The sequence below is a fragment of the Strongylocentrotus purpuratus genome, unplaced genomic scaffold (genome assembly GCF_000002235.5).
Source record: "Strongylocentrotus purpuratus isolate Spur 01 unplaced genomic scaffold, Spur_5.0 spur5_scaffold_11, whole genome shotgun sequence".
Lineage (NCBI taxonomy): Eukaryota > Metazoa > Echinodermata > Echinoidea > Camarodonta > Strongylocentrotidae > Strongylocentrotus > Strongylocentrotus purpuratus.
In genome coordinates this window covers 22,944,924-23,049,111 of record NW_022145596.1, presented here as the reverse complement: position 1 = coordinate 23,049,111, position 104,188 = coordinate 22,944,924, and the positions used below count along the sequence as shown (strand labels likewise).

At 38.4% G+C, this 104,188-nt stretch overlaps 3 protein-coding genes across 3 annotated transcripts; 1 reads left to right on the top strand and 2 right to left on the bottom strand.

Moving 5' to 3' along the window:
* Positions 1-18,474: 18,474 nt before the first annotated feature.
* LOC594083 (putative uncharacterized protein DDB_G0271606) lies at positions 18,475-54,487 on the bottom strand. The gene is made up of 2 exons (XM_003729355.3): positions 53,861-54,487; positions 18,475-21,803 (listed from the first exon to the last, which is right to left on the bottom strand). The coding sequence occupies exons 1-2, from the start codon at positions 54,155-54,157 to the stop codon at positions 19,326-19,328; spliced, it is 2,775 nt and encodes a 924-aa protein (XP_003729403.1). The 5' UTR covers positions 54,158-54,487; the 3' UTR covers positions 18,475-19,325.
* Positions 54,488-61,645: 7,158 nt separating this feature from the next.
* On the bottom strand, positions 61,646-63,568 carry LOC100889826. Its single transcript, XM_030980196.1, has 3 exons — positions 63,523-63,568; positions 63,219-63,312; positions 61,646-62,602 (listed from the first exon to the last, which is right to left on the bottom strand). Exons 1-3 carry the CDS (start codon positions 63,566-63,568, stop codon positions 61,942-61,944), a joined length of 801 nt encoding a protein of 266 aa, XP_030836056.1. The 3' UTR covers positions 61,646-61,941.
* Positions 63,569-64,478: 910 nt separating this feature from the next.
* Positions 64,479-81,169, top strand: LOC115922293 (beta-alanine-activating enzyme-like). Its single transcript, XM_030980919.1, has 14 exons — positions 64,479-64,761; positions 66,066-66,186; positions 66,698-66,951; positions 67,746-67,935; positions 68,340-68,587; positions 69,307-69,401; positions 69,809-69,996; positions 70,480-71,400; positions 73,436-74,337; positions 75,074-75,222; positions 76,000-76,163; positions 76,942-77,073; positions 78,026-78,157; positions 79,284-81,169. Exons 1-14 carry the CDS (start codon positions 64,532-64,534, stop codon positions 79,707-79,709), a joined length of 4,152 nt encoding a protein of 1,383 aa, XP_030836779.1. The 5' UTR covers positions 64,479-64,531; the 3' UTR covers positions 79,710-81,169.
* Positions 81,170-104,188: the final 23,019 nt, after the last annotated feature.

Genomic DNA, 104,188 nt, shown 5'->3' with positions numbered 1-104,188 from the left:
ATAGCCCCCTCTAGTGGCGATGTATGTTGCATCAGAAAAGTCACAAGATATATTGTCAGGATGTGTTTTAGTTACCAGGGAGGCTTAGAATATCAGTTTATGATTGAAGATAAACAACCAAAGGACCTATGGCTTTCAGTGCTATATTCAAGGAACATGACGATAAATTATTAATGCATTGCATAAGAGCTAAAGACTCGAGACGAGTACTGTGACTTTGTATTTCCTGCACATTTTGTCTTTACATAAACAGATGTGAGCATTACCTATGCAAATGGTAATATACTCCCAAGAAGTTTACCTTGTAGCATATCTTATATGATATATAAGAAATATTTTGAGTTTGCTATATTTGAAGCCTTGAAGAGAAGGTTGAGTTCTGGGGAGAGGTAAAACATAATTTGTGAGTGTTTTTCATTGTTATTATGCAAGTGTGGAAGAACATCGGGGAAAAAACGTTCCGTGGAAAGCATGGCTCTTCAAATGCCTTCATATTTTAAATATGACATGAACAGCTTAAAAATGTGGACCAAATGTTTTGTAGTCCCATATACATTCTTCTTTGTACAGTGCTTGTTACTTTTATCAAGACTGGGTCACATTTCTTATCATTTTAATGATTCCAGAACCTTGCAGTGCACACCAATACTTATTAGCTAGATGATCAACCTTTTCTGATCGATTCCACACCGTTTTTTTCACAATACAGTTGCATGACCAGAACTTGACTTTATCTTTAACAAACACATTAAAACTGAACATTTAAGACTCTACACAGCCTTGAATGAATTTTGCCTTGGCAGTTGGGGAAAAACCAAAACATGTTTTGTTTGGAACCGACCAGTTTTATACTTATAGAAACTAAACCAAGTTAGGCAATTAAAAAGAGCATATAATGTCATCGTTGCATTACTTGGTAAAATATTTATTGGTTATTGCTTTTGACTACTTATTCAATCATGAGAAAATAATTGGATTTTCTTTCTGCTATGGAACGTTATAACTGCTTGAAAATTATAAATTAAATACGTGTTGTTCATCTCATTTTTCAATTCAAGATATAGTTTGAGTTTGTATCTTTTATACTGTCTTTGTTTTTTTCTTCTTCATTTTGTTCATTTATTTATTTATGCATTTGTTATAAGTTTTCTTGTCCTTACTTGAAATATTGTACAGACAATATGGAAACAGATATGATGCAAAATACAGACAGTTGAATTAATATAGATTTTAGAGGTATTGTAATGAGAAGAGAAGAGAGGGTAAGGAGACTTATTGCACCGAAACAACGGAAGATGAAGAGGAGTAATTAAAGGTAAAGACCAGTATTGGTAACGCCCCAATTTCAAAAAATGAAATGGAAGCTCTCATTACCAATCATGTGAAAGAATATGTTTTGACTAATACATGATGATAAAAAATTTGCCGGGAAACCGCCTACTAATTCATATATTTGGTAAATTTGTTTCTCTCATGGTCTGTGAGAGATATAGGGTAGTCCCATATACATCTTTCTGTGTATAGTGTTCGTAACTTTACGAAGAATGGGCCAAATTTCTTATCATTTTGATGATTCCAGAACCTTGCAGATGCTAGATGCTAGATGATCAACCTTTTCTGATCGATTCCACAACGTTTCTTTCACAATGCAATCGCATGACCAGAACTGGTCTTTACCTTTAAGTTCATGATTTGCCTACGTGGGAGAATAGGCTGAATTAGGGAATACAAGTATGTCTATGGTAGTGGATCTGGGCCCTGTTTCACAAAACTTGTTATCAATAACAAACGCTACATTTCTACAACTAATTTGCTCTTGACCAATCAAACATCAGGATTTCATCGGCTTATAACAATTATTGCAACTTGTTATTGATAACACGTTTATGAAACAGGACTCCGGTTACTTGAAAGAGGGGATGATAATATGATCAGAGCAGGAATATTGGATGTAAGTCCATGTTTAGCAAACATTGTAAATGGATGAATAAAACTAGACACAGAAAGAAGAGAACATTGAAAGAGGGGTGTGTGGTGAGAGAAGAAGAAGAAGAGGACAAATAAAATAGAGAGAGTTTTCACAGTGTCCACAATTTTGCATGTTGAATCAGGACAGAAGAGTAGGGAGATGCAGACCAGAGAGAAATATTTCAACAAGAAGAACAACAATAGTAAACAAAAAAGAAAGAGAGAAAAATGGTAAAGAGGGAGGGGGAGTATTCAATAATAGAAGAGGGAAAATTGGTAAAGAATTTTATAGGGAGAGACGGAGAAAGAGAGAGATGATAAACATAATGCTTAGAGAAGACAAAACTGTTATTTTCTGAGAGGGGTTGGAAGAAAGTTTGTTACATGAATAATAGGAATAAAGAGTTCATGCCTAGTTAAAAGTGCAGAAAACTACAGGAACAAAGTGAGACAAGGAGACGAAAAGGATGGATGGGGACCTAATTGATAGATCAATAGAAAGTGCATTCATATGTTGTTATTCATTTTATGTGTTGAATATAAAAGATTAGAGAGAGGGAAGGAAAGGAAGGAGAACACCTTGGTCATTGGTTTGAATGGAAATTAAGGATTTGGATGAAAGAGAAAAAATAAGAAAATAAAGAAAAGTATAAATCGAATGACAGAGATAGGAAATCATGACAATGCAGGCTTCCAGCGCCGACCAAATAAATGATGCGTTAATAAAGAGTGTAAACATGAAAGGGAACTAGCTGGATGTACAAGGAAATGTTGTGAATATGGTCATCATTATGTCTCTTTCCCCCGTCATTTTTCTTCTTCTTCTTCTTCTTCTTCTTCTTCTTCTTCTTCTTCTTCTTCTTCTTCTTCTTCTTCTTCTTCTTCTTCTTCTTCTTCTTCTTCTTCTTCTTCTTCTTCTTCTTCTTCTTCTTCTTCTTCTTCTTCTTCTTCTTCTTCTTCTTCTTCTTCTTCTTCTTCTTCTTCTTCTTCTTCTTCTTCTTCTTCTTCTTCTTCTTCTTCTTCTTCTTCTTCTTCTTCTCCTGACACTCATATTTCTTTTTGTAGCTAGGCCCCACTGCAAAAGAAAAAGTTTGACGTATTTTTATGTGATGGATGTTGACAACAACTTATCAAACAGTGAGAGGGCGAGTTCAGAAACTGGGCATGGGTGTCTCTCCTTTCTTGAGTATACAATTTTTTTTTATGTAATTATCAAAATTGCTTTCAATCCAGCTCTTCTTTTATTTAGTATTGGTGCTTCGTATGCAGACAGTGAGCAGTATGTTACATATTTCCCTTCGAAATACTTCAATGAGTATTCTAAATCTTTCCTTTTAATTTCATATTGGATTTGATTAGCTGCTGAATAATAAAATAAGAAAAAAATTGTTTTCTCCTGCTCGAATAGCCAATTTCTAGTTTCTAAATTTGCGAGCGAGTAAAGGTTTTACAATTTTTTTTGGTGACATAAAATTATGTTACTATACCTTTTTTTCCCCCAACATTTATACCACAACCCCACCCCTTTCTCTCTGTCTCTTCGGTAATTTAACATTTCTCGCAAATGATAAAGGCCTAAGTTGAACAAGAAAAGTTTTAAAGCTTTTTCAAGAAATATTTTTCCTGTAATATTAATTGTTACAAAAAACACATAACTCACAAGCATTTAAATATAACGACACGCTTATTGTCATATCAAGTTTTATTTCTTTAGCGCATGAATTAGTAGGCCTATTTATGGGTAATTTTGTTGTTTTATTAATGTAGGCCTATATTTTTTCTGAAGATGAAATGCGCTATAGAAGCCTAGGTTATTATTATTATTATTATTAAAGGGAACAACCATGGAATATTATGTTGCAAGAGCAAGAAAAGAGCGCCCCAGATTCTTATAGAACGGGCATCTTTCCATTAAAAAAGACAGACACCTATCAGGGGGGGGGGCGGTGTGAATTTGAAAGGTGTTTTTCCTACTTGTCCCCATTTTTTAATAATTCCTTTTTTTTTTTTTAACAACCTCATTATTGAACGCTAATTAATTTCCTTCTAGACAATAATACAGTATTATCCCCTGTCCCGAATGTTAGATTTAGCTAGTTGTCTTCTTGCTTCTAACAACCCCATTACTTCATGGGAAACACTTCAATAGTATTAGATTTTGTTTTGATACTGTCATATTTTTCTTTTTTGATGATAGTTTTAATTAGTAAACGACCACCATTTTAATGTTATACTTTGAATCCTCTTCTTTTTTCTTTTTTTTTTTACTGTTGTTGTTCGCGCATTTCAGATGCATACAAATTATGTCAAGATTTGCACGAAACATCATCGAGGGCATCGAGTATGAAATAATATCACATAATCTCTCCCTCTTTCTCTCTCTCTCTCTCTCTCTCTCTCTCTCTCCCCTCTCTCTCTCTCTCGTTTATTCTCCTCATTTTCTTGTTGACTCGATCCCTACACAAAAAAAGAAAGGTTAACTAATATTCTTAAGGTACAGTTGTGAAAAGTTAATAATATGAAATAAGGTGATATATATTTTACATATAAATGACCATACCAATACACAGCAGACACTAAGCCCATTCGCGTTATCACATGCTGATCAACATACATATTACCATGGAGTTACTCGTCTGATGAACTATACGATCACATACGGTATGTACGAGTCGGTGTATGACTGCAAGGGGAAGTGCAGTTGTTGTAGTCTGCTACGGAATATGTCTTGTACGAGTGTCCCCTTAGTCTTTATTTACAGACACAAAAGACCAGTTTTTATGAATAAGTTGATAATTTTATCATTATTACTTTTATTATTATTATTATCATTATTGTTATTATCGTTATTATTGTTATTATTATAATCCTTATTATTGTTATCATTATAGGTATTTAATATCTGCTATCAATTCTCTGATGTCAATGCAGTATATGACACTACAAAAATAAACAATACTTTTGCAAACAACAACAGATTGACCAAAGGAATACAGTGGCAATCTTCTTCCCTTTCAAGTTTCAACCATTGTAGCGACATAATTTGCATGCCAGTTCCACTTACAGAGTGTTTCATACCCGAAACTATAGCATCGAGATTATTTCCCTTATAGTTGTCTGAATCTATCAGACTAGCAAAAGAGTGGGCGGTAACCATCCCGCGAGCATAACAGGTCCGATGTGTACAATCACTGGCTGTTTATGTGTACACGATCTATATACCCAACGCTACTCGGGTTGTACACGTAACTGCAAATGATTTCCATGTCAAAATGAATTTCCTGACCCGATTTAGCTCTATACGTAGTTATAAGCGTTACATTTGTCAAATTCTGAACATGATTATAATGAAATGAAGATGTGGCACCTCTCCTGTATAACGTTTGTTCATTAACATTACTTTTACCTCGTATGTAATTATGTCATGACTGTATTAAATGGTTATACTGTGTGTGTTAGGCTAATGCAATCTTACAAAATCAAATGATCATTTGCTATGATATGCCCGAATTCGAAACCTTGCTTCATACTAGCTTTGATGACATAACAGTTATGAAGAACATTATCTATCATTCCCTTTTTATTTTGTTTGATTGTATGCTTTAGAAATATTAAAAAAAACTAGGCCTATATAAAAACAAGATTGTGAATTAATGGTGAGTGTATTACAAGCTAGGTACGGGGGGGGGGGGGGGGCTGACCAGTGGCTACAAAATATACTCTTAATTTTTTTCCGACCAATGATGATCGTGTGCCGGTACCAATATTTTTTTTCTTCTTCAAAATGTAGACCTATTCGCCTATTGACGCCCCATCCACCCACTGGCGACCCCTATTTACACTACGGTGACCCGCGTACTATAACGGGAGTCAAAAGCTGTTCAGTTCCAGGCCAGGAATCTATTATAAGCCTATAGTTGATATAAGATATTATAAATGATGAATACAAACTTGCCGACATCTAAATTTAAATTAAAAAACTGAATAATCATTGACGCCTTCAAATACAAATGCATATCCAAATGACAGCTCTTGACAGCGGGAGGGCGGCGGGGGGGGGGGGGGGGGGGGGGGGGGGGGGGGGGGGGGGGGGGGGGGGGGGGGGGGGGGGGGAGGGGGGGGGGTAAAAATTAGCTGATTTACACAATGATCTCTAGGCAACTTTAAAAGAAAAAGAGAAATATATAACACAAAGGAGTAGGGTCTATCATAAAAAGACAAAAATTAATAAAGATAAAAATCCTATCGAGACACCATTGTTCCGTATACATTACAAGTAGCCTACGTGTGCATGAATTGGGTAATATCATACATAGCAACTGCAACAAAAACATAACAAGATATTAATGAATGTGATGCAAACTCTTTTCTATTCTGTTTGGAACCAAAACTTACTATTAGTGGTAACTTTACCATCAATGGTAATTACCATGGAAACGTTGATTTTGATTGGCTGTTGAGCCCTGTTACCATGGTAGTTGCCATTGATGGTAACGTTACCATCAATGGTAAGTTTTATACAACAGGGCCCAGAAGTGCGTTTGCTCATATAGCCAGGGGCGTCGACAAAGGGGGGGGGGGGGTGCGACACCCCCCCCCCCCCACCTGTCAGGATATTGTCGGTAAAATTGCGCTGCCGTCGGGAAAAAAGAGAAAAGGGGGAGGGAAAAAAAGAGAGGGAAAGGAAAGAAAAAAGAAAAGGAAAAAAAAAAAAAAAAAAGAAAAGAAAGGAAAGAAAGAAAAAGAAAGGAAAGAAAACAGAAGAAAGAAAGAGAAAAAAAGAAAAAGAGGGAGGAGAGGAAAGAAAGGAAAAGAAAGAAAAGAAAGAAAAGGAAAAAAAAGAAGAATAAAGAGAAAAGGGAAACAAAAGAAACGGGGGTGAAAAAGGGAGAAAGGGGGAGGTAAGAACCTGAGAAAGGAGGAGTGGGAGTAAAAGAAAAGAGGGACTAAATTCATAAGGATTAACTTTGAGTCAACAACGGTACGACGAATCGTCTTCCTTTCTCTATATTTTGATGAAACGCCAAAATTTCCGCGCTTTGCGCGGGAGGGGAAAACCTCCCTTAGACTAGTCGAGAACAGTACAACGAATCGTCTTCTTTCTCTAATAATTTGAAGAAACGTCTAAGCTTCCGAGATTCACGCGGAGGGGGTAAAAACTGAATTCAGATAAGGATTAAGAGTCGAGAACAGTACAACGAATTGTCTTCCTTTCTCTATATTTTAATGGTAGGCAAAAATTTCCGCGCTTCGCGCGGGATGGGAAAACTTCATTTAGATGAGACAACAACGGTACGACGAATCGTCTTCCTTTCTCTATATTTTGATGAAACGCCAAAATTTTCGCGTTTCGCGCGGGATGGGAAAACTTCATTTAGACGAGTCGAGAACGGTACAACGAATCGACTTCTTTCTTTCATAATTTAAGGAAACGTCAAAGCTTCCGCGCTTCGCGCGGGAGGGGGGGGGGGGGACTTCATTCAGACAAGGATTAACAGTCAAGATCGGTACAATAAATCGTCTTCTTTTTCTAATAATTCAAGGAAACGTCTAAGCTTCCGCGCGGGAGGCCTTACATCAACACCGACATCCCCCTAATGAGCGCGCTTCGCTCTTTAAGTGATTCGCTTGCTCACTACCGCCCCTCCCTAAAATAAGATTCTAGCTCCGCGCCTGCATTAAAATATATAGCTATGATGTTGACTAAGTTGACAAAATAATTCGTATATTTATGTCGACGAGGAAAATGATCATTTGTGCATACGCAAGTACTATAGATAGTACATAGGAAAAACAATTTAGCCTTCGGCCCCGGGTTTATAGGGTTACATTAAATATTGGGACATGTAATTTTGTCGGGAATTGGTGACTAGTTTTGTCGGTAATCGTTGGCCTCTACATCCCCCCTCCCCCCCCCCCCCCCCACTGAAAAAGGTCTAACGACGCCCCTGCATATAGTTTTAACCCAGACTCCATGACCTTCTGAACAGACGATTTGTATGTATGCCTAAGGTATTAAATGAATTGTCATTTCTTTAGTAGTCCTTAAAATTAGACATGGGAGATTGGGAGAGAGATGATCATGGCGCGTGGGAGGAGGGGGTGGGAGGGGTTGGAGGACGTCGGATCAATAATTTGCTCCTATCATTCCTGGTACATGTAGGCTACCAACGTTTCTCTTCTATGTAGTGGAGGAATGTTTTTTTTATTTTATATATATACGCAATGATCGAGTTGGTGTTAGATTAGATCTACATCTAATAATGTTGTATGGTATATTCCTTGTATGGGCCGGCCTAGCTGTTCAGTGCGTCTTCGATCATCATTATTTGTATAATTGATTATATCTCTTGATCTCTCTTTTCTTTTTCTCATCTTTTCTCCACCAACGCAATGATGCATGTCGATATACATGTATTTATCTCAAGAATATTATTTTTGACGTAGTCGTAGGTGAGAGAGAGAGAGAGAGAGGGTGAGAGAGAGAGGAAGGTGGGGCAAATAAGCATAGGCGCCGGAAGTGGGGGGGCAGGGGGGGCAGTTGCCCCCCAATCAAAAAAGTGGGGGGCAAAACGCATTTTTGCCCCCCAAAAACGCCCCCCCCCCTCAAAAAAAAAAAAAAAAGCAGTAAAAGAGTAAACATGGTTTGTATTTTTAACCCAAAAGAACATAACAATAAGATAAACCTGAATTAAATCACATATACAATTCCATTCAAAGAAAAGGAAAGTTCACAGGAATTGCGCATGCCACCTATACGGTATTTATTAATGGAGGTCTTTATAATAGCGATGCGCGCATGTCGTGGACAATTATTGTGCGAGAATGGGAAAGCGTGTCTGTTTTTTTGTTATAGGGGTGAGAAGACATGAGCCCCTGAACGCTGGCGTACTGATGGGGGGGGGGGGTGTATTTCTTATTCGATACCAGTGATTTACAAATGTTGCTGTTATGACATGATTTTCCGGTATTTTTTCTCCATTTGTTTGTAAGTCATACCTTCTTATGCCTTTGTTGGAAAATAAGAAATTCCCAAATTACAGTCGGGCGAAAAATACGTTTATTTAGAAGCCTTTATGTCATGGTCTGCAAAGTGGCTGGGTTCGAGACCCCCCCCCCCCCTCACTTTTTGAAAAAGTATGTTAAAGAGAAAGAGAAAGAAAGACAGAGATAGAACTAAGTGACCTGCCAATGTTACAAATAAGGTATAAAAAATGCTCATCTGACCGTAATTAAATAACAAAAACCCCTGAGCTTCCGGGGCTCTGCCCCCTGGACCCCACCAAGGGCCCTATGGCGGGCCCCTGGATGCTCATCTGGCCGTAATTAAATACCCAAAACCCCTGAGCTTCCGGGGCTCTGCCCCCTGGACCCCACCAAGGGCCTAAGGCGGGCCCCTGGATGCTCGTCTGACCGTAATTAAATACCAAAAACCCCTGAGCTTCCGGGGGCTCTGCCCCCTGGACCCCACCAAGGGCCCTATGGCGGGCCCCTTGATGCTCATCTGACCGTAATTAAATACCCAAAACCCCTGAGCTTCCGGGTGCTCTGCCCCCTGGACCCCACCAAGGGCTCTAAGGCGGGCCCCTGGATGCTCATCTGACCGTAGTTAGATATTAAAACCTCTAAGCTTCTGGGGGCTCTCCCTCCCCCTAGAACACTGGTGGTGATGCAGATTTTTCGTCTGCCCCCCCCCCCCCCCTCCGAACGTTTTTTCTCATTACGTCACTGCCCCTGGAAGGTGAGCCCCCTGGAATGTTTGCCACCCCAATCCCAAACTGCTTAGTGAAGTAAGCAAAGGATAGTTAAACACGGGAACGGCCAGATGGTAGATAGATCTGGAGAAGATCTAGAATACATGTAGAGATATAATTTACAAGAGTTATACGAAGAAGAGATTAATATATATTCAGAGGAGGATCTAAAAATTACAGACTTTCCAATCAAAAGCTACAAAAATCTGCTGAGATTGAGCCAGAAGGGTGTTAACTTCCATTCCCATAACCCATGGTTAGCGCCCTTCTGGCCCTGGCCCTGAACAGGCAAATTCATATCTCGGTATTGTGTGATGTTTTTTTGCCATCCCCAATTTTGTAAGCTTAAAAAAGTGCGATAGCATGTATGATCATAGCTATTGTGAACGAATGTTACACTTGGGTTGCAGAGAATACGATACTCTTCGCCGTGCATGGAGTTCAAAGGTCATGTTAGATATAGCTTGCAGATAACCGATACCATGTTCAATGTCAGAAAAATGCAATGGAGAAGTGTGGCTATTACGGCTATTCAACAGGTGCGCGCGAGACAGCTAACGCTCATCTAAAGTGGTCGTTTTGTAGGGATAGGATGGGTGCATGCCGGGGTGCATGCAATGGGCGATGGTGGTGGGATTGCAGGTAAAACAAAACAAGACAATCTAAAAAGAGCCCCCCCCCCCCCGCCCGACTCATTTCCTTCTCTTTTTTCAAAGTGTGAATATTTTTCGGAACCCTTGTTAGTTAGTTTGAAAATATGAAAAGTGGGGACCTTCATGGACTGCTCATGGTGCTGGAAGTTGTAGTAACATTGTAGTACTAGCAGCATCAGTATCAATATAAATATTTGTATGCGGTAGGCCTACTGGTAGGACTTTTTGCACTTTTCTCACACTCACATAATCTTCACTCCTGAATTCTGCCGCAAGAAACACACGTGAAACAAAAAATGAGCACACGAGATGCAATGAGTTCAGTTTCCTTTCTATAAGCTATGTGTAAAATTAGTTTATTTCTAAACATGATCTTCTAGAGTTAGAAAACACAGGCAAAAAAAAAAATTAAATAAAATTTAAAAAAAGGAAAAGGAAAAAGAGATAGATCCTCACAAAAAACAGTTGTGGGGAATGGAAACACAAAACATGACATATATACATGGTCAGATGTAGATAAATATGAGCATAACATCTTGGTTGTAAAATTGCAGCAAGATTCACATATCTCCTTACATTTTCTTACAAAAAATAGGAAGAAAGAATTTGTTATATAAATGGAAAAAGGTGTGATGATTGTGTCTTCCAAGAAGTAGTTCCCATTTCACATTACGATGATTTATTTTTGTATTTTCAAAAGTATGGCAAATTTACAGATACCAATTCTATTTATAAATATAAGACAACCTTTCTTCAATATACAAAGTAAGTTATAAATTTTCAATTGTTCTCTAACATTTGCATCAACATATTAATTAACTTGCAATATTATAAACAAAAAAAACATGAAAATGGACATTTCAGAATTGTCTTTGAATAAAATACCACTATTTACAAATACAGTTAGCATATAGCAGACATTACTCGATTCATTCTTTGAAAATAAATTACACAAGAAAAGAAATGAACACAGAGATTCATTTCTTTTCTCTTCTTATATATAGAAAATGAGGAAATTCTGAATTAATCACATCGTCACATTCACAAATGGGCGCATACTCTGAACTGGAACAAGACTTTTTTGTCTATAAAAGAACTGCTCAGTGTTTTTGTCTCAAAATGGTAGACAAAATTATGGGAAACATTGCTCCAGCTCAAAGTCTGCTCCACAGGTGAATGGGACAATAATTTACGTAAATATAAGTAGAAAAGAAAATTATACAAAATATGCACAGCTCTCAAACCGAGTTACATATATCGTCATATAACTACAACAGCTATTTGCTACAGGTTGAATATGAAATGATAATGATGGAGAAACAAATGTAAAAAAAAAATTGTCATGGCATCAAAAATAGCACTAGAAAATGTTTACTTAAATACACAAATAGAGGAGACGAGATGGGAGTTTGCATCGATTATTATACAACGAAATAGACTGCAAGTAAATGCTTCACTTAATTTTAAGGAGTGTGGCCATATCAACTCAATTAAAAACATGATCAATGCTGTAAATGGCCTGACAAAATCTCGTACAAAAACCACTTGTAAAATTTGGATTTTTAAAAAAATCACATTATCATCATGCCGATCACGTTGAATTAAAAGAAAAACCTCTCATGATTATCGCATTGCCTGAAGAAATTATGAACTAATGACTTCACTTTACTTGGTACATCTGAAGTACATCTCCTTTGGCAGACACTAGCAATGTCCACACAGTTGAACAGCGCAATTCATTTTTCCACTGTCCCTTACACTAGTGATTATGGGGAAAATGATTGTCCCTGTGTTCACACTTTCCAACAAGCATATCTTCCCAAAACCACACCGTATTCCACAAACCACAGTGTTAACACACTACCCATCCAGTTACATCATGGTATATGCATCACAAGCAGTTAGTACCCACGTCTGCAGCAAAAAGAGCGAGATTATTCTAGGAATGTTCAATTTGCATAACGGTATGCCCAAGTTGACAAACAGTCTTGCTCCAAATCTTTGCTCATATACTAGACAAGACTCTATGTGATAAGTGGACTAGTACCTATGTATTAATAGGCATGCTATGGAAATAGGCAGAACTTTAATTGAGTCTTTAAAACCAGAATCTTTCACAATTTGTCAACGAATGATGTTGTTGCATAAAACTTCTGCAGAATGCAAGAATGTAATTCTGCGTTTCGATTACTTCAAGGAAAGCAGTTTTAGCAAATCTTAACTAAGTGAAAAATTCACAAAACCAGAGGATTTTTGCAAGTGAAAGTATCTGGTTTTACTGTACTCAAACTTTCCATCCATTACTAGTACCGAGCAAGTTCTTATTTTAGCCCTTAGACTCAATCAGGTACACACCTAGTTAGGGGCGAGAGACTTGGGCAGTCCCCTACTACATTATCGATCCCACTCCTGCCACCAAATTTGTCAAGGATACCAACCAAGGTGATCCAAAGCCAGAGCATCTATACTTGGCAGCTTGATGACTCTGTGCCAGGGATCTCTTAAACCCCACATCCCATTGGTCTTGCATTGCATTGGCTCCTTGTCCAGTTAACCAACCACCTACTGGAACTCGATGAATCAAGCAAGTATCGAGACTTGGGGATTAGGGATTGAGGAGATCAGGGGGTGTGTCACAAAGATTCAAAGCCAAACTTTACTCTAAGTTGGACTTAAATATTATAGAGAGCCATTTGTAGTCTTATTTTGAAATATAATCAAAAGCAAAAATTCAAGTATTTTAGACTTTTAATAAATTCCACATCAAGAACATGAAATCTCCCATGATAATAGAAAATATGAATGATTTGAATCAACATTTTATACCTTTTAAAATAATTTTTACAAAATATTTTCAAGGATGCTAATGGCTTCCCATGATTGTTAAGTCCAACTTAGAGATAAGTTTAACTCTGGATCTTTGTGAAACACCCCCCAGGAGTCCAAGTATTAAGGTTTCATTGGATCCTTTTGATGCAGATGGCCAAACTGATGTTGGGTTGCTGGGCCTCCACTTAGGACCCATGAAAGATTATCATAAGTCAAAAGATTGTTTATCGCCCAATGCCTACCTTCAAGCAACATGAGATGTGATGCAAAGATCATTCAGTTACTAGTAACCCCTTCTGATATGGTCTCCAACATCTTCATAAAGATAGGTGGCAAGACAACAGCTATGGGTGTTTAGTGTAGCCCCATACCTGATAGTGAATAACGGTAATAAAATTCCCATGCTCTGGACTCATAGCTTCATAAGCATATAGAATTTTCACTAATACATGTTTGAGATGATTTTCTTTTTACTTTCAAGTATCATTTCCCCAGTTTTACTGTTTCCAAAACTAATTTAACAATGTCCAGATCACAACTTGTAGAGGTGTTGTGGTCGAGTGGATACATCGCCGGACTGTCGATCACAAGGTCCGCGGTTCGAGTCCCGCCGCTGCACTAATGTCCTTTGGCAAGACATTGATCTACATTTGCCACACTCCACCCAGGTGAAGTAAATGGGTACCTGGTAGGAATTTATTCCTTGAAACGCAGCGCGCGTAACAGCTGCACTGCTAAAGCCAGGGTAATTATGCTGCATTATTGTAGAGCGCTTAGAGACTTCTGACAAAGTAAGTGTTAGGCGCTATATAAGCACTGTAATTATTTAACGTGCTCAAGGAGATTTAAAAGCCAAGCAATTTAAAGGAAGGAATCAATGATAAAATGAAAGTATACAAGTATTTAAAAAGTATTGCTTCGAATATTTAATACTGTATTATTACTAATATACTGATGCCATAATATCATTAATGGTCGTCTTTTGTCATTTTGGCTATGCTACTGTTTTGATTGCAGTCAGGTCCATTGCAAAGGTGGTGTCCCATCTAAGCCTTTTTACGTCGTGCTGGTAATTATCAACATCAAGAAAGGTGAGAATTGTCATATCATGGAACCTTTGATACTACTAAAAACATTCGCTTATAAGTATTACAAGCAAATGTACATAGGATAAACAAGTTTTCCACATTTTACATTTTTAATCTACATTTTCAAATTGACTGAATTGAACACATTAAGACAATGGACTGAATGCAAAATTACTGTACACAATGCATATCCAAGAACAGAACTGATAGCATTTTGGGCCATAAGTTTACAGAACTCATAGATTTTTTTACTTCTCCAAAATGCCTTGCAGAAAAAATACTTTGTGGAATTTTCAATTGAGATCCTCCCCACTGTAAACAATTTACAATGAAACCTATTTAGTGACCACCTATATATATAAAGACCACATGTTGTGTTTCTCTTGACAACTGTTTCTCCTAGAAACCTGTACATTGTGACCACCTGCCTATAGAGATCACTTCTCTTGTCACCTTGGAGTGGTCTTTATAGACAGGTTTCACTGTATATTTAGTTTCATAGGGGGAACTACTGGTCCTGATCAAATCTTTTGATAGTCTCAGTCCCTTTTGCTGATGCATGTCAAGCAAAGAGACTGAATCCCAAAACTAAGCCTTGGACATTTTTTTCATGATGCCAATTCTAAATATGACAAGAGGAAAAATGAGTTAGAAGAGAGAGAGAGAGAGAGAGAGAGAGAGAGAGAGAAAGAGGGGGGGGGGGGGGAGTGGGGATGGCACACATGAAATTGTGCATTAGAAAAAAGCAAAGGCATTTAGAGAAAAAAAAAGAGAAGAATTAACAGCATGAAGAACCCTGGCAGAAATCCTGGCAAATTGCCAAGCAAGTAGAGATCTTGGCAGACTACAGTATGCTGTTTGGTGGATCTGCATAATCTTCTATTTTTTTCGTTTTAGAACAGTGCACACAAAATGTAGCCCTTTGTCTGTCTCCAAGTGCATCAGGCAATGTATTGGCAAAGGCATGTAGGAACAACAGTTATAACTTGACTTTTGTAACAACAGGCCAATACTGGACAGCAGTGATTCCCGACTGCAAATAATGTGCAATTAATGCAATGATGACATGAAATATGACCTAGCACGTTGTACCATCTTGAAACATCATAGGATAAAGCACACTGTAATCCTACAATACAAAACTAAGTGACCGGAAGTGGTACTGTCATTTAATTGTCAAACCACTGTCTCCTTCTACCATACAGAAAATGCACTTGCAAATCATATTTCAAAACACCGTTATGAAGCAACGTAAAGGGACGCAATGAAAGGCCACACTGCACAGTGGAATCGTTTACTCGAGACCAATCTACTCCATATAATGACCAACATTAAGTTTCGATTCAACTATACAACTATATGTAGAATGGCAAAATCTGTAGATGTAGATGAAGATCTCATTTCAGTGTCTCTTGTTCCCTGTACGGTCTCCTGTTGGTTCTACACTCTTCAGGATTTATTCCAACAAAGAAGGAAGCAAGTTAGCAAAAATGTAGGCCTGCTGACCGTGTAGTGTGGCCTCTCATTGTGTCCCGTTAGGTTGCTTCATAACGATGTTTTGAAATATGATTTTTCCAAAAGGACAAGAGTATCCAAAATTTATCGTATGAAAATTTCTCTTAAGGTTTAAAACCTACTACCTGCTAGTTTCAAGACCATTGCTCTTTTCACCGAGCCATCCCTCATCAGCCCTCAACAACTGTTCTACTGGACACCTTTTTTTATACGAAAGGTTAATTCCATTGTTAAAATGAGCGTTGATGGTTTTAAGAAGAGTAAAAATTTCATTATCAGGTTTAAAATGTTGTATTTGATAATATCATGATTGCAAAGATCATTGAAACATCATTGTCAATAAAACTGGCAAGGTCAAATATGTTAGTTCCAAAATAAAGCAGTGATGAAACAGAAAAGGTGAGATTTTTTTAAATCTGTTGAGTTGTTACAGAAGATAACATCCACTGACACCATCCTTCATTAGCGTACAATGTAGTTCTTTGATAAAACATGCACAGGCCCAATGAACAGTAAATCTCTACTATTTCCTTCAAAATCTGGATTCTGACAAATAGGGTTCTTGCTGGTACATGACATACTTGTAGACCATGCATCAACATGCAAGTATGCTGTTGCCCGCTTGAATGCCTACATGCAAGTAACTCAATTTTTCTTGAAATTTCGAAAGGCTCTACTTCTCCTTACAGCCGACACATGACTTCCCCATGGATTGTATACAAAAAAAAGCTTTACACATATCAAAATAAAAAAGAAGAAATACCAACCAAATCACAACTCATTACTAGGGCAATGAGCTCAAATAAACGGCTCATAGAAAGATGTCATATGCTTGGCAACACCAGGAAAAACACTACTGACGTAAACGTAGACTCTCACAAAACCATATGGACCCTTGTTGGCTACCTGCTATCTTGTGTTTTAAAGGGAAGGTTCACCTCACAACGCTGATTACATATGAATATCATTACTCCATACTTATGCAGACAAAGGTTTAACCTTAGATTTAGTCAATTGACATACAGAGTGTAGTTGCCTCTTGCATTTCATACAGATTACTACACATATGTAACAAAATGAATAGCAAAATGTATCATTCATTTAATGTATTCGAGTTACTGATATCATAATGAGATGAACATGCTTTTTGTTTGCCTTACTCACTTATTAGCATAGTTACAGTATTTCTTAAGGAATGAAGAGGCTGTCAGTAGTCTTTTCATAATTCAGTCAACTAACTCTTCCAAATTAGCCAGAGTGTAAGCTGAGCTGAGTTCTTCAAAATATTTAAAATTTAAAAAACCTTTGAAATTGAGAATGATTTTGTTTAATAAGATGAAGAAGGTAATCTTCATGGGCTCAGTAAACCTCTGGTACATTGGCATCCATAAATTTTCAGAAATGAGGCAAAAACCAGGTATTCAGATCGCCAATTTAACACCAAATTTGCAAATTTCATAGTTTTTAGTTTAGATTTGTCCCAGATGACTTCATTACACAGTGATACCATAGACCATGCCTGCCTCTCATGAATGAACATTCCCTTTAAAAATACGCAAGACCAGATCAACATGTACATTTATTCATTAAACAGTATTCTTTTATCTAACTGCAATCCTATCATTGGCATTCAATCATTTTGGTCCACCATTCTGATGTCAATATCAAATTATTTTTCATTACAAAATAGATAATTTACTATCTCTCCTCTTCCAAAAATAAATCATTAAAGGCTCATTCACATCTGATGTGGAGAACTGCTGCAAATAAGCCGCACACATTTGTTTACACGTTTAAATGAATGGCAAATGTGCGCAATTAAGGTCCTGCGCGCCTTCACCGAGGTCTGTGTTATAAGAAACAGCAATGTGAAGTGTATTACACTTAATGCCATCATTATACCAAAAAAATGCTGCAGTTTGACAGCACCATATCTGAACGAGCTGATACAAAAGAACAAACAATACAAGCAAAGAGCAAACTATCATTCTTTTAGGAAAATGTAAAATACGACCCTCACACAGAGTACGACCAAACTTATCCATTTCAATCCAGCACTTTCAGTCAGCAACCTCTTCACGTTGCATCTTCAATTGAACCCCTTATGATGGTCTGATATTTTTTACTTTTATTATTTTTTTAGTTGAGATTCAGCAATCAGAAAATATAAGATGAAAATTTCAACCGTGTCTAGGGTTAATTCATACTAAAATAGCTCTCCTCATAATACTATTTCATTTGAATGGTTTGGTTTATACATAATCACATTTTCAATTCTGTTAACCTTCGTAATTCTCAAATTCACCTTAAACTTCAGTACCATGAATAAAATACTGGAGTATCCATTATTTTTTCAGAAATATATATGCATTTCTCATTACATTTGTATTTTCATATATTCAACTTAGGAGATAAAATGCAGCTTTGGTGACATACGACAATCTAAGAGAGAAAATAACGTGGTTTATTTTGTAAGATTTTGATAAATTTGAATCTTAATCGGGAGCGCCAGGAGTGTCAAGTCTGACAGACATGAGCGCTATACAAGAACCCACTATTGTTATTATTATTATTAAAAAAATGAACAATACAAAGCCTTCACTATATGAAATTTCACTGACTTTTGATCTATAAATGGCATTTGCTTCAATCACTGTATTTGTCAAATTTTCTTTCTCGTTGATTCTTTATTCTTTACATTAAGGCAATGGTTGTGATCTCTTTAGGGTACAAAGATCTGGAAAAAAGGGAAGAAGAAAAAAAAAAAGTAACAAAATAATAAATATTTGTGACCACTATCCTATTTTCAGTATATACATCTGCATATCTCATTACATACAAAATATTTGCTTCCAGGATTAAAAATATTGATTGCTTTCGACTTTCGAGATAGAAAAATGATATCTAATCTTAGGAAAGAGATATACAATGCACCATGCTTTCTTTAATGTGTTAAGGTCAGTCAGTGCTTATAGTATAGTCCGATACCAGAAAAAAGAATTTCACAGTCACTTCAAAAGAGAAGTTCAAACTCAAGTTAAAGGCAACTGTTTTCTAGCAAAAAGAGTGTGCACTTATTACGAAAGGAAACCCTACGTCCCTTTCTATAGAAGAATCACTGAGAAGTTAAAAATCAGTGATACAACAATTCACTGAAGTTTCAAAACCTGAGATTTCATGATAGTCTTATTTAACAAACCCTTTACACAAATACACCTATCTAGAGATAATGACCGTTCAACCACCACTTGTTCTAGACAACAATATCAAAGAAAAGATAAGACAATACTGACAAAAAAATTCTCTCCTATCCATACAGTCTCAGAGACAGAGACCCATATATTAATTTAAAAACTTCCACTTAAATAGTGGTATCTACAGCTCTAAATCGTTAACATGCATATTTTCATATAAATACAAATCTCTTTTTTCTTTCTTACAATATCATTTAAAAGCCATATATCTATCATCATAATTCAGATCATTCTTTGTATCACACTGGACTCTCTCGCTATATCCTACACGTGACTATTTGTTCTCGAAGGCCCGTCATTTTTAATGATGTTGTCAAGCAAATCTAACATGTCGGTGCTGCCTGATTGTTGTTGTTGTTGTTGTTGTTGTTGCTGCTGCTGTTGCTGCTGTTGCTGTTGGTTGTTGCTTTCTGGCATCATGGCCATTTGCATTTGCTGTGCATTGTTGCCGAATGTCTGGTTTGTTGCGCTCACAGCAGAACCGTTCTGCATGGCTGCTGCAATGGAGTTACCTTGAACAGGCTGTTGCATAGTGCCCTGCTGTTGTTGCTGTTGTTGATGTTGTTGATGCTGCTGTTGCTGCTGTTGTGTCGGTTGCTGAGCTTGCTGTTGCTGGGACTGTGTTGGCTGACCTACAAATTGCTGCTGCGTCATAATGGAAGGGTTTGTATTCGTAGCATTGCTCATACCACCTTGAGAGGTGATATTCTGGAAAGTTCTCATGTTGGAGCCAGAGTCCATGACGTTTCTTTGAGGGAAGCGCGATTGCGTCGGGTACGACTGCTGCATCATGTTGTTACCTTGGAAGTTGTTTGTCTGCTGTTGCATCCGATGCTGCAAGAGCTGGTTTGTCGTCCACTGGCCAGGCAGGTGCCTTTGCTGCTGGTACTGAGCCACCCCTGCCTGACCCATGTTGACGGCACCAGGAGGAACAGATCCCATGTTCATCTGGTTACCCATGGCTGCAGTTTGCTGCATGCTACGCATATTCTGCTGCTGCATGATCTGACGTCGGATCTGTGGGGTTAGACGATGCATCATCCCCTGTTGCTGCGGTTGCTGCTGGGTCATCCCCTGCATCATACCGGAATGGGTAGCGAGGTTACCTCCGCTTGCAGCCATGCCGTTGTTCGGGTGGGCTTGCACACTCTGGCCAGGCGCGATTGAGCGAATGTTTGGTTGTCCTGCCATGTGTGTCATCATAGCTCCTTGCTGACCAAGCTGTTGTGGCATTCCTTGGTTGACAGGACCTTGGAATGCCATGGAGTTGCGGTGCGGTGTCTCGTCATAACGAGGCGGAGGACGTCTAGGAATAAGCATCTGATTGTTGCCCTGCTGCTGCATGCTATGACTCTGCTGCGATGGCTGGACATACGAGTTGGCCACAAACTTTCTTTGCTCTGCATTGGCATTATAATGGGGTGGATTCTGCAACCTCTGGAGAATTTCAGGGCTAGCCATACGCTGTTGCTGCTGAGGACGCTGTACAAACTGGGAGGCCTGCCCGGGCATCATGGTCCCTGCTTGGCCACTGGACAGGGCCATGGTTGGACTACGGTCCTGGATAAAGGATTGTAACATACTTGGGAGTCTCCCGGTAGACTGACCTTGACCTCGCATAGAGTTATTTGCAAATTGCGTAAGTTGGTCTGCACTTGACATGGAAGCGTTCATATTAGTAGTGAGCCTTGGATTGGGCATCCTTGAATGTTGGCTCTGTTGGTTGTTGGCCATGCGGGGATTCTGCATAAACTGCCTGCTACTCAATTGCTGCTGCTGCTGCTGAGCAGTCAAGAAACTTCCCTGCTGCCCCGATACACCACTTTGTTGGCCCACAAATGACCCTCTCATTGAAGGATTCATTGCTGATGCTGCTGATGTAGCAGTGGCCTGCATTGAAGTTAGCTGGTTTACCTTGGGTACAATGTTCTGGGCACCAGTACTTACAGCTGTCTGCTGCACATTGAGTCTGTGAGCCTGTGAGGCGTGGATTTGCTGGGGTTCTTGTTTGATCAATACATTCTTTCCTGTAGATGGTTTAAATTCATGTATACTAGGCAAAGGCCCACCTTTTGGCAAAGCTTCAGTAGCTACAGTATTTGGAGGCCCCTCCATCATGGGGTCATATGAGTCTGAATTCTCACTTTTGGGGACCACTCCAGATTCTGCATTTTTGGAAGCCGCGTCAGGTTTCATATCACCTTGTTTATTTGGGTCCTGACTCCTAGGTGAATTAGTGGCTACGTCGGGCATTTCTCCAAGTTGCATACTCAAATTATTTTCCAGCCTGGCCAGCTCAGTCAAAAGATTTTCAGGGTTAAACTGACCGGATTTCATCATCTCTTCCAACTGTGTTCCATTGGGATCATCCAATAAACGCATGAAATCATCCTCGTTGCCGATATCGTTGAGCAAGTCAAGCCCCTCGACGCCATCTGCCACAGACGCGCCCTCGGGCATCTGGTTGTTGACGCCATTGTCAGTAGGCTGTGCCTGGTGGTTGGCCCCCATCCTGTTGAGATCTTGTTGCTGGACGTACTGGTTCGGTGTGGGCACCTGTCCTGGTAGCTGCTGCTGCTTGCTGTCCATACATGGCTTCTTAGCTGGTGATGCATCTCCTCTAACGCCGCTGCTTGAACTGCTTGCCTCTAGACTCAGGGCACTGGTTCGGTTGATCGCCTCCGTCGTCCCCGTCCGATTGGGAGAATCGGGATTGGGTCGTTTCCGATCCACCGCCTTTTTCTGAAATAGATTGAAAATATGAGAACAGTATTAAGTGTAATGCCTCAAAATTGTAGCTAGATTGAGAAATAGTGAATGCTTTAAGGGACCTAATGTAAATAGTCTTCAATGTATCACATGAACACCGGGAATAGTATGCTTACAACAATAATTTCGCATCTATGCCACTAAGTTTATCAACAGTATTCATTATTTTGTTCATTAGAGCATTTTGGTTTTATCATCATAAAAGTGAGATTTTTATCAAAGTAATTTCCATATACGTTCTTTATATATTCTGCTGTTACTACCGTATTATGCAGCTTTCCCAGATCTAGGCCCCCCAAAAAGACAATACTCTAAGCTTGCCCAAAGGATTAATGGTGGTCTCTACGCCTCTCTTCATCAGCTTGAGTTTGCCAAATAACTTGCTATTTTCAGACTCGGGACATTATCCCCAAGCTCGAAATTGCATCCTCACCAGACCGATACGCTCATCACAAACTCGCTCGGACGGGCGCAAATTAGCCCGCTATTTCCCAAATAACAGGATATTTTTGAAACAAAACTGCAACTGCGGGCTGATGGAGACGCAAATTTACTGGCTTATCAGCATTGGGATAGTTAAAATAGCGGGTTATTTGGCAAACTCGAGCTGATGAAGACAAGTCTGATGGCATCCTGGTGAAGGCTAATTTTGTGCCCTGGCTCTTGGTGTTAAAGAGCTCCCTCTAACAAGCATTTACCCATTTTTTGAAGAAGTCAAGTCATTTCCTGTTATGAACAGTACAAGTTACTTCCTTTGAAAGAAAACCAAGGGGAAAAAAATGGAAGAAAGAAACTGTGTGTAGTTCGCAGACTGGTCATACGACAAGGATTTTTCTACTAAGTACTCTGCACAGCAAAATGGCCTATTGTAGATTCTGGAAGAAACAATCTGTGCCCTTGCACTGTTTTTAAAATGAAAGTTGTGACTAATATCATAGCTACTTAATGTTTTAAGCTTTCTTAAGTGGTCATCTAAGTTGTTACAGAACTTGTACAAACGCCAATTTCACAAGATGAAATTTAAGAGAAAGAGAGAGAAAGAGAGAGAGAGAGAGAGAGAGGAGAGAGAGAGAGAGAAGAGAGAGAGAACAGATGCAGAGCCTAAAGTCATTTACTTGCCAATCTAGAACACTACAAGATGAAATTCCCGTAAGCTCATTAGTTGCTCCTTTAAAACAAAATTATGATCACCTTTTAAATTTGAAATAAGCCTACAAAAAAATAACAACAAGAACAGATACTTGTATCCTATGGGGCGAATGGACGATTGTTACTACATTGTATGCGAACGTAATATTTTTTCTGTTACAAACTTGGAATCAAGTTCATAGAGAAGCCATGACCCTAAACCTAACTCTATAAACAACCCGTAAACCGTGTATTACATGATTATAAACGTAATGTAGGTTAGTACAGGACCACTGGTTGGTAGGATCATTAGGGTCTATAGGACTATTACATCTAGGACAAAGAGGGGGTAGGACTAATAGTGTCACTGTTTAGGAGCAACAGGGTGTAATAACAAATAAAGGTGAGGCCTGCATGAAAACTCATTATAATTGTAGGAAATAATGATTAGCAATGTTTAGTGAATTAACAAGATACATGACAACCAGAAACATGCAGAAGAAATTTCCATAGCAACGATTTATGGAATTTGAAAACAATTGTAAATATGGATTGCACAATTCATTGCATTGTCATTTTGAAAGATCACATAAACTTGTGCAGGATACAGAACTTCAAGTACCGACAAGTTTTTCTACAAATCATGATGTATTAATTACAATTCAAGATTGGTAATGAATGTAGCAGATTGTCCTCTTCAAAAATGGCAATACTGACATTCCTTGGTTGGTTCAACAATCATGTAAGCCTAGAAATGTATGAATTACCCTACTTTAGCAATTTGAATGAAGCATTATTGACACATTTTTATGAAGTTGTAAATATGTTGCCAATTCATTACCAATGTCTTTATGAAATCATTAGGGCATTAGTGAGGGTATACCATGAATTATATAGTATGTTAAAGGTGTCTGTGGTGTTGTCTTATACTGTGATAACAGACATATGAAAATATAAATGAGAACATATAGTACAGTTACTCTTTTTGCTATTTGTTGTGTGATTATATTTTTCTGTAGATATTGAAAATAATGTGTCACCTTAATTTCCCTCTCGTAAATACAGGTGTACATGAAAATGAAGAAGAACTAAAACAACAAACTTACATTGGTGATACATGTAACCTACATGTAAACATGTAGCTCATGTATTGACAAAATATATTACTCAACTTCCTTTTCTTCCAAGATATGGCAAATTTTTAGGGTTAAAAGGATTTATAACTATAATTTTCTTTATTCTGGAACCCCTAGCACATAATCCTCCAAAAGAGGGGTGTTTTTGGCAAACATTGACAAACATTATCAAATCTAAGTAATAAAAACACCAACAAATCTGAAACAGCACAGTAAAGTACACACACAGTGTAGTTCTTGCCTGTGTACTAACTACTGCTGGCAGGGAAGTACATTGAAACTACATTGCAACCTCCCCGCTGCATACAAACATGTAAGGCATAGAGCGAACTCTCCATGTACACAAAACCAAGCTGTGGAGCTCACACACATGTAGGATGAGTTTCAACTCACAGACAATAAACTTTGTAGGGTCAGGCTAATTTATGAATACGCATGACCATGAACTACTATGTAGGGCGAGCAATACAGTGGGTGTATGTTCACTCCACTTCTCTCTCTCCCTATCTCTCTCTCTCTCTCTATCTATCTCTTTTCTCTTCCTCTTGATAAATCCCTTAATTTAACAATTTTTCCTTGCTTTCCAATGCCATTTCCCTGTTTCTGTAACTAGTCATTTAGTCTTTCATTTGTCTTGGTCTTGCTAGTTTACAGAGACCATTCTCTAGAGGTCAAAGAACACAGCAGCTACTTAACTGATTTTCTTCAGTCAAGTATATTCTTCTCTTTTTTTAGCACATGAAATGTTTAGCCTTCGAGCCAAGTTCTTCATCAAGTCTTTAGAGGATCAGCTACAATTTACACGAAGATCCACCACTTAGCCAGGAAAACTGAAGCCCTAGTAAGACATTATTATTTTTAATTGTGCTCCTTTCTACAGGTATAGATCTGCATTCTACATTCATGCAAAACAAAGTAAGATATGAACTTCTTTTGCTTTCTTTAATGTGCCTGTTGTCAACATTTAGATGTACATACATGTATATATACATGTATATAGATATATAATTATATATATGTAGGCCTTTTGATTTGATGGTACTCCCATTATCAAATAAATGCTACATCTTTATTCTCCCTCTCCCTCCCTCCCTGTGATTTTATCTCTTTCTCTCTCTCTCTCTCTCTCTCTCTCCCCGTCTAGAAAGGTTGCCTGCCCCTTAAGATTTTAAAGACGACTTGAAACCAAGCAGAAATAATAACAGCAACAATACTAAATAAATGGCAATAATCAGAGAAATTAATTATGTACCAAGACAAGTTAATTTAGAAAGAGTAATATAGTGAAAACACCTAATAGCAGACCTGCCAACCTCTGGAGTTCAAAAACTGTATTCTTTAATCCCAAAAGTTATATTTTACTGACAAAAGTTGTATTCTTAAAAATAAACACGGACTGTTACGTTGATCAATGCCTCTTACAGTTCCTACATACAGGAAGAATTTTTTTATGGATCATTGGTTTGAATATGCATGATTTTGTCACGACTGGTGTGTTCGATGAACCAATGAACATCCCCAAATTGCTGATGTGAGATGCTTTTTATGACAGAATGGGCATTTTGCCATTGAAAATGGCACACACACAAACACAAAATACAACCAAAAAATATTATTTAAAAACAAAATAAATATTTTATTGAGGAAAATCGTACTGTCGTATTTGCTTCTAAATATCGTACTAAATACGACTAAATCGTACTGGTTGGCAGGTTTGTAATAGTCATGTGACTGAATTTTAATTAACTAAAGAGAAATAACTACCATCATCAGTTTAGCTTCTCTCAATGACCACTGATTATAGCAGCATTTGGACTTCCCCTAAAGCCCCCCCCCCCTTCCCCAGTGAAACTGTTGTCTTGTTCTAACTCCCTCCCTTCCCCTACAAATTTCCTCATGACCGACAGAGATACTGTCGACGTGCTACGAAGGCCTACATACATGTACACCCTACAAGATTGGCTTGCAAGAGCGGTCAGGGTCGTTTGGTGAAGGCGTCATGTCACAATCCTTGCCATATATCTATACCTTCTTCAAATTTGGACCCGTTCGTCAGGGTAGGGAAGACCTTCCTCACAGGCCGATAAGGGATAATGATGGTCTTCTGCCAAACCAGGCATGGTGGTCTTGACATGTCATCCAGGCCTATTGTTTCATGATCCCTGTCACTGAATTTTGGCAAATACATGTACTGGTATACCAATACCAGACATCAATACTGATCGCATGTAAAAATTTCTTGATCAAAGTTTAGGCTCCAATTATTATTACCCTATATAGTATATACGTTTATGAACACAAGAGTTGAAATATATGAAGGCCTATATATGATTGGGAACATGTATCCAAGTTCCATCCTAACGCTAAGTTACAGATGTTGTGACAATCAAGTAAATAAAAGCCCACGTGTCAAGTCATGTCAAACCCAATTTCTTAAAACACTAACTATATAACACAAAAGTGAGCTATTAATTTTGCAAAGTCATGTCGATTACAAATTATGTCTGAGCTAATGATTACATAATTAAAAGGTGACTAACAAAATTGGCATGCTAATGTACATGTACGGTACATGTACATATATACATTGTATATATACCCACAAAGGTCGTGTTTATATTTCAATATTTGGAGGCAATGTCTTGGCTTCCAGGATAGAATGAATTGAAAGAGCTCCCTCTCTGTTAAGGAGCAGCAAAACTGTGTTGCTAGTGCTACAAAGTACAAACAAAATCAAATACACGGACAATATGGACAATATCTTTTAAGTTTCTGATTAAAACCAATTTCTAAATCAGAAAACAAGATGGCACCCATATGCATGCGTTGCCAATTTCTGTAATATGCCCTTTTAATACCAAGACAGTTTGATAGGCCTACTGTGCCACAGCCACAGGACAAATGTCATCATGAAACGCCTTCCCAAATAATGTTTTGTTTGTGTGTAAAACTGTAACATGCATGATATCTACAATCTCCCAAAATACATGATTGAGGTTGCATCATAATGCAAACACATGGGACTATCTATCAACCCCAAAGTAGACGCAATACTGTCAATTTTACACTGACCTTGAAAGAACATTGCGCAATCTGCTATTCAGTGCCAAATAATGTAAATATATCTTAGTAGAAAATGCTAGAATGTGAGCTGTTCATGCACTGCACTATGGACTTGTAAGATTGTAGTCAGGAATACCGGTAGACTGAAAATTCAAACTTCTTTTGAGAAATGAATAAGCCTACATATATTTTTAAAAATTGTATGGCTGGGACAACCAGTTTGCATTTTTCTGGTAGTTTTTTTTCGTACATATTGGTTTCACTTCATTGATTCATCAAAACCTACCCTTAGTGTAATGTCAAGACTTGGGACACCCCCCGGCCCCTTACAAATTACATCATAACCGACCAATTCTGCAACAAAATCCTGGATTTAGCTCATGCTGCAATGATAATTATAAACCTTTAGGTCAGTCAGGAACCCCAAGACTTTTACAAGCCGATCGCCTGTCTGATTATCAAGATATTTATGATTGGAATTACAAATTTGCCGAACGGTTTTCATAACACTACAGTCTATTGGGGAAAACGAGTATGGTAAAACCGGTCACTCAAAGATTTTCACTCTTTTGAGCCACTTCTTGATCATTTTGAAGCGCAATTTTTTTAGGGCTTCAATATTACACCATACGTAGGGCTGTCCATCTCAGATTTAACATTGTTAAACAATGCCTATAAGACTTGTAGCCCACCCCATTGATGCTCGCATCCTACTGGCTACCCATTTGATACCTGGGTGGAGAGGAGCAATTTCCATAAAATGCCTTGCTCAATGACATACTGTAAGTACCGTGGCAGGGATCGAACCCACAACCTTTGCATTTCCAGTTGAGTGGTTAGACCACTGCACCACGTATTGTCGCCAGTTTTACTATTGAGATGTTGTGGTCTAGTGGATAAGTCACCCGACTGCAGATCGAAAGGTACAGGGTTCAAGTCCTGCCGCATCACTGATGTCCTTCGGCAAGACGTTAATCTACATTTGCCACTCTCCACCCAGGTGGATGCGAATGTTAATGTGGTTGGATGCGCAAGTGGTGCTTGTACAATGGCGACTGACCGGAATGCTGCCCAGCGAGTGGAGAATGTTCATACTTTGTGTGCAGGTAAGCCTGAATCTGATGACCTGGGTAATAATATGTACTGCGCCTAGAAACAAAGTATTAGGTGCATTATAAATATGAGCTATTATTATTTTTATTATAAACTCCCAAAATTTGTCTGTGTCTGTGTCATCTGCGAAAATATCTGTATGGGAATAACATCAACTAAAACAGTATTCCATTGTTATAAAGTTGCTCCAAATAATCAATCCTGAATATAAATATACACAGGAGTCAGTCACTCACACGCAGACCCCATGAAATACAGGAAGTGATATCATTCTGCCAATCTATCTATTACTACACAGCAGATCCTCTGGAAAGAGAGAACTAGTAGTGGCCATTGGTGTTGATACATCATTAACATACTCTACATTAACATCTATCATTCCATGTGTGATGTGAGCCAGTGGGAGACTGACTAGCTACCATCGTGCTGCATGCACACAAGCAAGGCCGCTGTGTACGTGTAGGCCTTCCTCCTGGTGTATCAATATACCTGGGTTGCCAGGGAGCTAGCTTCGTACGGCTTGGTCGGCCCGCCCGCCTGTCTGTCGTGCAGCAGCAGTCATGGCTGCTGGCTATATATTCATGTATATTTTAAGTTGAGTTTGGTCAAGAGCATAACGATGTACACTGCTCATGGAGAGGCGAGAGCTACATGTAGGCAGCACCAGCGCCTTTGATAAATGCATGATGACCATTATATCTAGAGGAATGCACCAACCATGTGGCACCCTTCATCAATTTCAACCTTGGAAAAATGAAATTTACTGATAATATGGAGGGCGGTTCTTTTCTTTTAAGTTTTAGACAGGTCCTGAGGATGTTTTTTTCAATGCTTTATTGTATCTAAATTAAGTACAGATCCACATGTACATGTAGCATACAAGATGAACTGAAACACACTTCTGTTTGGTCTGGACGATAGAGAGACTTGGGGGTAAAGAAAAAACAATAAAGACATAAAACATATTTATACATGTATGGCTGCAGAAAACAATAGCTGATACACTTGCAGAAACCAAAACGTGGTATAGCTGATACACTTAGCTAGTCTTACTAAAACAGTCTCTAGAGTGGAAACTGCTGATTGTCTTTAATTGCTTGTCTAGGATCATAGTTCCAGAATATAGTGAGGTATATTTATATAATATACCAGGGTGCTTATCCCTATGAAGACTAGAGAGAGAGAGAGTCTTGCATCAAAGTTGATCAAACACTGCAGAGACCTTGTATGACCCCAAACAAGTGAAGTAGGGCGTGCATACATTATTCAAATTTGACACACACTACGAACTACATGCTCAATGGTGAGGATGGTGATGACAGTGCCCTATACGTTTTTCTACAGCTGACCTGGGCCAGTACGCATGGTGCGCTGCTGTTAGCTGCTGCTGCTGATGTGCGCCTGGTGGTGATATAGTCTGCAAGGATAGACTTTATTTATGAGCTGTAAAACCAGAAACTTGCATGCGCATTAATTTGGCGAGTGGTTCAGAGTCACAAAAGTTGCATGCCACGAAATAGTCTAATCAGCTTTGACACAACACTAATTAAATTGTCTGTAATTCACAAAAGTTTCTTGCAGTAAAAATCTGAAAATAGGCGTTTCTCATAAATGCTGCTCTCCACCCAGGTGACATGGAACCTACTATGATAAGAGGGAAGGTGCACACGATGTGGGTAGGAAAAGCTAAATCCAGTGGACTAGGGTGTTAAAGAATGGGGGAAACATGTAAACTTGGGGAGAATTGAGGGAAACAGGTATTAAACAGGAGCTATGTATTTTATGACCGGTATATAGCTCCTGTTTACATGTTTCCCGGAGTGTCAAAAAAAGTATGTTTCTGCAGACAAGGCATAGTTGTGGGTAGTGAGGCTACACATGGACTATCAGTAGAAGTGTGAGAGTAACAGAAAATAAGTCATGGTTTCCTCACACTTCGATCTGTTTGCATTGTCTATGGACTTAGCTCAGTGTCTGCCTGAAAGTCGGACAATCATGATACGGTTCAAGCTCTACACGTAGTTGAATGAAACTGCTCTGAAATTTATGTGTTTGTGTTTTGATTTTGATATGTCACCAAGTACTCCACGAACCTGAGCATTTTATGTGGTTGATTTGTATCTTACGGAGCTATTTAAAGAGCAATAGTAAAGGGAGCGTGAGATAAACATGATGCCAATATGAGAGTGAAACTATACAAAGTGAGAAAATGGGGAATGGGGACAAAAGAAGAGGAAAAAGAAAACAAAAAGAATCAAATTAGACAACATGTTCAGGAAAAAGTATGTACATGTATGATAGTAAAAAAAAAAGTTAAATGTTTTGGAAGGGGGGGGGGGCAGGTGTGCAGGGAGTTTAAAGACAGGGATTAGGTAAAACTGAATGTCGCAGACAACTTTGGCCAATAGCACAACCATTCTTAAAATTCACAGCCGCCATGAGACTTGAGACAGAATTTGCCTAAATTTCTGGTTGTACAATATGTGATCATATAGATCTGGAGACTCCCCTGTAGCCATTCAAAGAAGCCTGCATAGCAGCATACTGCAACAGCCTCTTGACGCTTGCGCTCACACCAACCCATGCAGCTGCTACAAGTAGGACTCAATCGTCCTACAACTTGCAAGAACATGGCCGTCACAGGGACTATCCAGGAAGTGGGGAAATTTACTTCCTCTCTTGTCTCGTGTCTCGAACGAACGGGGAGAAGAAAAAAACGGGTATATTTCCTCCAACTTCCTTGGTCCACTCAAATGATCCACATCTCCTACTGTACAGTCTTGTAAACAAAAGTCTACATTGAGACCTACACTGAGACCATGTTGATTTGAGAGTAAATGGAAGTACAATTTGTGTTTAGAACATCTTTTAATAGAATCATTAAAGCTCATGCTCGCATTTATGTACATGCCATAATACGCTTGTCAGATCTCTTTTATTTCAGCTGAAAAAGAGTATTACTTTAATTCCAGTTGCTGAGAAAGTTGCTTGTTTGTTTTTTAAATTCATTTATTTACTAATTGAATTGGGAATTTGTTTTGTTTTTGACTTTTCTAAACAAAAAAAAAGTGACAAACAGATTTCACATCCTTGCGATTATTTACATCCTTGTCAGAATCTAGGACCCCGTTCTCACTCACTTCCCGGACCGATCCAGGCTAGATCAGTCTAACTATAAGTGTGAACAGACAAGCGGTCCAGAAAGCGATCTTCTGGACCGATCCAGAAGACTAAACTCCAAACCTAACCTCAAACCTAATTGCAACCCCAACCCTATAAATGTACCTTTGATGAAATAAAAACCTGAGCTGTCACATAGGCAAATATCTGATCATAAAGGTCTTCTTCTTTTTTCCCTTTATTTTTTTATTTATTTATTATTATTTTTTTTTTTTTTTTGGGGGGGGTGTGTCTCATTGGAGTGGTCTTCACATACAGGTTAAAACACTCCTCTTAAAATCAAATCAGCCCCAAATGGTTATACTGGAAGGCTTACACATGTACAGGACCTTGATTTCCCTAAAGTGCAATGGCAGGAGCGAGAGGATACTAGGAAATAAAGAAAAAATATATAGCGTTTCTATGATCGCGCATGTTGAAATAGCAGCTCTGTGAAGAGGATGCGAGAGCTCAGTAAGCTTGTGGGTATTTATCCAGCGAGGCACTAGCAGCTTCTGGTTAGATGCCAGTTCTACAGGGCTTCCAACTAGCTCCGCAGATCAAGGACAAGCCCAGATTGTTAATTCTGGTCTAATCTGCTCTCAGAGTTGACTTGACGTGCACGTACTACATATATATATATGTAATTTTACAAATTTGGGCGGGGAGTGTGATTCAGCTCTGGAAAGCTTGAAGACAGCTCGGGAGTCTGGAGAAGAAAGAAAAACTACTATTTTCTAGAAGAAAAAAAGGGAAATTTAAAAACTAAAAACAAAAGATGAGTAATTCGTATAGACCTTTTCTAAAGGAAGTCTTAAAACGATTCCCATCATAAAGAAAAACCTTGAAAAAACAGTTAATTATTGTTGTCCATGAATTTTCTGGATGCATTTTCATGTTCAGCACAAGGAATAGGATGATGAATACAGATTTATGAAACCATTTAAATTTAATTAAATTTCATCCATCGATCCATTCATCCATCCTTCCTTCCATCTTTTCATTCATTCTTTATCTAATTATCATTATTATCATTATCATTATTATTATAATTATCATCATTATCAATATCACTGTTCTTGATATTATTAATATTATTATTACTATTAATATTATTATTCTTACTATTATAATTAGTAGTAGTAGTATTGTCATTGTTATTATTTGTTTATTTCTACCGGGTATTTGTTTCTCTCTTCTTTTTTTATATTTTTTTTTACAGATTATGGTTACTGTTTATGCATTCCTTTTTTGCAACAATTATTTTGTTCCATTTGCTAATAATTTCAAGTGATGAGAGACTGAAGATGAAAATTATTGACAAAACTGTAAAATGTCATAGAAACACGGTCAATGGCAGTTTTGCACAGAACTAAGACTTTTCTAGGAATTATTAGCATCAAGATCAGGATACCTGATACTCTCTTCTGAGACAAGCAAGTACTAAAGGTGTATGTAGACAGTAAGGCATTGCATGCAACGGCAAGGCCTAACTATTATTCAATAAGGAATATATTCTGTGAGAAGATTGTAAGAGAAGGCCGGTGGGCATCTCCTGTACTTGTCCTCATTAACTTTCATTGGCTGGCGCGGCATGGAGAATCACTGGATTTACATGGCAAAAAATCACCACTTTATATAAGCTGCTGCAGCACCAGCATCAGCAGCAGCAGGGCAACCCTGCCTGTGCTTGGGTGCCATCTCTCACGCAGGTAACATCATGCATCTAACGACACCTCCCCCCCATTCACACCTAGTCTACAAGTTCAGACCCAAGCTGATGGTGAAGGAATTTCATCGTTCATCAATAACTACATGTACATAGAGTTGTAAATAAAAAAGAGAAACAAGTTTTCAGCAGTTTTGTAATCCCCTATCAGATGACAGAATTAGGGTTTTTAGAATTTTCTTTTCAAGAAAACATACAAGCTTCAAGTGTTCATGCAAAATCATAATGAACACTCAATTCAAATGCCAGACAACCACTTGTCTTTTATGAAGCTGCATAAAGATTTTGATGCCTGCTGTTTCTCCATTAAACTGAATCAGTAAAAACAAAATCAAACACAAAGCAGCGTTTAAAAACCACTTATTCTGAGATTTAATTACCGGTAATTAACCTTATATATCTACATGTATGAACGATTTCTGATGAAATAAATTTTAATTACCTATAGCCAAGATCTTCTAGCAAGGTGACAGCCAGCACAAAACACAAAAAGGCTGTTACCGTATTACACTCTTTAAATATCATTTGAAGTATCATTTTACTTCTTTTTCAATCATGTATGTTTTGCATCATACTCCTATCAATGGAGAAGGATAAGATGAGCCTCAAGCCTACTCTCCAATTCTTCTAACAATTTTCTAGGACAAATACAAGACAGCACGGTCTTGTCTTCGCTGGTTAGACTTGCACCTCATCAAAATGATTTTGCTTGCACATGTATACATTGTAGATGTTCATTGATTATGAACTGACATGTAATTGTACAACATTAGAAGCAATTTCGGTTTTTGTCGGTTTTTCTCAAATTCCGGAATTTTGTTGGAAGTACGATGTAGATAGGCAACTACCAAAAACACAACAAAAATCCTGAATTAAAAAAAAGCCACTTCTGGAGTGTTTATTTTAAAACTTCACCAGTTTGTGCAGTGTAAAAATGCATGCTCTCAAGACACCAGCGAACTATTCAGGTGTTAGGTCACGCGACACTCCTCGCTTGTTCACATGGAACCGTCATATATTTCAAAACTCAAAGTTTGCTAATCATTGAAGTTATAAACATAGATCCATAGATATGGATGAGAGTTCACAGGGGACCGAAACCAAAAGTATTCAAAGCTTCAAACTACACGCCGGGTTAACAGTCATGTAAAACCACAAGCTGGCATATTACCTCGAGCGCAGTTTATTGCCTTTAACCATTTTAATAATTCACCTGCATTATTGTAGAGCGCTTAGAGACTTCTGATAAAGTAAGTGTTAGGCGCTATATAAGCAAGGATAATTATTATTATTAATGAATAATGGCATCCCTATGGGTGGAATCCACTTTGAATAAATTAGTTGCTGCTATGTAAGGCAAGCCCCTAACAAGCTATTTAGATGTTAGGAGAAACTGTTGTTCCCAAAGTATGTATAGAATTAGTAAAAACGGGCCAATTGTTTTAATTGCAAGTACTCTTTATCACTTAATCCTGATTATCTAATTTTTCCTCAGGGATGAATATTGAACGAGATGAAAATGTGCCCCACTTTATGACCGAGACACGTATAAAGTAATCTTCTGAAAAATGACAGACAAACCATGTCCGTTAAACCATATTGAATTTTACAGAGGATGGAACTGTTACATTACTATGTCTATTACAAAGATCATATTATGACCATTTGCTAGCCTATTGAATACCATGTGCTCACGGGTAAAGTTGTATTAGTTTTTCCTAAGTTTAGCCATGGGGCCAAAACTGTACCTCACCCTTATTCCCTAACCCTATGTCTAACCTAAAATATCCAATCACAATTTTCACCACCCTTAACCTTCCCCTTCCTTAAATGAATAAAGCTTGAAGCAAACAGTTGGGCAATCGTTGGTTCACCAGCTACTAGTACATGGTGCTAGCTCCGGTACCCGACTTATTAATATTTGTCACAAATTTCCATAATTTTTGGTGTCCTCCCGACGACGTACAAAAGCATAGGAGGGTGTTGAATCACTGCTGTACGATGTAGGTGTGGCACAGAGCATAATCAACATAGAAAGACTTGGGCCCGAATGCCTGTTTCTCAGCATAAATGTTAGTCATATCCTAACCCCTGTTCTACAGTGCATGATAATGGAGACACAACCAAACACATGATACAACCCCTAAACAAAATTCTCTTCTTTGATATGATAATGGAGTACACTCCGTCCTCCGCCACTATTACCCGAAGGCCTACATGTCAATTCACTGCCTCAAGGGTATCTAAAAAAAAAGTGACTTAATGGTCATAACTCATTATAACATTGCGAAACACATTGCAAGTCCCAAAGACATGCACGTGTAACAGTTTCATTCTTTGTGTTTGCGTTAGGAAGTTGTGCAAAAGAAAAGGAAATCTGAACATGATCATTCCACCCCTAACAACCATCCAAGGTTTTTTTTTCTCCTCAACTATTGTACATGAATGCGTGCAGAGCATTCACCATGCACTGAAGGTCTAGACAATAATCAATGAATGTCTTTCAAAGAGAAGAAGACAGGATTTTTCAAGATCATTTTACGCAATAAAGAAAGGGACAGTTGACTTCTCAACTATTGATTTTCTTCATTTATCGGTTCCTACGGTAGACATACAGGATTGGGTTTGAAAGATGCCATCTCAAACCAAGTATCATTCTGAATTTCTGACTCTAATGATGGGAGTAGGACATACTCAATAACTTTAAGGTATAGACCAGTTTTGGAAATGCCCCCCCCCCCTCCCCCCTCTCAAAAATGAAATGGAAGCTCTTATTACCAATCATGTGAAAGAATATGTTTTGACTATTACGAGATCATACAAATTTTGCCAGGAAACCGCCTACTAATTGATATATTTGGTAAATCACTATCCGGACCGGATAGATATCGTGCACGTGTCGGGTAGTCCCATATACATCTTTCCGAGTACAGTGCTTGTAACTTTACCAAGACTGGGCCAAATTTCTTATCATTTTGATGATTCCAGAACGTTTCTTTCACAATGCAATGGCATGACCAGAACTGGTCTATACATGTACCTTTAATGATGGGAGTAGGACATTTTCAATAACCTTAATATAGGCATGTCTAATGTTTAAAAAGAATTTTCCCTGTCACGTTGGTACATCAAAAACCATCCTTGATTTCCGATTCCACAAGGTCAACGTCCACGCAATGGAGGTGCTTGCTTCCAACCCGTCCCATAAATTGACTTCCTGCCTCTCTCCATCGTACCCTAGCTATCACTGACCGAAATTGTAAATTGAGTTAAAGCATTTGACGGTTGGTTGGGGCAAGAATGACTGCCTCAGATGGTGTCACTTCTAAGCTAGCATACATTAAACATCTCTTTGTTCTCACAGCGCAGTTGTAAACACGCCCATTGCGCATGGCATTGTAGACTAGAAGTGATTTTAAATGTTGCTGTGTTAAAAAGTGACAATAACACATGCAATAATTAAGATTTGCCACATCTTAGCTACATGTAGGCCTATATTCTATGAAATATAACATTTTATTTAGAAAGATATAGGCCTAAATCTTTCAAACTATAGTGTACAGCGTATGTACCATTTTTTTCTGAATTTTATGAAAGTTGCTTCCTTTAGCTAGTAATATCCTGTACATTAATCAACTGGAAATTAATGTTCAAATTAAAGTTTCTCCAAAGATGTACTATGGTAACTACATGTCATTAAATTTACGAGCATACAAGTCAGATACATGTAGATGTATCATGTACATTTCCCTCAATATTGAAATATTGCATCATTTCCTGCACACCAAGATAATGCCTTAGCTGCAAGTCAATTGGAACTCCTCCGTCTCCAAAGATATGTTTAGGGGTAGAGAATACTATAACGATTTAAAATGTTTATTCTATCCAAGTGGTGGGCATTTGGGGTTCCCCCCATTGAGGCAGAAGGTCAAAGGTTATTTAAGTTCAATTGCAGGTCAAGGAACTATATTTACATTACACCAACGAGATGCATTGAGATTGAGATTTCTGCAACTACTGTAAGATTGCATTTGGTCAAATGGGTCCAAAGTGCACGATGCTATTAAGCTACTATGAGTTTCATTACCGAACAAGTTAGGTTCTAAGTCAAATACTCCTCTTGCCAGTCCCATGGTGCAATACTGCTTGAAGTGCACTAATTATGAAGGCCTGTAATTCAGGTTTGAGAATGCAATTGATGTTTGTTTCACCCAATTTGTTTGCTATTCACTGCAGCGTGCCTTGTGTGGTGAATTCTTTCCAATGGTGGAAAATCATGTTAGGACTGATACAGCATGTGATCGGGGGGGAATCCCACTCTACTCTAGAGATGTTTATTTCTGTTCAAGAAGCATCATGACTTATATTACATTGTATGTAAATTGAAGTACAAAAGTGTTCTATGTATGCTACATGGGCCTTCTGAAAAAGCAAAAACAAAAATTGGGGGGGGGGGGGGGTTAACATGGGCCCCGAATTCACAAAGGAGGTTTGTCGACAAACCTTGGTTTTCGTACGTCATATGACACGTTTTACACGTTTTTTACAAACCTGGTTTGTAAAGAACAAAAGGAGGTTTGGCGAAACAAAAGGAGGTTTGAGCTCAAACCTTGCTTTGTGAATTCGGGCCATATAGTTTCCATTTAGACCAAATGTGAATAAGGTTAAAATTACACTGGAATTCTGTTCTATGGTTAAAGAAATAATTATACAAACAAAATATATACATGTACATGTATGCTGTATATTTCTGTATAAAAAAGAAGAAGGAAGACTAATACAAAAAATTTAACACTTGGTAAAGAGTGTGATGGGCAATGTGTCTCTGCAACAACCTGAAATGCAATGAGTGCAAATGTCAACTTGCGGAAAGTACCAGTAGACCTACAGTGTACATGGCGACAATTATATATACTGTATACCTAGTCGTCATATAATATCGATGAGAAGCTGTGGCGTTAAGAATCACTTCATCTGTACTCGCTATCCATTTGAGCCTGTACTTGTTAGACTACTCATCGCCCAGGGAACAGGGCCGACCACAACAGTCAGCTGACAACGGCAGCCATCTTGTTCTTGAAGAATACACTTCACTGGTGACCTCACACAAAGGAGGTCAGCTCTCTTGAGTATTACTGTTCCAAGATTAACAAAGCTACATGTACACACTTTACATGCACGTACAAAGATAAAAGAGATCAACTTACATGTAAGCTAACAAACAAGTACACATTTTCTAGTATTGTTATCAAGATTTAGAGCACTGATCATTCGGAAGAGGGAAATGTTTTTGTCTGCATGCTGGATCGATCAAATCAGTCAGATTGCATAAAAGTCGCTCGAACAATTTGTGTAGAAATTTACATACAATAAGCATGCCTAAATGCCAGCTTTGACTTTGAAAAAGTGAATTGCACAACTCTAGTTCAAATTACAGAGCCAAAAGCACATTGCAACATGACAAGTCAAAAATGGGGCACTGAGCAGGAGGAGGGGTAGTTTCTACAGTACATTGCAATTACTTAATTTTCTGTGCTTGCCTGCCACCCCCTCCCCCTTCCCTTCCCCCTACCCAAAGGCGGCATCTACTGTGCAACCCTGGCAAAGGAAAATTAACCAACAAAAACATTGAAAATCACAACCTACATGTAAATGTTCCCTTCTGTCTCTTTTCGTGCTTTAAAACATAAGCCTTTTCACTTAAATAATATTGCTCTATAATGCTCTGTAAAAGTTCTCAGCAAACAAATGTTCCCATTTTAGTACTTTTTAGTATATAGTTCTATTTTTTTCTCATTATTTCCTTTGCTTTTTTTTTCATGGGTTTTAGAACTCTTTTTTTCCCTCTCTACATTTTGTGTATGAATTTGAAGATTTTAGCCCAAAACTTTAGTAACTTTACAAGAGGAACTCAAACAAAAGATTGCCTCTCTGATCTCAACAAAATTCTCGGCTAAATAACACTTAGAACGATGAGAATACCAGTACTGAAAAAGCCCTTCTGGATTTCACAATCTGCTATCTTATAATGAGTACAAATACCAACTCTTTAGTCTTTACATTTCAAAGTTTTAAGTGTAGATCCCGAGAACAAACTAGTCGCGTTTGGACGTGACGACATAATGCTGGAAACGAAGACAATAATTTTTTTCTTTTCTTGCTAGTTTCCTGAAGACCAGCTGAACATGAAATCATTATTGTTGATTTTTCACTGGAAATCCTTGTCACAACAGGAAGAGCACAACTGTCATGGCGACTCGGTGCATGTACATGGATATGTCAGGCTATGGCCATGACACAAATGCCCGCACGCTTGCTGCTAGAGGAAGTTATGCTTTGAAGTACCGTTACAGAGGTGTATAGTGTAGTACAGTTATATATGAAAGCGTGAAAAACCTTCAATCCACAAAGAAAGAATGGGATATGATTGGTAGCATAGACAGAAAAGTTTTCTTTAGCTAATGTTCAGATTTGAGAGTAATGCTCTGTTTGCTTCACTGTTAATAGTTTCAGTGTTTCTGGTCGATCAAAGCATTAGTAATGTTCTTTGTTTTCATAAATGTATAATACTTTGTAAGGAAAACACGTTTGTTGTCTCCTTCATTCTCAACTTTTCTTGGCTTTTCATAAGGTACAGATGTGTGGACAGTACCTGTAGGCCCTATACATACTATCAACGTGCAGTTTGAATCCCTCATGTTTTTGGTTGGAGACAAAATTTGCAGAAAAAAGTAAGAAAAAGAAAGAAAATGGACATGGTAGAGTGAAGACTGGAGACAGAGGGGGAGCTACTACTCTTTGTCTCTTTCTCTGATTTTACAGGTAGCTACATTCACCTGTTATCTGATCTAGCTTTCTTTGCATCCATTAACACAATGTGTTCCGATTGTATGCACCTCTTTACCCCGTCCCATTCAAAACTAAAAAATATCAATGCCTACAATATCCACTTGATATAAACTGAGTCTACGCCATGCAACTCCCATCCCATTTTTTCCCACAGTGTTTCTCCCTGCCGAAGCAGCAGTCGATGATCGCCAAAGGTCAAAAAGTGAAACTCTTCTTCGTCAGAAAATAGAATAGAGACACAGAGTCCCCCGTGAAAGAAACAAACAGCGTTTGTTGTTGGGATCAGCAGAGTGGGGCAGGCCCTATTCATTGTAACATGCTTGAATGGGTAATTTGAATCCACAAGAGAAGTACATAGAACTTGCCATCAGCTAAGGTGTAATGATGAGAGCATCATTGTTTGAACAATAAAACACATATATCTAGCACAAACCATATTATGTACATGTAGCCGTATATTGTGCACTGAACATTCTTTCAATGTACATGTCCTTGCAAGTGCTTGTTTTCTGTACACATTCAGCATATGTTCTAGTAAAACTTAACAAAGTTGACTTCTAATTTAAATTGAATCGTTTTGTACTTATAAGATAGTGGTGGTAATAAAGCAAACATGCATGTATCATTTAGATATATATTTCTTTCTTTTTTAATTGCTCATAACATTGTTTGCCATATGCTACAGACAGAATTTAAATACTCTGTAACTCTTTGTGGTCCTAATGTCTATATAAGAATTAGTTTGTCAAAGTGGTTCTTTTCAAACTTTTGTGAGTTTGACATTTGTCACTTGCAATTCTTTTTGGCTATTTGTAGACCTAATGACACTTTCAATCCATGACAATTGCATAATCCTTTTGTACACTTACTACTGAGCAAGTGTAAGTGTTCAATTCCTGGTATAATGTACCTTCTTTTTTTTGGGGGGGGGGGGTATTTTTTCAGAAAAAGGGTATATCACTCTATTGCAAGCTGCATATTTTCCAGGTACTTGTATTATCTAATACTGATTGACAACGTCTTTAGTGTGAAACAGGTATATTGTATGAAACTGTGCGTTGTATAATTTGGTGTTATGTAACTGTGAAATGTTCAAACCACTTAAAAATGGAGAATGCCTGATGAGGAAAGGAACCCGGTAGAACATCATCAGCTAAGTTAAATATCAGCTTTCCCCTAGCCTGACTTTGATGACTCTATGCAAGCACACACAGAAAACTAGAAATATACAGTTATGTTAATGATATGCCAAGGAGCTAAAGATGCTCCATGCCCTATCTTCCACAGCCTAGTCTCGCCAACCAAACCCCTTTTCATTCACAGGTCAAATTCAGGCACCCTATTTTCAACAATGAAATCATTATCATTTGTGTTATAATCGCTCACATATACCTATTCTACTGTTTTCCTTGTGTTTAACATATCAATGATATCCGTGGGTCCTCTGTAAAAGCAGAGAAGGGTTTACGAGAGTTTCTCGGCATCAATGCGTGATGCACAAGTATCCTCATCTTGTGCTATGCCCTAATGCCAAAGCACACTTGGACCCGCAAGACTAGTCAGGTATATTACGTGGGAGAGAGAGGGGCATATCTGCAACTGGCGTACGTACGGCAGTGGCGGCAATCGACTTGAGGGCAGTCTCTCTCTGTATTATAATCTTATTCAGGGAGCTGGTTTGACGGGGAAGCAGCTAAGGTGATGCGCTTGGCAGCATTCAATGCTGATGAAGAGGACCGTCGCATCTTCTTCACCAAGACACCGAGCGAGATGTCTCTCTCTCTCTTCTCCCTCCTTTATCACTTTTTTTTCCCTCACAACCTCATCACGCCATGGAGCCGAACCTGACATTTTCTTGCTGTATCCCTCAAAGATTTCACCCTACCAAATTTTCATTTTCTGTCGCTCTCCAGCAAAACTCATTCCCTTTTCCCAAATTGAGTAATCTTTCACTCCTGTATCCAATAGCAGTCCTGCCTCCTTTGATAAAAACACAGATAACTGCAACTGGACTTCTGGAGGTGGAATGGCATTTCTCAGAGGATTTATGTAAATCTTAGAACAAAAGTAAATCACCCCCCCCCCAAACAAACAAAAATCCAAAAGGAAATCATATTGTATGTTGTGTAAGTGTATACTTTTATATATTATTGTTACTATTACTATTATCATTAGTCGTAACCATTACAATTACAATTATTGTTACTATTACCATTATTGAATTGGTGCGAATTTGGGACAATAAAGCTTTTGAAGTCGCGGCAAGCAAAGATAGACTGTTGTCCTGCTTCTGTATGGTATTTAGCAAGAATGACATTAGAAGCTGCCATGTACATGTACACGTACATCACCTTGTAGTATGAATCGTGAAGATATAGGCCCAACATAAGTTGTCAGCTTTCCGCAAGGCCATAATAGCTACATTGTACGTATCGTTACTAGCAGTAATGGCCTCATGGCAGTAATAGCCTTTTGCCAAGCAGCCGACAATACCCACTGCTGTGTCATGTATGGCTTATGCCTTATCAAGACACGCACCCTAAAGTTCGTAAAAATACAATAATTTATTGATTAAAAGAGTAACAAGTACTAATAGACATTTCTTCATACATGTTACCATGTTTACATGAAAATGATCATGTGCTAATAAAACATTTAGATGTACATGTGCCTACAGAAAGCCAACATTCCAAATTATTCTATAGAATGGTTACAGATCGTTTTAAGTGACAAGAATTGCAACTGAATTCGCTGGAGAAGTAAATTAATATCGATACTGTTGTAAATTACTTCAAAAAAAAGGGGGGAAATCCCAAAAGGGGGAAAAACCCAAAAGGGGGAAAATCCCATACAGTCCCACCATAGTCCTACACACACACTCATAAATTGGTTGCGTTGTTTATATTCTCACATAACATGATAGAGTAGGCCTACCATACCTAACACACATCACTGCCCCATGTGCAACTTTCTCACACAAACTGGCTTTGCAAATAAATGATCAGGCCCATCTCATTGCCCATCAGCATATGATGAACTTGGGGGAAAAAATATGATTGCTTGCACCGGCTGTACACAAAGTTTCACGCACAACAGTCAGTCGCACGTACACACATCATGTACACACCGTCAACAGCAACCCAGCCAGCCAAGCAGGCAGCCAGCCACTGTCCAATCCAGCCAATTCCAGTACTGGGGACTAGAAGTGAGAGAAAGAGAGAGAGAGAGAGAGAGAGAGAGAGAGAGAGAGAGAGAGGAGAGAGAATATAGGGGGAAAGAGCCCTGCTAATAAAGCATGATAGAGTGGGTTGTGTACAGTATTTACAAGCTGTATGGTAGTTGGTACACAGCAGTATGCTTGGGCTGTATAGTAGAGTCTCTCACTCATGCCAGGCCATTGCAAGTGTACAGCATGAGGAAATGGAAGGAGGGCTGTTATGTTTGCTACATGGTGTACATGTATGTAATGTATGCATTGCAGAGATCAACTTTACCTTGTTAATTAACAACTCTGCAGTACTTCATTAACAAATTGTTTTAAGTCCCCCATTCAAGTTGTAGTCATTCAGTTTAATAGCCCCCCCCCCCCCCCCTCCGCCCCTTATAGATTACATAAATGAGTTAAAATTAAGTCAGCCTATTAACAATCAGCTTAATTAAATTTGACTAGCAACTACTTCAAATCAGGATTTATGGATATTTCAATTGATTGTCTTCATAAAAAGTAATTAAGACCTCTTTTAACCATATTTTAATCATTCTCTTGACTAATTGTAGCATAAAAAATTATTAACCTACACAATCACTTTCCTTCAGTCTATGGGGGCCTATTTAGGGATCGTTGATTGTATGAAAACATGAGTTAACTGACCAACCAAAACAATAACTTGATGTTTATGTTCTTTATTTTTCGAATATCTTTCAAAAGCAATTGCATGCAGACCTTTTGCACAAACTTTTTCTCTCCTTATTTTCACTACTGATTTTCATTTTAGTTTTTGCCCCTGAAATAGAGCCAATCGAAGAAGCTAATATATTAAAAGTTACTTTGCCATGAAATACTTTTATCTGTTTTTTGGTTCTAGTCTGAACTCGTAAGAAATGATTTATTGATCAATAGACATTGCAAGAAACTCCATCGTTTTAAATGAACAAAAAATGTAATAATTGCTCAGGTGCAGAGCCAAAGGGGGATTGGGGGGGGGGGGGGGGCGGGGGAGCAGTGGAGCCATTTGCTCCCTCCAAATTAATTTTCTGAGCCTTAAAGAGAAAGTTGAGTTCTGGGAAGAGGTGAAAAATAATTTGTGAGCGTTATCATTCTTATTATGCAAGTGTGGAAGAACATCAGATAAGACAATATTCCCTGAAAAGCATGGCTCTTCAAATGCCTTCATATTCTAAATATGTCATGTACATCGTAAAACTCGGGGGGGGGGGGGGGTAGGTTTTTTACGCCACGTGTTCGTGTAGTCCCATATACATCTTTCTGTGTACAGTGTTTGTAACTTTACCAAGACTTGGCCAATTTCTTATCATTTTGATGATTCCAGAACCTTGCAATACACACAAATTCTTATATGCTAGACGATCAACCTTCTCTGATTGATTCCACACCGTTTCTTTCACAATGAAATCGCATGACCAGAACTCAACTTCATCTTTAAGAGCGGAGAAAAGAATAAGAGAAGGTGTGGGGGAAGGGGGGGGGGGGGTAAGGGAAAGGAGAGGAAATGGAGGACCTCTTTTAAGAGTGAATATGTGAACATTTGAAGTATTTCCCCTCTATCTACTTGTACATCCTTCCTTTCCAAGCCAACCAGTTTACTTTACCGTAGGCTTATGCAGTACCACGAAATGTCTTCCAACAAGTTATACAATATCTTACAGCCAGCAGGGAAGGCAATCCCTGGAAGATTCTGAAAAGAAAAGGTATCTTGGAAATTATAATTTGAGGATAGAGAATGGTACACTTAAGCTCTGAAGTGCTCTAACCATTCAAAACTGGATATTCTCACTCGTTCGGTATGGCCCCTCGCAAAATTATAGTTATACTTTATAAAATTATTAATTCAAATAATAAAAGATGTTCTGTTGACTGTGTGATATACATCATTACATACTACTCTGGCTGCGATATCATTGTGACTTTACAAGTGAGGCAAGACAACTTTACAACAAAATTTGGTGGTCGTTAGTCAAACGGGAGGCCTTCCTAGAAAGATATTCAAAGGGGTCGTCCCTCGATATTGGAAGGAGAAAAAAAGTCTAATATCGCTGCCTATTCCTATCGGAGAAAGGAAGAAAGGGGGCTAGAAGATATTAAAGCTCAGAGTTATGATAAAAGTGCTATAAAATACAAAGTTCCAAACTACTACGAAGATTTGGTAGCACTTGGAACTCATTTGTAAAGCTCAGCCTCCCTGACGGCTTCTACATGAATTCTGTTGAAAGAATACAAGGTTTCAAACCATAAAGATGTCACTTGTGGATTGCTAATGTTCCAGAGCAAACAGATAAATTACATGTAGCAGACCAGGGACCTGTTTCACAGAGCCTTTTTTCAATGACAAATGACAAAAATCAATGACAAAAATCAATGACAAAAATCAGTGACAAATTTGCTGATAACCAATCAGAAGCAAGGATTTCAGTAGCTTATAACACAAACTGTCATTTGTCACAGATCAAAGGTCCTAAGTCGAACTTAACTCTAAGTTGGACTTCACATTATGGAGAGCCATTTGTAGCCTTAAAATAAAATATATTCAAAAGCAAAAAATGAAATATGCTAGACTGATTTGAATCAACAGTTTATGCATTTTAAAATAACTTTTACAAAATATTTTCAAAGATGCTAACGGCTTTCCATAATTTGTAAAGACCAAATTAAAGCTAAGTTCAACTTAAGATCTTTGTGAAACACCCCCCCCCCCTGCACTATGTATGTACCTTCATGTACACCTGTAAGATAGCGTTGAACTGTCATACCTACATGTATGTTTAACCCCTTGAAATTTAGCATTCATTACTTAGTCTTTACCATCCATATTACCCCTTTCTTTTAAGCTTGAATTATATTGGCTGCCTCGTGATGACAGAAGGGAAATCTAGAACTAAACACTTCACATTACCCTATTTAAAAAAATTGTCAATAATTTTGTGGGCATAGGTTTAATCACTTATGAGTAAAAAGTACAATTTCATAAATAAGGGCATTTTTTTAAAGCCAAACAAGGTCTGACCCTTTGTTCATTTAATTGTCAATCATTGATTTAGTTGACTTTTGTAGGCCTAGATCTACAAATAATCTTTGAAGAGTTATTTTAATGAGCACATAACCCAGGCCAGGCTACATCCTCCCCACCCCCTCCTTCCAAATATATCTTTGATTTTTTGTTTGTTATTAATTTGTTGATTTTGTTTGTTTGTTATTTCTCACATGATTTGTACGATACTGTATGTGCTTTTAGCAAAACTTCATGAATGCTGCAAGAATACTGCAATCAGGTTGCCTATAGACCTGGGTCCCGTTTCATAAATCTTGCTATCAATTTGCAAGTAACAGTAATGAAATTGTGGCATTTGATTGGCTGAGAGCAAATTTGTTATCGATAACACGTTTTATGAAACAATCCCTGTAGCTTTCCTTCGCCCCTCATCATTGCCTGGAATATGAGAAGTGTCCCCTGCAACAGTTGCTATTATATCTGCAGCCTGTTAAAATGGCGCATGCATGGCATGACAACATGTACACATACACGTACGTGAGTTGTTGACTGAAGGGAAGTACCAACAAGAACAAGTGCAACACAGCAGCAGCGAGCGAGGCAGGACAAGTGCGCTCTTCACTGCAAAATTCATGAAGTCTCTGTCAACTCTCCCAGGCCTGGGGTCAAAGTGCCCTCCTGTTTTTCCCTGATGGCTACATCACTCTGATGATAAGGAGCCAAGCTAAGCCGAAGCTCCAGAAACACGTGCTTGCTATGATCGTGGACCATGGACTGAACATAAACAGTGGAAAAGTCCCCAAGATTTCCCAATAGAGGAAATCTTTAGCTTTTTTCCACATCTTTTCATAATCCACCTCTATTTTTTTGAAGAAGAAAATATAGAAATGGAAGGCAGAGTCAAAACTTTTTATGGGGATGTTTTCATTCAAATCCTGTCTTTTTTCTTTAAGCCTGGCAAGAATTACATTGGATAAAGATATATTATGAAAATGCAGGAAAATTTTGAGCTCCAAGTCAGAAGCATCTTTTCTTCAATTTGATAGAAGTGTAAAACTGTAAACTCAATTCTGAACCAGACTTGGATCAATATGAACTAAAGCATGCACAAATGATGCAGCCCATGAAACTAAATTATCTCAATTCTCAATTACGTTTCATACTTCCTTGACTTTTTTTTTAATTTGACAAAAAGCTCTATACATCTACATGTAGTTTCTCAAAGTCCTGCAAAATGAAATAAGAGAACTGCTTGGGTGTAAAGTCATCTTTATCATTCCAGCTCTTTCTTGACTTTTTTTTCTGGAGGGGAAAAAGGTAAGATTTTCAGATTTTCTCAAAAGGAGGGAGACATATATATTCTCTCCTCCTGAATCCAGGGTTTTGGGTGTCAAATATCTCTATCGTTCACTTGAGTTCTTTTTAATTTACACTAAGATAAGCTAATATCCAAATAATCCCGCGAGAAATATTCATAATCAATTGCTTCTTTGATAGAAAAATAAAAATTAAGATTTCCCTTTTGGGGGGGGGGGGAGGAGGGGAGAGGGGTGCCAAGGCTCTTCACAGGTGAATCGCTCATAACTATTTGGGACATTTGTTTCATTCTGTCTATTTTTTTAAAGCAACAGCAAAAAAAAAAGCAATATTTTGTAAAAGCAAGATGCCTAGAAAGTGAAAATGAAAGTGAGACCACTGTAAATCTATAAACTTTTGCGATTAGTATACAAGAGTGATTTTCACATAAAAAGAAAGAAACTTTAAAAAAATGACTCCCCACTGATAGTTGTTTTGTTTTGTTTTGTTTTGTTATTTTCCAGAATACAAAATGGCATGCATTGAGTTGGTACATGTACTAACATGCAATACATGGGTGTGTTTCACAATCCCCTGATTTAGTAAGAGAGACGTGTGTGCGTAGGAGGGACGAGAGTTCATCTTCATATAATCTGCCTCACACACCCAATTCATGTGCTCTCTATTATCATTGCAGTTCTAGATTTAAAGATTAGAACAGATCAGCAAATGAAAAAAATAAAATGAAATAACAGAAGAGGGGCAAATTTCACCTCTTTCAAATTAGATTTAACTGATAAGAGATACATCATACTTGTCCATGTTGACTAGAGACAACGTGCATAATATTCCAGTAAATTTAAAGAGAAAGGGTAAATTTACACTTTAATTCGTAATGCAGTTTTTTAACTATAGAAGTAACACTTGAACAATCTTCCTGTTGGTAAATGAAATAAGATTCATGAGCAATAAGATATACCAGTTTAGCTAGTTAGCTACCAGTATATGCATGTACTTGACCAAAACATTTGCTTGTTAGTTTTTTTCCAACATATATTCTTCTCCTTACAAGTAAGTTTCAAGTTTTTCCTCATCTTTTTTTTTTGGTTCCATCTTAATTTTCCATTATAACACTTTATGCAACAAAAACCTACATGGAAACTTTGGTGTGCATAAAATTCCCAGATTTGCAATAGTTTCATGCCCCGAATGTCTCTGTAGTACAGTCAGTGAGTTTCGTTTTGTAATAAAGAGATTTTTGAAATATGAGATCACTATAAATATGGCGAATCTCAAATTGTTAACTTTGCCAGTGGATTGTGACGTAGTTACAACAGACAACTAAAGAATATCATTAATTTCTGTTTTCCTCCAAACGGCTTTCTCCCTTGGGACACTACTCTAAATACATTATAGAGAGTGTACAATTGTAGGTCATCTAAAGAGAAAAGACCCTCCCTGGGTCATATATTTTTAGAGAAAAAAGTTCTTTAAGTTACTTTGTGTGCTGGCACAAAAAGTTGTCCAGCACTACATCACAGTGACAATACCGATTCAGCCAATTTGAAGTTCACATACTGTACATGTTATAGTGAATTAGTGATTACATCATTACAACTTTTTAAAAATCATAACTTTCCTTCTTAGTCTTTGTCAATTTCATTCAAACTTTCGCTGGTTTGCTTCTCTGATTTTTCTGCTTTCTTTTAGCAATGTTTGCTGATAAGGTTGGATTTCCTGATACAAATAATCTTCAGTTCTACTAGTAACGGTAAGTACACGTAAGTTGGAATGAAACAAATTACATAGTCCCCAAAGTTCAATTCTGTCCATTGCTTCCAATGAAGTTTGATAGAATAACAAATCAAAACTACCAGCCACGAACAACAAACTCATTTTGTAGAAAATCCTGCAGACATACTGTACATGTACATGCACATGTTGCTACATGTATCTATTTGTTTTCTTTTACATTTGTTCATTGCACGAGTACTGGGTCAACAATGATAATTATTCCTTTTGCCCTAAGTGGTAAATAAAATTAAAAAAACATAATCTATTTCCCCATTTCTTTCAAATGACATTTATGAAATCATGGTATGATTCATTTCATATTGGATTATGTATTTAATAGTTGTGGAATATGCATACATTTACATTTAATTCTTTTGTATGACGTACAGAGAAACAGAGCACATGTGTACCTCAGCCATACATTATGTGTAGGAGTCACACAATACAGACTGTATGTGAATTTTTAATCAGCCCACATTGTTTTAGAGACAATGAAATTCATACTACATGTAATTCCACAATGTGAATTGTGAAAGCATGTACTGAAGTTCATGTGTACAGCAAAAACAGTGGCTCTTAATGTTGATCAAAATAGATCATTGTATACATGTTAGTCAGTGTAACAGTGTAACAATAACATTCATACTAATTCCACAATGTACATTTTAAAAGCATGTAATGAAGTTCATGTGTACAGCAAAGACATTACTGTAGTTCTTCTTCATATTGACCAAAATAGATCATTGTATACATGTACATGTGAGTCAGTGTAACAGTGCACAATATATGCTCCAAGCTACATGGAACAGCTCTTGTTTGGGAGGATTACTCATACCCTAAGCAGCTCTGAACTAAAGTCAGGACTCAACACAACCCTGTAAGGCAGCTACATAGAGTCTACATATGGTCACACAATGAACCAGTCCTAGACCAGTCAACGAGATTTGTAAGGCAATGCCATGCTCCGTTAGTCACGCACGAGAACCAGTACACTGACTCACTTCTCATTGGCCCGTGTTGATGAATTGGTGCACAGAACTTGATGGAAGTTCAGTGCAGTGCTCTTTCTTAGATTGACTGTGCGTCAAAAGAGGGAGCCCTTTCCCTTACTGAACTCAGAGCTTTACCATTTCAAAGTAAAATGTTTTGGAGTTCTGCCAAACTTTTTCTCCATAGCCACCATTGCAATACTAGTATGTGTACATGCATGAGTATAATATGTTTGATTTTTTTGTTCCCTCTTTCTTCTCTCCCTCGCTTTCTGGAAAACATTGAATTGTGGTGATTTTCCTTACAGATTTAAAGGCTTTCTATTCACCCTCTATCTCATTTATGAATGTAAATACTAGCCTAGAAAATACCAAAAGGTGCCACCTTGACAGCCTTAAACATTTGAGTCATTGGAAACAAAAACAAAAGGATTATACTGCTTCTTCTAGTTTCATCTCACAATACAATTCACCTATTTATTCCCCATTTTGAAATTGTTATCCCATTATATAATCGACAGTAAAGTACTGATATGATGCATAGTAAAACCCAATGCTTATTGTTTTATTTTTTGTAATTTTTTTACGATTTTTTTTCTTTCTAATGCTAACATCGACCTCTTAGCGTAAATATTCACAACTGAATGATACACGGCTAAAATCTAAAACAACAGTAACAACTCTGTTATTGACATCAGAGTTACGGTACTTTAAGATAGTCATAGGAACCAAAATGTTCAACTTATTAGCTCCAATTTACAGTGTTCTTCCAAAGAATTAAGTTTGCTTCTGATTGTTTTCTTGTCTGCACAGAATGGGGCATTCAATTTCTGAAATATCAGTTTTCATGACATCCAACTATCCAAGACATCTGTGAGAAACCTAGACCTGTACACAGGCATTCATCATGATGTATGGCCGAAATAATAATAATAATAATAGTGGGTTCTTGTATAGCGCTCATGTCTGTCAGACGGCGCTCTAGCCTTTCAAGGAATTAATTCCTGCCAGGTACCCATTTAAATGTACATCATCTGGGTTGAGTGTGGCAAATGTAGATCAATGTCTTGCCAAAGGACATTAGTGCCCCTTTCAAAATTATAATGATCTGTATAAACTGTGAGTTGATCTAGTGGTCAAATGGTAACCTCTGGTTCATCTTATGTAAGCAATGACCAAGGGGATGACAAGGACGAGTTACATCATTTAGAGGAAATCAAGTAAGTGTGTAGCGGTGGTTATTTTACCTGACTGCTAAGAAAGCATAAATGCTTGTTAGTAAGCAACCAGACGGCTTCAGGTCGTCTTCGAGAGACCTGGTAATGAGGATTAATGCCTTACCAAAGGGCACTAGCGCATCGCCTTGGTTTTGAACCCGGGTCACTGGATTATGAAACCACTGCTCTACCAACTGAGCCTCCTTATGGCTCTACACTAACAAGTGCATGGAAGAGATAGGAGCCCAAACCCCAAGTCCGGCCACCATTTATGTCTCAATTTTAACACAGGGTATATGCAATTATGCATACAGAGTTACAGACTGTAACAAGTTCATTCTGGGTTCCTTTCCAAAATGTAAGTGAGGCCTCTGTATTCTGATTGAAAAAAATCAACGAAGAGAGAAAAAGAACGGAAACAAGAAGAGAATTTAGGTGCAACCTTTTTTGTTTTGAAGGTGACCAGCCAAAATGAACTACATGTACATGGTAAATGTTATTACATGTGTACTGTTGTGTGGCTTGTTATCTTTCAACTTTTAAAAGATCTACTTTTTTCACACAGTAGGATATTAATATTTGGACATTTGTATGAGGGTCTGGTGGTTTGTTAGCCAGATACATTTTTTTCTTCTTCAACCCACTCTAAAGGTATTTGTAAGCCTTCTTAGGCTAAACACATGGATTGCAACTGCCTGTTCCACTGTCATCTAGAATGACAGGCCTACACTGTACATGTAAATTCTAATACTCGAGTCAGTTGGGTGATCTACTTTTTCTACACTGTACTACAATGTAACTTCTACATAATAATGTAATGCTCTGTACCATAAGAGAAATAAATTATTTGAGCTTTTTCAATCAATAAGCAAAAATTCCAATTCAAGATTCCATTTACAGGAACTAACAGTCACACATCATCTACAGGTAAGGAGTTAAATTAACCAAACATAGATAGATTCCGGCACTTTTCATCCATTACAATAAAAGTACAATTAAAACCTGTCTATAATGACCATCTAAATGAACAAATGCATATCTGAACAGCTTCATACCAAATACAAGGAGACTGGAACAATCTCCCGCCAGGCGTCAAAAACCTGAACTCTACACAAACCTTTAAACTATACCTCCAAAAGAGCAATGCATCAATTTAAAATGCACATTGCACGGGAAGCAACACCATCTCTACTCTCTAGACATTAGTGCTTCTAAGCGATGTCTGGATACCATTTTGAGATTCTGAGATTAATGAGGGGGAACAGTAGCTACTTTAAATAGATGACCTAAATAGACAGATTCTGTAAAATAGTCTATATTTTTTTTGCAACCTTCAGTCCTTCACACAACCCGTAAAAATCTACCTAACGACCTATAGATAGCCATTTATGTAACTTTGGCAGACTCACAGTGCCGACGATCTCCGACCTGAGCGGAGGAAGGAATAGGATACAAGAGAGATGGACATACATGTACAAACTACAACAGGCCTAGTGGCCATTTATAGAGAGGTTGCAATGATGACAGTCTTTGACTTTTCTGACATGTACAAATTACAATTTGTCTGTTTTAAGCCAGAAGGGCATCAACTCATAAACTTTAACAAAGAGTTATTGTCCTACTTGAGGACTGGCTCTGCCTCTGAGAATGGATGACAACTGCAACTGAACAGACAAAATAATCAAGGATTATGTCATGATCATCATTCTCCATCTGTTCATTCAATGAGTTCAAACTAGAATAGAAAGAAATACTTTTATTAAATGTAGAGATAAAAACTGGTATCTTCAGGAAAAGATACCAGCTGAGCCATATTCTTCACTGTGTTAATTTGAACCCAAACTAGCTAACGCACATTTCAATGGTGTATTGATCAATCAGCTGTGAGCTGGCCAACCCTTCACCCCAGCCTTCAAACAGTGCACAATCATACTACAATGGCTGCGAACGCTCAAAACTAGTATAACAAAGTCAACAAGACCCGCCGATTGCGGGCTGCTCTACACAAAAACTAGGACGAAGTTATCGATGACAGTTAACATGAGATTGATTAGATCTGAATGTTGAATAAAGTGGACATAGGTTATGAAGAAGTGAAAAGACAGGAAGCCAACATATGGTCAATTATTTATAAAAATGAATAGAAAAGCTTTATTTTTCATTAGAAATAGGGACGCCGCGTCGAACTAAAAGTGGCCCAAAACAAAATGATCCACGGTGATACACTGCAGTGTGTCAATTCCGCACCGATAATAACGGGGGCATACGGCGACCGGCTTGCACCGGAATACGTGCACGACGGCACAAACAAGTTACACAAAAATACTTACCACAACTTGGGGTTGATTTCGCCCCATTTCGCTATTTGAACAGTTCCCGTTAGGTTCAGATTTTACTTTAGACTGTCCACTCTCTTGTGCTTTCACATTCCTCGGAGTTCTCTTGTTTCTGTTTTCAATAATTCGTCGATGAAACTCTTGTGTATCTTGCCTTTCTTGTTCTCTCCTTTGAGGAGTGGAAGAATCAAAAATTCGAAGAGATTGCGCTTTTCCTTTCCGAACTTTCTCAATTCTCTCTCGCAATCGGACGACTACCTGTTGTTTTCTGGGGGACAGGTAATCCCCCATAGTCTCCCGTAGAACCACTATGGTGACGAATAAGCCCTAATAACTGCCCCGAAATTTTGGGGAAGCTCTAGTCCAATTACGATTTGCAGTTCGTCGACAAGAGTCTCGGAAATTGGTAGCGAGTCAGCGGTACGGTATACGGTCCACTATACTATCGAGTCAATACAAATAATTCCACAGTACAGTCGATCGAGTCTAGTCGCATATCACGCACGCTATACACACCACAACCGTGCTAGCTATCACGATCACGGGCACACACGGGGTTACCGTACCGCTACATACATGGGACATCCACGGCCAACACTTGGTCGAAGAGCATAGCAGAGGCGACACAGTTGCCAATTTGAAGGTCATTTACAAACTTGAAAGATTGTAGAGGTTTCCGTTATATTTTCTTCAACGACATAGCTCGATTGATTGTTCATCGTTTCAGATTCACAAATAATCAAAATAGCACAATCCATTTAAAAAATATTTGTTGAACTGCAAATAATAACTGCAATACACATTCGAATGAATCCGTGAGCATGCAGGCCCTGTATTTGTGTGCGTGTGTGTATCGGAGAGGGGGGGGGGGGGGGAGGGGGGTGTAGCCGTGTAGGTTGGTCTAATACAGATTTCGCCTAAATTTGCAGATTTTATTCTTACTTATAGCATGATAATTCTGCTATGTCCTGGACCAGGCGCGGATCTAGGGGGCCGAACGGGCCTTGCCTCCCCCTCCCCCTATTAAACCCAAAAGAGAGAGAAGGAAGGGAAGGGAAAGGGAAAAAAAGAGAGAAAGGGAAAGAAAAAGGAAGACAAAAAGAAGTGAGGAAGGGGAGACCAGATGCGATTTTTTTTTCCCCCAACAAGGTGTAAATCGAGGGGATGCACTGACGTACGGAGGAAGTGGGATGCCCCCCCCCCCCCCATAAAATTCAACCGTGGTTTATTTCGATACCGGCGATTTACAAAGTGCTGCTAAAATGACATAATTTTCCGAGATTTTCCCTCACTTTTTAGTTAATTATACTTTTTTATGCGTTTCTTGGAAAATGACAAATTCCTATATTTACTGTCAGGCGAGAAATGTGCTTATGTGAAGGCTTACATGTCAGGGCCCGCGGAACGGCGGGCTCGGGGGCCTCGAGCTTCCCCTCCCACTTTTTTCGAAAAAGTGTAAGAAATAGAAAGAAGAGAGAAAGAAAAAAAAGAAAAGTGACCTGCCAGTGTCACAATATATCGATGTATTAAAATATGCTCATGCATCTGACCGTGATTAGCCTAAATACCGAAAAAAACCCTGAGCTTCCGAGGGCCCTACTCCCCCTTGATTCCACCTAGGGCCCTAAGGCGGGCTCCTTGATGCTAGTGTGACGGTAATTTAATGCATAGAACCTCTGAGCTTCTGGGGCTCCGCCCCTGGACCCCACGCCAATTAGTGTCCTGCCAGTGTCCTGCCAATGATTACAACGGCATTTGAAAGAAAATACTTAATTTAGAACTTCCCTCAAAACGAAAGGGCTTGAAAATGTCTTTTGTGTGGGGAAAATAACGACCGTTAGTTGTCGAATCGTCTTGAGGGATTGCAGCCCTTTTATTAAGTAAACTGATTTTCAGACCCTTGTACCGAATGGTCGTACGTTTTCTGCTGCGCAAAGATTCAATCAGTTTTGATCATTAAAAGAAGTGGGTTATTGATGTAGACAAATGCTCATGTACCTGTTACATCTCATTTTATGTACGTTAGAAAAAAAGATGTCAGCCAGTCACTCAATAGTATCTGACAGTGAAGTCTAGTCAAAGTAAACGGGTTTCCTTGCATAATTTGAATACGTTTAAATTTCACAGATAGTACTCTAGGCCTACGTGACATATTCATAATTCCTGCAAAGTTCTATACAGAATGTGATGTTATTTTTTCAATACAGATCGATCAATCGATCTGATGTACTGGGTGTAAGCCACAAATATGTTTAAATAATTAAAATTTCACACAGGAATATTACATTTATAAAAGAATTTGATGTTGGCTACAATTGGAACTAGTCAGGGAGACAGGGACACAGAACCTTTACTGTGTGACTGCAACTTATTGATTTAGTATGTAAGTTCAATCGCAACTTTTTATCGGCTTTGGGCAGACAAAACTTTGTAAAAGAAAAGAGGGACTTAACTTTGGCATCATAATACAAGAGAGTGGGCTACATACATCCACATGTAATATTTAAGAGATTCTGGAGAGAAAGCTGAAGGTTATAGATTACATTATAACATCCAGACGCGTACGTGTTGGGGGGGGGGGGGGGGTTGGGGTCGAACCCCAGGTTTTTTGTGTGTGTTTTGGAGGAACCCCCTCTCATTTTTTTTTTAAATTAAAAATGTCCTCTTACCCCCCCCCCCCCTCCGCTTATTCAGCGGCTGGCTGAGTCGTTGCGAAATTTTTGGGACCCCCCCCCCCCCCCCCCCAAAAAAAAAAAAAAAAAATATATATATATATATAACTCATTTTTATGGAGAACCATTTTAAATTTCGAGACCCCCCCCCCCAAAAAAAAAGTGACCTCTTACCCCCCCCCCCCCCCCCTGCTTATTCAGCGGCTGTCTGAGTCGTTGCGAAATTTGCGGACCGATTTATAAATTTTAAACCCCCCCCCCCCCTTGAAAAAATCCTGCGTACGCGCCTGGTCACAGCCATGCATTCTCAATTTCTACACTGAGTCATGAAGGCGAGAACCGTGGTAGCGGATACCCCCCCCCCCCCCCGGGTTTAAAATAATCAATAATACGTGGACTGTCCTTCAGACTGGATAGTATTTATGTGGGTATTTAAAGTCAGCCTCTCAAGCGAATTTATGCCTCACCCATGGGCGTAAATCTGTAATTAGATAAGATAAGATAAGATAAGATTTTATTCGTCTTTCTTTCAAATGACATATATAGATCATAACAAATTGATACCTATTGTTCAGGGGGATGATCTATTCATTCAACCCCCCCCCCCCCCCCCTGAACAATAGGCACCTCTCGGACCGAGATGGGGAAAGCCCAACGAACATGCGATAGTACGAAAACACTGTATGCAGGCTTTTGTGCTAATCATTATACAATGCGCCTTCATCAAATTGGCACCCGTACTTTTCGGCATCCTCAGTGACGTGCCTGATTACACAATGAATATTCATGATCCGCCTCCGCGATTCCTCGGCCGCCCGGAAGATCAAAAGAATACACACATATTGGTAGATTCCCGTACACAGTTTTGCGAATTATAACGGGACATCTACGTAAGTGATACACATAGCCCGATATGGGTGAAGTAACGGCGGAGAGAGAAGGATCGAAGAGTATTATTTTGACGGGGATTGCACATTATGGTTCAATTGATATGAATATCCAGTTAAAATATCTACTTGTAACTGCATTTAGTTGCTCTGCAAGGACTTTATTGTCTAGAAAGTTTGTAAATCATTAAGTGTGCTGGGCTGTCTATAATATATATGTATCGACATGAGTAATATATGCGGGGGCGAATATTCTACTTCATGAACTTTGTATACCCCGGCCTTTGTGTAAGAAGAACCAGAGATATTCAGTAATTTCGATGACGAAAATTTGTACAGTATCGGGGAAACCCAGTGTTGAAAACGATGAGTAATAGGGCTATAAGAATAGTTTCGAAATACATTGTTTGTAATTACTTTATCCATGGAAATAGTAAGCTGACATGTAATTATATAGGCCTATATATGCCGGCTTACCTGTGCTCTGGAATTTAGTGTTTCATGGAACTTGCAAATGTTTGCTATAATGACATGACATTATATAGGTGAAAGGAAATATCATCTTCTATAGATTAATGTTAATAAAGTAAAATAACAGGGATCAATAGCTCTGATAGGTACACGTTTTACTTTGACAAGTGCCCCTTTTTAATTGTAATAATTGCCCCCTTCCCCTTCTGATAAGTGCTCTTTTACTTCTTTGATGAGTGCCCCTGTTTACCTTTGATAAATGCCCCTTTTCCTTCTCATAAATGCCCCCTTTACACCCCATTAATAATATTGCCACTATCAAAAATCTGAAGGCGCCCTTTTTCCTTTCTCATAAGTGCCCCTTTTCATCTCTGGTGAGTGCCTCTTTTCAGTTGCGAGAAATTCTCCTTCTCACCTCTGATATTTCTGCACTTTTTACTTTGACTCGTGCCCCTTTTCCTGTTTAATAATTTCACTTTTTGCTTCTGATACGTGCCCTTCCCTTTGTAGCACGAACCCCTTCCCTTTCTCTGAAATACCAGTTTTCACTTCTGATAAGTGCCCTTCTTGGGACACGTGCCCCTTTTCCTTTCTCATAAGTACCATATTTCCTTCGGATAAGTTCACTTTAACCTTTTATATATATATGAGCCCCTTCCCCGCCAAATGACCTTTTTTACATCTGATATAACCCCCTATGAAAATCTGATAGGTCCCCTTTTCCTTCAACAGATGCCCCATTTCCACTCTCATAAGTGCCTTTTTAATCGCTGTTGGGTGTCCCTTTTCAGGTACAAGAAGTGCACCATTTTTACCTCTGATAATTGCCCTTTAATTCCTTTAATTTCCCTAGAGCTCGCTCGCTATGCTGCTCTCATTTATAGTTTTTATCATTATATGTTACTCATAAAAGAATTGTTCAGTCTTTCTTCATTAGATTGTGCTTAAAACTAATCAGTGTTTATCTAAGATGTAATTTTCCTTACTGCGACCTCACAAATCTAAACATTTTGCTCGCTCGCTTCGCTCATTAAAAAATTAATATTCAGACCATCACACCCAACTACAAAGTATGCTGCTTAAGCAGTATCTTGTATTACGTAAAGAGAGAGACAAATATTGATGTCATCCCTGATAGTGAACTTGCAATCATAACGATGAAGGGGGTATAAACCAATGTCTGAAAATTATGTTCACTTTGAGATTTTCCTTTATAGGTGCCCCCTTTTTCAGAAAGTGCCCTGTTGGTGCCCCCACTTTTGAAGACGCTTCGCTGCCCCTACTTGACAAGAATCACAGCAACGAATGGTGTGGTATCACGAATTTACTAGCTAAATCGCAATCCTCTATGAACTTTATTTATCTATCCATGTATCCATTTATCTTCGCAACCCAATCTATTTTTCTCTCTCTCTTCCACTTTTAGCCGTAAAACATCGTATTTTGTTTCATTTCTCTTTTTATTTTGTGCTTGTGTATTCCGCTTTCATGTAGTTTAATTCAGTGAACATGCTTATCTTTTGAGTACGTTTTTTTTTTTAAAATATTTTTTTTATTATAATATTTATACACATATACCAATTTTATATTTATACTGGGGTCCAATCTTTGTATCTGTATAATAGAATCACTGCATTTGCTGTACTGAAGTTAATATTACCTAGAGTAAATTTTTAATTCGTACAATAATTCATATAAGTATTTATTTTCTACATAACTCCGCCTCTACCATTAATAGTTTGATAATGTGTAAAGCTTGAATTTTTATATCGATACATTATGATGGTGTCACTATTCGCACTTCCCGCTGCCTATCATCTTACTATCCCCACTTGAATCTTCTTCTTCTCCTTCTTCCTCTTTCTCTTCTACTTTTTCTCTTCTTCTCCCTCTTCATAATCTCACCATCCTCTTGTCTATGCTTTCTTTACTCTACACCACCATCACGTTCTTCTTCACTTTTCTTTATCTCCTTTTTATATAAAAATTAGTTAGGGAGATCAAATAATAATAAGAAATACGAATTTTAAAGTTAAATATTATTTTTAACAATTTACTCATTCAAGTTCAGTTCATTAATTTGATGTCATTTAATATGAATGTTTTTATATATTGTATTTTACATTTGTAAAACATTGCCCAATTCGGCCTTGTAGGCCGCGATGCATTGTTGTTCTTTTATTCTCAATAAAACCATTATCAATTCAATTCAATGATTGACAGAACAATATATTTCATGTCATTGACTACTATGATTCAGGATTATTTTTTACTTTCTACTTTATTTTTTAAACTTCCATATCACTTAAAGAAAATGATTTGTAAAAGAGTATTATGCTTTGTTAATTTTGCATGGGATATTAATAAAAGCAACCACCCAATCAATTATATGACTTGCTTTAATTACAATTTTTTTTGCCTTAATTGATTTTTATGCCCTCCTAAAATTTTAACTTGATCGAAATTCCCAATTATAAGACAAAGTGCTAATATCGACCCCCATCCCGAGTAAAAAAAAAAGGACACTTTTGTCTGGTCTAATATATTATCTTTTCAACTTCCACTGACATTTTTTGTGTGTGGAAGTGGCGTATCTATGATTTGGCGTCAGGTAAGGGTGCGCAATGGGGGGGGGGGGGGGGGGAATTGCGCCCCCGTCAAAAATTATCTACATAACTGTGAAAGCAGGCGAAGCGAGCGAGGCACTTCTTATTGTAGTAAAAACATTATTTTGTCATCAAAATATACGCTGCAATGGCCGAGTGTGAGGAATTTGGGGCATTCCGTTGTCATCCTGTTTTTGGATTTTGTGAGGGAGCGAAGCAAGCGAGCAACAATGGTCACTTTGATTTCTTGAAATGTTATTTCATCATAAAAATTCATTTTAGCTTAGATGTAAACATGGTTTAATCAGGCACCTTGCTGCAGGCCTAGCCATCGATTTTCTTTAAATACTAAAGTTCGGCACAGGGGAGGGGGCCCGGGGTTGATGAATGCCTTCTTATGATTATTTTGTGAACGAGTCTGGTGTGTTGCTATCAAAGTTTTTTTCTATCCCACTGTTTCCTTCCTCCACTTTCATGTGCATTAAAACATATCTTTACTCTGTTCTCTCATTTCCTCACCACCCCCCTCCCGTTTAATACCACTTCCTTTGGCTCTCTCACTTTCCTCTTCTCTTCCACCTCATGCACTAGTCCTCACTTCATTTCCTCTTCCTGTCATTCACTCAAACGCCCTCTCTCATTTCTTACCCTCTTCCTACCAGCGACCGGTTTCCCATTTCTACCGTATGACACCCATTTAAAACTCTCAGACCTCTTGGAAAAATTTACAATCTGTTGAATCTGACTTGCAAATAAGAGAGCCATACTTCACACAATATTATTCAAGGTTTTATGTACATGTATCTATTTAGAATGAACGGTCGTCAATAAAATTATTTATCCTCTTTACGCCTTTCTCTTAATGCCAAATTTTTAAAGTTACGATCAACCAAACACAAATTGGCAACTCTGATGCATCTTGCTAGGTCCTCTCCAATTAGCTCTATACAGAAAATCTCATAAACTTTAATTTTCTTAATTATTGATGACGGAATAGATTTCTTCCTTAAATGAGGATGTTATAGAAACATATATGCAATAATTATATATTGGGTGCATGAACGATCATTTTTTTTTTTTTAAGTTGCCACGGTTGCCAAATTTTTGAAAATAATTATTGCAGCTTCAATAATATATATTCATAACTTTCTTATTTTAATTGGAATTTGCTCAAATTTTCACTGACCGGTTCTTCTCATTTTTGGGGCATCTATTAAAAACAACTTAAATCAGGGTGGACTTGCCCTTTAACGAGTATCAATTAATGAATAATTCATAATGCAGGGTAACATATTTAAAAATAAACATATGGATATGAAAACTATATATATATACAGTATATATCAAGGTGATTTTTTTCAAGGCAATAAAGGCTATATTCAGCTTCTTTTGTTTAAATGCATGACTGATTTATTCATGCAAATATTCACCGTATAGACTATTTGTTGCCAAGATACAAAATAGCATCAATGGCATTTTTGGTGTTTCTTAGAGCTTTGATGGCTGTGTTACGATCCACTTTCATCTGGTCCATCACGCATGTGATGTCCTTCCCGCTTAGTCCTTCCTCATTCTCTGCAACTTCTCCAATGGCTTGAAAGACAGCTCTGTCTTTGAGGGTTTCATGTATAATGTCAGGGTTCATCAGTTTTCCCTTATGGATCAACTTCATCTGCTCAAATGGGATACAAGCTGCTCTCGAAATGTCAGCCATTAAGCTTGTCCCAGTACTCTGCCTGTCAAGAGTGACACAATGTTTTTGTTTGCTTGTTTTAACAGCAATTGTCACAGGGTCTCTAATGCTGTCTACTGTAGATGTTGAAGACTCTGATTCTGTTCTTTCACCAGGTTGCAGGACCTTCTCCTGTCGTTCTGCAGAAGACTTGTAAGCTGAACCTGTAAGCAGTTCACTGTTACCCAACTTCCTCAAGGTTTGTTCATCATCTTTGCAGGTTTGTTCATCAAGTGTCAGGGTTTGTAAGTTCACCGTTTCAGTTCCCACAGCTTCCGTATCTTCTTGGTGACCACTAGTGGACCGGTCTTTTGGTGAGCACTCGAGTTTATGGGTCGGCCAGTCATGGATTTGGCATTCTCTGGAACTGTATTATGGAAGTAGAATAGAATTTTAAGAATAGCATAACATACACATTTAAGCAAGTAGATTTACATGATTTGTAATTTTGTAGATCTCGGCAACACAACATTCAAATAACACTAACAATAATAGTCTGTTATTTCCTTGAAATGTCTAACCTGAAAAGTTTGTGTTATACTACTCTAAGTCTTACTAAAAACTACTACAAGCCTCAAGTAACTAGACAGCACAGTGCACTGACTCAGTACCAATGTCAGTAATATTACTAGAGAGTAACTAGCTAGTTATATTAATTGAACTATCGATTCACTGACATGCTCTAAAACCAGTAAAACTAAAAGTTTCAGAAAGACTAAGAGTCTAAGAGCAACATGAATCATCTCAAAATGTTGCATTATGATGCTTTTCGCTTGATGGTCACAAAAAATGAGACCGTGCAACCAATCCAGTCAATGCCCATAGCCTTAGGCCCTGGCCTGGCTGAACTAGCGCGGTCTGCCACTGCACTGGGCTGCATGGCCATGGGCATAGCACAGTGCATAGCCATAGGATCATGTTGTCTACATCATACTAAACTACCAAAAGATGCAATCTTACACAAACAGAATTCTAAATCATACCAATAAAATGTCGATTTACAACTTTTACAGCGTTTAAGTGCTTTAAACGGCTTGTCACAGACATATCCTTTTCTTCTCTCATGGGCGCAGCCATCTTTAATTTAATAAAGATTAGTAAAATGAAGAAAGCATTTTTGATAATTAATAAAATGTTAAGTAGTTTACCGGTCCAAATTAAATAAATGTTTCATTTTAAAATATATTTCATTACTTGTTTACCTTATAAGTAACATAACTAAAATAAAATAATACGAGGTAGATCTCTAGATGAACCTACTTCTTGCGCTTCATGCAAACTTTTCACGGTCGCGGTTGTTGTCTTGTTGTGCATGTGACATGTGCGCTGGCATCGGGATATTTTGATCGCCCAACACTGAGTGGAGCTGGAGCGAGGTGGCTAGGCGCTAGTCGGCCAGCCCAGCAGCGCCCCGGGTACAACGACCGGGAGTACGGCGAGACTCGAAGACGAAGCCCGATCCATATTCATGACCATGTCACGACTCACTACGAGGTTATTTGCTTGAATGAGAGCTCCATGCAAATGGAGGAGTACGTTAGTTTGTCATATTGAGTGAAAGCAGAAAAATTAATCATAGACTAGACTACCATAAATAATATTTGTGTCATGTCGCGTCGTTAGACAGTTGAGTTAGTTTTTTGGACGTGGACCCAGCTCAGTTGGAGTTGTAGAATTTTGTGCACTGCCCTACACTGGTGTATTGTGAATGTGATTATTTAGCGTGTTCACTAATCAGTGCAGTGATTGCACAACATAAGTACATATATCTAGATCTAACTAGGCCCTATATTCTTATTTTAGCTACAGCCAGGAAGCAAGGTTGCACAAACAATAACACACATGATAAATAGTATTTCCTTTTCATTTTTTTTATTGAGGTAGAAATACATCAAGTGAAGTCGGCCAAATAAATGGATCAGAAATGACATTTTCATATATTCATATATTTTTTTAAATCTTTTTCTTCTCCCCTTCTACTATTACTTCCCCTTCTCCTTCTCCTTCTCCTCCTCCTCCTCCTCCTCCTCCTCCTCCTCCTCCTCCTCCTCCTCCTCCACCTCCACCTCCTTTTGTCTTCTTCTTCATGTTATTGTTTTTATTCCCAGTCCCTGTGTTTAGCAAAAGAGTTGACTGGCCCTTTTTATGCATTTCCCCCTTTTTCATAACATCTGACTATCGAGTTTAGAATACACTCTGATATCATGACGCCAGTTTTAACATTGTTTTCTTCTCCAGAACTGTATCCTGTCGGCCTATTGAGTGTTGCTTATGATCATAGAAAGATGTCAGCAAAATGACTGAACTGACCCTTCACAAGCTGATGATAGAAACCTGCTCCAAGTTCCCCCATCACTTGGCAGCCATATTTGATGACGGTTGCCATGGTGCCGAGGTGGTAACATACAGACAGGTTCTGGAGACCGCAAACACAGTAACATCCCTTCTAAATGCTCACTCCAAGTGTGGGGAGATCATCGGCCTTTATGCGGAGCCTGGCATCACCTTGCCTGCTTTCATTCTTGGGTAAGTCACCTGGGGCATATTCTGAGATTCATTTTGATCTCAGTAGGGCTGTCTTCATCAGCTCAAGATTGCCAAATATCCCGCTATGTGAACTATCCCGATCGCAAATTATCAAGCTAATTTGCGTCTTCATCAGCCCAAATTAGCGGGATATTTGGTCGGGATAATATCCCAAGAAATCTCAGTCTAGTTTGCAAAATATCCCACTCTTTCTTCTTAAGAAGATACTGGTGTGATGATCTCAGACTACGAGCTGGTGTATAAGAAATAACAAGGTCTTGTAAATAGTTTGGTGCCACTCTATTTACAGCCTTCCATGTGAGGAGAAGGATTTTGAATTTTATGCGCTTGTAGATTGGCAACCAGTGCAGCTTTTTGAGAACAGGAGAAATGTGTTCATATTTAGATGTCCCTGATAAAACCCTGGCAGCTGCATTCTAAGCGTGTTGAAGTTTGTCAAGTATGCGTGAAGTGTATAAATATATATATTACATACATACTTAACAAGACTGTGTTGAACTTGCAGTACCGGTATGTTCTTATAACTGCCTCGATCCCCATGGAACCATATTACACATGCCTGTGAAGTACTGTGTAGAGATACTTTTCTGTATAGATTCGAAAATAGACAATTGTGTTATCCTTTGTTTATCACAACAAAGGACTCCACATTATCCTTTAACTTTTCTTTTTATATGATCTAGACCTCCAAGTACATCCAGCACCTGTGCAGTACAGTTTCTAAGAGATCCTCTCAAGTCCCATTGTTTGGTGGTCCTTGGAACTTGAACTAATCCCCCTTTCGATCAGTGACAGCTACTTGTACAAAACAGTGCACTTTTGTATAGTTGTATGAAAGGCCACAGTTGCCCAATTATGTAGACAATTCTTGTTAATTTTTAATGCAAAGCAAAAAGGCAGCATTTGGTGGAAACTTGAAGTTTAAAGAAAGGACTGCTTTATACATGGAGTTTGCGTGAAATTCTGTTTAGCCTTGACATTTCTCTCAGCGGATTTATGTTCATGTGCTCATTTTCTGGCCCCTTTTACCAACCAACAGTGTCTCTTCTTGTACTGGTATACCTTTGTATGTAAATTATTGTATGAAATGTATTGCTGTTGCTGTTAGTAAATAAATCAATCAAAGCAAAATACTTACATTGTTATGCCTCTGAGGGAGTAGCTTTTATTTGCAGTTTTTTAATTGCGAGTAACTGACTATTTCAACAAATTTATTTTTCTGTAGTCTTCCAATTCCTGCAAACATTATTTCTTCATAATTTATTATTTTTTGCTTAAACCAGTATTCTGCAACTCCCTGCTGCCTACGGCCCTATTGATCCACATGCTCCAAGCTCCATCAATGAGTATTTCATCAAAGAAGTTGGCATCCGTATCGTCTGTGTACAGAGCTGTCTATTAGAGGTAGATATATTTTTAATTTATTAGCAAGAGATCTGTTTTGGCTTAATTTTGATGAGCAGTTATGACTCAAACTATTGTCGACTAATTTCTTGTTCTAGGAATTCTCAAGTAGATTCCTACCTATCTTGATATATTTATATCAACAAGTTTATTTCACCAGCATCAGAATCTTCTGCCTGAAATAAATCAATGATTATTTGCTCAGAGCTCAATAAAAGAAACAATAAAGGGGAAATAATAAACTGGTCTAAAAGTATAAGGAGTGATAAGGATTCAAGTAAGAACAAAAGTAGATATGATGGCAAGATGAAGTCCTTTGGTCTTTCACTTATTCATTTGGCTTGAATTTGAAACCAGGAGAGAATTTAACCTAGTTTATCTTAACATCGGTTGCTTTATTTTCAGATACATTCTTGCACGTGTAACTGGCCGTAACTGTTGATGATCATAACTGCATAATTCTTTTTCATCCCTAAATCTTTCTTCCTTTTGTTTGATCTCACCACATCAGCACTTTGCCAATGGTCTAGGCCAAAGCTTTGATTGGGAACTCTGCCACAATGTAGACCAAGAGCCGATGTCTTCTGGGCTAGTTCCAGTGCGACTAGAAGCCACCAAGCACAACAAGCAGGACCTGTGCAATGGAGACAGAGAGGAACAGTCCTCTTCTCTGGCATATGCTCTCCATACCTCAGGGACGACTGGCAGGCCTAAGATAGTGCGAGTGCCACACTCTTGTATAGTACCAAACATTTTGGATCTTAGGTTAGTGAAAAATAATACACTGAAGTAGATTCATTAACCCATTAAATTTTGGTTTTGGTAGAGGTGTTGTGGCCCAGTGGATAAGTCTCTAGACTTTGAACCACAAGGTACAGGGTTCAAATCCTTACTGTACTATCATCCTTTGACAAGACATTAATCTACATTTGCCACTCCCAAGGTGGGTTGAGGTAAATCGGTACCTGGTATGATCATTCCTGGAAATGCATTCTGCGCTGATAATGGCTGCTGTAGCTAAAGCTAGGGTATTAATTTCCAAAGCTCTTTAGAAGTGCATAGATACATTATTGAGTGATATGCGCTATACAAGAACTGATTTTTTTTAAAAACTTATTATTATTACTATTTTTATGAGACTCCACCCAAGTTACCCCAGGCTTAGTACTCCAAAGGCTCAAGTGATCATTGACTTTGTCATTCATTGGCCCCATTATGCAAAATGATGAAGTATCAAGTTAGTGGTGCCTCTTCACGCATAGTCGCCAGTCAGGATACAATAATCAAAACCATTCAAACTTCTTGTTTCTGAGTATTGATTTGCGTTGTAGTTCTGTTTGTGGACAATAGATATATCAGACATGGGTCAAGTATTACTCTAATGTGTTCTTATTCGAAAATGGTTCTTTATGATGAAGATTTTGATGTGCTTTTTAATGGTAATTTTATGAAGTCTGGTTTCAAGAGGATGCAAAGATGTTGTAAAGAGAGGTCTCTGTGTTTTCCGTTTAAACCATGATCATTTTATTGGTAGAGCTCTTCATCCCTTTATTTTACAGGGTGATTTTCACTATCACCGAAGATGATGTGGTCTTCATGGCTTCACCTCTGACCTTTGACCCCAGTGTGGTAGAGATGTTCATGACCTGGAGCCAGGGAGCAACCCTCCTGATGGTACCTACCAAGCTCAAGATGGCTCCCAGCTCTCTAGCCCAAGTCCTAAAGAGAAACCATGTGACTGTTTTACAGGTAGAACAGGGCTGCAACAATATTTGAATTAGATCATTCATGATTGTTATTTTTTATATAGAAAGGATGCAAACCAGGACCTGGTTTAAAGTGGTATAAACTGCCAGGAAGTTAAAGAATAGATGCCAAGTTGGAACATTTCTCAAAGTATTTAATGTGAGGGTTTGCTGCAAGTTTTACAACTTACATATAGATTTCTGCATTGAAACATAAGTAGTCAAATTCATCTTCAAATATTCTGAATATTGATAATTCTGCTTTAGATTTCAATACAGGCATAATTTGTTTGTTTTTGCCTCAGATCTTAAAATAGATTCATGAACTATTTAAGGAAAGGACTTGGGAATAATATTTCTAAAAAAATGTTTAAAAATCACTTCTTCTTCCTCCTCTTCTTCCATCAGGCCACGCCATCCCTCGTATCCCGCTTCTCATCCTCGGCGTTGCAACAAGATCTTCTTGGTGCCTCCTCTACCCTTCGCCTCCTTGTTTTCGGGGGCGAATCCTGCCCTACTCCTGCTTCCATCGCCCGCTGGAGGGGGGCTGGGAACCGGACAGAGTTCATCAATCTGTACGGAATCACCGAAGTATCCAGCTGGGCTGCCTGCTTCAAGATTCCAGAGGAGTGGATAGAGGAGAGACTAGATTACCAGTGAGTACCTAGTAATATCGTTGGTGTGGTTTGTTTGTTTTACCTGTGGACAGAGGAGAGACTAGATCACCAGTGAGTACCAAGTAATATTGTTGGGTGGTTGGTTTGTTTTCCCCGACTGCTAAGAAATCATGTGTATGCTTGTAAGTAAGCAACCAGGGGACCGACGGCTTCAAGTCTTCTCCAAGAGATATCTTGTAATACTGTTAGCTTATTTAAGTATATCTCTAAAATATTTAAGCATCTTTTCAATGTTACTCTGTAACAGCAATTGCGATAGTCATTTGACTGATAAGATTGAGGGGAATCAGTACAGATATTGTTGTCATGGGCATTGGCTGTATTTATGAAGGTGGACAACCTAGTTGAACTAAGTCCACTAATTTATGGAGTGCGAAATGTACCATTAATTTTAGTGTACCAGAAATTTCTGTATATCTATGACAAAAATGAATGCTTAAAAGGAATCCAGTCATAAAAAAAGGAAAGAGAAATTAATTTCACATTGGCATGATTTTGTTTGTTCATTTAGTATCAGAATTATGCTAATATTTACTTTGGTTCCCTTAGATCAGTGGACTAGATCTACCTACTTAAACCTACACTGATATTAGCGCCAACTTGTGATAACCGACCGTGTCTTTAAAGTTTGTGTTGGTCTATTTTGCAGATCATTCTAAAACGCCTTGTTGCTCTTTCTGTCCCGTTTGTTTCTGTAGTATTCCATTAGGAGATGCACTGAAAGACACCATACTTCAAGTCAGAGATGAAACCGGGCGAGAGCTTGAATCAGGCATAGGGGAGGTGTTTATCGGTAAGCTGGAGTAAAAGTTTTATACCACATTCTTGCAGATCCAAGAAAGTGCAGTTTTACTGAGTAGTCTTTAAACCCCCCCCCCCCAAAAAAAAAGGTATATTAGTGAAAGAGGTTATGAAATCGAAGAACGCAAATTACACCTTCAAGGTAAAAGTAAAATGCCTCATGTGTAAAAAAGTATTGAAATATTGATAAGGGAGTACTTGATTTAAAGATAGACAAAACAAAATTGAGAATAGCCTTGGATAAACATAGTGAGAGACAGACGTTGATGGATATGCATTTCAAATTTTTTGAATGGTCACTTTCATTTTAATCTATCTTACTGTGTATTAGAAAATGATATGTAAACACTATGGTGTCGTTAGTGAGTGAATACTTGCAATCATTTTGTTCTATTACAGGGGGATACCTGCGTGTCTGTTTCCTTGGTGATGAAGAGTTACAAGTGTTAGTGAGGAGAGACCAACTGGTAATGAGGTCAACTGGAGATATGGTAGAGGTCACCAACAGAGGGCTCCTCTTTCTCGGCCGTCAGGACGATCAAGTCAAGCGTCATGGCAAACGAATAAGTCTCTTTCATGTTAAACAGGTAAATATTTTGCATTCTGTTTTTCATCTGAATGTGTCTCATAAAGACATGGGGGGTGTTTCACAGTCCTAAGTCAGGCTTAACTCTAAGTTGGACTTAAAATTATGGAGAGCTATTTGCAGAGAAAATTCAGCTTTTTTAGACTTTTTATAAATTCCACATCAAGAACAAGAAATCTCCTCGATAATAGAAGATATGAATGATTTGTATCAAAATTTTCAAAATATTTTCATAGATGCTAATGGCTTTCCATAATTGTGAAGTCCAACTTAGAGATAAGTTCAACTTAGGATCTTTGTGAAGCACCCCCATGTTATATCGAAAATAGTACAAGTGTTTTGATGACATGTAATTCCAGATATAACATGTACAGAATATTGGTACAGTGGTTAGAATTTAGTGAAGGCTTAAGTTATATGATGTTGTGAAGTCTTTGTTTGGGATGTAATATTACTGATTGTGATTCTGATTATGCTCTAACAGGTAATTGAAGCCTGCCCAGATGTTGAATCCTGTGATGTCATCCATACAGACGGCAGGTTGATTGCATTCTACACTCCGTCCGGCAAACACCCTACCTCAACACCAGGTCCAGTCGAGCAGCGGTCTGGTCAAGAAAATGATATCATCCAGAAGACCTTCTCTCCTCTTGGATCTGCCTCACCACCACTACCATCACCATCGTCGTCATCACCGGTCATGCCGTCGTTTGATCTGGAGTTAAGTGATACGTCAGCTGGAGTAGCAAGACCAACAGGAAAACAATCAGTTTCTTCAATTACATCACTGAACAAGTTAAAATATGATCCATCCAGCCAGTCAGATTGGTCAAGTTTAGATTTCAATCACAAACAATCCTCAAATATATCTGAAATAGATCTAGGTGACTGTTCGCTTGATCTGGAATTAAGTGATACGTCAGCTGGAGTAGCAGGGCCAACAACTGGAAAACAATTGGTTTCTTCAATGACATTACTAGCTGAGTTAAGATATAATCCATCTACTCAGTCAGCTGATGGATCAAGTTTAGATTTCAATCACAAACCATCGTCAAATATATCTGAAATAGATCCAGGCGACTGCCAAAACAATGGCCGTGTATCCGTAGCTATCAGAGCATTAGTGCCTTCGGAGGATTCAAAGACCTCTTTGGGTAGGGTCCTGCAGCCTCCGAGGAGTGTTGCGAAGTATCTGAGAGGGGCACTTTCAAGTCATGCTATCCCGGACCGGTTTGTGGCCCTGCAGGAGCTCCCCATCACAAGACATGGCAAGGTGGACACGGCAGCGCTGAAGGAGCTTCTTTGGCAGCTTGAAGCATCTGAAAAGGAGAGGAGAGAGAAGCAGAACATCAGAGGCCAAAGGTCAACGGGAAGATGGCAGGAGATTCTGGTCAGAGAGTGGAAGGTGAGAAATCATGCTTTGTGAATGCTATTAGGATTTAAACGAACTGTTTATTGCAAGTGTAATCTAGTGAAAAGCATAGTTATTGTAATTCTCTCTTGTTGCATTTATATTCCGACTTTCAGTTAATGATGAAGAAAACTACAATATTGTTATTTTTATGCCTCCGCCACCGAAGGTGGTGCCGGAGGCATCATGTTTTCGGGTTGTCCGTACGTCCGTCCCGTTTGACCGTTATCACAATATCTCAAGAACCATTTAAGATTTAAACTTAAGACTCGGGAATAGTATTTATCACCATAGGAAGACGATCTGATTAGATTTTGGAGTACGTAGGTCAAAGGTCACAGGTCACAGAGGTCAACTTATGAAATTCCTTGTATTGAGTTTGTTAGCGCGATATCTCAAGAACCATTTGAGATTTAAACTTCAAACTTAAGGATAGTATGTATCACCATAGGAAGACGATCTGATTAGATTTTGGAGCACGTATGTCAAAGGTCAAGGGTCACAGAGGTCAACTTATGAAATTCCATACATGAGATTGTTATCATGATATCTCAAGAACCACTGAAGATTTAAACTTCAAACTTAGTGATAGTGTGTATCACTATAGGAAAACAATCTGATTACATTTTGGAGCACGTAGGTCAAAGGTCAAGGGTCATAGAGGTCAACATATGAAATTCCATACATTGAGATTGTTATCATGATATCTCAAGAACCACTGGAGATGTAAAAACTTCAAACTTAAGGATAGTATGTATCACCATAGGAAGACGATCTGATTAGATTTTGGAGCACGTAGGTCAAAGGTCAAGGGTCACAGAGGTCAACTTATGAAATTCCATACATTGAGATTGTTATCATAATATCTCAAGAACCACTGGAGATTTAAACTTCAAACTTAATGATAGTGTGTATCACCATAGGAAGACAATCTGATTAGATTTTGGAGCACGTAGGTCAAAGGTCAAGGGTCACAGAGGTCAACTTATGAAATTCCATACATTGAGATCGTTATCGCGATATCTCAAGAACCACTGGAGAATTTTCACTTCAAACTTAATGATAGTATGTATCACCATATCATAATATCTCAAGAACCACTGGAGATTTAAACTTCAAACTTAATGATAGTGTGTATCACCATAGGAAGACAATCTGATTAGATTTTGGAGCACGTAGGTCAAAGGTCAAGGGTCACAGAGGTCAACTTATGAAATTCCATACATTGAGATCGTTATCGCGATATCTCAAGAACCACTGGAGAATTTTCACTTCAAACTTAATGATAGTATGTATCACCATATCATAATATCTCAAGAACCACTGGAGATTTAAACTTCAAACTTAATGATAGTGTGTATCACCATAGGAAGACAATCTGATTAGATTTTGGAGCATGTAGGTCAAAGGTCAAGGGTCACAGAGGTCAACTTATGAAATTCCATACATTGAGATTGTTATCATGATATCTCAAGAACCACTGGAGATTTAAACTCCAAACTTGTTTAAATTGCTCTATGGCGGAGGCATCATTTTCGACTGCGCGCAGTCAAAATTTCATCTAGTTTTAATAAGGTGATACATTGTATACTCACAAAAATATTTGCAAGTTTATGAGCTTTTAACAAAATACGAGGCCAAAACTCAATTACACATAGTTCATATCAAATTGATATATTTGGGTAGGGGCAAATTCAAGATTGTTTAAAAGAGGGCTAAAAATTTCCGCCAACACAAACTTGGAAAAGGGAGAGCAAGCTAGGATCATAACGTTTCCTGAAAAGTGCTTCTCCTGGAAATGTTTTGCCATTGGAATCCGATGGCCATCTCAAGTGTCTGACAGGGCTGCTGGCCTTTCTCTTAAACCCTGAGGCAAGAGATGTTTTTCTTGTTTTCTTTTGCCCCTCATCCTCCCTATATCAACATATGTTTATGTACAAAATCGCTTTATTTTGTGTTATCTTTCTTGTTTTTTCTCCAGTATGTAATTTCGCTATCTCTCATAAATATATACCCCCTCATAAAACAGAACTGTCTCTTCTTGGCTGAATCGGATGCCATTGGGGACCATGACTCCTTTGTGACACTGGGTGGAGATTCCTTCCAAGCTCTGCGCTTGGTCAATTCTCTTGAAGCTTCCCTTGGCATGCCTCTGCCTGACCTCATGGATGACCTCCTGCATCGGACCTTCTCCAAGGTTCAGCAGACCTTCGGGCAACATCTTCAACAGACTACTTGCTGCCAAAGTGATCTTGAAAGCCATCAGGACATGGACACTAAAAATCAGAAGACAAGCATTGATTCAGAACATTTTATCGAAAATCATCACCAAGAATACGAAGGTGATAAGGAGGAACAGTTTGCCAATAAAAACGTAGACAAATTATTTGCTGCAAGCACTGGCAAGGAAGCTGTTCCAGATAATTGTCTTCTTGATAATAAACCAACTCAGATTGCTGTGAGATCTGTGGAAAATCAGGACTTAAACATATCATTTTCTGAACACCAAAAGGACAATTTTTTAGGAGTGGACTCTGCAACTCGAGGTAGGAAAATGGATGATGATTTGCTGACCAGTCAAGCACTCAAAAGAAAACTTTCCTCTAGAGATCCTCTGGATGATGCATCTTCAAAGAAGACATCAATTAGCCAAGAGAGAGCGCCTCCGTTAGGCTCTGACAGGGTAAATTCACAGCCAAATTATCCAGATACCCAAAGGAACTGCATTGTTTCAGTCCGGAGAGGTACCCAGATTCTACATCACAACTGCTTTCGGGATAGGACATCAGAAGGGGGCCATGGAGCGTGTGCGGAGCCATCCGTTGAACAGTCAGAATGCAGTGTAAATACAGGAAAGCTCTGCTTTGAAGAAAATTGGAGAGTGGACACTGGGAAATGCGTTGATGCTTCACCTCTTGTAGTGTGTACCAGGTAAACTATCTAGATATCTGTTGATTAAAAAATTAAACATTTTCAATCACTTCTGTGCACTGCAAACAGAAATTTCCACCAAGAACCTTATAAGGTATCGCAGTTTTGTCAATCTCTTCTTTTTCTTCCCAAGGTATCGCAGTTTTGTCAATCTCTTCTTTTCCTTCCCAAGTACATAGGGGCAAAGTTATGTAGTGTGCCATGCACTGTACAAGAATGGTTTATTATTATTATTATTATTATCTGATGTAGAAAAGGTTTTATGCTCTGTTTATTTCTTTTTCTTGATCCATGTACTGTATTACAGTATTACAATGTAACAAATATATGAAAGTCAGAATCTAACTGTTCAAATTTGATTTATACTAAATGTTTGTTAGCTTGTTGTTACATAAGGGGTTACTATTGTCATCCTCCTCAACTTACTTATTTTCATCTATCACTTACCTCTGAGTAGAAGATGGAGCATTATACTAACATTCTCAATTTTTATCAATTTTTTATCATTCATGATGAATTTAATAAAAACTGTTTTTAAGTTTATATACTTGTAGTGGGATGCACATATTTTACATTATTTATATTTATTATTTTATAATATTGGCATTGTGAAAGCTTTGTTTTTTAGAGTGCAATAGAGGACATATTATGGAAAGAACTCAACACCTCTAAAACTATAATCTATAAATGATCATTTTGTTTTCATCCCATCTTTAAATATATATACATTGTGTAGCTCCAGCCAAACAGTCTACATTGGCTCACACTCTCACCGATTTGTCGCTATCACCATGGAAACAGGGAATGTCTTATGGGAGGCGGTGTTAGGTGATCGAGTGGAATCATCGGCTTGTCTGTCTGCTTGTGGAAAATACGTCATTGTCGGTACGAGACCTATCTTTCCTTTGTTAATCTTATAGCAGTTTGTTCAATCATACAGCAAGAATGTAATTTTTAAATACAGTGTTTGCATATTTTGGTTAGAATTATTATGTTGACTTTTGATAAATTATATCATGTTAGTGCAATAATTATACTGCTTGTCTGAAATTTATTGGACTGCGGAATGCGGTCTAAATCTTGATTGAATAGTATCAACCAGGTTGCTATGCTACTGTGATTTATGAATTTGCATTGTATCTGCTTTTGATAAGCTCATCAGTTGAAAATGAACTATCAAGACTTGATTTGGCTTATTAGAGCTTTGTATCATTGTTAAAGGGTGTAAGAAATATCTTTGATTAGAATGAAGTTCTTCTCCAAGGAAGCTAAAAATTTGTTGAATTTTTTGACATTATTATCCTGATGACTATTCAGATCTTCAGTCATTCAGATTTTACATGTTTGAATGTTTGTATCAAATACCTGACGAGTCTATGTGTCTTTCCCGTGGCCTGACTTTGGGGCCAATCGGGTATAATACGACTACGGACGACGCGACCGCAGCAATCATGTGCGTGCAACATATGTGAAACCTAAGCGTGAGGAGAACTTCGGTCTGTTTCACGAAGCAGACCATGTAGAGATTAAGTCGCTGCCTGACTACCGTTAATCAAGTCCATCCGTTTACGTGCAGTTGTCCAAAAGAAGACATAGATGGCCTTAACCAGTATTTGCCAAGCTTCACTCCCTTTAAGATAAAATAATTGTTTTGTTACCCAGGTTGCTATGATCGTTTTGTGTACTGCCTGTCTGTATCGTCTGGAGACATTTGTTGGAAGTATGAGACTGGAGATGTGGTCAAATGCTCACCAGTCTGTGATGTCACAAATGGACTGGTGTACATCGGATCACATGACCAACACATCGTGGCGTTGCAAGTTCAGGTAATTTGCGCAAAGAATTTATCTGCTGTGAAGCCGGAAGTTGGGATGGGAAACTTTGGAACATTGTTCAGGATGATGCCAATTGTGAATATGAACTACATGCGACATTTGCAAACATTTTGTGTTCACAACATTTTCTAGACTAAAGGTAGCTAATTTTAAAAGCAGCGTCAAGCTGAAAATGCATTTCTAAATACTTTGCATGGTCTCTTTTCCTTTATTACTTTATTAAGTTAATCAAATCTTTACCAAGAGTATTTCAAGTAGTTAGGCTGATTATAGGACCCTGTAATAGAAGTTGTATGTTTGCTGGACACATGGGTCTGGATGTAAACAAAATAAAAAAACCCAAAATGTAAATTTTGTGGACTTAAAGAACCAGATACGCATTTTGCATGTGAAAGACATGTATACAACTAACGGTAATCTTTTCACTACCTGCTTTATCTATCATAATTTTTTAATGGAAATGAGAAATAAATTCAATGAAACAAAATGGACCCCCCCCCCCCCAACAAAAAAAAACACATCAACAACAAACATATAACAAACAAAGTAGAATGTCACATATCAATCTGCTAATGCCACATATTTGTAGTTTTTACATTCCATATTATGGACAATAAAATCAATTCAATTCAATTCAATTCAATTCAATTATTGGGTTTTAAGCATAGCACTTTTCATTTATACCAGAACTCCAAACAACCTTGGATGTCATGGTTCATAGGTTTTGCCGACAACTTCTCCACCCTCTTCTTTATATCTTTGTTTGTAGGAGGAGAAATGTGAGATGAAATGGCGATCCCACTGTGGTGGTGGATCCGTCTTTGCCTCACCCTGTATCCACCATGCCTCGGGAACTGTAGTAGCAGCTACTCTGAGAGGACGTGTCGTAGCATTCAACAAGGTATTACCAGGGCCATGTCCAATGAAGAGTTGCGAGTGATCCAAACCAAATTGCAAGTCCTCTAAGCAATCAAAAATTTGCTCTCTCCTATGTAGGTAGTTGGGATTGATATCAATCGCAAATAAGATGCGATTGATTGCAACACTTTATAAGACAGGGTTCATTTATTTTTCAACGCCTTGCTCTTGAAATAATCTTAGCCGAACAAAATGTTGCAACTGTTACTATGAACCAAGTCTTCGGGGGTTTCTATTGCCTGACATTTACATGCGAGGTAAAACTGGAGTGGTAAAGAGCTATAGGTTTCCTTGGTTATTTTACGAATTTTGTTTTGATTTTGTTTTTAAACATTTTCTTCATCTCATGGTAGTTTCCTTGGTTATTGACATCCACACAGCACTATAAAATCTATTCATTCCTTGTTATAAAAGATATTGAATAGTTTGCTTAAAGGTAAAGACCAGTAGTGGAAACGCCCCAATTTCAAAAAATGAAATGGAAGCTCTCATTACCAATCATGTGAAAGAATATGTTTTGACTAATACATGATGATAAAAAATTTGCCGGGAAACCACCTACTAATTCATATATTTGGTAAATTTGTTTCTCTCATGGTCTGTGAGAGATATAGGGTAGTCCCATATACATCTTTCTGTGTATAGTGCTTGTAACTTTACGAAGAATGGGCCAAATTTCTTATCATTTTGATGATTCCAGAACCTTGCAGATGCTAGATGCTAGATGATCAACCTTTTCTGATCGATTCCACAACGTTTCTTTCACAATGCAATCGCATGACCATAACTGGTCTTTACCTTTAAAGAACATTTAGTAAACTGGTACCTGTCCTTTTTGCTCCCTTCTTGAAGTGACCAGGCACCTCAGAGGGAGATTCTTCTGAAGTGTAACAAACCTATTAAATTCTTCTCATAATCTGTATTGAATATAACAGGAGTCTGGAGAAATGAAGTGGTCATTCGCCTGCCCAAAGCCAGTGTTCTCATCACCTGTTGCTATAGACAACAGCGTTCTTGTTGGATGTGTGGATGGCATCATGTACTGCCTATCTCATGCTGGCATCCAGGTAGGCAAAGCGATAGATAAAGAGCCTGGCACTGATTTGTAGGAAAGCAGAAATAGAAGTTTGTAAATCTCATAATAGACCAGTTCACGGTTAGCACATGTCTGCAATGACCCCGAATATCCACAGATCTTCAAAACATGAAGAGGTCCCACTTTGTACATTTTGAAATAATCACTCCATACAGCGATGGAGGTGCTACATAATTGCTTCCCCTTTTCAAAGAATACTTCCACCTGTGTATCATGGAGTGCACTGCTTGTGCATGAATGAATAATAATAACATAACTTTCATGAGCACGTATCCAGTATTTTGTCTCCATATATTTCACAATTTGTTCTGCAATGACCTTTATCTGCTCATGCTCAGACTGCAACCGTGAACTGGCTTATTCACCCTACCACAAATACAATGTTGTCAACAGCAGATGGCGACCTTCCTCCCATGCTACGCAGGTCAGCACAAGTGCAGATACGATACTAGGGAAGACAAAAAGACAAGGTCTCTTTCCGGCTTCCATAGAGAATATACAGCAGTGTCAACTAATTCCTTATTTTACTAAACTATTGTTCAGGCTTCATGAATTCCCCCCCCCCCCCCCCCCATGACTTGATGAGATCTATGTAGGCACCATGATAATCTGTTGCTTACAAGTTTATTGGTTCAGAAACTATAATACTACCCATTGTATTTGTATGGGAACTGGGAGTGCCTTTGCCAAATATACCGATGGTTGGTGCTGCCCTCTATGGCCAAATAAAGTAGCGGTGGTAAGAATTGAGAGGATTAGTGGCGACAAGCTCATGTATTTCCACTGTTGTTGCTCGAGGACTTTATAAGAGGCATTAAAAAACAAGATTGAAGGGTATTGCAAGACTTTATTTGAAGAGTGTGTTGGATATTGTATGAGTGGACATCCATAGTGTCCACCTTCTTAGTGACAAAATTGGTCGCCAAACGAGGTGAAAAGATATAAATTGTAGAATGTCAACCCTCATCGCCAGTGTGATAAACAGCATGTGAAGATATTTGGACCATTATTTATGAATTATTACAAGGGGGATCATGAAAAATAGTTAGAAGCGTTCACTAATTTAAATCATTTTTAATTTTGTTGTTCTCCGACAGTTATGGACCCACACGGTCGATGGACCCATTTTCTCATCACCATGCATCTCAACCCTCCACCCACTCTCCCAGCCCCTCTCCAAAGATGAACAACCATCTCGTCACACGGTCATCTTTGGATCCCACAATGGCTCTGTAACCTGTCTTGACCCCTCGACCGGTCAGCTCGAGTGGACCTCCAAAGTCTCTACCTTCCCCATCTACTCCACCCCTTTCGGCTTCACCCGGGACGGTCATCGCAGAGTGGCCGTCGCATCGACGGATGGTCGTGTCTGCACTCTAGATATGCAGACAGGCAACGTACTAACTGAAATGGTGCTTCCGGGTGAAGTGTTTTCATCACCCGTCGTGATTGAGGGTAAACATGTCGTTGTAGGGTGCAGAAATGATTATGTCTATTGCCTTCATTTGAAGGAAACTGATTAGGAGACAGAAATACTGCCAACATATTTCTTCCATTTGGGGCATTATGAACTGGTAAGAATACATGATATCAGGGCTTGAATATGTGTGTGATATTTTATAATTATGCTAAAGTTTATAATAATGATAGGCATTTCTGTAGCGCCGTCTATCTAGAATTTCTATTCTTACCTCCGGCTTTAGCCTAGCTGCCATTACAGCACTCACATAATTAAGAATTCGTAAAATAAATTTGCTTTCATTGTCAGATTTTTATTCACAAACCTTGAGTTTCAGAAAAGATAAATTCTAGTCCATCACTTACAATTTCTATCAAGTCTGTTAGTCTCATACAATGTAGCTGATAGAGCCCTACAACTTACTTTTCTCCATTTGCCAAAAAAGTGTGGAGCTCCCGCACAGATGTTTTAACTGCAACAGATTTTGCTTCTGGCAAGTACATATTCTGTAGGAACTCCCACGTTCCTATGCAAGCAGCCTGGCACTGAACATCCAGCACGTTTATTAGTTTAAAACAAAAGTCTACTGCCTTGGTCATTGTCTTGAACTTCAATGCTTGTCTCACCACAATAACGAAGAATTAAAGGGGGTTGATCCTTGAACCTATCACCAGAATGTAAGGCTGCGACATCTTGTTTTTGTCAATGCTGTCATTATAGATAGAATGTCATATCTGTCCCCTCAGGTTTCATATCAATGAAAGAGTTGAGATTTTCCCCTGTAGAACACTTCCCCTTCCTTCCTCTTCCTCTCCCGGTCAACACAAGTGGTAGGAGGCTAAAAGTAAGGTTCTTAGTTTACACTAGGAACCCTAATACTGTGCAGTAGTAGTCCTAGGTACTTTATTCTCCTGCTCATCACCTATCTAACGGAATGGAAATCCTATGACATTGAGTAATGATAATAATGTGTTGTTCTTGTATAGCGCATATCACATTGTTACATAACGTCTCTATGAACACCTAAAATACACCACATCATCTCGTGATATTGGTGTTTTGTGTTCAGTGTTTCCTTTTCTTTCCTTCTTCAAAACGACCATCAACGCTTTGAAGATATTATTGCTCTCCAGAAATTCATTCTTATCAGATAAATCCCAGTTCTTTTCAGCTTTGAAATGTCGATGAAGGGTATATCTAATCGATGGCATGAAACGATCAATTTTCGTCTTATCTTCACTGTCTGGTTTCCTCAGCGAAGCATAAAATGTCATTAAATATTCATCCAGCGCTTTCTTTGTGTCAGTCACAACAGCGAGAGACGCTCCAGTAACTTCAAAAATTTCTCAAACTTATAACGGCCATATTTAATCGCCCTCTTTGTGTTTTTAATATCCACATTTGCATAATTAGAAACAATGGACGGATTACTATCACACTCAAGACATGTATGTATCTTGCAGAGCCAATGAACTGATTAGATTTTAGGGTCATTAAGGTCATAGGTCAACGGACATCGGGCTTATTATGTATGAAAAATATCTTGTAATCATGATATTCTGAGAACCTGTTAATGGATTAAAATCAAATTTCAATTTTAAAATTGCTTCTGTTATGGTTTGTAAAATTGTTCTATGGCGGAGGCATACCTGCCAACCTGAGACAAGAGAAATTAGGAGTAAATTTTTCTGGATGGACTACGAGGTCGCGAACCACCGAAGGATTGGGGTAGTAGCCCGTAGATTGGGGGGGGGGGGGGGGGTACACAGGACTTTAGGGTCTATTTTTTTTCTCTCCATTTTAATGGTGCAAATGGGCCTTTTCCTTCAACATTTTTGCCCCACACATAAACAATTTTTGAAATATCAAAATGTGAACACTCACAAAACTACATGTTTCACTACCCACCTCAGTTAGGAGCCCTATTTTGCAAAGGTAGAAAGATTCAGAATTACTGGCTACTGAAGAAGAAGAAGAAAAGAAGGTTGAAATTGGACGAGCCTTGTCCTTAATTTCGCTGAAAGCTTTATGTTTCTTCGAGTTCATGTGTTTCTGAATGTCATTCATTCCCCCATGGTTGATACTGAAGTCGGCCGAACACACGATGCAAAATGCGTGTTGAAGTCCGAGTGCTGATTCTGCAACTGGAAATTGTTTCCCGTATTCTTTCTTATACTTCTGATTATGAACAGCACGAGTCTTACCCATTTTGTCCTTCAAAAATGGAGAAATCAACGAAGAAGAAGAATATAGTAGTAGTAATCCAAAATAAATCCGAGGTAGTCCGGTAAATAACAAGCTTCCACGATCGCAGTCATCGCACAAGCATTGAAGAAAACATGCCAATGTATACAGTGTTTATGCACGGTGTATCAACTGCACATGTAATATAAATACACGTGGGCTATACGCATGCAGTTACTATGCAACAACGCTGCATGTAGTGTATGTATTAGTACAACGTCCGCACACACTTTATCGATATAGCTTGCGCACGTGCTTCCATGTACTAGTACATGCAGTACATGGATAATGACTGCGGAACTAACGATCACGTTCGGGCTGCGCTGTGTATATCTTCTATGAGCGCGAGCGCGGATGTCGGCGTGATCTGGTTATCAGTGCTGTGTAATGCTTTAGTCTTATGCAACAGTCGTTTGTTTTAAAAATATTTTAAAATTAAAAAAAATCAGAGTTTTGAGGCATGCACTCGGAAATCGGAGTTGGTATGAAAAATGCGGAGGAACTCCGCCTAAATCGGGGTGGTTGGCAGGTATGCGGAGGGATCATTTTTGACTGCATAGCAGTCGTAGGTCCATCTAGTTTTTTTATAATGCCAGCACAAGTCTACTTTTTCTATAGTCTGGGAGCCTTTAAGATTTGACCACTTTAAGTTAATTAGACGATCTATTTCACTGAAAAAGATTTTCAGTCTGACCATACATGCAGCAGACAGGTTTAGCTCGAAATGGTCTTTGATGTAATGTGCTTCCTCACAAGGAAAGTTTCTGTTCTGCTAGATACTCCATTGTTTGGTCTAATTCCCCTTGGAACTTTTCAATTGCATTTCTGCTGTAGTGTGACACAAAGTAAATACTACAAATGACAATTAGAGCTAATATTAATTGATATACTGGGTTAATCCTACCTACCATGAGATCTGTGTCACAGAAAAACGACAATCATACCTGCTAGTTTTGCATGTAAGTCTCGGCTTAAAAAGAGTTTATTTACCTTTTTTTATGGTGTATATGAATTTCAAATATCAGAAGGAGATCTCTCTTCCGTCAGGGTAACATAGTAATGAAATAATTCTCAATTTCTCATGTGACAATTAGCCCCCGATTTTCAAAAACAATTTACTCAAATACATTTTCTTCACAAACCAGAGAATTATTGGCAATTACAATAACTCAAATTCCATATACCTGACTGAAATAAACTTCAATGTCATCGCCATCTGTCTAGGTGAATTACATTCATGGCAATTGTCACCTGTACAACCTACTACAAATATAATCCTTCTTGACCTTGACCCTAATCAGTCATAGAGGTATATCAATAAACATTTTTCTTAACCATTTAACTTTATCTTTGGTAATATTCATAACAAAATGACTTTTCTAGTAATCACATCAATGTAAAACATATCTATATTAGATATGGCAGCGAGGCAGATAAATAAACAATCATGACATCTTTCCCTTTGTTTACTACACATACATAAACATGACATCGTGTGTCATATATGTAATTTCCTATTGTAGGTTACAAGATGCTTTGCATTCCTATGCAAATGAAGGTTAGGGTGTGTATGCATGTACATTACATGTACATACAGAGTGAATGGTTTAGCCATTGACCATTTTCGCTCTCGTAATTTTGCACCTCGCTCATAGGGTTTACTTATAGTATTTAGTTCCCTAATACTTGCTTTTTAGGGAGAGGAATCGGTTGCTTCTTTTCACATTCTACTATGGCGGATGCAGCCCCAATACCTGACTTCTCGGGAGTTTCCGATTTGTCTTCTAATTCGGTTCCTCAACCATCACTTCACGCTATTTCGGCATAAGGGCTTTCAGCCATTGTGAAGGAAGCGGTAGGTGGAGTCAAGAATTACATTGACGAAGCTCTCGCTATATAGAAGGAGCAAACCGTGATATAAGTTTCTTGTGTTCGTAGCTGAAGTTTGGTGCTCCCCAAGGTAATTATAATGTGTCATATATAAATGTTTGCATAGTATAGCACAGGTCGTAAGATCAATAGGAAAAAAATTATTTCCGTTTGAGTTTGCGAATTAGGAAATAATGGGTGTTGGTAACATCTATTGCTCTTAAAGTCGTCATGAAAACTTTTACCATGATAAAGGAAGGTTCTTCTCAAAATTAATTCCTAGGTTCTGAATTTCGTTCTCACATTCCTAGATTAATACTTCAAAAACATTTCATTATGCAACAAATCACTGGGTATTACATATCTCATGAAAGTTTTTAAAACAAATTGTTCCAATTGTTACTGCACATAAATTATCATTAAAGTGACTTGGTAACATTGCTGAAGGTTGATGAAAAAATTGCCTAATTTTTGTATAGAATGTTACTCAATATATTCCTTCTACTGTACTAACCCTCTCTAAATGTTCCTTTTTTCTGTAATATACACAACTCATAACTTGGATTTTATGAACAAGTTTGTAATAAAATGCAAAGACAATACCTTCTTCATCCAAAAACATTGGGATCTTACAACACACTGAAAACGTAATTTAAAAAAAATTATCTATTATTACCATCAACAAACAAATATGTACTCATATATTGAATGGAAATAAAAACATGACTGCCTCTCGATACAAATAAATGTTAGTTGACATAACCAACTCCACCCCCTCTTTCCTATGTAAAAAAAAAAGAAGTTTCTTTGAATACTTTTATCCAGGCATTGGTACCAGCAGTTCATTATAGCAAGTGCAAGGTAATCTAAACATTGGAATTAAACTAGGAATGCATGCAGTTTTTTTTTTCTTCTTTAAGTTTTGATGTAGTTTCTGATTGTTTCCCTACAGGAAACTTCGCCTGGATATTCACCCATTTTGACCAGACCACTGAGCTGGTCACCTTTACTCAGGTGAAACTTCATGCAAGTAACAAACTTGGTAACACCACAGGACATATTGAATGTCCCAGTTGCTGCCAAGGAGACTGTCTAGCATTCCTATGTTTGAATTCCGGTAGCTGTAGGTCACAGACTTGTCAAGAAAGGGCACAAGTTGATCATCAACTCTTGGGATGATTGGACCTAACTCAAAAGACCTATGGGGCACTCGTCCTTTGATAGCTTTTTGAATGGTCGCTATTGAGTACTTTCTTTGGTTTCTAAAAAACCTATTCCTGTAGTTTGCATTCCGGAGGTGGGCAATGGTTGCCTTGTATGCTTCATCCCTCATTTTCTCACCTTCTTTTTTTATTCTTCCCTTCGGTTTCACCGACGAACATGCCATTTTGGTAAGAGGAAGGGTAACTGAAATGTCATCTTCAAGCTGTCCGTCTCTAATGGGAGAAGCAACTGCAGTCTCCTTGTAGATGTTCACCTCTCGTATCGGAAGCTCCATGTTCAGGACCTTTACCTACTAATTGGGAGAAACAAAAAATAACATTCCATTCAGTACAGAGCAGATTAGTTTATTTTTCAAAATTCCTGTCATAACCTCCCTTTTAAATCAAGTCTCAGGAGGAGGCCTGGAGTCTTGTCAGGACTTTTATAAACTGGGTCCCGACGGCCTTGCACCGATTGGGACCAGGTGTCCCTAAATCAGCTAGCAGGATATGTCACTTGCCTCTATAAATAGCTCATATCATCAGTATGTCCCTTAAAAGCGACCTTTTTAGTTTGGTCTGATCAACATACAAGTATGGCCAATGCATATTTCAATGCTTTGTCAAAGGTAAGATCAAACTCACTCAATAACCTCTTCTGAATTACACGGTTTTGAAGTCCACACACAAATCTGTCCCTTAACCCTACGTTAACTGGGGGGGGGGGGGTCAATTTGACCCCCCTCTGTAAAAATTTTGCGACTACTCCGAAACCGCGGCAGATGTAAAATTTTCCTCTCATGACTTTTTACTTTCGAGTCTTACGCATCTTTTAAAACAATTTTTTTGAAAATCGGACCTACGGTTACAAGGTCGCGTGACCTTTTGTCTTTGCATGTCAGTCCAAAAATCGCTCATTTTCGTGATTTGTGTACAAAACATATGTAAAAGTCATTTTTCCTAAAAATAGATAAAACATTGGTAATTCAGTCTTGTTTAAAGTTTAGATGTTGTTTTGAGGTCAAAATAGTTGAATTGTAGTTATAAATGAAATAAAACAACAAAAACAATAAAATACATAAGTTAAAAAAACAATGAAATACATAAGAAATTATAAAAACAAGAGATAACATAAGGAATAACCTGGCTCTTCCAATTTTTTGTGTTGTATTATTATTCCAAATGGTCTAATAAATATATGTAGTGAAAAGGAATACTTAAATATGAAAAATCTATGATTTATGGGCCGAAATGTGAATTTTATGACCTTATTTGCATAAATTACCATAAATATGCAAATGAGTGAATTTTTCAAAAATTTGAAATTACCATAGTATTCTATACACTTCACTTGACATGCATGCAAATTTTTGCGGCGATCGGCGGTGAAACGGCCGAGATCTTAGGGGGGGGTCAAATTGACCCCCCCCCCCTAGTAAAAACCTGGTCTGAAATAGCCCAGTTAAAATAGGGTTAATGCTTGTAGAAGAAAGGTACCAAACTCGCATGTGTTAGACAAGCACCTCAATTCAGCAGTATAACCAGAAACCGATTCTTGTGGAAGCTGGTTACGCTGATGAAATTTGAATTTTTCAGCAATTATCAAAGGCTTTGGAGACAGATGAGCAGTGAGGGTAGAAACCAACTGAATAAGTCTTCCGTGAAGGCTGCTCAGGGCTAACAAGGCTCTTCAACAGTGTATAAGACTTTGCACCTATCACACTCGGAAATACTGCCACTCTTTTGCCTTCTTGCACATCATTTGCTTCAAGAAATTGCTCAAATCTCTCAATGTAGGATGAAAAGTCCCCTGCTTCTGCGTGATACTCTTCAATGCGGCCAAATTCATGGTGGAGTCCAATCATCCTTGTCGACACTGTTGTATCTCTGATACACTATAACATGAGTGCTTTACCTGAGAGTTTAAATAAGGGAGTGTCCTTTCTACTTGGCTGCTAGTAGTGTAGTGGCTTTTTTATAAGGTAAGGAATTCCAATCATGTACACCCTGGTATGTTGGGTCAACGAAGAGCGTACAAAAGGATAATGATAGTTCAATTTATTTCTGGTTTCATAAGAATGGAAAAAAGAAGTTGTTTTAAACATGTCATTAAATATTGATGGGAGTTCTTGTTTATGAAAATTGAACGTGAATACTATATTGTTTCATTTATGAGGCCAAAGACTGCCAAACATTTCAAATCATAAAACAAAGGAGCACTTGAAGTCATATAGTTAGAATTAGTAATAATACGAACAGCACGTTTTTGAAGAATATGAATGTTATATAAATGAGTCTTGTAAGTATTATCCCATATAACATTACAGTAGTTGATATGTGATTAGATTGGATTTTGTCAGAGCGTGCATTTGCTTTTGTTTAGTTTTGTACTCATCGAGCTGCTCTTGTAGAGAAGGACTAATAACGTTTTGTTCTTGGGACACTAGGTCAGCGACTGTATGAATTGTCTCGTCGTTAACTTCAGGGGACGCACATCCATTATTCCCTTTGTTAGGACTCTCGGCAATAGATCCTATTAAGTTCTCGTCTATTGATTCGTTGGTCGTTTAACCTGATAACAATATCTTGGACATTTGCTTCCAGTGATTTTACTTCATTTGGTAAATCTTTGCAATTATCACACAGAATGTTGGGTATTGCAATTGATCAGTTCTTTTGTACATATCAAACAACTTCTACAATCGATGTTCCCGTTAGTTACATAATTGACATCATGAGCACCCTCATTGTGTACCAGAATAAGATGGCCGCATATTTTATGGTTCAGATTGGGGTACACTTTCGCCAGATTGTTCTCAATAATTTCATTATCAATCTCAGTATCACTGCCTGGCAAACCTGAATGACAAATAAGGTTGAAAGTAAAACCAATGCTAGAAATTGTTATTCCTTTCGGAAGCTTGAATACGAAAGAGTTAGTACCTGGGTTTCCTTTTCATTTATTCGTAGTGAATTAGACTTGGGCATCTACTCTGACACCAAACCAAGCATTTAATACTCACTGGAAATGTATCAGACCAGTCATCCTTTTCATTCCAGTATAGGTACGTCTGTTCGGTTCGGATGTCGGTGTATGAGAGAGAGAGTGGGGGTTGGCTCTCTACCACGTAGCCTTCCGAAAGGAATACCGCCCTCTGGTGGTGAGGGCGGCTATTGTAGACTGCAGACGTTGTCTGCTGACATTGCCTGATATCATAATCTATTATTCTCCCCCCGTTTTAAAACTCATCCCAGGGAGAACTTAACCCCTCAAAAAAAACTTGGTGGTCACAATCAGTGGCTCAAACCTGCTTTGACAGGTTTTTTGCAACAGTCTGGTCCATTTCACAACATACATAATTTATACAAAACAATGTTTCCCCCCCCCAAAAAAAAACAACAAACAAACTATTTTCATTTTCTTTTTTTCTTCTTTTTTTTCCCTTTTTTTCCTTGAACAAAACCCTCCCTCGTTTGTGAACTTACAAAGGGCAACCCCATTATACGTCCAATAATAAAAAACATTACGCCCACAAAGGCAAATTCGTCAAATCATGTATAGATTGAATTTCAGTGCCGTGGCTGCCGACAGCAGTCCCCGACATCGGTAGAGCGTCTACGACGCGAGAGAACATGACTTCCAATTTCTCAAGTCGTGACATGAGTTGAGAATTTTCCACCATCCCAGGGCTTGGCTGAGCCCTTTTCCTTTTAGCACAAAGAATTCAGCCTCTATTGGCTCTTCCCCTTTTAGTGCAACTTTGTGGAAAATTTTCCAAGCAACTCTAATGGTTTCTCCGACCCATACGCAAACAACTTTGTGTCTGTTTTCTGTGACTTGCATCTAATTTTCTTCCCTTTTAGCTCTTCCCACAATTTGCTATCAATCATATTCACAGAAGCCCCACTATCAACAATCACATCAACATCAAACTTGTCTACCATGATAGGAATAGTATCGTACTTACAGTTACTGGCCATGTGTACATTGAATGCAAACTCATCATATTCCTGATCATAGTTATCACTACTGTCCACATCAACATTGTTGATTCCTTGTTTCTGAAAGGATCGCTTGTGCTGATCATCCTGACTGCCTACAGTTCTTGTTTTGCAGTACTTTGCGAAATGTCCTTTCTTTTTGCACTTTTCGCACGTTTTGTCACGCGCTGGGCAGTTCCTGTCTCTGGCAAAGTGTCCCTCTCTGCCACAGCGATAACGGGCTCCGCTCCCTGCGCTTCCTCGGTCATGGTCATGATCACGATTCTCCATCAGGCCTCTCGAAGGCTGCTGCCTCCACCGGATGTTTTCGTCTGCATTTTTGGAATTGGCAGGTCGACGCTCTCTCCCGTAGGCTAGTGACCAACTGCTCAACATTCTCTCCTTCCTCCTGTCGTAGGCATTTGAATAAGTACCGCTCGTATGGTACATTCAGTTTTGTGTTGAAGTAGTTATTTAGTTTGTCCTTCGCTTTCTGGTAGACATCAGCCGCTCCGTTTGGATCATCATTTTGACGTTCTGGCAAATTGAAAAATATGTCCATTCCCTTTCCTTCGACATATAGTTCAAACGATCGCAGCCATCTTGTCCGTGATTGAGATATTTGAGCAGGGTCTGCATGCGGGTTGAATCGACCCACTCCTTGAATGTCAACTTCTTTCATTGCCGCCATTTTTCACAAAATTGTGTAGAAGTTTTTTTGAATTTAACAAAGAGACACTGCTGCTACCAGTTGTAGGGTTGCCTCCATTTGCTGTTGCTATATGAAGAATGCCACAGAGGTCAAACAAATTGGCTTTTGTTTTACCATATTAAACAAAAATACCATGGCCATTAGCCATGAATATTTCTCCTTGCCACCGCATTTGATATGAGGAAATCAGGCCTACAGGTCAGCTTGACGTTTATGCTGTAGCGCCCCTTCCTGTTCATATACAGATACTCCTCGGCCGGGCCCCAGCCAATTGCTACCATGTTAATGGACGTGTGTGCAGTCCATATTCTAATAATTCCGGATCTTTTGGAATGCCTCATGGATGTTGTCAGATGATGGACTGGGAGGGGCTTCAGCTGGGGCAGTGGCTCTCTCCACATCAATGGGAAACGGGGGTTTCCTGTAAGAGTATATGAACAACTAGAGAACTGCAACATCGCCACTTAACAATTCCACTATATCCAATTGAAAATGAACAACGGCTTTCCATAATTTTTAAGTCCAAATTAGAGATATGTTCAACTTAGAATCTTTGTGAAACACCCCCCTGTTCTGCAAACAGAACTGCATCAATCTTGCGGTCCCAGTCCAACTCATCTCCAGGGGGCATTGCCTTTTGCAGACAATTGATGAGGGTCTGATTAAACCTTTCCACAAGGCCATTTAAGTCTGCGGATGGTAAGCTGAAGACACCTGATGTTGAGTGTTTGTCAAGGAGAAGAGGCTGGATAACAAGGAGCTTTGAACTCCTTGCCCTGATCAGTAATTATGCTCTCGACAAAGCCCATCCTGTAAATTCAATTAGTAAATCAAAGTAAAATTGATATAAGTATAATGCAGGCATTGCATTACTCATATGCAAGCCTTGAAATAAGCGACCAGGACCAAGGGTCAATTTATTTTTAAAAGTTGCCCCTTGCCCACAGGGATTTAACTAGAACAAGGGGCAATTTCTGAAGAACTAGGGGCAATTTTCCCAAAACCGATTTATAATGACAAATAATTATTGACCCCTATTCACTGCTTCAGACTTAGTACAAGAGAATTCTGGCGATACTTTTTTTAAAAGCCTGCTGCTCAGTCATCCGTGGCAGCACAATTATGAGTATGGTATCATTAGACAGGGTATATTAGATACCCTTTACCATGAAATATTATTTAAGGCCACATAGATTACAGCTTATTAATTAGAAGCTACAAGTTTGGTACACTTTTTTATGCAAACTGAAATTTGTACAGTTATCAAAATCCATTTATTTACCTCAACATAACCTTGTACAAGAAATCAGCAACAGTAGTCGCCTGCTTATTTGCAATTGGAGCTGCGCCTCTGATCATTTAGAAAAATAGTCTGTGAGTAGCTGAATGTGAACGGGTATTCCGTCCAATCGAAGCCTTCTGAGGTTGTCTGCAATATCATAAATAACGAGTAAAGTTGTGTGTTTTGATAGGCGATTACGCTTGACAAATTCAAAATCATTATAGATGTGAAACGGGTCCCCTCTCTCCAATATTACGGGATGTTCGGGAGCTAGTCTTCTCATCAACTCTTCATAGCGATCTCTTTGTCGCAGAAAATCAAGCTGGTACGCCATGTTTAGTGTGCATTTAGTCCAGACTTAAACTACCCCCTGCGGGAAACTAAAAAATGGGGGATTTAGTTCGCACTTTAGTTCGGGGTCAAGGTGAAAACTGGTATCGGAATACCGAAAGTTAAGCCTAGCTTAAGTTCGCAAGTTAATACGCCGCTAATCTGGACTTTAGTCTCAGACTAACTTAGTACGCGCTATCAGAATACCACCCATGGCCATTAGCCATGAATATTTCTCCTTGCCACCACATTTGATATGAGGAAATCAGGCCTACAGGTCAGCTTGACGTTCATGCTGTAGTGCCCCTTCCTGTCTATATACAGATACTCCTCGGCCAGACCCCAGCTTGCTACCATGTTAATGGACGTGTGTGCAGTCGATATTCTAATAATTCTGGATCTTTTGGAATACCTCATGGATGTTGTCAGATGAAGGACTGCATGGAGGGGCTTCAGTTCTCCCTTTCCTGCAGGTGATTCCTACAAATTTTGGTCAGATTCTAGCCATGGGTTTTCAAGAAGAAGAAACTGTGCAATTACTACCACTAAAATGTGGACATAAAACATTCATAATGAGCACTTATTTTTTCTTATTTGTGACTTAAGGACGTTTTCCCGGATTTTGATTGGACCTGCGAGACTTCGCATAAACTCCTCTGTCCGAATCAGACATTTCTGCAGCTGGTCCATCGGCAATGCTGCTTCGAGCTCCGTCATCATATACCTAATGAATTTTTTTAGAGCACTGAGATACTTGTGGGTGGTCTTTTTTGCTTTTGTCCACAGTTGTTTTACCATATTAAACAAAAATACCATGGCCATTAGCCATGAATATTTCTCCTTGCCACCACATTTGATATGAGGAAATCAGGCCTACAGGTCAGCTTGACATTTATGTTGCAGCGCCCCTTCCTGTTCATATACAGATACTCCTCGGCCGGGCCCCAGCTAATTGCTACCATGTAAATGGATGTGTGTGCAGTTGCTATTCTTATAATTCTGGATCTTTTTGAATGCCTCATGGATGTTGTCAGATGAAGGACTGGGAGGGGCTTCAGCTGGGACAGTGGCTCTCTCCACATCAATTGGAAACCGGGGTTTCCTGTAAGAGTATATGAACAACTAGAAAACTGCAACACCGCCACTTAACAATTCAACAATATCCAATTGAAAATGAACAGCCTTTCACTCCATGTGCCCATATGTGAACCTACAATGTAATCCAATCAGTTCATCTGTATAGACTAAACGGTTTTCAATGGAGGTTTGACTTCCACTTCCTTGGTCTACTTGTGATTGATCATCTGATGCCAATAAAACCCACATATAGAGCACACATATTTAATACACCAATTGACCCCTTTTATATCTGAACTTCAAAAAAAAAGTTATTGGGGGACTACAGTTAACTACTTTACATTCAAAGAAGCTTAATTGCAAACATAACTTCATTCATAGCACAACAAAATTGAACCATTCCTATCAATAACCTGAATTGGATCAACATGATAATTGTATATATAGTTATGGATAACATCAATAAATGTTATTAATTTTTATATTTGCAAATTCAAATTTCACATCTGTGAAAAATTAATTGTGTTAAAATTTAATATATTTATACAAAAATAAGAAAAATTTCACATCTGTGAAAATTAATTGTGTTAGAATTTAATATGTTTATACAAAAATAAGAAAAGGCATTTGAGGTATATAACCTGTTAAATATTGCCTCAAAAGGCGAAGGCTTTGTAGAATCCTGGACACCAGTTCTGTATGCAAACAGAACGGCATCAATCTTGAGGTCCCAGTCCAACTCATCTCCAGGGGGGCATTGCCTTTTGCAGACAATTGATGAGGGTCTGATTAAACCTTTCCACGAGGCCATTAGTCTGTGGATGGTAAGCTGAGGACACCTGATGTTGAGTGTTTGTCAAGGAGAAGAGGCTGGATAACAAGGAGCTTTGAACTCCTTGCCCTGATCAGTAATTATGCTCTCGACAAAGCCCATCCTGTAAATTCAATTAGTAAATCAATGCAAAATTGATATAAGTATAATGCAGGCATTGCATTACTCATATGCAAGCCTTGAAATAAGCGACCAGGACCAAGGGTGAATTTATTTTTAAAAGTTGCCCCTTGCCCACAGGGATTTAACTAGAACAAGGGGCAATTTCTGAAGAACTAGGGGCAATTTTCCCAAAACAGATTTATAATGACAAATAATTATTGACCCCTATTCACTGCTTCAGACTTAGTACAAGAGAATTCTGGCGATACTCTTTTAAAAGCCTGCTGCTCAGTCATCCGTGGCAGCACAATTATGAGTATGGTATCATTAGACAGGGTATATTAGATACCCTTTACCATGAAATATTATTTAAGGCCACATAGATTACAGCTTATTAATTAGAAGCTACAAGTTTGGTACACTTTTTTATGCAAACTGAAATTTGTACAGTTATCAAAATCCATTTATTTACCTCAACATAACCTTGTACAAGAAATCAGCAACAGTAGTCGCCTGCTTATTTGCAATTGGAACTGCCTCTGATCATTTAGAAAAATAGTCCGTGAGTAGCTGAATGTGAACGGGTATTCCATCCGATCGAAGCCTTCTGAGGTTGTCTGCAATATCATTAATAACGAGTAAAGTTGTGCGTTTTGATAGGCGATTACGCTTGACAAATTCAAAATCGTTATAGATGTGAAACGGGTCCCCTCTCTCCAATATTACGGGATGTTCGGGAGCTAGTCTTCTCATCAACTCTTCATAGCGATCTCTTTGTCGCAGAAAATCAAGCTGGTACGCCATGCTTAGTGTGCATTTAGTCCAGACTTAAACTACCCCCTGCGGGAAACTAAAAAATGGGGGATTTAGTTTGCACTTTAGTTCGGGGTCAAGGTGAAAACTGGTATCGGAATACCGAAAGTTAAGCCTAGCTTAAGTTCGCAAGTTAATACGCCGCTAATCTGGACTTTAGTCTCAGACTAACTTAGTACACGCTATCAGAATACCACCCATGGCCATTAGCCATGAATATTTCTCCTTGCCACCACATTTGATATGAGGAAATCGGGCCTACAGGTCAGCTTGACGTTTATGCTGTAGTGCCCCTTCCTGTCTATATACAGATACTCCTCGGCCAGACCCCAGCTTGCTACCATGTTAATGGACGTGTGTGCAGTCAATATTCTAATAATTCTGGATCTTTTGGAATACCTCATGGATGTTGTCAGATGAAGGACTGCATGGAGGGGCTTCAGTTCTCCCTTTCCTGCAGGTGATTCCTACAAATTTTGGTCAGATTCTAGCCATGGGTTTTCAAGAAGAAGAAACTGTGCAATTACTGCCACTAAAATGTGGACATATAACATTTATAATGAGCACTTACTTTTTCTTATTTGTGACTTAAGGACGTTTTCCCGGATTTTGATTGGACCTGCGAGACTTCGCATAAACTCCTCTGTCCGAATCAGACATTTCTGCTGCTTCCATATCAAGCTCCGTCATCATATACCTAATGAATTTTTTCAGAGCACTGAGATACTTGTGGGTGGTCTTTTGTGCTTTTGTCCACAGTTGTTTTACCATATTAAACAAAAATACCATGGCCATTAGCCATGAATATTTCTCGTTGCCACCACATTTGATATGAGGAAATCAGGCCTACAGGTCAGCTTGACGTTTATGTTGCAGCGCCCCTTCCTGTCTATATACAGATACTCCTCGGCCGGGCCCCAGCTAATTGCTACCATGTAAATGGACGTGTGTGCATGCAGTCGCTATTCTAATAATTCTGGATCTTTTGGAATGCCTCATGGATGTTGTCAGATGAAGGACTAGGAGGGGCTGCAGCTGGGGCAGTGGCTCTCTCTCCACATCAATTGGAAACCGGGGTTTCCTGTAAGAGTATATGAACAACTAGAAAACTGCAACACCGCCACTTAACAATTCAACTATATCCAATTGAAAATGAACAGCCTTTTACTCCATGTGCCTATATGTGAACCTACAATGTAATCCAATCAGTTCATCTGTATAGACTAAACGGTTTTCAATGGAGGTTTGACTTCCACCTCCTTGGTCTTCTTGAGATTGATCATCTGATTCCAATAAAACCCACATATAGAGCACACATATTTAATACACCAATTGACCCCTTTTATATCTGAACTTCAACAAATTAGTTATTGGGGGACTACAGTTAACTACTTTACATTCAAAGAAGCTTCATTGCAAACATAACTTCATTCATAGCACAACAAAATTGAACCATTCCTATCAATAACCTGAATAGGATCAACATGATAATTGTATATATAATTATGGATAACATCAATAAATGTTATTAATTCTTATATTTGCAAATTCAAATTTCATATCTGTGAAAAATTAACTGTGTTAGAATTTAATATATTTATACAAAAATAAGAAAAATTTCACATCTGTAAAAAATTAATTGTGTTAGAATTTAATATGTTTATACAAAAATAAGAAAAGGCATTTGAGGTAGATAACCTGTTAAACATTGCCTCAAAAGGCGAAAGCTTTGTAGAATCCTGGACACCAGTTCTGTATGCAAACAGAACGGCATCAATCTTGAGGTCCCCGTCCAACTCATCTCCAGGGTGCATTGCCTTTTGCAGACAATTGATGAGGGTTTGGTTAAACCTTTCCACGAGGCCATTAGTCTGCGGATGGTAAGCTGAGGACACCTTGGCCCGAATTCACAAAGGAGGTTTGTCGACAAACCGAGATTTATGTACGTCATATGACGCGTTTTTTACAAACCTAGTTTGTAAAGAACAAAAGGAGGTTTGGCGAAACAAAAGGAGGTTTGACGACAAACCTTGGTCTGAGTTCAAACCTTGCTTTGTGAATTCGGGCCCTTATGTTGAGTGTTTGTCAAGGAGTAGAGGCTGGATAACAAGGAGTTATTGAACTCCTTGCCCTGATCAGTAATTATGCTCTCGACAAAGCCCATCTTGTAAATTCAATTAGTAAATCAATGCAAAATTGATATAAGTATAATGCAGGCATTGCATTACTCATATCCAAGCCTTGAAATAAGCGGCCAGGACCAAGGGTCAATTTATTTTTAAAAGTTGCCCCTTGCCCACAGGGATTTAACCAGAACAAGGGGCAATTTCTGAAGAACTAGGGGCAATTTTCCCAAAACAGATTTATAATGACAAATAATTATTGACCCCTATTCACTGCTTCAGACTTGGTACAAGAGAATTCTGGCGATACTTTTTTAAAAACCTGCTGCTCAGTCATCCGTGGCAGCACAATTATGAGTATGGTATCATTAGACAGGGTATATTAGATACCCTTTACCATGAAATATTATTTAAGGCCACATAGATTACAGCTTATTAATTAGAAGCTACAAGTTTGGTACACTTGTTTATACAAACTGAAATATGTACAGATATTAAAATCTATTTATATCAACGTAACCTTGTACAAGAAATCAGCAACAGTAGTCGCCTGCTTATTTGCAATTGGAGCTGCCTCTGACCATTTAGAAAAATAGTCTGTGAGTGTGATTATGTAACGGTGGCCACGGGTGGTTTTCTTCAGAGGTCCAATAAGATCAACCCCAATCTGTCACAAGAAAATGCGATAAACATAAAATAAACAAATTAAAACCTTGGGTTTCATTAAGAATCGTCAGGTCCTGCGGCTTTTTAGAGGTCACCTCCTCGTCCATCTCCTGCCTGTACAGCTGCAATAGTTCGTGAGCTCATTGAGGAGCTGAGCTTCCGATCTCAAGATTGGATAGGCAGCAAGAATGGCTGTCAAATCCTCAGACACCAGACTTCTGCGGTGGCTGAAAGTCCTTGTCATTTTGTCTGCCACCACCAGGATTTCTCTGGGAGGCCATGCGTTTCGGATCTGCTATGTGCTTTTCAACACTCTTCTTGTCTTCTCCAAAACTTGGCAGCTCCTCCGTTGCACTCCTTGCCTTTACCTTCTTCATTGGAGACGGTGGTTTCTCTGCGTTACCAGTACTCTTTCTTTTGTGGCCATACACCTCCTTCTGAAAAGCAACCCTTTCATCTACCAAGGGCGCTCGTTCGTGCATGAACTTTGTCCAAAGCGATTCTTTTCATGTATCATAACCGCTCTCATTACATGCACGGTCCTTCAGAAGTGGGGTAAATAGTATACCGTGCAATGTCCTCGAAGAGAACCTGGACAATTTTCCCCCTCCACTTGCGGCCAAGCTCTGCCCGATCATTGGCCTTGAGCAGGTTTGTGGTGTCTGTTGGAAATGCGGGCACAGCATAGTCCAAATGCCAATTTGTTGCAGAGCTTTTGGTGGACACTGGTTCAACTTCTACAACAGGGGTGGGACAGGCTTTCTTGGTCTTGGAGTGGCCGCCATGCTGGGCTGATTCCTCCCAAAACACAACTTTCAGTTTCGCTTTTGTTGGAGTCATTTCATCTGCCTCCAGGTCCAACCAGTCGTCAAATTCAGGACAAAATGCCTGAATGGAGCGGATATCATCCACCCCCTCAAACTCCTCCCCAATATTTGTGTTTAGCTCCTGCCTGCTGCACCCCTCTTCCAAAGAAATCATTTTCTTTACAGCACAACATGTCATGTGATACACCAACATTTTTGTACTCGCAAAATGGTCCAAAGGATGATTTCTGTGCAGTATTGAGTGTCAGAGATGCAGATAGTCGCGGCGTCAAATCCAGCATGTAAATCAGTACGCAACTTATAATCAATATCATCCCTGACGTACAATAATACCCCACCATCTCGTTTATTAGATCTACAAACTTGTAAAAGAGAATATCCAGGAATGTCAAACATACACGTATCTATTGTTTGCTTGAACCAGGTTTCTGAAATTCCAATCACAGAAAAATTATGTTTTAAACATTACAAGAAAACCCCAAAATCTTCATAATTCTTAAAAAGACTTCTCGCATTTATATGCATAATGGATATTTTACTTAAGTTATTACATTGAAAATCACTACAGTCCATATATTTGCAGTCACTGACTACATGATCAAGGTAATCTTGAAAGTTGTCATCCATGATAAAACATTGGGCTTTGATGGGAAACCACAAAGTATAACAAAGTAATAGAACTCAAGTTCATGAGGAGGACATGAGTAAACAACAAAAAAGTGAACAGATCAAATTGTAGAGGAGGAGGCTTCACACATAGACACATAAACACCCATATCAACACACACACAACACTAAATACAAAGTAAAAGATCAATGGATATATATACATGTGTAATATGTAAGAAAGAAAATCTTACAAGCAAGAAAGATGTTCAGAAAAAGAGTCGGTGCAAAACCTCTGGGATTGATAGAGAGTTACCAGGTATTTAAGAACGTTTCAACTCATTACAAGGTTGAAACTTGTCGAAGGGAAGAGAAGGCCCTTTTCATAGAAATTCCCTCCTCACTAGTTTTTAAGGCGGCCATGATCCTCCTGTCGATGGACCAAGCAGCCTCAAATTTGGGGTGGCTGACAAGCTTTATCAGGATCTGGTTATTCGTCTTAGTCAGGTCCTCCTGGATCGAGATTCCAGAACCCTTCAGATGTACGTCTCCTATCCTTCATCATGGCTGCCTTTTTCTTGTACTGAGTGAATTTCACGAGGATGGGGCGGGGCTTCTTATCGTCAGGACGAGGCTTGCCTGAGCGGTGTGACCGATCAATATCAGAAGGCGAAATTTCGCATGGAAGGTGATCAGACACGGCCTTGATCACAAGTTGGTCAGTGACCTCATCCTTCGTCTCAGGAACGCCAAATATGTGAACAGAATTCCTCCTACTGTACTGCTCAAGATCATTAGCCCGCATGTTGAACATATCCACTTCCTCTGACAGCTTATTCATCGAGAGTGAAAGGGACTGAACATCAGCCTCTTTCTTATCTAGCTGAATCCACAACTCCATGAGCTCACCTTCCTGCCTTTCAAGCCAGTCTTCATCTTGACAGTGAATAGTAGTTGGAGTGCTTCTGTAGTTAGTTAACACAGTTCTTTCATTGTTCTTGTCTTCCAGTGTAAGTTCCTAGGATTTTCAAAGTCCATTGCTGTGAATTGTACCAGACATGGCATATCTCTCCAGTCTGAAGTGATATTAAAAATGTGCAAAAGTAGCATGAAATTAGCACTTGGAAGGATGATCAAGCAATCATTGTGTAAATAATTGTGTCCATTATTTGCACACCCTGACATGAACTTATTGACCAATTAATCTAAAATCACTTATAATGTAAAGATTCACATAAATCATCTCCTCTCACTAAACCTTGCAGCTAAAAAGTCAAATTTCGTGAAAATAAATGCTGACAAAATTCAACACAATGCAACATGCAATACTGCGACGCCTTGCTCACTGAATTTTAAAAGAAACTGTCACATCATATTTGGACTGTGAGAGATAGGTAGTACAAGAGCATAGTGCGTCTCTTGTGTTTTTTAATCATTGATACGGTAAGAAGTTGCCTCCATCCTTCAAAATAATCAAAGTAAAACACATACAGTGAAGTGCTGTGCACAAATATGTTTGGTATGTGTCATCATAAATTGTTCCAAAGTTTTAATCTATTCTTGAATAGAAGAGCATTTCTTTTTCATGTGACATTGCCATGTAGAGAGTTTTTGTACAAAGAAATTGACAATTGATGAAGATTTCAAATGATTTCAAATGATTTGACAATTTCAACTATTACATTAAAAGAGTTGTACATATATCAAAATAACGTAAGTATATCTTACCGCTAGTAACATAATCATAGGTCCCGTTTATCCATTCAAGATCTTTGTTAAACATGCATTTATTATTGTTATTATTGTTGTCTTAATGTATTTGAACGTTTGGATAGTAAAACCTAAACTCAACTCAACTCAACTCTTATTTTTTAATAGGACCAAGTATACATCATTCCTTGTTTTCATCCATATTTTTAGCTTTTAAATCAAGGAGAAGGGGATAGTATGTCATTTGTTGTATAATATATTTTTCTGTCCATCACAAAGGTTTTATGTAAATTGTACAAAATTTCTTGATTTTGATTTTGATTTGTAAATGCTTTATAAATGGCCCATAACTAAGTAAAAACACATCATATTATTGAATTTGGTGACATCTAGATGTCCACAGAATATTGTTTACCGGTACTACATTTAAAACTAACAAGTAACTGAAAAATGGAGATTGGCAAAACAAGAAAGTGGGGGGGGGGGGGGGTGAATGCGGCCTGGGCAAGGAAGTGACCCGAGAAATTTCACCAGTAAAGGCTCATTCAGATAAGATGTAGAAAACCAAATTGATACTTTTGCTTTTGTACATGTAAAATGCATATATTACACTTTGCATCACCTTATACAAACGGCCTTGGTTTTCAACACATCTGAATGGGGCTTAAAGGCCCACTGCACTACTTGTAGCTACTTGCGCCCTCTATATAACTAACAATGCCTAATCGGTGACCATTGGTCCCCCATGATCCTCTTTTTCTTATGTTAACTGAGAGCTGGGTTGATGAGATAACCACCTGTCCGGTGACCTTGCAGGGCACTCTAATCCCTCCAGTAAACTACGGCAGATAAGCTTTAAGGGATCCGGTAACTTTGTCTCAGATTCTGAAATAAAATTCTGCCGGTCACTCAAAGATTTTTACTTTTTTGAGGCACTTCTTGATCATTTTGAAGCGCAATTTTTTTAGGGCTTCAATATTACACCATATCACAGACACTGATAACACGTAGGGCCGTGTATCTCAGATTTAACATTGTTAAACGATCCCTGAATAAAATCATACTTTACCACCATTTATCATCCGTTTTTCCAGTGCTGTGGGATTGGATGCTTCATTCCTGCAAACTCTCCTGTCTGAAGTACCTGCATGGGCGAGGCCAGATACTCTCACAATCTAAGATCAATAAACAACAACGATAAACAATTAACACAAACTCAATAAAACAAAAAGAACTATAACAGCAATCAAGCAACAATTACATCAATTTTAAATGAATGTAGATATATATAGTCATTTGCAACAAACAAATTCAAAAATATTAAGAAAAAAACGGAAAGGGTAAAACAAGATGGAAATATTAATGAAAAGATGAAATAGATGCTTAAGTGATTATAAGATAACATAACTTTGAAAGGCAACACTGAAAAATTAACATTGATGAACAAAATAAGTCTGACCTCCTCCCACATGTCGCTGAGGGCCTTGCTGCAATGAGCAGACTTGGCCTGCTCCAGGTTGGCAGCATAATACTTAAATTGCACCTGGCTGGAGTGTCGCATAAATTGTGCCATCTCCCTGGCCTCGGGCTCTGTCATGTTTTTGCGTGCCTTTAGTAATTAAGATGTGAAAAAATCAATGTTTTTAATACAGAATGTTTGTATAGCAAATGGGATACTTATGTATAATTCATTCATATTATGTCTGTCAAATGTACTTCATGTAGCTGTCATAGAATTTTCAATTCAATTCAATTCAATTCAAATTTTTCACTTCAATGTGTATGCAGTTATTCAATTCATACACAAGCCCATGCAATACAGTTGATATCCCTCATTCTCCTCTCATATATGTCCTGTGGAGAAGAGTAGGATAGTAAATTAGATGTTGTGGTACTCACGTATATTGCCGCCGTCTTCCGTATCATGGTTGGAAGAAGTCTCTCCGGTCTACCATCTTCCAACCACATGGCGTTTAGGGTTTGCCCCGGGTTGTGCAGGGGACCACCCTGTTTCTCAAGGAACACTTCCTCTTGGTCATTTGGTTTCTTTACGTACCCAGGGGTACACTCCCGGAGGCAGCTGATGTAATACTTGAATATTTCAGCCATGCCTTTGTTAAGGCAGACATCTGCCGGGCCATGGGTCCTCATCGTCTTGCTGTTTGCAACCTATAATTAAAGTTAGAATTCATGAAAGTATATAGAACATTAATGCGTAAAAAAATCCATCATAAATCTAAGGAAATGGTTTTAAAGATGACTATGAGTTCTACTATACTCAATTTGTAAGGCTGTGAGAATAAATAGAATTATCATAAATTGACTCACAGAAATGCATATATGGGACTATATACACATGTGGAAAGAAAGTTTGGTCCAAACTTTTCAGCTATTGTAATTGAAATATGAGGGCTCTTTCAGTAGACCATTCTTCAAGTATATTCTTCTAAACTGACATAGGAAGTGTAAACTCACATTTACCTTTTTACCTGTACAGGAATTTAACATTCTCTTTCAAAGGGGAATCAAACCATGATTGCAAACTACTCTAGAGGAAAGCAGAAATCAGAGAGGCAGACTGGTGAAAGTTTTAATGAGATTGGACAAAAAAAAAGAAAGTTATGAAGTTTTGAAAGTTGTAATCCCTATATAGGTATGGGCTGTTTGAATTGGCGGAATGGGTATTTGTCTCTGCAATGTAGTGGCAGATTACTTTCCCATTTGTTCCAATTGATACACAAAGCGACTTAAATTGTGTTTTTTCTTCAAAAAAATATGATTCGGGAGGAACTTTTCTCTTTAGAGGACCTATAATGATCTGCTATCCATGATATATTTGAGTTATAGTGCCTCAAGAGAGAAGGCGCTTGGGAGAAAAACAGAAATCAACAATATTTGTGTACATGATGAATGGAAGAGTTGTCCATGATATACATCACAATCCACTGACCAGATGTATGGACTTATAGTGACTCATATTTCAAACGTTCATAACTTTCTTATTAGTCCGGTCTTTGTCAACTTTTTCCATTTTTTATCTTATTTTTCTGCTTTCGTATAATGATCTCATTACAAGGGTCGGATTGCCTTTGCAGTTATTCATTATACTGCATATTTACATGTCTTTGAAAATGTAAAATGAAGCAGAGTGTGTACACTTTGAGATAAGGTGGTTGTACATGTAGGGATTCATGTCCAGACTCAATCTCGGCTCAAGAATAGAGATGAATAAGGAGTTTTCCTGGAGTCAATAAGGAAAACACATTATCCTTTGGGTTTAGTTTGTGGGTATATAGACCACATACATGAGTTAAAATGCATACGGATACAGAAGGGTATAATGCGCAATGTTAAAATGTTATTCCCTCCCCTCCCAAAAATAAATAAATAAATGAATAATAATAATAATAATAATAATGATAATGATAATAGATTAATAGATAAATAAATAAAAAATAAATCGAATGATTTGAAAGCAATTAGTTATTTCGACAACAAGCTTCATCTCTCCTTGGAAAAAACCTCACCTGAATGACGAGCATATCATTGACAATCAGGCCAGCTCTGGCCTCGCCCACCGTCATTTTCTCGGGGATTCCCCCCCTCGAGGCATTCTGGATATGGATTTCAGCCAGGAGATGGTTCCTGACCTGGACAACTTCTGCCCAGGCGATCTTTCCTTTTTTTGCTGTTGCTAGAGGTATGAAAAATGCCACAAAGGTCAAACAAATCGAGTTTTGTTTTACCATATTAAACAAAAAATACCAGCAAACAAGTCAGTTTAGTACTTTTGATTGTTATAATTAGCATCAAACTAACATTGGCTCAAGGCTCGTTTAGATACGAGTCAGGTTTTTTTTCCACCTCGTATCAGGTGTTCAAAGCTGACGTTGTGATGTCTCCAAAACTAAGAATTGCATTGATAAAAACCTCAGAACATATCTTCTCTTTACTTCAAAATAGATTGCATTATTGATACATTTTCTAAACTCTAATTTTCTTTATAAATAAAGAGTGTACTCTAAATGGACTCGTATGTTAATAGCACACATTTCTTATCCAGAAAACGTTTCAGTCATTATAACAATGCTGGATGAGAATTTCACAAAATATGTCTAGGCCTGTAGTTGTGTGGTTTTTGGAACCAATTTTTATGCAGAATTTGTG

Excerpts from the sequence above, each read along its gene's own strand:
- LOC100889826 (XM_030980196.1), bottom strand. The coding sequence starts at position 63,568 with ATGCCAGCGCACATGTCACATGCACAACAAGACAACAACCGCGACC. Across the intron at positions 63,313-63,522 it reads ACAAGACAACAACCGCGACC|ATGGCTGCGCCCATGAGAGA; the intron begins GTGAAAAGTTTG and ends ATTAAATTAAAG. Across the intron at positions 62,603-63,218 it reads TGTAAATCGACATTTTATTG|TTCCAGAGAATGCCAAATCC; the intron begins GTATGATTTAGA and ends TCCATAATACAG.
- LOC115922293 (XM_030980919.1), top strand. The coding sequence starts at position 64,532 with ATGACTGAACTGACCCTTCACAAGCTGATGATAGAAACCTGCTCCAAG. Across the intron at positions 69,997-70,479 it reads GTCTCTTTCATGTTAAACAG|GTAATTGAAGCCTGCCCAGA; the intron begins GTAAATATTTTG and ends ATGCTCTAACAG. Across the intron at positions 71,401-73,435 it reads TTCTGGTCAGAGAGTGGAAG|AACTGTCTCTTCTTGGCTGA; the intron begins GTGAGAAATCAT and ends CTCATAAAACAG.
- LOC594083 (XM_003729355.3), bottom strand. The coding sequence starts at position 54,157 with ATGGGGGATTACCTGTCCCCCAGAAAACAACAGGTAGTCGTCCGATTG. Across the intron at positions 21,804-53,860 it reads GAAATCAACCCCAAGTTGTG|AAAAAGGCGGTGGATCGGAA; the intron begins GTAAGTATTTTT and ends AATCTATTTCAG.